The following is a 144,179-nucleotide window of genomic DNA, read 5'->3' on the forward strand; positions in this document are numbered from 1 at the left end:
GTATCCAAACCTGACCCCTGACTGGATTGACCTCTTCCTTCCGAGAAAATTCTTTTTCCGTGTCAAACCACGACACTCCACCCTTACCGGGAAAATATAATTTTGAGCAAGATAAGATGGTGATAAGATGAAGGCTGTGAGATGGGATAAAAGAGGAATAAGAGCAAAGCATGTGTTTGGTTGAATGTAATTTTGATAATGATTTTGTAATCTGTTTTCTCAGAGCTGAAAGGTGGAGTGTCCTGGTTTGACATCGCCTTTTGGAGCTTATCTTCTTCGAGCCAATAAACTCGGAACACAGATAGCCCCAGAAGGACGGCTCCTTGCTTTTGTCTCAGTCACTCTGCATGTCTTTCAGTCTGGTGGCTTCGTCTTCCCACTGGCCATACCTCGTGCCCACAGCGGCACATGAGTGGCCTTTACTGCCGCAGTGCTACAGGTACTGAGTTAGTCGAGACTTGGTAACCTAGCAACAGCCCTAGTGGCTCCACGGTAGAATTCCTGCCTGCCACGCTGGCAGTCTGGGTTCTAATCCCGGCAGGGGCACTAGTGCTAGCTGAGACTTGGGAAGGCACAGTGACAGTCTTCCTTATTACAGTAGCCTTGCAAAACCCTCATCCTATTTTTGGAAGCACAGTAAATGTTAAGCATTGTCTAGTTAGCTACCCCTAATCAATCACTCTTTAACCCCTAACTCCCTTGTATCACCACCAGGGATATGTTTAGAAGCTGATGTTTTGGTTGCATCTTTCCATCATGCTGGAGATGATCTTTCTGTCCAGAGATTGGGAATTTTCTCCAGAAGCAAGAGGCAAAGCTGGAGGAGCTGTTAAGGAGTCACGCACCAGCTGCCCTTGATGACATCCCACTCTGGTGGGTCTCATCCTTGTTGGTACCCCATGTTGTGAGGACTCCATTATTCTCAACTCCCATGCAACCAAGATAGGAAGCTGAGCAAGTGTAGTCTTTCACCTTCAAGACCCAACCTCAAATGCTCAGAAGAACCACTGCTTAGTCCAAATATATTCATTAAACCACATCACCACTTTATTTAAATGCAAAACAATTTTCTGAAGGTGTCCTTCTCCCCTTGCTGCTCTGAGCAATACAGAGCTGAGGGGGTATCCTCCTCCTAGAGACATACTGCTGACCAAGAGAAGAAGGAAAGCCCAGCCAAGGAGGTGGTTTCCAGTGCATCATGGAGATATTCACCTTGGCTCTTTGTACAGATGACAGATCCCATTAGAGCCATAAAATTTTAGCAGAAGGGAGGTGTTAGTGAAATGTCAGAATATAGAACTGAGGCACTCAGCCAGTGATTTCAACCTGGCAGAGCTTCTGCAAGGGGTATTTTTATTCAGTGGTTTGGTCACATGCAGTTCAGGAATAGTGTAAATAAATGGACTTAAATGGGAAGTGTAATCATGTGGAAAAGCAAAAAAAATTGCCCTGCCATGAATCTGTCATATTCTGTGCCAGGTAAGATGAGCTTTGAGCAAAAATCCATAACACAAGTGACACATTTCCCGTTAGGATCTTAGAAGCATCACTTCAGCCCAACCACCTCGAACATGAAAGCTCCTCTTGGGATTTACAGGAACACCGCCAGCTGTGAAAAAACATTCACTCTCCTGTGAAAATTAAAAAGTTTAATAAAGGACAATAGGAGACAAGGACCATAGAGCAAAGGTGCTCTATTACGGCCATGTGCATCTTGGCACTCAACCAAGAACACACTGTTATCTTCAGACATACCCCTTAAACACATTTTTCCTTACATCAGCCCTTTGCACATTCATAGACCCTTATGCATAGTAAACTTTTTTCCCAAACTAGTTTACATATTCCAATAATTGTTTAGCATGGTTCCTCCTTGGTTCCGCCTTTTTAGAGTATGCGTATTCCTTGGTTGTGGTTTTAGTCCTTTTTTATCATCACCTTCAGTTTTGGGCCCTGGCCCACATTGTCTTCAGACAGTGAGTGCTGATAGCTGGCATATCTGTAGCAGGTTTCCTCTTCATATGTTCATTGGATATTATCCCATCCAAGGAGGCATTTTAACACAAGCATACTTATATCAGCTATTTCACTACTATGTCTAAGCTTAATTAATAACAGAAATAAAAACTATATCTTTATAATAAAGTTACTTTAACATCACATATATAAAATCTATTTTAATATTTGTGAAAAGCCAATATTATAATATGTATCTATAACACAGCTCATAACAATATGGATAAATATTTCCTATGTATCTACAATCTCAGAGGGAGGATTTGAATGTCCTCTGCTTCGAAATGGCAGCTTCTCTTGGAGGTCCATGTGGCCATACAGTGGGGCATCCAGAGGGCTATAGTTGTAATCATGAGGGGGAATAAAGAGTATTTTAGGATGTAAATAGTTACATTTGCCACTGGTAATATTCTAAAAGATGCATTTCCAAGGAAGCAATGGCAAGTCACTATTTTTATGAGGGACTTGATGATCCTTGTAGGTCCCTTTCAACTCAGAATATTCTGTGATCTGTGATTTAGGCATATAGAGTAGGAGATTTCTACTAAAAACTGCTGATCACACCAAGCAGTATTGTGATGGCTAACAACTGGCCTGAAAGCCTCACAGGCACAAGTAACCCTGACCTTAACTTGATCAGTGTATACCTACAATAGAAAGAAAATGTCTTTTGGAGAGAGGGCACTGAGAGGTGGAGGGACTTGGCTGCAGAGAACAGAAGCCAGCCAATCCCTGATGAGCATGTACGCAGGCAGCTATTGGTCAGTGAACCGGGTGGCACCAAGATTCTAGCCAATTGGGGTCAATAATGTAAAAGCAAATACTGAATAATAAAGTTTGCTATTGCCTCATGAACCTCGGAGTGTTGTGTCATGTCTGTCTCAACTGCGATACAGTGTAGCAGTATTGTCAGTACTGGAAGATGTGGATGAGGTTGGATGAACTGGAGTGATGGGCATGACACTGGAGTTCAGTGATGTCAAGTCTGAAGTAGACACACAAAGACCTGGCAGAATGGAAATGGGAGATTTGGATGTCCTTGATCGTGGGCCAGCCAGAAGCTGTCAATGCTATTAAGCCATGGATAAAGCAAATGCAATCCTCAGATGTGGATGTTCTCAGTTCAGTCAGAGAGAAAAGAGAGAGAATTCTCCCAGGCCTAGGCTGGAAAAGTTAGGAGAAGGAATGAAAACAATTATTACCACTCCTTCTGTTTAAATTGTTTATAGATATGTTCTACCACAGTGTGCTATTCATAGTGCACCTTAGCAATCCCGGCTATAAAAAAGGAACGCTACTTGTTAATAAAGATTATTCTTTGCCTTCTGAACCGAGTATCTTAATTTCTGTCCCTGCATCAACAATGGCACTCAGATGTACAAGATGGCATTTTGTCAGAGGCTCGCATAGAAACCCCCCTGGAAAAGGCACTTGTCAGGATCCATGAGTTCTACATTCAATTTGCGTGGCCTACAGCACTGAAAAATTATTTTGACAAGAGACTCTTACCTGTTTCTTTCCCCAGCTGTGATGTGGTTGCTCTGGATTCACACAAAGCTGCCAATGCAGCTAGTAAATGTAGAAAATTATTTGAAATTAAACTTTCAGACAGTTTTTCCCTGTCCACTCCAGCTTTGCCCTAAGACTTACTGTCTGAAAAATGCTTCCTTCCCAGTTGCTGTCACTCAATTTTAATTTTAAACTGAATTACAAATCCAGAAGACTAACCAGTTGCAAGAAAAAACTTCCAAGGGGCATGTATGAATCAGTAGTTGTAAGGACTCATTTACTTTTCATAAAGTTCTTAGTATCAAAATATAGACCAGGGAGGGCTGGATCCTCATCTGCTGTTCAGTTTTAGTAAAAGGAAGACATTAATCTTCTTTGCACCAAATGACAAAAGTAATGCAGGGTTTGTCCATCACAAGTTTGCATTTTGCAGGCATGCTGCTCCATTCCTTTACAGACAGAAGGGAAACTGCATCCCTGAGATGCTCTGGAGAGAAAGCCACAGCAGCTGACATTCATAGATAAAGACCGTAAAAAGAAGAGGCAAAACCAAGTACTATTTCAGCAAATGGAGATGATGCACTCAGCAAAGGACACCATTTACAGATTCTCCAGGGAACTGGGGAACTAATCCACTTAATAAAAAGCTTTCAGTCTCCATTTCAAGGCAGACAAACTAAATTTTCAGCCACAAAATTATTCTGCATTGCATCAAATTCACTGGAGAAAGCAATACAAAATCTAATCTCTTTGGGTAGCTTTTATTAGTTCTTATTTTGCCCCTGAAATGACAATTCCCCCAAAGCCATGTGACTCCTACATAAAAGCAAAGTGGCCTGAGCTACAAGGTGTCAAGTACCACACGAGAAATTTTAAGCTTTCCATTCAATGTATCCTTAAGTCTAAAGACAATGAGTATGTCTTGCTGGTGGAAAAAAAATTCAGGAGATGTGTCAGCTTTCCTCTTCCTACATCTGCACCAACCTCCACAGCAATGTTTTCCCTCAGCTGGTGATATACATGAAATAAAATCCAAGTCTGGTGTCCACCTCCACAACCACCATCAGATCCAGAATTTGTATTTTCAAGCTTCACAAAAGCCAAGAACTCAATGGGGCTGAAAACCAACTCAATTCACTCTCATTACCCATCTTGATATTTAAAATACATGGATAAATGCCTCTTGTCTCACCACTGAGAGTCTTCTCACAGGATAAAAACATTGGAACTGAAGCAAACTCCCTATTTAGCTGGAAATGCAATGACATTATTGTTATTATTATTATTTTGATTGCTATTTCCATATTGCCTATGAGAAGACTGTGGGACTGTGCGCAGTGGGACACCAAGTTTAGCACAGCAGTTATACTTGTCATCCTTCTCTTTACTTGTGGCTGTAAATTCCCTGGTATAATTCAGTGGTTACCAAATGCAGTTCAGCCTGGCACCACCTCTTGTGGTCTGCAAGGACCTGCCCAGAACTTCATAGCTAGTCTATACATCCATTTCAAATGGCAGTAGGTCTAAGCTTGTCAGCACTATCTGTCTGTGAGAAAATTTGAGTGTGACATTGGTCTCATTGACCGGCTGGGAGCTCATTGAAAACTGGGAGAATGGGACAAGGGGATACAGACAGAGAAATACTGGTGTAAAGGTTGCTCAGACACCTTAAGGACTGCCATGTGTGGGGACATGGAGGCTGTGCAGAAACCACATGCCTAGAAGGGATTCTGCAGAGCACAATGGGGTCCCAACATAAGGAGGATGTGGACCTGTTGGTGCAAGTCCAGAGGAGGTCACCAAGATTCTCAGAGCCTGGAGCACCTCTGCTATGAAGACAGGCTGAGAGAGTTGGGGTTGTTCAGCCCGGAGAAGGTGGCTCTGGGAAGACCTTAGAGCACTTTCCAGTAAGAAAGGGGCTACAAGAGAGATGGACAGAGACTTTGGACAAGAGCATGGAGGGATAGGACAAGGGGGAATAGCTTCAAACTGACAGAGCGCAGGTTTATATTAGATATTAGACAGAAATTCTTGACTGTGAAGGTGGTGAGGCAAAGGCACAGGTTGCCCAGAGAAGCTGTGGCTGCTTAATCCCTGGCAGTGTTCAAGGCCAGATTGGATGGGGCTTGAAGACACCCAATCTAATGGAAGGTGTCCCTACCAACTGTCTTTAAGGCCCCTTTCAACCCATACCATTGTATGGTTCTATGATGGGCAGCAACAGCTTGTTACTGGTACATCCCCTGGCATCCCCCACCAGTGTTACAGGGAGAAGTGATGGTCCTGCCCTGGTCTAACAGATAAAAGCAAGCTTTTTCAGTCAGGAAATCACTTTTACATTTTAAATGTACAAAATGAAACACATTACAGTGGGGAAAAGTGCTGAATTTGGACAGTTGTAACCCAGACCTTAGGGCTTTAATTTGGAGATGTGACAAAGCAGATTGATGAAAGTGGAAAGAAATCCCAAACAAATTTATACTATTTAAATAATACACAATTTTATTTTGTTTTAAAATAGTTTAACCTTTATGCTACAGACTTGTTTCAAAAAACAGGTCTTATCTTGCACCAAAAAAAATTATATATATATATATATATATATATATATATATATATATATATATATATAAACCGCTCTGTTTTATTATTTTCTTTTCTTCAAAGACCATTAAATACTAGATGGAAAACGAGAACTAAATAATGACTATTGAGAACAATCTAGAATTTTTAACTAGACTTGCATGTTTTAAACATTTATATTCTAAGCAATGTTTTGTTTTCACTATAGAAGATTCCAAATTCACACTCCAGCAATTCAGGAACTGCTTAAAGCCTGAAGGGCTTGAGCCAATGCATACTAAAGTTCATGGAAAGTCCTGCATCAACTCCAATGGGTTCTGGTTCAGGCCCAAGTGCATTGGTTCTTAGCCATACAATGGCTATCATTTCTCTTTCCTGCCAAGAAGAGCAAAATCATACAGGCACCTTTTGCTCTTATTAAAAAAAAAAAAAAATTAAAACCAAACAACTTCCTAGCTATCCAGTGATTGCAGTTTTCAGATTACTCATCACCCTTTCAAATTTGTTAAGAATAAGAAAAAATATGTAGCGTTTTAAATAAAACTTGCATCAGACTAAAATGCATGAACTGTTTAAACAAACACAGTGCACAATTGGAGTAAGCTTGGTTAGGACACAGTTGTTTTTATATATACATGGAAGTCACATCAAACTGAAAAACAAGAGTGTTAGCTTGCATTTTTCATAGAAGGACTACAAATGGATTTCTGCAACTTTCTTCACAACTGATGTTCAAAAGACTTTGTGAAACAGGAAAAAGCAGCCACAGTATGCCACTGTTTAAGTTGCTGTTGCAAAATGTGTGCTAGTCCACTAAAATAATGTCTGAGTTGTGTGATTAAAATGCAGGGAGAAAAGAACACTACTGAATATAGTGCCCAAATAACATGGGGCTTTTCCCTACTGCAGTGTGAATGGGCTCCATCCACACTCCTCTCCCATCCTCTTTCCTTCCCCCAGAGAAAGAAATCGGTCACTAGAAGTACCACATACATTTTTCTGGCCATGCAATATACTTATATTCAATGTTTTAGAAAGCTTGAAATTGGAATATCAATCCCTTAACTAATTGTTCTTTAAAGTGCAGTCTGAGCTGTTCTGCTTTTTTTTTTTCTTTTTTTTTGCCTGCAGATAAAATTATTGGAAGGCAAATAAAATTTATAAACCAGCCAACACAAAAAGAAAACAGAACTTCCCATGTCCTCATTACCACCTGTTCAGCCTCAAATGTCAGAAAATCTGATGATAGAGCTGTACAAAATTCCCACTAGAAACAACAGGAATACAAATAAATGTTTTAATTGCACAATAGACATTTAAAGTGAATATAATCTTGTAAAGTCTAATCTTTGGTTTTTGCCTTGAGAAAGGCTCAAAATGACAGGTGAATGGCAAGAATTTCCATATACACTACAGAAACTACAGACTGCTAAAGTAAGTAGTTTCGCTGATTTCAGTAAATATTCTGGTAGAAAGTGTTTCCTGAATCATATCTGAAAAAGCAATTCCAAAACTAGCATAAGAGACATGACCTAAAGCCAGGAAAATAGTACAGATCTATTTTAAAAAATAATAATAATTTAAAAAATCGCAACCCTAAGTTCTAATCCAGCAACACCTTTTAGGACAGAGTTTTAAGCACTTGAATGATCCATCTAGGTTCAGCAAACTGTCCCTGCTGAATGTTACACAGCTACTAAAGTGCTTTGCCAGACTGGGATTTTGGAATTTGTTTGTGGTTGGGTTGTTTTTGAGATGGTGAATGAAGCAAATAAGCAACAGTAGAAATGAGGACTATGAGCAAAATGTTTCATTTCTCTACTACTCCAGGCAAGACTTTGATTTAGGCAAATAAATTCAGCTCTATTTAAAAAAGAGAGGGATGCTGGGCCTTTTTATTACTTTTCCTTTTCCTGTGCTTTTGCCATAATCATCTGCTACTAAGTCACTACTATTACTATTTTAAATGATAACAAGACATGGTAAATGATCAGTGAAACACAGTAGTCAGATAGAATACTCAGAACTGAACAGTGCAAACTAGAAATTATATTGAAAATAAAAATGTTTAAAATAAAAGCTATTCAGCGCATATGTTATGGGCCATTTGCATTAAAGACAGTCCCTCCTGCTGGTAAAATATCCAAATCAGTTTGGGTAAAAATACTCTTGGCCCAATTTTCAGAAGTACTGAATACACTCAGTTCCACTGAAATCAGTGAGGATACAGCATTTTTCAAAACCACTGATGCTCACACACAGCAAAACATTAACTTCTACTAAGAAACTCAATATACTGATAAATTAAAAATGTTCTGAAATTGGAGGTGAAAAAGGGTGGATGGACATAAGTCTGCACACAGTTATTTCTTCAGATTAACATGCACATGTTAGAAACTGTAGATGTGTTTTAAATTTGGTACTGTTAGGCTTTAATTCTGGGAGGAATCCTTCTTTGAGAAGGTAAAACCATTTTAAATTATATTGAAATCATACTACATTCTTATGGAAATGAAAAAGATAATGAGTTTGAATTTTGTAAAGCCAAGAAGGGAACTTCTGAAGTTGAAACTTTAACAATGAACATCTGTGCCACAAAGGGGAGAAGAGGTGGGGACAGAAACAAAGGTATGATGCATTACAGTAGATATTTGCGTCTTGTATCCTCATCCAAAGTGAGGTCTACTACTTCTGGGGGTGAAGACCAGTTCTGTTGGGGAGTCACTGCTGTCCATGATTGTGTTTGGTGACTGTTAATATATTGTGAGCTTGAGTCATGCTTCCAAGAAGACACACTCTGAATCACACCTCCCCTGGGATGCGCATACCTGTAGCAAGGCAAAAACCACAAAGGATTAAAGCTACTATTGTATTCAGGAGCAAGATTCTTAATTGCAGTGTTTTATCACTTAGGCATCTTGTTAACATGCCCCTCTCTAAAATGTCCTCATGGATTTTCCATTTGTAGAGTCCATCACATCTTAAACACCCAGTAAACAAAGCTGAGACTAAATTTAAACTTGGTGGTCGTGGTGATTAAATTATTTTTAAGAACTGAATTCTGCCAGTGGGTATAAAGTGAGATTCCTTACAAAATATGTGCATGGATCCCAAGGATCTCGAAGAAGTCTGCCCTATTATGTGTAATACCATGCATTATTGAGAAGCATAGTTTCCTGGTAGCACTTTCACCTGCTGGACTTAAAAAGAGAAAAATTTTAAGTGAGGTTGGATGAGACAAAGAAAAGTTGTCTTTCTATATGAAATCAAATCCATGTTAAAATAAGGATGCAATGATACTTTCATTACAATAATTAAAAAAGACAGTTTGTCAATTCTGTTATTACAGCCATTACATTTGATATTTATTTTGGTCTTCTTAACTAAAATTACAATAATGCTGAGAAATGCTCACTGATTACAGTACAGCCCAACTTCAGCAAAACAATGAATCTTTCCGTGATTATAGTCAATGAGACTAAATCATGTATTTAAACACACTCAAGTGCCTTGCTGAAGTGAGGTACATATCTATTTATTTGTACAGTATTTTTACAGATTACATTCATAGTAGATATGTTATGATTGAAGTGCAAGCTAATAATAATTAGTAAAAAAACCCAACACAATGAAAGACCAATTTTGTTTTATGATAAAGTGATGACAAGAATTTACTGGAGTATTTAAGATTATAATTTCCACCTGTAAGTCTTAAACAAACACTAGGAAAACTTGATACCTAGTGTTCAAAAATTGGTTTGCCTCATAAGCACTGATGGTGTCTGCACATATAAGTAGGAGGTGTTTTGGCTGCTAGGTTAAGCTTTTCCCATTTCTTTGTGAATGTGCATGTACTGTATTTCAGGAACCTAAATTTTATGCATTGCTTAAATATCCCTGACATTTATGTTTTATTTATTTTTTAATTTATTTTGAGGTCATGCAATTTATTTTCTCCAGAACTACTTAGGTTATGCTCATCTCTCTTGGTTCTCATTAGCGTTTCATGAAATAGAATGAAAAATCTCATTCTCTGAGCTGTAGCATCTCTGAATATAAATGTCTCATTGCCTTCTCAGATACACTATTTATTTTTGGATGTGATGTTTTGATATTTAGAATTACTTTTTCATTACTTCTTCAGTCTTAAAAATACATACTTAAAGTACGTATCTACAAAGAATTAGCAATAAGAGACTGGAACTCTAACAAATGTATCTGATTTCTTTCTTATAAGAAGAAACATTTTTAAGCCTAACTGGAAAAAATTAAACAAACTAAAAAAACATAGTCTTGGTGTCTTAAGTAGATGCCAAGGAATATTCTAATGATGAAAAACTGCACCAATACATTAATAATCTGAAAAACTACAAATTATGGACAAACTCCAGGGTGTCATGACTCACACCAGTCCAATAATGACATGGAATATGGAGCATGATAAAAAACAGTGTGAGCAAGATAACAGAATCACCATGCTAAGCATGTAAAAATACTGATCAAAAACCTAAACCTTTTCCAAAAGACAACCCTGAAAGAAGCCCACCAATATTTCATAACTGCAAGCCTAGACCTGCAAGAGAAATACAATTCTAAATAGGATTTGAGCAACTGAAACACGTGAGTATTCAACAGAGCCAGTAAAAACTAGTCTGTGGGAGATGATAGATGCTTGCATGAACAAAGGAAAGCACAAACGTGTGCTTTAAGTCTGTCTTTGTTGAAATTATTTTAGTCCATAACTACTAAAACTGATTTTAAATGGCAGTTCTGCATTTCCTTCACATTTCCATTCTTGTACACAGTAAATATTATTGAGGCAGGCGGCATAGAAAGTTTTTGAATAGGGGACCTCAAACAGAAGGGTTGTGCATGCATAGTGCTAGTCAGATTTACACAAACTAGTATTGGAGGACAAGTCCACACTGCTTATTATTGGCACAAAGATACTCCAAGCCCTGGGTCTGCTGGATAAACAGTCAGGAGAGCTACTTCCTAATGAATTAGTATCTTCCAGAAGAGTTAGACACTTAAGGACTTCCATTATTCTAAAAGCAAAGACTAAATCTCTTCCTTTGGGACCTTGAAATTTCCTTTTTTCATATTCAACAGCACTGGACTGTGTCCATACTGTCTGTACAGTTTCCTGCCTGGGAAACTGGGTCCTACACACCTTCCTTCTTTTACCAACAAAAGATGTGGTGAAGGGACAACACGGAACAGCTCTGCTTTGTCCCTCACATGCCTTTTCTGACTCCAAGCATCCACCATATCCACCAGGCAGCAGACTAGTTTTAGAGGGACCTTGTCCATATACTATTTTAACTTGCTTTTATTCTACCAAATTGACACTCCATACTATATGCAAATGCCAGTCTTGTTCAACTGCTTTGTAATATCTTAAGCCAAGGAAAGATCATAGACTAAAGATGAAGAGTAACATTAAAAAAATGCCTAGTAAGAATAACCCCTGAAGCACAGCTGAACAGCTTTCTATCTGAGCTTGAGAGAAACCTCTGGTTTCCTTGCTCTCCTCTATTTTGGGGATTTGAACTCTCTTGTATCCTGAAATAAAACCAAGATTCGTGAAGATAGGATTTTTAATCTAAAGGGTTATCTTAAGATATAAGCTATTGAAAAGTTAATAGCATTTTTACAACTACTGATTAATTAAAGTGGAAGCTGATTAAATGCTTAAAGGTAATATTTTGAAAGGAAACAAGAACCTATAAAAATATTTTAGTTTCATTATTTGCATAGTTACACTATGCCCTTAAAATCTGAATTCCTGATATCTATATATTTGGTATCTCAATATTTGGTACTTTAATAGTACATATCTTTAGCCTGTTAATGTTTGATATAAAATCACAAGCTTAATAAGAATACTTATCAAGTTGGTAATGTTCTAAAGAAAAATACATTCTGATATCACCGTGACCAGTGGAATAGACAAAACGAGTGCAACATTTGCTACCTTTTGGGCATCAGTTATGGATGGATAACCACAGCAGTGAAAGTCAGCATTTTTTTTTCTTTATTAATTTTGGCAATACAGGTATTCTGATAAAATTAAATAAATATTAGAAAAAGAAAAAGGGATTAATACCTGGCATGTTCCTGAACTCCAACAATCTCAACTTCACTATCAGAAGAGGCAATATTAATTTCTTCATTGACCTGGGCATTACTTAAAGATATTTTGTCACCTGCACGGAAGCCTGGATCCAAATGACCTATAGATGGGGAAAATGCAAATACAGCCAATGTTTAACAACTTACATAACTCAGAAATCAGCTGAAAAAGTAATTTCCCAAGTGAACAAATAAAACCATTGAAACACTGCAAATGGAAAATCTTTTTAGATTAAGTTATCCAACTTTCTGTTTATCACCCAATACAGGATGACAGGATTTATCCAGTCTCAATAGCTCCAGTGATAGTGTTATCACACAAATGTGAACCAAGTCCAATTGTTGCATCAAGAACATTCAATGTAATTAGGATTTCCAGCTGTTATTTTACAACAATGCTGAGTTAGACTGTGCCTAAACCCCTTTGAAATAAAGAAACAAGACCATCTAATGCAAATAAATCAAACTCAATGATACTGTGACAAATAAAGCCTATAGGCTGGGCATAAATATCACACATTGAGGAAAATTTTCTTTTTTTTTAATAGGGGAAGCTAGTCAATGAAATAAAAAAAAAATAAACCCATCAGTTTCTGGACATGCTGCTTCAGACATCTTCTCTAACATTATTGCAAAGACTTAAACCCCCCCCCCCCTGTTTTTCTCAAGTCCCATATACAGCAGTGTTTTTTTTTATTACAGTTAGTTCCTCAATGATATCCAGTTCCTCAGTCTGTCCTCTCTAAATACTAAGAAGGTTCTTAACCCCAATTAATGAAGCTATGTTGGGACATATTAAATAATATTTGCATAGAAAACACAAACTTGACCAAAATATTTATTTTACAGTAAATACATTATTTTAAAAATAAATTAAAAATAAGATTTAAATAAAAAAAATATAACTTGTATTTCTAAAAATGCTGTTTTAGGGAACAAAAAAAGACAATTACTTCTACTGTCTCTTTAGCAGTAACCTGGGGGATGCTGGGCAGCCTTGAAGCAGATGACACTAACTACTCCTTGGGAACCACTCACTCATCTGTATTACACAAAGGAAGAATCAGTAGTCAAGCAGGAAATTTGAGAGAAGGTGAATATATTATGTATATCTAGCTTGAGTAGTCATGTCTTCAAAGATGAGAGGATGTAATGGTTTAACAGTGATGAAAAGTTTAAGACTGAATGAGCCCCTTCCCCCTTCCCTCCTTCATGACAGTGGAGGGAAGAAAAAAACCAAAAAATGAAACTACAAGAGGTTAAAAAAGTTTAGAGCCACAATTTTACCAAATAAAATATCAATAAACACAACAATAAAAAAGAACATTGTACAAAAGAGGGAGTGGTTTAACCAAAAAAAGCAAGCTGTTGATGGTGTTTTGGGGTTTGCCGTTTCTTCTTTTATATGTTTTCTGTATTCTTTGCACATATATTTGTAACTTTGTAGTCTATTGTATTAGTGGCTAGTTTTCCCAGTACTTTTCCATGCCCTTTCCCTAGGCAGGAAGACAAAACAAATTCCAGAGCTCCAAGCCCCAGGGGGTACAAGGCCCCTATGCTTTCTTGGTTCTTCCTGGGAACCAAGGTTGAGAACAAGTCTTCAAGATACATTTTCATGGACAAAGTACAGCTACTGCTGAACGGGGGACTCCAGAGAAGGGGCTTGACCTGGGGGGGAATTGCATCACCACTTGTCCTCCTAATTAGTGCTTTTTATCAATCATGCTAATTTCCTAAATCCTATTAAAATGTACTCACCCCTGGGCAGGTGGGCTTTTGTGGACATCTTTCCATAAGTGCCCCTGAAGGCCTTCAAATAAAGATATGCTCTTATATTACCTCCTGTCCTAGGGTGACGTTATGATGCTTGTATCCTCAATCGGGTGCTCTGTTTATGCTGGATATTATATTCTGTGCCTTCAAGACTGGCTCGGAGAGTGAAAGAGGGGAGAAAAAGAATCACAGAGTTTTGTTATCAGCCTGCATTCACTCCTGCACAGTCTGCTGGAACACAGAACTCCACTGTGTTGTCTGGGCATGGACGGGGAAGAACACAGGGCTCCTTTGCTTTTTAGTTAGTATAGCTAGCTGAGGCAGTCCAAGTTTTCCCTGGACTGGTTTTCTTTCCCTTTTCTTGGTTCCGTTCAAACCTGCTCCAGACTGGGATTCGGGGAAACACAAAGAGCTCGCATTTTGTGTCCTACCGGGGCCTGCTCGGGGCAGAAGCCTTTCCCAGCACTGGAGGGACTGATAACAGAGTAACCACTCCCAGAGAGACTTTCTGAATTTGTCATCTCTTCAGAGTGGCAAATGAGTTTTGTCACCTGGTATTGTTCATTGTGTGCTGGGGAGTGCTTTGCCTGTTTAAATAAACAGGGGTTTTTTTCCACCTCTCTCCAAGGAAATTTTCCTGAACTGGTTGGGGAGAGGGGCTGTGTGGGTTGGCTTTCTGGGGGGGCCCTTTTTGGAGGTTTTCTCCCAAATTTGCCCTAATCCAGAACACCTCCTTACTAAAAATATCTCGAATTTCATTTCCATGCTGATAAAAAGGCAACAATATCATGTGGCCTCCCTGGAACAAAGAAAAGATGGCAGGGACTTATGAAGCAATTCCAATGGGGGATGGGAGGTGCTGGTGCTGCCTGGAGCAGCTCCAGATTTGCAGTGGAGGGTTTCCTGCTCTGTCACTGCAGCAGTGACAGTGGCGGTAGCAGCAAGTATCTCTCCCTGCTGAGTTCAGTTTGACATCAGGTTCCTGCACTGCCACTTGGGGTGTTGTGTGGGGATTGGTTCTGTCACCTCGCTGCCTCTTCCTACCACCTCACTGGGCTCCTTTTCGGCTCAGCTGGACTCCCTTTGGCTTGGCTGGACTCAGTTGAAATCATCACCCTTGCTCCAGGTCACTTTGCTATCCTGAAGAGGGGGAAGAACTGGTCCTATGGTGAACTGAAAGCTGTGCAGCCCTGGCTGCGCTTGTCTCAGCTGCATCACAGAGCTGTCACTTCAGCACCATTCCCTGGGAGTGGCGCGATGTCTCTCCTCAGCCCCTTGTTCTGCAAAAACATCCTGGAGGGATGGGAAATAGGGGGAAATGGCGCGGCATGCAGTGCTGGGGTCTGCAGGTCCTTTAGCTGGAGTGAGCCAAATAAAAATGGCCCCCCTTCCATTTCTGGCCTTGGCATTTTCCCTGCCAAAATCACGCTGTGTTAGTTTAACACAACCTGGCTTTTAGTGGGGGCAGAGGAAGCCACAGAAGCTGCCTCTGAGAGAGAAACTCCTAGAAACTTCTGCTATCTCCAGCAGAGCCAATCCCTGAAGGTACTGATGATGGACATATTGGCTGGCCCAATTAGAGAAGTTGGGAATGCCTCTGTGATAGCATATTTAAGAAAGAAAAAAAAAAACATGGGAAGATCTCTTTCTTCTTTGGAGGGATGGGTAGGTACCAGTACCCTCCTGGCACTGAGAGCAGTCTTGTGGCTGGCACTTGGGGCAGCTGGGGCCAGAACCAAGCACCTGGCTGCAGCCATCTCAGTGCTGGGAGTGGCAGCACAGCTGGGGCGGTGCAGTCAGGGTGGCACAGCATGGCTCACAATGAACTTTACTTGCTTAGCTACTTTTAACCACCTGTACTGTGGACAAAAGAGCAGGGGCGGCGACAATAGCTTCTCCTTTTCAATGCCCTGCATGAAGAGAAGCACTAAATGGTGTCTGGCATGACCTGCTCGGTTCTGGCTGGGACTACACAGCCAGTGACAGGGGGCATGGCTAGCAACTCCCCAATGCAGAGCCCAGATGGGATCAACCTTTCAGCAGAATTCTATAAAAACTTTTCAATTTATAGAACTTGAGAACAAAGGAATCTACAAACACCAGTTCTCTCCCGAGTCAAAGAAAAGGGGAAGACACATGAGGAGAGCAACATGGCAACACTAAGGTCAGTGCAAAGGAGGGAGGGGGAGGAGGAGGTGCTCCAGGCATTGGAGATTAAATTCTTCTGCAAGCCGTGGTGAGGACTATAATACAACAGTTTCCCTGTAATTCATGAAGTGCATAGGGGGGATGCAGAGTTCACTTGCGGCCTGTGAAAAAGAGTGCTCACACTGGAGCGCATGGATGCTGAAAAGCTGTAATATAGTGAGAAACTTGAACAGGGAGAGAAGACCCTTGCTTTCTGAGATAGAGAAAGAGGACCTTCGCTTCCAGACTAGAACAGCTCATCCTTAAAAGACTACACCCCATGAACCAATGACCCATGAAAACAGTTGTGGGAAGACTGTTTGCCTATGGAAGGGACTCAGGTTGCATCAGGTCGGGCGGGACTGCTACTTGTGAAAATTAGAACCATGCTTGTAATGAACAAAAGAGCCTTCCTGGTTCCCATGACAATACTGGGACACTGCTGGCTCGAGCTAAGTACTGATATTGAAATGTTAATTGGCTAATTGCACTGTTTGTTTTCTCTAAACTACCTGGAGATCACCTTCCCACCCCCCACCCACACTGCCATTCTAGGACTAAGATGCAAATACAGGAACCCGTGGAACCATGGGAGCGTGTTTGGGGGGATAAAGAGACCCCTAAATGGAGAACTAAACACAGTAGAGGGGGCTGGACAAGTGTGCTGGCTGAGGAAGAGGGAAACACATCCCCTGATCCACGTTTGACCTGTCACCATCACCTACAGAAGACTAGACTAGAGTGGGCTGTAGGAAGCAAGAATGAAGAGGCAGATTTTCCTGGTATTACCACGAGGAAAGGAGAGGGGACAGCTGCTGCTGGGACTTCAGAAACAGACTCTGCATGCCTCCTCATCCTTCAGCTACCTGGAAAAGCTACAACAGCGGGGGTGAGCTCTGTGTCGGGCCCCCTGCCCAGATGATCTTTTTAATAAAGAGCTGAACATTAATAAAGGTATAAGCCCTGTTCATTTCAATACTGAAAAAGTTCACAGAGAACTGTCTCCTATTGAAAAGATCTCATGGCATAGCAAAAGAGACTCCTGTCCCTAAGCAAACTGAAAAAATATTTTTTAGAAGTGACAAACTGACTAAAACCCCCATGTTTTGTCTCCTTTCATTGTTGGTAGAAAGGAAAGAAGGGTTGGGGTGGGGAGAAGGTGTTCTAAAGGTTTATTTTAGTTCTCGTTATCCTCTTTTAATTATGTTAATAAATTTTTCTTTGTATCTTTTAAGTTTTGAGCCTGTTTTGCCCTTAGAGTGTTTCTTCCCAATCCTTAATTCATGAGCCCCTTTGGTTGTTCTTTCCCCCTCTTCTGCTCAACTATCACAGAGGAGAATGAGTGAATGTTTTTTGGTGGGTGCCTGGCTTCTAGCTTCTAGCCAGTGTCAAACCCCAACACATGCCCATGGTTATGACGTAAAATGGTATTGAATAAACATCACTGAAAGCTCCACCCCCTTGTCTCTGTACCCAAGACATTGTCACCCTTTATTCTATACCATGCAACTCATGCCCAGATTTTATAGCTTTCAAATGTATACACATACACATACAAATAACTATATACAAACACAGTTATAATTTAAGTGCTCAATGACAGTTCCCCCAAGATATTTATTGAGTTAGTTTTAGTCCGTGACTAGTATAACTTGAGTAGTCCAAATTAATTGGCCAGGGTATTTACAATATACAGTGGGACTGTCATTCAACAACCAATATTACATATACAATTCAACATTACAGATGGTTCTCACCAAAAAATCAAATCCCCTTGAGGGATATTGTTTCCCCATCCCTCTGCATTACCCATCAAGTGCAACCAGATCCTTAAGCAAACACAATCCCACCAATAAGTTTGCCTGAGGCAAGGTTAATCCAAACTGTCTTTCTTATTTCTCATTTGCACCACAAGGACTTTTTCTCTGTGGTTGTCATAGGTTGATAAGGAAGTGAGTTTTCTTGGGAAGGTATAGTCAAACTAATCAGTGGTCAGATTTGAATATTGCACCTGGTGTGACTACTGAAGACATTGGACACGCCTCTGAGAACACAGGGGGTTAAAAGCAGAGAACTCCCAGGGAAACTTTCTCTTTTGTTCTGGTCATTGAAGAGTGTAGACTCACCACTGCCGAGGCACAGGCTGGGTGGGGGAGGGGAAGCCATGCAGCATATGGCTGAGGTAGGCTGGAGCCCTAGAAAGAGAAGAGGGGTGAAGGGAATGGAACCGGGTCGGGCCCTGCAGGACGGAAGGGTGGAGAAACACTGAGATGTCCCAGGCAGCCCCCCCAGAGGGAGAGAGAGAGAGAGAGCCTGCTCTACCTGGAAATTTTGTGGAGTTGCGTTATGTATATGTTTTATTATCCCTGTATTATGTATTGGTTTATTCCTTTGTACCCCCGTGTGCAACTTGGTTTATCCCCAGTTTTCCCGCCTTGTCCGCCCTTCCCGCCTTCCCAGTATCTATCCATCACCCTGAAAGAGGCATTTTACCCCCCCCGGGTGCCTTGTCTATCACTCGGTGCCCCTTCCCATCCATCCAGAAGCTTCTACTCAGGGCACCGGGTGATTGGGCGAGGACCTGGGGCTCCCCCCATATCCTTCCCCCATTGGACCCCACCATATCCCCCCATCCCGGAGCCACCCCCTATCCCTATCCCCATTGGTCGTTGGATACCCCTCCCTTACAGTTTATAAGCCAGTGCAAGCACCTTGTGCTTGTTCCTGTTGGCTGGCATCGTTCTAGGACATTTGGCCCCGTTGGGCTACAATAAACTCGGACTTAGCCCCCAGCAGGATCCGCTCTTCATTTACCACCGCGAGGCTTGCTAGCACTGCTCGGGACCCACAAAGGCACTCTCCAAACCCCAGCTGGGAGCGGCGGAGGGTGCCTCCATCGCCCGCCCTCGCCCCAGGATGAGAGCTAGCCGGGGCTGAGACAAAGGGAACCGGGGCGGGAGCGCGGCAGCTGGCGCCCAACGAGCGGCCCCGTTTTCGCGGCGTTGGACCCTCGTTTGAGGATTTTAGGGTCGCGCAGACCTGAAGAATCGTCCTCCTGGCCGTCAGCTACCCTGGCGAGAGCAGACCCACGTTTTAGTGGGTGGCACTCTTGGGGACAGGATCGGCAGCTCTGGAAAGCACCTCCGGAGTCGATTCTCTCGCGGAGAAGCCCTGCGATTGGTTTTTCTTTTCCACCCTTCCCTCTCGGACCCCTGTGGTTTGTGAGTATAGGGGCCCCTGGGGCTTTCCCGGTCCTTTTTTTTTGGTTGGTTCCTTTCCCCTAGGTTTTAGGGGAAGGATCCCTTTTTGGTGGGTTTCTTTTTCCCCGGGGTTCGGGGAAAAAATTCCTGTTTTTGGTGCTTCCCTTTCCGGGCGGGAAGCTTAAGGACCGCGACAAAGCCGGAAGTGTGGTCTTTTGTTTTTCGTTCGTGTTTTCCCAATCGTAGGCGCTGCAGCACGATTTAACATCTAACAGCCATGGGTGCAAGGCTGTCCGTGCCGCAGAAGAGCATTTATTCCCAAGTTGTGGGTATCCTTTTAGTGGGGGGAATTAAGGTTAAAAAATCTAAAGTAAAACGGTTCGTTCAGTGGTTGTCGCAAACTTTCCCTGACATTTCGCCAGCTAAATTATACCAAGCCCCTTTTTGGGAACAGGTAGCGGAGAAGATCCTGCGACAGTCAGATCTCTCTCTCTCCATATTCACCCATTTGGCTCTCCAAATTCGCGATATAATTAAATATCGCTACAAAAGTCTGCCACAGCCAGCCGCAAACAAACCGATCCCCAGTTCGGCGGGTAGTTCATATAACCCTACTCCGCTTCCCTGTCCCTCAGCCCGGTCGCTGCAGTACGATGCAGCGCTCGCCGCTGCAGCGGGGCGCAGGGCAGCTGCTGTCGCTGCTCCCGAGGCTGCGGCTGCGGCAGGCGCTGCGGGAAAACTGCGGCAAAACTCTCCCTCTCTCCCAAAGTCGGGTATTATCAGACAGGCATCCCGGCATTGCCCGCAGGCAGATTCTGGCCCCTCTGAGAATACCCTAGACACCCCGCAGAGCGGTGCAGGCACTGTCTCTGCTTCTACCCGTTCCCCTTCTTCCCCGCGCTGTACAGCCCCGTCCCGTAGAGACTCCGTTCGTTTTCAGTTATCCCAGACCCCCGAAGATCCCTCATCCCCCATCCTCCATCCCCAAACCCCACGAAATGGCTCCCCTTCTTCCCCCTTCCCCAGGACACAAGATGGAGGTGACCGCGTGGGTTTTCCCGCCACTCGTGCTCCTTCTTCCCAAGATACCTGTCCTCCCCCCTCCCATAATCCCTTCCGACAGACCAACCCCTTCTGCTCCCCGGATTTCTCCGCCCACCTCCCTCCTCCACCCCCCGTCAACTCCCCCTTCCTTGAATTATTCAACACCCCACCCCTCAGCTCCACCCCCGGGGAGGGGAGTCCCCACCATACCACTCCTCCTGCTCCAGACCACGCCTCGTCCCCTGGTTCCCACGACCCCACTTCCAGTTCCCACGCTTTCGGTTCCGGGGGGGGGGAGCGTGGGAACCCCGATCCACCCCAGTCCCTACCTGCCTTCTCGGCCGCACCTGTCACCTGTACCCCGCGGCAAGGTGGTAGGCCCCTTGCACAGTGGTCCCCCATCCCCCAGCAGACCATCAAAGAGCTCTGCAAGGCCAAGAAGGGGTTCGGGATGGAAAGCGAATACTTCCGAGGCTTATTAAAAGCAACCCTCTCCTCCAAAGAATATGTCCCAGCAGACATGCGAACTCTCTTCTCCTGTTTAATTACCCACGGAGAATTCCTCATCTGGGAGTCCGAGTGGAAGCGGGAGATCAGAGAGGTGTTACCTGACCTCTGGGCCAATGCAGATAGCTCTAGGGATGAAGATGGGGCTGTAATATCGCTAGACCACTTGTGCGGGGAGGGGGATTGGAAAATGGGGACCAAGCAGGCGGAAAAAATCCCCAGAGAGGCGCTGCAAGTCAGCACTAGGGCAGCAGAAAAGGCGTTTTTTAAGTTAAGACCCAGCGGTACGGTTATTAACTTCTTGTCCCTAAAGCAGGAACCCCTAGAACCTTTTGTCGCGTTCGTGGATCGCTTGCATTACACGATGGAGGCTCAGGTCCCAGACGAGAGGCTGCGAGAGGGGATGCTTGCCACAGTTGCGAGGCAGAACGCTAACGACGCGTGCCAGCAAGCAATCCTCAGTCTGCCCCTGGACCCTGAGCCTACCCTTCAAAGCATGCTACAAGTCTGTGCGAGGAAGGTGACAGTTCCTGCTAAAGACATTCCAGAGACTCCTAAACCACCAACAAAGAGAGTAGCCTTCGTTAAAGCCGTAACACCGCCAGCCACCCCTTCTCCAGATCGCCGCCCTACAGGAACACCCCCGAGGGGACAACAGCACCATCAGGCCTGCAATCTATGTAGGCAGAAGGGACATTGGGCTTCCCAATGCCCGCTGAGGGACGAGTTTTTTAGGTTTAAACAGCAGCGACAAGAAAAGAGTGCCCCCAACTCGGGGGGAAAACAAAAAAACTGAGTCATCAGCGCAGTCCCTCCCTGCGCGAGGACATAAATATGGTGGGTTCTATAACATCAGAGGAGGGGAGAGACGACTACCTGCAATGCCCACCTGAGGACATTTCACTGGACTTGACACACCAGATTATGGCTGACAAACCAGCCTATATGAGAGAAGATGTGGATTTCATTCCCACTGCTTGGCTGGGTCGAGGCCCGAACCAGCCCAAGCCGATACTTAACATCGTATCTGGTTTCTCCCCATATAGGTTGGCCCTGACTGAGGCTCTGCACCTAAGGGACAGCGACTGGCACTCCATCGCTGTCGACACAGAGGACCCAGGAACCTGGAGGAACCTCCACAGTAAGTACATCGTTCTTGGGGACACAAAATTCACGCCTCTCAAAGTCACTATTGCACCATCCCTGACATCTAGGAACACCGAGCGATTAGTGGTGTGGCTGCACTGCCCCCATCCTCCAGTCTTCCTTCCCAAGGGCCAAATCATCGCCCAAGCCATTCCAGCATCTGGGCCTCCGGCACACCCTGAGGATCTATGGAAGAAGTCAGCGAAGAAGAGCTACCAGGTGTGCCAGGCCCAGGTCATAGGGAAGGAAAGACCAAAGCTCTCCTGCTATATGCGGAAGGATGGGGAGTACAAACACCTAAGCGGTCTCCTAGATACAGGAGCAGACGTGACAGTCATTCCCGCACGGGATTGGCCGTCACGCTGGGAATTGCAAAACGTGGCGGGGAAAATTCAAGGTGTAGGGGGTTCTCAATTGGCAAAGCAATCAAAAAACATCGTAAAATTTGAGGGGCCGAACGGACAATCGGCCTATTTACGCCCGTTCGTATTAGATTACACAGAACCCTTATGGGGGAGAGACCTGATGGCCCAGTGGGGGGTCACAATTAACATCCCGACCCCCCAGGTTTTTCGGGCAACAGTCACTGAGGAGCGTCCCACCCGGAAACTTAATTGGCTCACAGATACACCAGTGTGGGTAGAGCAGTGGCCGCTCAATAAACAGAAATTAAAAGCGCTTCAGGAGCTCGTGAAGGAGCAACTCGCCAAAGGGAATATCCAGGAAACAACATCCCCCTGGAATTCCCCTGTCTTTGTCCTGAAAAAACCTGGCAAAGACGAGTGGTGCCTCCTTCATGACCTTCGCGCCATCAACAATGTAATAGAAGACATGGGTCCTCTCCAGCCAGAGATGCCGTCCCCCACGATGTTACCAGAAAATTGGGAATTGGCTGTCATTGACATCAAAAATTGTTTTTTCCAAATTCCCCTACACCCTGATGATGCGCCACGGTTCGCCTTCTCGGTTCCTTCCATCAACCGAGAAGCCCCAATGGAGAGATACCACTGGAAAGTTCTTCCCCAAGGCATGAAAGTCAGCCCAAGCATTTGCCAGTGGTACGTCTCTTCATTGCTGTCCCCTGTGCGTGCAGCCACCGAGGGTGTGATCATCCAGCACTATATGGATGATATTCTTATTTGTGCCCCCAACAACGATTTACTTACACACGCGCTTGAACTGACAACCAGTGCGTTGGTTGCTGTAGGGTTCGAGCTGCGAGAGGATAAGATTCAAAGAATGCCACCTTGGAAGTACCTGGGTTTGGAGATAAACAAGCGGACCATTGTTCCGCAGAAATTGGCCATAAAAAATTCAATTCGGACTCTAGCCGACGTGCAGCAGCTGTGTGGGTCTTTAAACTGGGTGAGACCCTGGTTAGGTATTAACAACAAAGACCTAGCCCCTCTTTTCAATTTATTGAAAGGGGGGGAAGAGCCTAGTTCTCCCAGGGAACTCACTCCAGAGGCCAAAGCTGCTTTGCAGAAGGTTCAGGAGGCAATGTCTGCCAGGCAGGCCCACAGGTACGATCCGGGCCTGCCCTTCAGATTCATCATATTGGGCAGACTGCCACACCTTCACGGTGTCATCTTCCAATGGGCAGACACCCTAGGAAAGGGCAAGGATCAGGACAAAAGGGACCCACTCTCCATCATAGAGTGGGTATTCCTGAGTCATTCACGATCCAAAAGGTTGACACGGCCACAAGAGCTGATAGCAGAGCTAATCCGCAAAGCGAGAACACGGATTCGGGAGCTGGCGGGGTGTGACTTTGATCACATCCACATTCCTTTGAAATTGGAATCGGGCCAATTCACAAAGGCAATGTTGGAACACCTGCTGCAAGAGAATGAATCATTGCAGTTTGCACTGGACAGCTACACCGGAAAAATTTCTGTTTTGAGACCGGCCCACAAAATTTTCAATTCCAAAATCCAATTCACTCTGTCAACAAAACAGATTCAGAGCAAAAAACCCTTAAAGGCTCTAACAGTTTTTACGGACGCGTCCGGAGGGTCCCACAAGTCAGTAGTGACTTGGAAAGATCCTCAAACTCAGCAGTGGGAGGCAGATGTTGTTGAAGTAGAAGGATCCCCTCAAGTAGCTGAGTTGGCCGCAGTCGTTAGAGCTTTTGAGCGGTTCTCTGAACCTTTTAATTTGGTAACTGATTCGGCCTATGTAGCAGGTGTAGTGTCTAGAGCACAGGATGCAATCCTGCAAGGTGTCTCCAACGATGCCCTTAACAGGTTGCTCTCTAAGCTGATAAGGCTAGTCTCCCACCGAGAGCAACCGTTTTATGTGATGCATATCAGGTCACACACCGACCTGCCGGGGTTCTTGGCCGAGGGCAATCGCCGTGCCGATTCCCTCGCTGCCGCCCCCGCACAGCTGGCGCCGCTCCCGGACAAGTTCCAGCAAGCCAAAATAAGCCACCAGCTTTACCATCAAAATGCGCCTGGTCTGGTCCGGCAGTTCCATCTAACCCGGGACCAGGCCAAGGCCATTGTGGCCACATGCCCGTCCTGTAAGTCGCTCCCACTACCATCGGTGAGCGCAGGGGCTAACCCTAGGGGTCTGAAGTCCTGTGAGGTGTGGCAGATGGACGTTACTCATATCCCCTCCTTCGGGAGGATGAAGTACGTCCATGTCTCCGTGGACACCTTCTCTGGAGCAGTTTTCGCCTCTGCCCACACAGGGGAGAAGGCCAAGGAAGTAGAGAAACACCTGATACAAGCCTTCTCCATGCTAGGCGTCCCAAAACAGATAAAAACAGACAATGCCCCCGGGTACACATCCAAGGAATTCGCAGGCTTCCTGCAGCAATGGGGAATAGAACATAAAACTGGCATCGCCTATTCCCCCACAGGTCAAGCCGTAGTAGAGAGGACTCATCAAAGCATCAAAAGGATGCTTAAACAACAACAGTCGTCAGCTAAAAATGAGTCCCCCCAGGTTCAGTTAGCGCGGGCCCTTTTTACCATCAATTTCTTAAACTGTTCCTTCGAGTGCCTCAACCCCCCCATCGCGAGGCACTTTAATTCCTACGAGCAGAGCAAGGTCAGGGAAAAGCCGCCAGTTCTCATTAAAAACCCTGAGACCTGGCGGCAGGAAGGACCCTATGACTTGGTCACCTGGGGACGGGGGTACGCTTGCGTATCCACGCCCTCAGGCCTGAGATGGGTCCCTTCCAAATTCGTCAGACCATATGTCCCTAAGACCCAGAAGAGAAAACCGGACAGTCCTCAAGTTGGGTACGCCGCCCTCCGACGGCGGAAAAGGTCCCCCTCACCTGGTCCCCCCTCTTCCCTCCCTGGCTCCTGGGATTCTCTGTTCCCCTTTGAGTTAGACCTCCCCTACCTCGACTATTAATTTCAGTTGCTTTCTAAAGAAACAGGACTTTTGCTGCTGCTGGGACTCATTGTGTTTATTACAAGCTTTAACATAGTGATGAACTGAAACCCTTGAATAAAGAAGAGTTTCAAGAAGAAGAATTTCCAGAAAAAGGAAACATCTAGTTTCAAAATGAGCCCAGTGACTGTGAAGCCCCCGTTTAAAGACTTACTTTATCCTCTTCACCTTTCTTTCTTTTTAAACAAAAAAAGGAGGAGATGTGGAGTTGCGTTATGTATATGTTTTATTATCCCTGTATTATGTATTGGTTTATTCCTTTGTACCCCCGTGTGCAACTTGGTTTATCCCCAGTTTTCCCGCCTTGTCCGCCCTTCCCGCCTTCCCAGTATCTATCCATCACCCTGAAAGAGGCATTTTACCCCCCCCGGGTGCCTTGTCTATCACTCGGTGCCCCTTCCCATCCATCCAGAAGCTTCTACTCAGGGCACCAGGTGATTGGGCGAGGACCTGGGGCTCCCCCCATATCCTTCCCCCATTGGACCCCACCATATCCCCCCATCCCGGAGCCACCCCCTATCCCTATCCCCATTGGTCGTTGGATACCCCTCCCTTACAGTTTATAAGCCAGTGCAAGCACCTTGTGCTTGTTCCTGTTGGCTGGCATCGTTCTAGGACATTTGGCCCCGTTGGGCTACAATAAACTCGGACTTAGCCCCCAGCAGGATCCGCTCTTCATTTACCACCGCGAGGCTTGCTAGCGCTGCTCGGGACCCACAAAGGCACTCTCCAAACCCCAGCTGGGAGCGGCGGAGGGTGCCTCCATCGCCCGCCCTCGCCCCAGGATGACAGCTAGCCGGGGCTGAGACAAAGGGAACCGGGGCGGGAGCGCGGCAAAATTTGATATCATGTGCTGGTATGATGGGCAGAGGAGAAAGAGAAGGGAGGGTGTGGTGGTGCCCTGTGTCTTCAGGGAAGAAGATTTCTGTTCTCAAGACCCTCGTCCCCAGGGGAGGAGAAAATGGGGGGACTGTTGTCCCAAAATGAGAAACTGTTGTTCTTTAGTCCTTGGCAAAGCATTCTTAAAAGAACCCTATGAGCAGTCTTGGTCCATGCACAGTGGTGAGAGCACTGTACATAGAAGGAGGATGTCACAATGGCAGATTTTCTCTGGGTAGTGCCATTTTTTACATGGAAACACAAGAGGTGGCAATTGTGTTTCCTGGGGGAGTCTATGGTACAAGAGAGACTCTCCCTTGATGGACTGAGAATTGAATATCTAAGGGGTAGTAACTTGATTGAGAATCCAGGGTTTTGTCTCACTGTGTTTTGTTAGAAATTGGGTGGGGGGAGGAGGAATGTTTTTGAAGGTTTTCATTCTGAATTCTGTGTGTTCCTTGTATTATAGTTGTAGGTTAATAAAGTTCTTTTCTTTATTTTTAAGCTTGAGCCTGCTCTGCTCTGTTTCTGGTCACATCTCAAAGCAGTCATTTGAGAAAATATATTTTCATGAGTGCACTGGCATTGTGCCAGCATCAAACCATGACACTGGTACATAAGGTTCCTGACTGAGCAGGGACACCTTGATTGGTAGAACCTCAGATGTTAACTAACCAGCTGGCCTTGGCTAAATGCAGATCCCAGTGTTTGAAGGTCCCACCACCCATTGCTTTCAATGTGGTTTTTAGCAGTCCATTCTGCTGTTTAACTTTCTTAGAGGCTGGTGCATGAATATGATACACCTACTCAATACCACGCTTTCTGGCCCAGGTGTCTATGAGTTTGTTTTTGAAATGAGTCTAATTGTTTGACTCAATTATTTCTGGTGTTCCATGAATCCGCAGGACTTGCTTTTCAAGGCCCAACATGGTGTTCCAGGCAGTGGCGTGAGGCACAGTGTGTGTCTTCAGCCATCTGGTGATTGCTTCCACCATTGTAAGCACGTAACACTTGCCTTGGCAGGTTTGCAGGAGTGTTATGAAATGAATCGGACAGGCCTCCCCATATTTACATTTTGACCATCATGCCCCAGGCCACAGAGGCTTTACCCACTTGGCCTGCTTGATTGCAGCACATTTCAAAGTTATGAATAACTTGGGAGATGGTGTCCATGGTTAAGTCCACCTCTTGGTCACAAGCTCATCTGTTTATTACATCTCTTCCCTGATAACCTGAGGTGTCATAGGCCCACTGAGCTAGAAATAACTCACCTTTATGTTGCCAGTCCAGATCTACCTGAGACACTTTATTATTGGCAGCTTGATCAATCTGTCTGTTGTTGTGATGCTCCTTTTTACCCCGACTCTTAGATATGTGTGCATCTACATGATTTACTTTCACAGTCAACTTCTCTCCCCAGGCAACGATCTCTTGCCACGATTCAGAAGCTGAGACGGGTTTTCTTTTGTGCTGCCAATTGGCCTTCTCCCATTGGTCCACCCATCCCCACAAAGTGCTTGCTATTACCCAGGCGTCAGTGTAGAAGTAGACTGTTGGCCATCTCTCTCTTTCATCCAGCTGGATGTCTTTTAGCTCTGCAACCTGACTTGATCCACCTTGTCCCTCAATAGCTTCTGTGACTCATCATGTGGGACTGTGTAGGGCAACTTTTTATTTTCACTGTATCCCTACAATATGTCAGGAGCCGTTAGTGAAAAGTGTGTCTCTTTTCATCTTCCGGTAGCTTATTATATGCTGGGGCCTCCTTAGCACGTCTTACCTTGTCCTCCTCCTCTTCTAATGATAATCCAAAATTTTTCACCTTTAGGCCAGTTTGCAATGATCTTCAAGATCCCAAGGCAATTAGGATTTCCTTTCTGAGTTTGCTGTGTGATCAGAGTGATCCACTTAATACATTAAGCACCAGAGGCATGATGTGTGGAAGGGACTTTCCCTCTGAATATCCAGCCCAGCACTGGCAGTCAGAGTGCCAGGAGGAACTGTGCTTCTGTGTCAATCACTTTTGAAGCAGCTTGAAAACCTTCATCAGCTGCTAGGATCTGCTTCTCAGTTGGAGTGTAGCTGGCCTTAGATCCTCTGCACCCCCAAGTCCAGAATCCCAGGGATCATCCTCGAGTGTCCCCAGGTACTTTTTGCCAGAGGCTCCAGGAAGGACCATTCTTCCCAGCTGCAGTGTAGAGCATGTTCCTCACATCCTGTCTTGTCCTGACTGTACCAAGGGCTACTCCATGAACAATCTGCTGTTAAATCTGTTCAAAACCTTGTTGTTGTTCATGGTCCCATTTAAAATAATTTTTCTCCTGGGTCACAAGATAGAGATAGCTTAAAATCTGAATTTACTCTGGGATGTTCATCTTCCGAAAACCCAGAGCAGCTAGGAAAGCCAGTTTCCTTCTTGCTGGTCAGTGGGGAGATGTGGTAGTCTGTTATTTTACAGTTTGTTCTTCTGTAGTAGGTTTTAATATTCCTTGATATAAGTTTGTAGTTGTTTGTTCTCTGTACTCCATTTGGCTTCCCTGATGGTTCAGTCCTGAGTTGCTTACCACAGTTTTCCTGGCCAAAATGCATGTCAATTCACCTGTATAACACCTCCCTTGTTCCCTTGTCTTACCCCTGTCTGTCAAAGATAGCACACTCCTTTGGTTCTGGAGTGTTCCCTGTCCTTCATCCCTTCCTCAAAGCAGAATTGGATTGTAGGGTTTGCTACCTCCCTGTGTTGGCTTCTATTGGGGAGCTCTTACCCTGCACCCCTCCCCTAATGCCCTCCTATTGGTCAAAGGTTGTGTCCTCCCTGTGTTCCCCCTATCCTTTAAAAGTAGACCCTTTAGGTTTAGATTTGTCACTTGCACTGCCCCACTTTGGGATTAAATCTTTGGATACTCAGGCAAGTGTCCTTCCCTTATTTCTCTGCCTTGATTTCCTTGTGCTCTGTGCCTTTGCTGTGCTACCCATGCTGCAGCAATCACTGACACCCGCAACAGTCTCGGCAGAGACTCAGGGGTGGCCGCTTGTGCATCTGCCCTCTGGCCACAAGCGGTACAGCTAGTCGGCAAACCTCCATCCCGTGGCCGCTGAGAGCCAGACGCAGGGACATAGCTGTTATTTTGATAATCACATCCACTGTAATCTGACAATGTTCATCTTGCTAATTTTACTCCTAAGAACTGAATTTCCTGGGCAGGTGCCTTGACCTTACTTTGCTTTATGGCAAAACCAACTGTCAGGAGGATTTGGATTATCTTCTCTCTTTTTTCAAAAAATTTCCTCTGCTCTGTTTCCCTATATAGTGATGTCATCAATGTACTGCAAGTGTTCTGGAGCCTCACCCTTTTCCATGGCAGATGGTCGGGCTGTGTTTCTACCTCTGGGGCAGTCAGTTCCAGGTGTACTGGATGGCCCTCCAGGTGAAAGCAAACTGTGGCCTGCACTCTGTTGCTAAAAGAATGGAGAAAACCGCATTAGCAATGTTGATGGTAGCACCACTTTGCTGCCTTGGGCTCTAGTTTGTACTGAAGTTCCAGCATGTCCAGTGCAGCAGCACTTGGTGGTGTGACATCATTCAGGCCATGATAGTCCACTGTCAGCTTCCACTCTCCACTGGACTTACGCACTGGCCATATAGGACTATTAAAGGGTGAACAAGTCTTGCTGACCACTCCCTGGCTCTTCAGTTTACAGATCATCTCATGGATGGAAATCATGGAGTCTCAGTTGGTGTGGTATTGGCGATGATGCATTGTTGCAGTGGTGATCAATACCTGTTCTTCTTTGACCCTCAGCAGTCCCACAGCAGAAAGATCCTCTGAGAGACCAGGCAAAGTATTCAGCTGTCTTGTTTCTTCTGTCTCCAGAGCAGCTATCCCCAAATCCCAACAGTACCCTTTTGGGTCTTTGAAATACCCTCTCCTGAGGAAATCTATGCCAAGGATCCATGGGGCCTCTGGGCCAATCACAATGGGGTGTTTTTGCCACTTTTTCCCAGTCAGGCTCACTTTAGCTTCCAGTACAGTCAGCTGTTGGGATCCCCTTGTCACTCCAGAAATGGAGATAGATTCCATCCCTACATATCTTGATGGAACATCAGGGCGCATTATGCACCAGTGTCAACTAGAGCTTTATATTCTTGTGGGTCTGATGTGCCAGGCCATCAGATCCACAGTCCAATAGATCTGATTGTCCCTTGCCTCTACCTGGCCAGAGGCAGGGCTCCTCTAGTTCTATTCACAGTGCCTGTTGCTTCCTCCCTGTAAGTATGACCTGGAGATCCCTTCCAGAATATCGGACAGCACCATCTCTTCTATTCTACCTAGGGGCTTGCCCAAGAGAGACCAGAGCAGCATTTATCTTTGACGAATTTCTTGTGGCAGTCATTCTTCCTCTCGACTCCAGTAACTGTGCTACTAGGGCAGAGGTGGGTTTTCCATCCCATCTCTTTGTGTCTTCTCCATGGTCATGCAGGTAAAACCACAGATTACCTTCTTTCTTCCCATCTGGGGGATGCCTGCTCCTAATAGCAGGGGCTCTGGTCTGTACTGGTGAGACATGGAACATTCCCTCCCTAATATACTCTCTAAGTTTCTGATGGCCCTCTTCAATTTTCTCTTCCAATTTCTGGATATGCTTGTCCAGTTCTGTTTCCATGGCCAAGACACGGGCCTTTAATAGGGCGATAGTGTCTTAATCTCCAGAGTTTGGTAGCCAAAGTACCCACTGTGTCTTCTCTCTCCTTTCATTGCAAGGGTGCAAAGTAGTAGGAATATATGCTCAACCTGAGCCATATGAATTTTGTCCACATCTGTGATGTACACTGGGCACAGTCTGGACTTTAGGGACTTGCTCATCATCTGAAAAAATTATCTCCATCTCAGCTATTTCTCTCAGGCACTGGATACCTTCCTCCATGGTGCTCCAATGGCCTTGCTGCTCATAGAGGTCTTGGTCTTCCCTGCTGTCATGGGTTGATGCTGGCTGGATGCCAGGCACCCACCAAAGCTACTCACTCACTCCCCTCCACAGATACACAGAGGAGAGAAAATTTAAGAAAGGGTTCATGGGTTGAGATAAAGACCTGGAGAGATCCCTCACCAAATACCATCATGGGCAAAACAGTCTCAACTTATAGATAGTGAATTTATTGCTAACAAAATCAGACCAGGATAATGAGAAGTAAGATAAAACCTTAAAAATGCCTTTCCCTATGTCTCCCTCCTTCCCAGCTCTACCTCCTACCTCAGCAGCGCAGGGAGACAGGAAATGGGGGTTATTGTCAGTTCATCACTTGTGGCTTCTCCCTCTGCTCAGGGAGAGGAGTCATTCCCCTGCTGCACCATGGGGTCCCTCCCATGGCAGACAGTTCTCTATGAACTTCTCTGACATGAGTCCATCTCACAAAGAAACAGCTCTCTGCAAAGTGCTGCAACGTGAATCCATCCTACAGGCAGCAGTACCCCTCAAACTGCTGCAGCATGGATCACTATTCCACAGGGTGCAGTCATTCAAGGACAGGCTGCTCTAGCATGGGAACAGGGCCTCTCTTTCCATAGGTCTCCCATGGAGTCACAGCCAGGCATCCACCTGCTCCAGTGTGGGTCTCCTTCATGGCTGCAGGTGGACAGCCTGTTCCAGCTTGGTTTGCTGAGGAATCTCAGTGCTGGCACCTGGAGCATCTCCTTCCCCTCCTTCTCCACTGACCTTGGTGTCTGCATAGTTTTTCTTCTCACATATTCTCACTCTTCTCTGGTTGAAATTAAAACTGCATCACCCCTTTTTGTTTTGATTTTTTCTTAAATATGTTATCACAGAGGTGTTGCCACCATTTCTAATTGACCCAGCCTTGATCAGTGTCACATCCGTCTTTGGAGCCACCAGGGACTGGCTCTGCTGGGCACTGAGGATGCTTCTAGCATGTCCTCACAGGAGCCATCCCTGTAGCCCCTAGCTACCAAAAACCAGGCCATGCAAACCCAATACACCAGCAAAGGTATCTTTCCCTGACACTTTATAGGAGTCACCTCCAAAGGCTGAGATTTTGTTGCTTTTTTCCGATCCCCTTATCAATAAACACATCCCTGGACAGGGATCCTAATTCCCTGGCTTCACTGCCATCTAGGTTCATGTCTTCAGTTGTGACATTCCAGAGGTGGAACAGCCAGGTCAGTATGGACTCATCTGTCTGGCAGGTGAACTCTCTCTGCAGCTCATACATCTCACCCAGGGAGATGGATTGCATGATTATCTCTGCTGCTGGCTTGGGCTGTCTGTCTGGTTGGGTTGCCGTTTGTGTGGCCATGGTGCCTGTTGATTTGTTTTCCTTCCCTTGGAAAGTGCTGTATCATTAGGAACAGTATCCAGTAGACAGTGGCCAGTGCCCAGAACGCTGCAGTAAGACTGCCTTCTCTGGAGCTGCCACATCATTTTCCCTTCAGACATTTAATCTGTTTAACAGGGTCCTGTAGTTGCTCAGGGGTGAACTTCCAAACCACTGGAGGAGAGAAACCCCCCAAATACTTGCTCACGTCCTCCCACACTCATGGCTATCCACCCCTGGGGAAGGTCTCTGGACAGCTTCCCTAAAAATCTTTGTCTTGTCTCTAAACAAAATGCAGACTGTACAGAGGAGACATAGCAGAGCTAGCAACAAAATTATGCCTTCCTTAACATCCAGAGGTGTGGATGCTGACAGTCTGGTCAGAGAGAAAGTCAAATAAACTTTCCCAGGCATTACTCTGGGGAAGCTTGAGAAAGCTCAGAGAAATAATTAAAAAAAAATAATCTTTAATCTTTGCAGCTGGAGTTTTGAACTTGTTTTACTTGTAAGATGTTTACAAGAAGGGTGTTGTTCCTAATTGGCCAATGATGTGAGGGGTGTTGATTGAGGACCAATCAGGTCCAGCTTTCTTGGAACAGTCTATAAAAGAATATGATGTCTAATAAGCTTAGTTATTTGCCTTCTGAGACCTTGGAGTCAGTGTCGTCTCATTCAGCTGTCCCTAATACAAGAGCAACACAGAGGGGATTCAACATTCTCAAAAACTGTTGTGGCAGACCTGAAGGGGAAGAAGGAGATGAAAGGCTGGGGAAAATCATTGGGGAAAATCATCCTCTCTTGTTCCCCCCACAGGCTGGGTATTGTTATATGTGGCTAATGTGATGATTTGCTCTCGCAATTAAAGGGTGGATATTATGCATATGTTAAGAGAAGTTTTATTGATGTTATTGTAGCTTGTTGTTTGGATGTCCTCTGTTCTCCCCATAGTTGTCAGAGACAATGTAGAGGGAGGGTGTGTACATGTGCCCCTTGCATGGGGTAGTTGGGAATAGGGAAGGTTTGTTGCTAGGGAGGCGTGGCATGATACCACCTGACCTCCAATCAAGTTGCAAGAAAGTAGTCTCCACCAATGGATGCTGAAGAAGAGTTGACTGACAAACTTTGGGAGGGGCCAGGGTTGGCTGATGCAACACCAAAGGTATAAAAGGTGGAGCAGTCATTTTGTGAGTGAGCATGTGGTAGATGGTCACAAATTCCCAGTGCTGCTCTTTTTCCTTATTCAGTCCTTTGTTGTTTTTCTTAAGGTTTAATAAACCTTTTAAAATTTTGAAGTGAGAGGTCATTTCTCACACTATGATTATTAATAAACTCCAAGAAGTAGCAGTCCAGACCAGGACAGGCATATAACACCAAATACACATACCAAATGATCCTCATTGCCTTTGATGTTATAATTTCATGAATGAATGTCACACTGTACACTACCAGAACAACCCTGATCCCTCTCCCTACTTTGACAAATATTGTCACAAGGAGTGCATATGGGAATATATACATGTCTAGGTGCCACAACCACTTGAATAGACTGAGTGATGTGATAGCCAGGGGGTTCTATATTCCAACACATGAATGCCTCAATTAAAATTGTGACTCTAACTTCTGTCTCACACCTCACACGGGACAGCAAAAATTTAAGGGTTTTACAGTGAAGAAAAGGTTAAGATTGCATGAGCCCCTTCCCCCTTTCCTCCCCCACAACAATGGAGGGAAGAAAAAACCTAAAACCAAAACTGTAAGAGGTTAAAAAAGGTTAGAGCCACAATTTTACTAAAATAAAATAGCAATAAACACAACAATAGAAAAGAAAATTATGCAAAAGAGGGAATGGTTTAACCAACAAAAGCAAGGTGTCATGGGGCCCCCTTGAAACAAAGAAAAGTTGGCTGCCTTTTCAGGGCAGCCCATGTGGCCTCTGTGAAACAAAGACAAGATGGTAGGGGATTATGGAGTGATTGTGATGGCAGATGAGGGGTGCTGGAGCTGCCTGGAGCAGCTCCAGAGGAGCAGCTCCAGACCTGCAGTGAAGGTTTTCCAGCTCCGTCTCTATGGCAGTGGCAGTGGCAGTGGCAGTGAGTATCTCTCCCTGCTGAGTTCAGTTTGACATCAGGTTCCTGCACTGCCACTACCACTGGTCTTCCACACTGGGGGTGTGTGTGGGGGTTGGTTCTGTCACCTCACTGCCTCTTCCTACCACCTCACTGGGCTCCTTTTCGGCTCAGCTGGACTCCCTCTTGGCTTGGCCAGACTCAGTTGAAATCAGCACCATTGCTCCAGGTCACTTTGCTATCCTGAAGAGGGGGAAGAACTGGTCCTATGGTGAACTGAAAGCTGTTCAGCCCTGGCTGCGCTTGTCTCAAGTGCATCACAGAGCTGTCACTTCAGCACCATCCCCCGGGAGCGGTGCCGATATCTCTCCTCAGCCTCTTGTTCTGCAAAAACATCCTGGAGGGATGGGAAATGGGGGAAAATGGCGCGGCATGCGGTGCTGGGGTCTGAAGGTCCTTTAGCTGGAGTGAGCCAAACAAAAATGGCCCCCTTTCCATTTGTGGTCATGGCATATTCCCTGCCAAAAGCACGCCCATGACTATTATGTAAAATGGTATGGAATAAACAGCGCTGAATGCTCCATCCCCTTCTCTAAGTATACAGGACAGAGGAGGAGGAAGCAGTAATGTAACACCCAATTTCAAAGGTGTGCAAACATACAGAACTGATTATACCCCCAGGTAGATGAAAAGACCACTGAGAGATGAAATTAAAATAAGTCCCAGAAAACCTTCTACTGGCTGCTTACTGTACTTGGAAAAGATGCAAGTAAATAGAGGAGCAGAGACCATATGTTCAGTTTTTGTAAAAGCCAAGACCCTTGGTGCAACATCTGATCAGGGTTTGCAAGGGAAGGAAAACCATATGCTGCCAGGTACCCAAAGGAGGAGTTTCCACCTCACAAGGCATAATAAGATTCGTCAGCTGAACTTAAAACAAAATAATAGCCCAGGCAGGCTTTTCCTAACATTACAGTTCAGTTGAAAATTTCTTAGCAAATATCATTGACTGCCAGAAAGTCCCCTAATGGGTCACAGATATTTCTTTATTTAATAGAAGTGGCTGGGCACACAGAGAAACTTGAAATGGAAGTGCTCAGAGGCTTTGATTCATGTGCTGGTGGCTTCAAACTGACAGAGGGCAGGTTTAGATTAGATATTAGGAAGAAATTCTTTCCTGTGAAGGTGGTGAGGCACTGATACAGGTTGCCCAAAGAAGCTGTGGCTGACCCATCCCCGGGATTGTTCAAGGCCAGATTGGATGGGGCTTTGAGCATCCTTGTCTAGTGGAAGGGGGACCTGCCCATGGCAGGAGGGTTGGAATGAGATGATCTTTAATGTCCCTTTCAACCTAAACCATTTGATGAGTTTATGCTCACCATCTCAGAGATTCTCATCTCTCTTCTGAATGTCACTGCTGCTACAGAATGATTTTTGGAGGAGATATCCCCTTGTGCATCTAGCCAAGTAAAGAATACCTGCTTTTTAATACTACATTGGTGTTAAGGAGTTTGTTTTTTTTTATTTTACCAAATTTTTGGTAACAGTTTTGGCAACTCAGGTGTAACATACTCCTGAATGTCAACAGATCCAAGGGATCACAGAACCTCCAGCCATCATCAAGGGGTTCTCAGGGAGAACCTTCAAGCCCCAGTCTAAAGAAAATCAGAGCAAGACCCCTGGTAAGATAAAGGCATTCTTTACTTTAAAGGTGTTAATTGTTAATCTGCCTGTTAGGCACAGCAAAACCTTTGCAGGGTTGGGTTTAAAGTTACCTAAGGTGGGAGGGAACAGGGAAGGGTTAGAGTCCCTTCTAGGATCTCCTAAATGGTAATTGGTTGTAATGGGAAACAAAACCTCAAAAGGGGTTTCACAGGTGTCACCACTGCACTGTATTGTGAAACACTGGAAACAAATCAGATGTGATCCCCTTACACGAGAAAAACATAAAATTTTTGAATCAGTGGTGGCCACTTTACATACTGGAAGACTAAGAAAAGTGGCTGAAGGATAGAACCTTACAGTATAATACCATATTGCAATTAATGCTGTTTTGTAGAAGGGAGAATAAGTGGGATGAAGTTCTTTATGTTGACTTGGTTTTTCACCCTAAGAAATCATCCAGAATAGCAAAAGGAATGCAGGACAACCCCACAAGATCCATTAATTTTAGCCCTTGAAAAGGAAAAGAAAGGCAAATAGTTGAAGATATGTTGTTCTGCGTGTAGAATAGGACAGGGGTGCTTAAAGTGCAGGTGAGAAGAGGAGGAGGATTTAGAGCTGATAGTTGCTCCTCAGCAAAGAATGGAGGGGGAATGATCAATCACCCAGGAATACATTTAGATGCATGAGGAGGTTGTAGGAAAGTGGACTGGAATGGAGAGAATTTTTTAGGGGATCCGAGGATTTTAGTCTGATTGTGGGATGCACCAAAAGGCAGAAAGGAGATATTGGGGGAGATTCTGGGGAAGTTCTGATGACTCCCTTCCAGCAGGTGGTCAGGAATCATGGTCCAGTAACAGTAAAAAACCCATTTTTAATAGTGGATTTAATGTCATGATGAAAAGTGGCAGGAGTTTATAGGGAAAATTCAGTTAGAGTTGCTAAAGTATTTGAAACCATAATTAGGACTCAGGACCCCCCCACTCAAAAACAATTGGTTGAATATTTTAATAGTTGGTATCTGAAGTATACTTTGGTTATTGCAATAATTAGTGGCTGAAGTATATTTGGCAATTTGTAATGATTGGTGGCTGAAGTATATTTTGGAAAAGGGAGTGTCCCCAAGGCAGGGGAATTCAGACCTAAAAACTAAATCCAACTTTTCAAGTCATCAAGCTCAAGACCTTAAGTGAAGATGAAGAATTACCCTGAAAGGGAACCAGGGGAATAATCTTTAGCTGAGTGCCTGGTTGCATTATTGCTGGGGAATGAAAAGGTAAATTTTAAAAATACAGGATTGATACAGGAGCAACTTATTCAGTATTGAATATGTGCGGAAGAAAATTTAGCTTGAAACCTGTAAGCACTGTGGGTGTGACAGGGAGGAAAGAGCCTGTAAGCACTGTGGGTATGACAGGGAGGAAAGAGAACAGGCCTTTTTTACAACTATTACTATTTAAATTAAGAGAACAGTGGGGGGACCACATCAATTTGTATATGCCTGAATGCCCAATCACCTTGTTGGGGAGAGATTTGTTGGGAAAACTGGTTATTCAAATAACTTTCCAGGATGGGGAAATACAAGTTCAAATACCCAAATAAAAAGCTGTTGAGGCAAAGATTTTATGTCATAGGAATGAAAAGATTTGGAAGAAATCCCAGAGGAGGTAGAGAATGCTGTAACCATGTTGGTATAGGCAACTGAGTTGCCTGGATGATCAAAGGTGGCCAAACCAGTGAGAATTACTCTCAAACCTGAAGCCAGACTGGTAAAGCAAAAACATTACCTTATTAAGTGGGAGGCAAGGAAGGGGTTGGAAAAGTTTATAGAAAAAATTTTAAAATATGGGTTATTGAAAGGGTATGAGTCAGAATATAACACCCCGATTTTATTAATTAAAAAGCAAAATGAGGAACTGTTGCCGTTGAGGCAGGACGGGGATAAAGAAGACTCCAAGTCAGAAGGCTAAAAGAACTGAACTCAACTGATTTTTTTCAAATACATTGCTCTTTTTATAGAGAACATCATGCAGACCAATTTCATTGGTCTTAAAGTAAAAACATCTCAAACCATTGGTGTGCTGTGAATGATGCACAGTGGCAGAACATATCTATAAACAATGTGAACAAGAGAGTGAATCATTTACATTCCTTTCAAACTCTTTCCCAGGCCCAGCCTGGTAGAAACCTCTCCTTTTCTCTCTGACTGAACTGAGAATATCCATAAGGAACATAGATTAATACAAGATTTAAGGGCCATTAATAAAAAGAATCTGATATTTATCTAGTAGTAGTGAAACCATACACACTCTTGACAACACTGAAAATGGAATACAAATGGTTCAGTGCTTAATCTTAAGGATGCCTTTTTCTGTAATACCTCTTGACCCAGATAGAAATTGTTTGCTTTTGAGAGGGAAAATCCAAACACTGGGTGGAAAGTGCAGATAACATGGACTGTGCTACCCCAGGGCTTCAAAAGAATCCCAGTATATTTGACAATCAGTTGGAAAAAAAAATTTTGGAAACCTGGAAAAAAAAATCTGGACAGAACTTTACTACAATATGTAGATGATATTCTGCCAAGACTGAAAGGAAGTGCCTTGATGCTACTGTAAATCTGTTAAATTTCTTGGGACAATCTGGATACAGGGTGTCAAAGAAAATGGCACAAATAGGCAGAAAAGCAGTAATATATCTTGGTTTTGAGATCTTGCAGGAAGAAAGAAGCTTGGGAAGCAGCTGAAAAAAAAAAGCCTTTTGCCAGATTCTAGAGCCAAAGACTACAAGCTTTCTTAGGTATGACTGGATGGTGTCAGTTATGGATTGTCAGTTATGGGGTACTGTCAAAACCCTCAAATGAAAAATTACTAGGTATGGACTCCTGAGAGTCAGAGGGCCTTTCAAGCCCTACAAAAGCCTTAATGCCAACCCTTGCATTGGGATTCCTACACAACCAAATCTGGTGCCGTGACTCGGATAAGGAACGGTGAGCTTTAGTCCTCCTGGGAGGTGCCCCGCGACATTTCGCGGTCCCGCGACCAATAGCTTACCCTAACCTTACCGACAAACCTAAAGTCTAGGATAATGAGCAAAGGAGAGACTGGTAAAATCCCATAAAATTTCTGTGCACGAGAGTCCAGAGGAAGACACAGGACGCGTAAGTAGTGAAATTATTCGCAGAGCGAAATTGTTCGCGGCGAAATTTTTCACGGGTTTTCCGTTCGGGCGGGATTAAGTTTCCTGGAATATAACGAATGAGAGGTTCGATATACTGAGCCAAGCAAGTGTGGACTCTTAAGTACTGCGTTTTCCATCTCCCGCGAGGGACTGGGCCAGGAACAAGAGGAGCGAGTGCATGTGTGTGTGTGGGGATATTCCAAAAGATGGAGGCGAAGGGCAGCAAGCCTTCGACTCCCATAGGAAAGGTACCCACTGTACCTAAGGATACCCCTCTGGCATATATCTTAGATAATTGGAGATATTTCCCTGGAACCCTAGGGAAAGATAAGCAAAAAATGATAGAATATTGTACTAAGATATGGGGAGGGAAGAAAATTTCTAAAAATGTCTTTTGGCCAGTCTATGGGTCAGAAAAAGATTGGGTAAGACAGCAGTTAAACCTCTGGGTAAATAATAAAAAACTCCTTAACCCGGAGGAGACAATATGCGGAAGTGTGGCTGGAAAGACCAGGAGCTGAGTCAAGCACCAGTTTTAAGTCTCCCGGATTTAAAACGGCCATTCCATTTATTTGTTAACATACATGAAGGAAACGGCATTCGGAGTATTAACTCAGGAATGGGCCGGACAAAAGAAACCGGTGGCATACTTATCAAAGCTGTTAGACCCTGTGAGCAGGGGTTGGCCGAGTTGTTTACAGATCATTGTTGCTGCTGCCCTATTGCTTGAGGAAACAAATCGCATTACTTTTAATGGAGAAGTTGTCTTATATGCGCCTCATAACATCAGGGGAGTGTTACAACAAAAAGCAGAAAAATGGCTTACAGATAGCCGATTATTAAAGTATGAGGGAACACTTATAGAATCCCCTAAATTATCTTTAAAAACTACTGGAGCAGTTAACCCCACTGAATTTTTGTACTCAGGAGAAGGTAATGAACCATTACACAATTGTTTCCAAACAATTGAACAACAAACACACATTAGGTCAGACTTAGAAGAAGAAGAACTACAATGTGGAGAAGTATTATTCATAGATGGGTCATCACGAATAGTAGAAAGTAAACGATTGTCTGGATATGCCATCGTTAAACGGGAAAAAGGGGAATTTAAGACAAAAGAATCGGGCCCCCTGAGTGCCAGTTGGTCGGCTAAAGCCTGTGAGCTATATGCATTGTGGAAAGCATTAGTGTTACTGAAGGGAAAGGATGGAACTATATATACAGACTCACGTTATGCGTTCAGAGTAGTACACACCTTTGGGAAAATATGGGAGGAAAGGGGATTTGTTAACTCCCAGGGAAAAGAACTGATACACCCGGAATTAATTTGGCGAGTTCTGGGGGCATTGAAAATGCGAAAATGCCAAATAAAATAGCAGTTGTACGTATAAAAGGACACCAACGAGGTACAAGTTATCAAGTTAGGGGAAATAATGCAGCTGATATAGAGGCAAAACAAGTGGCAGGCAATTATAATATAATTTTGACTATGCAACAAGTACATATTAGTAAAATTTTGAGTTTTGAGTCTGCGGAAAAAGAAAAACTAGAACAAATGGGAGCTAAGGAAAGGGATGGGAAATACATATTGCCAGATGGGAGAGAAGTCTTGCCAAAGGGCATAGCACTTGAAATATTTTCAAAAGTACACAGTAAAACACACTGGGGAACTCAGGCGTTAGTTGATGATTTCAATCAACAGTTTGCCTGTATAGGAGTATATAATATAGCAAAGACAGTCACAGCAGCCTGCGAGACCTGTCAAAAGGTTAATCGAAACAACATAAAACAAAGACCTCTTGGAAGACGTTCCCCCGCATACCGACCATTCTCACATATGCAAGTAGATTTTACTGAACTAGCTAGGGTGGGGCGTTATAAATATTTATTAGTAATGGTGGATCACTTAACACATTATGTTGAGGCTTTTCCTAACTCCAGGGCAACCGCTAACCAAGTCACTAAAGTGTTACTTGAACACGTTATACCTCGATATGGAGTACCTGAGGTAATCGACTCAGACAGAGGAACACATTTTGTGTCAAAAATTCTTAGAGATCTGACAGAAAGCTTGGGTATAAAGTGGGAATACCATACACCATGGCATCCACAAAGTTCAGGAAAAGTTGAAAGGATGAATGGAAAAATTAAAACTATTTTGACTAAATTAATTATAGAAACCAAATTATCATGGATTAAATGCCTACCCATGGCACTATTAATTCTCAGAACCAGACCCCAAGCAGATGTAGGAATATCAGCATTTGAAATGGTGTATGGAATGTCCTACAGAATTGAAAGCCCACAAACAAATGTTTTAATTAGAGACCGTGTGATTAATGAATATGTTTCACAATTAGCAAAACATCGTAACCAGCTTTGGGAACGTGGACTGATTGTGCAATGACCCCCATTGGACTTAAAAATACACAACGTTAAACCTGGGGATTGGATATTGATTAAAGTGTGGAAAGAAGAAACCCTAAAGCCCAATTGGGAGGGACCTTATCTTGTTTTGTTGACAACAGAAACAGCCGTCCGGACTGCTGAGCGTGGATGGACTCATGCCAGCCGCCTTAAAGGCCCAGTAATGAAACCTCACTGGAAAGTAATCAGCACCCCAGGTGACACTAAGATAACCCTGAAAAGATAACATAATGATAAAGACGTTATTTGATTTTTTTGCTGCATTACCTTTTGGTATAAAGTGTGTATTGCTGTTTATATATGCTATAATTAATTCTTTTTTTATCTGTTATATATGGAAGCGTACAAAGTGTGTTGAAGGAAATTGCTAGACATATGTAGCCACACCATAGTGAATATAGAAGGTATGCTGATGTAAATAATATATATGTACTCTAAATATACGAATTTGTGGTAATGATATAAACTGTAATTGTTATCCATTTGCTTGTTTTAGGTATAAGGTATGCCAGGATAAATGGTGGACACACTGTGAAGGTAGATACCTTCAATATTATTGTTACCATTCCAACGAACCAGTCCCACTTTGTGGTTGAAATCTTGGCTATAAAGTGTAGAGGGGAAGTACTAACTGTGTCTTGCTTTGCCCCATTAGTTCAAGCTACGAAGTGGGAAGCCTATATAAACAGGCAGAAATCCCGAAACAGCTGTTCTCCTGAAGAATTCCCTTGCTGCGGAGAAGATGATACCCCCCGTGACTCGACGCAACCGAGTCGACGGGCGAGGCAGAAGAGGAACAAACTGTGGAGAAAAGAACCAGAACAATGGGACGCAAAGGCAGCAACGGCCGAACTTCCCCAGGAGTGGTAAAAATATACTTAAATTGACAAAATTAACAGACACCCTTTTTCCTGGTATACCGTTAGTTTTGATATTGATAATAACCCAGGCAGAAGGGGGAAATCCTCATGAACCATTTAAATGGGAAGTAATATCTTGGGAAGGAACGAGAACAATAGCCACTTTTAGCAACCCAGGTCCACCTGAATTCATAGTAAAACTTTGTGATTTAGTACCAATACATTGTAAAAAAGGACCTCCATTTTATATATGCCCGGCCTCTGGACTGTCTTACTGTAATTATCCCGGACATTATTATTGTGGTTATTGGGGATGTGAAACAATAGCCTCGGGCTGGTCAGTAAAGGCTCCTGATAAATATATAAAAGCAACCTGGACTCCTAACGAATGTGTGCCTGAACAAACAGGTGTAGATCTTACAGGTCTGCGTAACGTAAATTATGTAGCTTCTCGTGACAAGGAAGTCTGTACCTACATCAAATTTCAAGTATTACATCCCCTAGAAGACAAGTGATTAGTGGGACGAACATGGGGAATACGGGTCTATGGAGGAATTCCTAAAGATGTGGGAGAGCACTTTCTCATAAGAAAAGTTAAAATACCACATGATTCACTCCCTGTTGGGCCGAATAAAGTATTGAATTTACCCACTTCCCCTACAAAAAAGATTGTCCCCGCAAGTGTTATAACCACTCGTCCAAACTCCCTATCAGTAACAGATCGAATAACTAATGACATGGTGACAGGGATTCAGGAGTGTCAAAATCCAAAGACCCTTTATGGGATTTAATGCAAGCCTCTTATCGTGCCCTTAATGAAAGCAAACCAAATATAACTAAGGAGTGCTGGTTATGTTATAATAATGTTAGACCACCATATTTTGAGGCAATTAGAAAACCAGATAAGATTCAATAGTCTAGTGGTTCAAACCCACGAGAATGCCCATGGACTGACCAAAAAAACCATACGCAAGGAATTACTATTCAATTAGTAACAGGTCAAGGAAAATGTATCGGTACAGTGCCCAAAGATTATCAGCCTCTGTGTAACCAAACAACAATAATCACTACAAAAACTATAGAGAGACACAAGAAGAGAAATGACAAATGGGCTATCCCGGCACCAGGAGCTAAATGGGTTTGTTCAGACACCGGAGTAACGCCTTGCCTATCCCTAAAAGTGTTTGATCAATCTCAGTTTTGCGTACAGGTGATTATTGTTCCTCGACTGATCTATCACACCTCTGAGGAGGTGTTACGCCACTTTAAAGGAGACCTGAATATACAAAAACGAGAACCAATTACGGTGGTAACTTTAGCTACACTGCTGATAGCAGGTGGAGTTGGAACAGGTACAGGCATAGCCTCCCTAGTAAAAAGTCAGGAACTACAAAGTTTACAGATGGCTGTAGATGAAGATTTAGCAAAAATAGAACAATCTATCCAAAATTTAGCCACTTCAGTAAAGTCTTTATCAGAAGTAGTACTGCAAAATAGAAGGGGATTAGATCTGTTATTCCTAAAAGAAGGGGGATTATGTATAGCTCTCAATGAAGAATGTTGTTCTTTTGCTGACCATACAGGAGTAGTCCAGGATACTATGTCTGAACTCCGGAAAAAGTTAAATCAACGTAAAAAAGATCGTGAGGCGGGCAGGTCATGGTATGAAAATTGGTTTAATGTTTCACCTTGGCTAACCACTTTGTTGTCTGCCTTAGCAGGACCACTTATTATATTGATTCTGGGACTTATATTTAGGCCTTGTATATTACGCTGCATTTTACACTATGTTAAACAGCTATTTGACATAGCTAAACTACTTATTTTAACTACGAGGTCGGGGGCAAAATATAAAAGTGCATCTATTGATGAAGATAAAGATTGTTGTGAATGTGTTGTGCCACGTAGGGGCTACGCCTATTGTAATTGTGAAGTATTACCTTGTGAGTGCTATGATAAATGTTGAGATTGTAGAAGAAGGTTTATTTGCAATGCCGAGAGTGAAAGCAGCGTCTAATAAACAATAATGGGATAAAACAAGAAAATGGGGGATTTGTGAGAAACCACAGACTGAGGTATTGTTTATTAAGATATATATAAAGGTTAGGAAACGGATTTGTGAGAAACCACAGACTGAGGATAGGAAACGGAGTGTGAGAAACTACAGACTGCTTACAGACTAAGGTATTGTTTAGGAAACGAGGATAAGCAAATAGCCTGCGGGCACAGCATTTGCAAGATAAGAAAACCACAAACACTTACACCTGGGGACTGACGATACAAGATAAAGATAACCACAATTACTCACAGACTGCTTACGTAAACAGAAGGAAACTGCAAGATGATCCAGGAATTAACTTAAACAAAAGGAGGCCCCCAGGACTTCATGGAAAGAATGGAATAAAAGGAGGGCTGTTTGGACGAATCGCCGCGGCAGAGGGGAGCGGAGACTCCCCAGCTGTCCAGCACTGTCTTTGCTCATATCCTACTTGCTGTAATTAATAACATTCTAATTGGATTATGATCCGTTGTGGCGTAAATTTATAACAACAACCAAATCACTTTATTTATCTGTGCGTGAAAGGATGCACCTGGCACTAGGGGTACTGGCACAGCATTTGGGATCCTGGAAGAAGTGTGTCCAAACAATTGGATAAAGATCAAGTGCTCTGCGATCTACTGGGTTGGGCCAGAGATCATGGGTTCCCAGTAGATCTGGGTGCTGCACTGAGCCTGAGAACTTGGGAAGACATATGCGATTCTCTGTGTGAGATTCCCAGGGGAGATGCACTCGCGTCCGCACTGGGCCCCACCTGGAGATGCATTTCTAAAGCCCTTTGAGGCAAGACCCTGGGGAACAGAAAAGTGACAAAGCCAACATGCTTTTCGCCTGCGATGGCTCCGGGAACCATGTCCCGATCGACTGGGACGGACCACCCCGTTCCATTTCCGCCCGCATCTCAAGGGGTGACAGTGGTGCCTTTGCACTGGCCAGCACTTCCGGCATTCCCTGCCCTGCAAGGACTGGTGGGCTCACCCCCCGCCGCGGGCCGCCCTGCTGCGGCCGCCGGCGGAGCCCATCCCCGTTCTGGAAGGAGCAGCCGGTGTTTCTTTATTTCGGCGGGCCCCTGAGCCCACTGCCGCCGCCGCCGGTGCCGCTCCTACCAGGACCAAGAGAAACCTCCGCGGCGCTTCCTTGCGTGACTGTGGCCCCCCTGGCGGCCCTGCCCCCCGCACCCCCCGCCGATCCGATGATCGTGGCAGCGGCGCCGATCGGCTCCCCCGCACCGCCGCCCGCTTTGCTTGGACTGGCGGCACACCACGCTGCGGAGCGGCAGTCCCCGCAAGCTGCGGCAGCTGCCACCACATCGCCGGAGGAGACTGCACTCTCCGCTCCGCTCTGCGCTCTGCCGCCTCCAGCAGCTGCGCTCTCCGCTTCGCCGTCTGCTTCAGGGCCTGCAACCAGCACCCCCCCCCCCCTCCCCCGCCAGCCTGTTCCACAGAGTCGGCGCCGCTTGGCAGCTCACAGCCGGTGCCGTCCGGCTGAGAACTCTGAAACTCTGTGACTTGCTGGGGAACAGCATTTTCTGGGACTGAAACCCTCTTGGGGGGGGGGGGGGGGGGGGGGGGGCAAAGGATTCAAGTCATTTTGGCTTGGCAATTTGGCCACACATATATATGACAGCTGAGCCTGTTCTCAAAGGGAATTTGGAAAATCATGATCTGGCCGTGATTTTCAACTCTGCTGATTTGAGGTTTATCAGCTGTTGCAGACTCTGGGATGACAGTCAGTGCTATAGTGACTGATAATTATATAATGTCACATCTGATGGATTTCTAATAGTTGTTAGTAACCTTCTTCAGCTGTTCTCTGTTTCAGGATTCAGCAGTTCTCTGTTTCAGGACCAAGAAGGACATTCAGGGATGTCAAAGATCAACATCTCTAGACAATGGACCTTTTCCTGAGACTCAGCTGTTTGGACTTTGAAACAATGATCACTCTTTGCATTGCTGTTTGGTTTTCTTATACTGTAAACCTTGTTGTAATGATATGATAGAAATAGATATTTTACAGGTTGTCATGGTTTGAACAACACTGGTAAAGAATCTCCCTGACCATTCTAAGTCAGCATCTGATTGAGGTTCTGATTGACAACCAGCAAATTGCTAAGGGAACCTCTTGAGCTGTGTTTGCTCTCCTTCCTGCAAAGGGCCCTGCAGAGGACTACAAACACCGCCTTTTTTCTTTAAACACAAAAGGTTGAACTGTGGCAGCAGCTCTGGCCACAGAGAGCAGGCACAGACTTTCCCAGGCATTTTCCCAGGGAAGGCTGTGAGAAGATCAGAGGAAAGAATGAGAAACAATTCTTAACTCTACTTGCACCTGCTGTTGTGTGCATGTGGAATGTGTAATGGAGATTTGTTTACCAAAGGGTGATTTCTTAATTGGACACTGGATGGTGTTTGGATTGATTGACCAATTAGGTCAAAGCTGTATTGGACTGGCTGTAGGGGTTACTGAGTTTCTTAATAAGTGTAGTATAATATAGTATAAGATGATAAAATAAAGCAATCGATCAGCCTTCTGCAATCACAGAATCAATGCTAATTATTGCCCAGCTGGCAGACTGCGGCAACAAGATAAAGTTTATGTTGTTATTCTCCCATGGGTACACATCCTTTAATGTCTGTTAAACTAAATACTGGCTGAAGATGAAATTTGTGAACAAGATGAAATATTTTAAAATTTTGCTTTCCAAATGTGCAATCCTAGAGATTGTAAGAAAAGGCCAGTACTGACAAATGTGTACTCAGAAGTATACCAAGATGTAATGGGTCTGGTTGAAAGAGTTCATTTTCCCATAGCAGCCCTCACAGTGCTGTGCTTTCTATTGGCAGCTGGAAAGGTAGTGATAGCACACCAGTGTTTTGGCTACTGCTGATCAGGGCTGTCTCTCAACATTACCCCCTCCCACCCTCCATCAAGGGGCCAGGAGTGGGCAAGACCCTGGGAGGGGGCATAACTAGGCCAGCTGACCTAAATTGACCAAATGGGGTATTCTGTGCCATATGATATCAGCTCAGATATAAAAGCTAAGGGAGGGAGGAAGGACAGGGAGGGTATTTGTTATTTACAATGTTTGCCTTCCAGAGCCACTGCTATGCATGCTGAAGCCCTTCTTCCTGGGAAGTGGCTGAACAATGCTTGCCAATGGAAAGTGGAGAATAATTCTTTTTCCCCTTTGCTTACGCAAGGGCAATTTTTTTTTTTCTTTAGTAAACTGCCTTACCCCAATCTATTAGCTGTTTTCCATCTTATTTTCTATCCCCTGTTATACTGGGAAGGGGAGTGATAGTGGCTTGGTGGGCACCTGGTGTCCAGTCAAGATCAACCCTATACAGTCCTTTTCGGCACTCAATGTGCAGCCTGAATCCACAACCCTAAGAGTCTTATGATCTACCAACTGAGCAAGCCAGCCAAATTTTAATGATAATTCTTAAATATGTAATTCACAGAGGCAAAGGGTGGAATGCATTGGGTTTGTGTGACCAAGCTTTGGTAGCTGGGGCCTACAGGGGTGCCTTCTGTGAGGAGCTGCTGGAAGCTTCCTCCATATCTGGGAGAGCCAATCCCTGGTGGCTCCAAAGACAGATGTGCCTCTGGTCAAGGCTGAGCTGTTATAGATACATATTATAATATTGGCTTTTAGCAAATATTAAAATGGATTTTATATGTGTGATGTTAAAGTAACTTTTTTATAAAGATATAGTCTTTATTTCTGTTGTTAATTAAGCTTAGACATAGTGAAATAGCTATGCTTGTGCTAAAATGCCTGCTTGGATGGGATAACATCCAATGAACATAGGATGAGGATACCTGCTACAGATATGCCAACTATCAGCATCTGCAATCTGAAGAAAGTATGGACCAAGGCCCAAACTGGAAGTGATAAAGAGAAGGAGTCAAAACCACAGCCAAGAAAGATGCATGCTCTAAAAAGGCAGACCCAAGGAGGGGCCATGTAAAACAGTTCCTGGAATATGTAAATTAGTTATGGGTATACATAAGGGTCTATGAATATGCAAAGAGATGATGTAAGGGGAAAAGTATTTAAGGGGTATCCCTGAAGGTAATTGTGTGGTCTTGGCTAAGTGCCAAGATGCAACTAGCTGTAATAACCTTTGCTCTATGGTCTTTGTCTCCTATTATCCTTTATTAAACTTTTTAAATTTTCACAGGAGAGTGAACATGTTTTTCACAGGACCAATTAGCAATGGTGGTAATGCCTCTGTGATAACATATTTAAGAAGAAAGAAAAAAAAGCTATTGCACAGTTGTAATTATGGCCAGAGATGAGCAGAGTGAGAATATGTGAATATGTGAGAGGAACAACTATGCAGACACCAAGGTCAGTGAAGAAGGAGGGAGAGGAAGTGCTCCCGGGACCCAAGCTGAGATTGCCTTGCAGCCTATGGTGAAGACCACGGTGAAGCAGCTGTCCCTCTGAAGGTCCATGGGGGATGCAGAGATACACCTGCAGCCTATGGAGGAGACCCATGCTGGAGCAGGTGGATGCCTGAGAAGAGGCTGTGACACTGTGGGAGGCCTGTGGAGAGAGGAGCCCCTGCTGGATCAGCCTGTCCTTGAAGGACTGCACTCTATGGAAGAGTGGGTTGATGCCGGCTGGATTCCAAGTATCCACCAAAGCTGCTGAGACATGGGGGTTAGAAATTAATTTAGGTTAGAAATTAATTTAGGATTCAGGATAGCTGTTTTAGACAATGTATGTTGCTTAACTTGCTTGTAAGGCCTGTGAATATGGGAAAGGAAGAAATGCAGAGATCCTGATAAGAAGAGCTCCTTACCCAAAACAAGGTAGAAGGAATGGGAGAGCCTGCAAGCTGTTGGAGATAAGAGAGGCTCCTCGGACTCTAAACCAGCTTAGACCAGCACTATAGTTTGGGCTACAGCCAAGAGACTAAAGAGCATGCGCCAGGAAGAAAAGGGGAAAAGTTCACATTGATGAAGACTCGTTTGCCCTTCCTCCTGCAACCACCAGACGACCACCAGAGAGCACTGCAAGTACAGAAGGACTGATAAGCTAATTATAACACGAAGCAGGGCTAGGCCGGGAAAATGCATGAAACTATTGCAAAACTTGATGCATATGTAGTATTTTAGAGAATAAAAAGAGGGTTAGGTTTCTTGGGAGGCAAGCGTGCTTTTGGAGGAACTGTCCTCCATGCGCCCGGCACCGAATAACCTACTTTACAACTTTACGAGCTGTGGAGTCTTTCCACGAATCACTGCTCTCTATCACTCCCTGTCACAACTGGACAGGGGAGAGAAAATATAACAAATGGTTCATATGTTGAGATAAGGACCAGGAGAGATCATTCATCAAATACTGTCACAGGCAAAACAGGCTAGAATTGGAGATATTAATTGAATTTATTACTAACAAAATCAGAACAGGATAATGAGAAGTAAAATAAAACCTTAAAAACACCTTCCCCTCACTCCTCGCTCCTTCCTGGCTCTACCTCCTACTCCAGTGGTGCAGGGAGACAGGGAATGAAGGTTATGGTCAGTTCATCACTTGTGGCTTCTCCCGGTGCTCAGGGAGAGTTGTTCCCCTGCTCCACTGTAGGGTCCCTCCCACAGAGGACAGCTCTCTGTGAATTTCTCTGACATGGCTCCATCTCACGAGCAACAGCTCTTTGCAAACTGCTGCAACATGAGTGTCATGGTTTGATGCTGGTGCAATGCCAGCACCCCCATGAAAATACACCTTCCCAAATAAATGCTGTGAGATGTGATCCAGAGCAGACCAGGCCCAAGCTTAATAACAAAGGAAAAAAAAAAACTTATGAAACTACTACTATGATAAAAGGAAAAAAGGGGAAAAAACCCCACACTAAATCCAAAATTAAAACCTTCCAAAATATTCCTCCTCCCCCCACCCAACTCCAACAAACTACAGTGAGACACAACTTGGACCCTCAATCAAGTTATCACCCTTCAATATAATCAATGCTCAGTCCATCAAGGAAGAGAGGAGTCTCCCTTGCACCATAGACCCACAGGAAACACAATTGTCACTTAATGTGTTTCCATGTCACACATGGCACCGCCCGGAGAAAATCTGCCAGTGTGACACTCTCCTTTCCATGCACAGTGCTTTCACCACCGTGCATGTACAGACTGCTCATAGGGCTCCTCTAAGGATGCTTTGCCAAGGACCAACAGGAACAACAGTCCAGTGTCTCATTTTGGGACCACAGTCCCCCCCATTTTCCTCCTTCCCTGGGGCTGAGGGTGAAAACAGATCTTCATCTTCCTGAAGACAGAGGGCTGTAGTAGATAGGGACAGGCGATCGGAAGATCCCGGGATGTGACAGAAAGAAAGACCCTTCCCCCTCTCCTCCTGCAGCACGTTATCCATTACCCCAAAGAATGTAACCACACCTAACCCAGTAGTTTTCCACTCCTGACTAACCCTAAAGACCCTACCAAACCCCCCTGACGTAGCAAAGTCCCCCAAGACTATTTAAACCCATGAGATAAGATAATAAACGCTTTTCGACCGTCCACCACATTGGTGTTAGCGTCTCTTGTTAGCCCGAGTAGCCTGGGCAAAGCCGGGCTGCCGTGCTGTTCCTTGCAACCAGGTCGCCTTGCCTTCCCCTGAAGGCAACATATCTGGTGCCGAAACCCGGGAAAGATTCGCTCAGGTAGCGGGTATCGCCTGGACAAGAACAGCGGCCAAAGCGGTAAAACCGTATTCTCGGCGAGGGAGACGTCCCGGGACCAGCCATCGTCATGGACGCCATCGCAAGGGTCGTAAGTGTGATTCATAAGCAGTGGAGAATTGAGTGTAGGCTCAAAGACTTTTATCTTGCTATAGCAAGGCTGCTTGAGCTTGGGGCAATTGAACGCCCTGTGGATGTTTTGCATCCGGAGATATGGGAAAAATGCACAGCCATGCTGGCCGAGGACACGAAATCCTCAGGCAGTGGCAGAAGCCTTAAGGCGTGGGGCAAAGTAGAAAAAGCCCTACGCAGAGCATTAGAAGAGCAGGAGGCATGGAGCGTAGCGCGCACGTGTTTATTGGTTACACCCAAGCTAGAGGTAGGAGCGGTAACACAAACTGCCCCTGAGGGCGATCCACCCTGGAGCAGGGATCCAGGAGGGCCCGGCACGTCACCCCCCTCCCCGGGCCAGAGCCCAAACCCCCCCGCGGAAACTTCCCAAAAATCTGCGGTTTCCCCATCCGTCCCACTGCCGCCGATCAGCGACCCGTTGCCAGAGGTGCAGCAGCGTGCAGAGTTCTTTTGGCAGGGGCTGGCAAGGGAAGCCAGAGAGGCAGAAACTGTGGCTCGAGAAAAAATCCCAACCACGCCGCTACCCTACTCCATTGAAAATGGCGCTGGCAGCCAAGGAGAGGGGCGGGGCGCGGGCGGTCTCGGCGCGAAAAGCCCGGAGGCGCAGGGTTTTAGGAATGCGCGTATGCGGGAGAAAGAGGAGGAGAGCGGCAGAGGGCACGGAGCCAATCGGCAGCCGCACCTGACGCCGCTACCATTTAAGGGAGACACCTCCTCCTGTGGGAGGCAGGGCAAGCCTGGGGGGCGGGAGAGGTGCCACCCCCGTGGGAGGAGCGAGGTCAGAGCCAGACAAAAAGGCACCGAGCCCCGAAAATGCACTGGCATTCGACTTCCAACTCTGAGTCCAGCGGCAGCTCCGCCAGCCCAGAAGAGCTGACGGAAGCCGGCTGGGACTCTGAAATGGAGGAAACAGAGCCAATGCGATTTAAGACAAAACCAAGTAAAGCTTTAAGCCGCACCAAAAAGCAATCACAATATGAACCAGCCCAGTTTACCGACTGGGGAGAAATAAAAATAGCCTGTGCTGAATGGTCCCCAGCGGCTGCCATACAAGCCTTCCCAGTGAGGATCACCGGCCTGGAAGGAAACCAACAAAGGGTATATACCCCGGTAAACCCAAAAGATGTACAGTCAATTGTCAAAGCCATTGCAGAAAAAGGAATCAATTCGGCCATGGTTTCCACTTTAATAGATGGTCTTTTTGGTAATGACGACTTGCTTCCCTTTGATATTGAATGAATAGGTCGCATGATACTTGATGGTGCAGGAATGATTGTGTTTAGACAGGAATGGGAGGATAATTGTACAAAGCTATTAGCCCAAGCATCTGGCGCGGGGCAACCACTACGCGGCTCGAGTTTATCCAGGCTGATAGGAAAGCACGATGATATGATCACGCCTCAGCAACAAGCCACGCAGATGCGGGCTGAGGAGGTCAGGGTGACCACTCGGGCTGCAAGGGAGGCTATCCGTGCAGCCTCTCTAGTCGTGGCCAAGCCGGCGCCGTGGTCCACCGTGAGGCAGGCAGAGAGCGAAAGCTTCACGCAGTTTGTGGATCGCCTGCAGGCAGCGATAGACTCCTCTACCCTGCCGGCAGAGGCAAAGGGCCCCGTGGTAGCTGACTGCTTGCGCCAGCAGTGCAACTCTGTCACCAAGGATATCTTACGCTCCCTGCCAGCCGGAGCCAGCCTGGCTGACATGATCAGACATGTAGTAAGGGAAGAGCACCTGACACCCATTCAGGCAGCTGTCCACACCCTGACCAGTGCCATGGTGTGTTTCAAGTGTGGGGAGGCAGGCCACATCATGGTGAGCTGCCCCCAGCCGGCACAGCAGCCCGCGGCGCCTCCACCCCAAGCATGTCCGAGAGGAGCCTGTTGGGGCTGAGGGAGGAAGGGGCACCTCGCCAAGGAATGCAGGTCCTGGCCCCAGGGAAACGGGAGAGGGAGGGGGCGTGCGGGCCACACTCAGCCTCCTCCCGCCGCGAATGCAAGGCGGCCCATCTATGCCAACCCCCCGTGGGGCGGGGAGACCTTATACCCCATACCCCCATGGGAGGCAGCCAGCTTCGTATCCCCGCCAGCGACACAATTGCAGAGTTTCGCAACACAGCCTGCGGTACCTTCGTACCCACTACCACCGCAAGCAGCGCCTGTGCCGCAGGGCCAGCAGGGGGCGCCCCAGAACGGGACCCCTGGGTGGCCCTGGCCATGAAAATAGGGAAGGAGTCCCCGAAGGCATGGGGGACATGCCGCCTTTATGGCAGTCAGGACCCCCATGTAATAGGGCTTCAGTTTTGGGCAGACACAGGAGCAGACTGCTCGATTTTTCCCCAAGCACTGTGGCCCCGACATTGGCAATGCAAAGAAGTCCCCCCAGTGAACGGAGTGGGAGGGCCGTCCCGAGCTTGGAAAAGCACCCAGTTGATAGCTATAACGCTTCATACAAAAATGGGACCAGAACAGACAGTAGCAATCTACCCCTACATTTTGCAAAACTCTCCACCCCTGATAGGAAGGGACATCCTTGCTATGTTAGGAGTCAGGATTACAAATTTATAATGAGGGCCACTGCCGTACACCCACTGCTGCCGATCAAACTGACTTGGAAATCACCAGATCCCATATGGGTCGAGCAGTGGCCCCTGTGAAAGCCTCAAATGGCAGCCTTGCTGGAACTGGTCGACCGTGAGCTGCAAAAGGGTCACATAGAACCCTCCACCAGCCCGTGGAACACCCCCGTATTTGTAATCCCCAAGAGATCTGGAGAAGGTTATCATCTCATCCACGACCTGAGGGAGGTGAACAAGACAATCCAACCCATGGGTCCAGTTCAGACACTGCTGCCCACGAATTCAGCCATCCCCGAAGGGCAGCCATGCACGGTGCTGGACATCAAAGACTGTTTCTTTTCGATACCCCTGCATGCTGAGGACAAAGAACGATTCACCTTTTCCATCATGTTCCGAAACGGCGAGCGACCTAACCTCCGCTTCCAATGGAAGGTGCTACTGCAAGGTCTTGTGGACAGCCCGACTATATGCCAGATCACCGTGGACAGGGCATTGATGCCAGTCCGACACTCCCACCCCGCTGCAACCATCATTCAGTACATGGACGACATCCTCGTTGCCGCACCATCAGCAAGCCAAGTGGATCACCTAGTGTCCACAATCACGGAAACTCTCCAGGCCAACGGCTTTAAGATCACGAACACGAAGATCAAGAGAGGACCGTGCATGACCTTCCTGGGAGTGGGGATCACAAATTACTACATGACCCCCTCCAGGGTGAAGGTCTGCCGAGACATCAAGACCCTCCATGACATGCAGCGCCTTGTGGGATCTCTCCAGTGGCTCCGCAACGTCATCCTAGTTCCTCCAGAGGTCATGGACCCCTTGTATGACCTCCTGAAAGGAAAACACCCCTGGGACCCCAAGGAGCTGATGCCACAAGCAACGGACTCTCTCGACTTCATCGAACGTCAGATGTCCACTGGCACACTTTCCAGGTGGAACCCAAGCATACCACTGGATTTATATGTCCACTTCACACAGAAGGGAGGAGTGGGAGCACTGGCCCAAGGACCCTCCGAAAAATCCCAGCCGATCTAATGGGTGGTCCTCGGAAGACCAACTCGTGCATTTTCCCCAGGAGTTGAATGCGTTGCTAACCTCATCATGAAAGGCAGGAAACTCGCCCTGAGACACCTGGGGACCGAGCCAGCGAGGATCCACCTCCCCTTCCGCAAGCGACTGACCATGGAGTCAACTGCGATATCAGAGCACCTGGCCCTTGCTCTCACTGGCTTCAGAGGAGAAATGTCCTATGCCACCAGACCACCTTGGACCCAGCTACTGACCACTGTCGACATAGACATGCCACCAAAGGTCATGGACCGACCGCAGCCAGGACCGACGGTCTTTACAGACGCCTGCTCCACGACTTCTACTGCAGTAGCGGTGTGGCAGGCAGGAGAAACATGGCATTGCGTCAAAACATGTGACCCCACACTGTCAGTGCAACAGCTGGAAGCAGCAGCAGTGGTCTTGGCGTGCGGACTCTTCCAAGATGAACACCTCTGCATCGTGACAGACTCTATATTCGTGGCAAAGCTTTGCCTAGCCATGTAGGGACCGGGTGTGTCAACATCTACAGCGGCCTCAATGCTTGAAGAGGCGCTCTCCTCACGACAGGGCACCTTGTCTGTCATTCACATCAACAGCCACAACCCAGTCAAGGGCTTCTTCCAGACTGGCAATGACAAAGCAGATGCCACGGTGAAGGCAGTGTGGACATTGCAGGAAGCTCGTCAACTGCACGAGTCACTCCACATCGGAGCCAAAGCACTGGCGAAAAGATGCGGGATCTCAACAGCAGACGCGAGGCACGTGGTGGCCACTTGCCCTCACTGCCAGAAGTCACCCCTATGGACCGGTGGGGTCAACCCGAGAGGTCTCAAGGCCTCAGAAATCTGGCAGTCGGACTTCACTTTCTGCGAACTGCTGAAGCCCCGAGCATGGCTTGCAGTGACAGTGGACACTTACAGCAGAGTGATTGTGGCAACACAGCACCTCAAATCCAACTCTAAGGCCACAATCCAGCACTGGCTGACAGTTATGGCATGGCTTAGTATCCCCACGCAAATTAAAACTGACAATGCTTCCAATTTTATCTACAAATCAGTGCAGGAATTCGCCTCGGTATGGGGCATCACCTTAGTACAAGGGATCCCATATAACAGCGCCAGACAGGCCATTGTTGAGCAAGCAAATCAGACCCTAAAAGCCAAGTTAGAAGTATTGGCAAAGGCAAAGGGCTTTGCCAATTCCATTCCCTCAGGAGACCAAACGCGCATGCTAGCAACCGCGTTGCTAGCACTGAACCAATTCCCTAGGGGAGATGAGACAAACAGTCCAGTTCAAAAGCACTGGGCCACCCGGACACTAGAGGAGGGCCCGCAGGTCATGATCAAAAATGAGCTAGGAGAATGGGAAGGGGGCTGGAGACTGGTGCTTACGGGACGAGGGTACGCAGCAGTCAAAAAAGAGGACAGAATCAGGTGGTGTCCACTCAGGTCAATCAAACCTGACCTTCAGAATGAAACTAATGAAAAACTGTGAGTTTCTGTTTGCAGGACATGCTTGTGGACCGTCCCTGTGACGCGTACACCCCTGTTCCAGAGGGAGACGACGGACCACCAAGCCGCCAGACAAAACCCAAGAGTCCCACACCGGTGAGACCCAGACATGCACAGTGTCTTTGTGTGATTTTGCTGTTGGCGCTTGTAGCCGGGGGGCAAGCCAACCCAGGCCACTACCCTTATCAGCCATTCAGATGGGTCATGCAACATCTTTCAAGTGACAAAGTGTTCAAAGAGGTCACCACAGCGAACACAGTCAGTCGCAAAAGCCTTCAAAACTCACCTTGCGAGAATTACTCAGGTTTACCAAACCCCTTTTTCCTTACCAAGTTACAAGTTTGTACCTCACTCCAGTGCCTATATCTACGACTACCTCATTTTATTTATGAAAAGGAGGGGGGAGATGTAGTAGATAGGGACAGGCGATCGGAAGATCCCGGGATGTGACGGAAAGAAAGATCCCCTTCCCCCTCTCCTCCTGCAGCACGTTATCCATTACCCCAAAGAATGTAACCACACCTAACCCAGTAGTTTTCCACTCCTGACTAACCCTAAAGACCCTACCAAACCCCCCTGACGTAGCAAAGTCCCCCAAGACTATTTAAACCCATGAGATAAGATAATAAACGCTTTCGACCGTCCACCACATTGGTGTTAGCGTCTGTTGTTAGCCCGAGTAGCCTGGGCGAAGCCGGGCTGCCGTGCTGTTCCTTGCAACCAGGTCACCTTGCCTTCCCCTGAAGGCAACAGAGGGCATCATCACACCCTCCTCAGCTTTTCTCTGTTCACTCCATTCTTGTACTGGTAGTTGCTGAAGCAAGTCTTTTGGCTCACCTTGCATCCCCCTAAAATGCAATCTCTCTTGCAGGAGAAATTGGTTCCGTCTATGGCTAACAAGAAAAGTCCAGCCAAAAGCCACTCCATCATCCCCCCCCCAACCTTCTTTTCCCAACATCTCAGGTCCCCAGGCTGTCTCTCTTTTCTTCAAAATGAGGAGGAGTAATATTTCACAAAGCCTTCATTTCCCAGGAAAGGGTTAAAATTCCCGGACTCCCTGGATGGCTGAAATCTTGGCCCAGGACTCCATCTTCCACGCTGGACACCTTCCCCCCCCTTCTCCTTCTCCTTCTCCTTCTCCTTCTCCTTCTCCTTCTCCTTCTCCTTCTCCTTCTCCTTCTCCTTCTCCTTCTCCTTCTCCTTCTCCTTCTCCTCTGCCAGCAAACTTCCAGGTGTCTTCAGGCTCTCTGTTTCTTTCCCTCTAGGTTTGGGGCGGGGGGAACAAAGACATCTCAGACTTCCTCCACCCTTCTGTCTGCAGGAACTGGCTCAGTTCCAGTCCCTCTATCCTTTGGCCCACCTCAGCCTGGGCCACATGGCTTCCCCTCCCCCACCCAGCCTGAGGCTGGGCAGGGTAGGTTTATACTCTCTGATGACTGGAACCAAAGAGACAGTTCTCCTGGGAGTTCTTGCTTTTAACCCCCTGTGTTCTCAGAGGCGTGTCCAGCCTTCAGTGGTCACTCCAGGTGCCAATATCCAAATGTGACCACTGATTGGTTTGACTACCAACTTCCTGAGAAAATTCCCTTCCTCATCAAACCACAACAATTACTCAATCCCATGGGCAACAGTACCCTTCAAACTGCTGCAGCATGGATCACTCTTCCACAGGGTGCAGTCCATCAAGAACAGACTGCTCCAGAGGGGTCTCCTCTCTCCACGGGCCTCCTACAGGGTAACAGCCTCCTCTCTGGCATCCATCCACGTGCTCTGGTGTGGGTCTCCTCCATGGGCTGCAGGGTGACAGCTACTTCTCCATGGTCTTCGCCATGGGCTGCAGGGCAATCTCAGCTTTGGTGCCTGGAGCAGCTCCTCTCCCTCCTTTTCCGCTCACCTTGGTGTCTGCATAGTTGCTCCTCTCACGTATTCTCACTCCGCTCTTCTCTGGCCCAAATAACTTTTTTTTTTCTTTCTTCTTAAATATGTTATCACAGAAGTGTTACCACCATTTCTAATTGGCCTAGCATTGACCAGCGGCACATCCATCTTTGGAGCTGCCAGGGATTGACTGCCAGACATGGAGAAAGCTTCTATCAGCTTCTCACAGAAGTCACTCCTGTAGCCCCCTCGCTACCTAAACCAAGCCATGCAAACCCATTAAAATGCTAAGCTCATTTACCAGCACCTTTTTACCCTTCATGTTTATCTGATGCTGGTCTGTCCGATTTTCTAAGGTGCAGAAGGAATATGGAAAGATTTACTGCTTGTATTTTAAGGAAATGAAGAGAGAAAGAAAAAAGATACAGACAATTCCAATCCTTAGATTATGACCTGTTTGGGATCAAATTAAGTTTACATTTAAATACAAAATATCAGAAATTAATTGTATAGGTTTAAGATTAATTGTAACTTGCTTACAGCTTGGCATGAGTGGGCTCTGCTTAAAGCTTAGGATCAGTGAACTTTAAATGGGTTCTATTAGCATGGATGGCTAAACAGAGGAGGAAACAGAAAAAAGCTGAATAGGTTTGCATAAGGGTTGAGACCCTGGAGGCCCCCAAGGCTGGCCCAAGCTGGAAGGTAAGAGCAGTTAATGGCCTACCCATGTGAAAAGAATCTAGTGATGTGTTAGAAGACCCCAGACCATAAATCACCATTGGACCAAGAGATGCATGCAGGGTGCGTGAAGATTGGGTGCACAAGGGTATAAAGGTCCAGGAATTTCTTTGTTCAGGGTCCATCTCTGGAGACACATAGCTTGAGTTGAAATAAACTAACTCTGCCTTAGAACCCAGGTTCCAACCTAATCTTTAGCAGACAAGTTTAATAGCTGGTGACATGGGTCATCATAATCAATCATCCAGTAACAAGCTTAGCTCAGTTTCATTAAAATAAAACCAAAAACAACACCAAAACACCAGACTTACATTCCAGATAGTAATTAGAAGGAAACAAAGGAGAAAAAAATAAATAAGAAAATTAGTGTCAAAAATATATTGCAGGAATCTTTGTCAGTTTTTATCAGTTATATTTTGGAATAAATGTCAGAGCTTTTTAATAAGCATCGGTACTGGTTTTTTTGCAAAATCCACTTAGGGAGCTTTTAAAGATGTATAAACTACAAAAATACTGAAAGCAAGAAAGGGAGAGATACCTACTGAGATGTTGGAACAAATGTCAGAGGAAGAGAATTTAACCAAACCTGTATCAGCACTCAGTTCATCTAGCAGCCCTCTGGTTCTCCAGGTAGATCCTGAGTCTTGATTTCCTAAAGAATTATTGTGCTCTTGAACTACTGCAGCTGCTAACAGATTGTCCACATTTACCACTTCTGGGTCTGAGTTTGTGTCTGATATATCATAGTGAGCTATAACTGGAAGTCCATCTGCAGGAGAGAAAAACAGCACAGATTAGAAGTCTGCATACTGTGAAAACCCCCTCTAAAAGTACAAAGTCCAATAATTTAAGGATGAATAAAATCTCCTACATGAAGCTTATAGTTTATAGTGATACATTCATTATATGAATCATTAAACTTCAGTTAATGAACATACTCTGAGATTACACAGACATTTTAACCTTTGCATACACAGAAAACACAAATGTAAGAAAAACACATTTATTAAATTATCACTTATTTGTGTATTATCTTTTATATTAACACATCAACATCTCCATATCTGATGACATTATATTTACAACCTTAAAAGGATAAACTTCAGTTTTAAATAAAACATAATAAGATACAGGATATTAAATTTGGCAAGACAAAATATCTAGAGAATTTTACAAAAGTCAAGTGAGACCTTACATTACATTATGGTTGATTGAATAAGACTAACTTTTTGATATAACCGATCCAGTGACAATCAATTTAACATTAGGCAACTTTCCTTTCATAATATTTACCTGTCAAGGGCAGGGAATTTTTTCAAAGTAGCAATGTTTTTTTGGTGTTGTTTTTTTTAAAATCAAGGATAACAAGAAACAAAGCTATCATGTGCAGTGATAAATATGCTTTTAATTCAATATGATTACCATATGCATTTTTGGTCACCAAAGTGAAGAAGGAAAGAGGGAGACAAAATAGCTTATGAGATTCTGAAATCTGTTCCTGAGGAATAACAAAAAGCTATTTTTGGTCTATTTCGTTAGGACCAACTATATTCTTTGTAATGAATTAAAATCACTTATAATTGGAAAGCATGCTAGAAACAGAGGAGGCTCAGAAAAAAGTCAAATTCAAGACAAAGATTAATGTAGAAGCAGAGAGAATGGAAAACTAATTCTGAAAGGATGTGCAGTTTAATTCAAATGGTTCACCCCAGCTACAGCTTATTGACTCACAGTGGATCAAAGCGGCTGGAGTTCCCACTCCTCAAATGAGACAATCAAAACTCTTTTTGGGCCAAGACTTCATCAACAAAATCAAGGATGAAATAGAAAAAAAATTCAAATTTAATTCTCTTAAAGGCTGTTTCTCTTGAGGTTTTTAGGGTGGGGTTTCTTTTGTTTTGGTTTTGTTTAGCTTTGGTTTTTGTAACTTGGTGCCTGAAACATAATTCAACTCACTGTTTTCAGAAGTGCCTATTTTGTGATCAGCAACACACTTCATTGAAGAGTGACCATATCGCTCAAGTCATACTAAAGATCAGTATGGCAACAAGGTATGAAGAAATTCACAAAATATTTCCAATCAGACCTGCCTCCAAAACAACAATTTCATAAAATGATGTTATATTAGAAACTTAAAACAGACCTGACAAAAATAAATGGGTAGTTCAATGGCAATGTATTAAAGATCAACATGAAAAGCTGATGATTATGACTCGAAAAGAAATAATGATTAACTGAAAGGCAATCTTTGTTATTTTAAAATACTTACAAAATAACATAAGACCAAGTTAAAAATTAAGCTGGCTGATGTTCAGTTAATTATTTGTGACAGCCAATGATTAAATTACATGCATAAGCTACAGCTGGACTGAATCATAGAGAGGCATGTTGTCTTTCAGTATTATCATTAGAGTTCCATGTGAACATATATAACGTGAGTTGTAAAAATAAACAGTTGAGTGGAGAAGATACGAGGGTCAAGTACAATATTGACTATTTGCCCATTTTTTTAATAGGTTATCTAAAATTTCAGGAGCTATGTACTGTTCCTTCAGGTCTTTGTTTCTCTCACTTCTTATTCAGATCCCCAAAAGCAGAAGTGAAATTTGATTTTTAGATAGACATGTCTATACAAATAAAATTGCATTGGGACAAAAGGCACCAATAGTTTCAAGTCAAAATTGTACCACTCCTACATGTATAATCATGCAAAAGTGTATTATAAACGTATATACATGCAGAGTGATATTCTTATCACCTACCCATAGAAATAACTTGTGTGAAAGTCTTCATCAGTAGGAAATACAAGCATAAACTGGTTATTTGTAGCTCCACTCTTGTATCTTCCACACTTCCAAACAGAACACCGTATAACTCTGCTTCAATTTAGTATACATCAAACAGACAAAAATATTTTCAATATAATTTAAATACTGTCATTACATCTGTCAGTGTAAGAGCCACCAATTTACCAATCTGGAAAAAAACAAGCTGCTTATTTACAAAGCAATCACAACAGAGATCTATTTTTTTCTCAGACTTGCCTTTCAGAATCAGATTTGAAAACAAAAGGGCCCGACACCAGTTTTAACCATATCTATCACAAGTAAATGACCAACAAAGACAATAGCCACAATGCTGCAAGAAGTTCCTGGATTCTCAGCATGTATAAAAGAAGAAATAAGCAATAAATGCCTATGTGTGTTTAAAAATGCCCAAACATTAAGTTGTAGAGAACTGCAACTAGATAAAACTTGCAGCAAAGGCATATAAAAAAATTCCTCTGTTCCCAAAAAACTGTTTCCTTTTCAGAGCTATAGGGATGGGACAGGACCAGCTAAATTTGGAAATAAATAATACTTCCCTAGCCAACTACGTGATCACCTGGTGATGTGATGCAAAGTTTATGTGTGGCACCAAGAAATAAAGACTATTGGCTTCAGCTAGGAAATAAAGTGAAAAAATGCTTTCAAGTTGAAAAGGCAAAAGGACTAACTGCAAGCAAAATTGAACTTTATAATATTTTCTTTGCAATAGAGCCACTCCTTGCAATTACTTACTGTAATAAGATTTCAACAGATAGAAAAACACAACAAAACAAACCATACCAGAATTAAAATAATGTAACACAATTAGGAGGTTCCTTTATCAGTAACTTAAACAATCTATTTAAGAAAAATCATGTCTTTTGAGAAGTCAAGGTGATGCCGGCTTGGGTTTTGCCTTTTTTCCTATGTTTTCTATATTCTTTGCACATATATTTGTAACTTTGTAGTCTATTGTATTAGTGGCTAGTTTTCCCAGTACTTTTCCATGCCCTTTCCTTAAGCAGAAATACAAAACAAATTCCAAAGCTCCAAGCCCCGGGGGGTACAAGGCCCCTATGCTTTCTTGGTTCTTCCTGGGAACCAAGGTTGAGAACAAGTCTTCAAGATACATTTTCATGGACAAAGTACAGCTACTGCTGAACGGGGGACTCCAGAGAAGGGGCTTGACCTGGGGGGGAATTGCATCACCACTTGTCCTCCTAATTGGTGCTTTTTCTCAATTATGCTAATTTCCTAAAACCTTTAAATATGTACTCATCTCTTGAGGGGATGGGCTTTTGTGGACATCTTTCCATAAGTGCCACTGAAGGCCTTCAAATAAAGAACTGCTCTTATATTGCCTCCTTACTAAAATTATCTCGAGTTTCATTTCCAGGTTGGGAAAAATGCAACAAAGGTAGCTGGAAGATGTACATATCCCAGGTGATAAGCTATAATTCACTTCTAAAGCAATAAATGCTTGAAAAAGGCAAAGATGAAAGTTAGTAAATACCAGCAGAAAAATCCAGCTGTTTAATCTTAATAGGGGGAGGGAAAGACTGCTTTTTTTTTTAAAGAATTCAGAGGCAGAGGTCAGCTTGGGGTTAATGTTTCCAAGTGTCCAATTCTCCCTTAATTTACATATTAAAACTAGCTCCACTCAGGACGACTAAATCAAAAGTCACATGCACAAAAATGCATGCCTACACATATCAACCTTCATTTTAAGCTTGCAACATAGAAAAGTCAGTAATTTCTTATCTGCTATCTGCTCCCATGTTTTTCATAGAGCCACATCTCAACATGTGGTGATGTAAACTGTGTTGTAAGAACCATGCTCCTATTATCTCTTATTTCATCATAATGGCAACACAAGTAAAATGGGAGAATCAACAGTAAAATCTCAGCTATAGGTTAAAAGCAGTGATTCTATAAGAAGCACCATACTTTTGCACTGCAACCACTGTGTATCAATGCACAGGAAACAAAAATATATTAGCTAGCAGAACCTGAATGGGGGATTTAGACCTTTAAATCTATGTAGACAGGCTGAGAGAGGTGGGGTTGTTCAGCCTGGAGAAGGCTCCAGGGATACCATGGAGCACCTTCCAGTACCCTAAAGAGGCTACAAGAGAGCTGGAGAGGGACTTTGGACCAGGGCATGGAGGGATAGGAAAAGGGGAAATGGCTTCAAAATGACAGAGGGCAGGGTTAGATTAGATATTGGACAGGAATTGACTTTGAGAGTGGTGAGGCACTGGCACAGGTTGCTCAGGGAAGCTGTGAATTCCCGATCCCTGGAAGTGTTCAAGGCCAGGTTGGATGGGGCTTTGAACAACCTGGTCTAGTGGAAGATGTCCCTGCCCATGGCAGAGAGGTTGGAACTAGGTGGTCCTTAAGGTGCCTTCCAACCCAAACCATTCAATGAGACTGACTCTAAATCATTACTTTAGCTTTCCTAAATTTAGGCAAGTTCTCCCAAGCTCATAATCACCTAAACTCCCTACCACTGTAGCCAGAGACAAGTTGTTCAGAGTAAGGTAATCCCAGTCTGGAAATTGCAACCTGGAGCATCACCATCTCCCCTCCTTCCCCAGTAAGCACAAAGACCTTAGCCAAGGCACCTAACTTTTACATCTCTGAAGTTCAGCAAGATTAATTCCAGCTTTAGGGATGGGATTTAAACTTTGCTGTTTTCTCTATAAGTAGAGGAAAAAGACTGATATCTCCAGAAGTCTATTCTGATTAAAATAATTTTGGAATGAAGTCTAATTTTGGTGGTCTGAATTGCCTCCTGGAGTCATCAGTGTGTTTACAATGAAGGAGACATGGAGCCTTATTTAGGTGTAAACATCACACTAAGCTTTAAAACACACATAACTGTCACCCTGATTCTTAAGACTTCTTAAAGCCTTCTGAGTTTACATTCTTTTGGAGAACTTTTCCACACAATTTCTGTAAACAACATATTGTTTACATTCTTTTATGGGGGTGGAGAACACTTGATGTACTGGTAGTTTGTCCAATGTCTTTGGAGAGGTGGCCCATTCACTCTCCAATCCAATGTCACCCTTGGGAAGGTATAAAAGACAGAGTCAGATAATAAACGTTCCTTTTTTTACCTTGCAAGCAACAGGTGGCTCGCGTCGTGCTTTCACGTGTCCTACAGCGACACATAACAGGTACAATAATATTAGCAATAATAATTGCAGCACTTTACTCTCACAGAAAGCTTTCCATTAGAGGATCTCAAAGAACTCTGAGGTGCTTATTAACCTCCTTTTGCCTATGGGGGAAACTGAGGCAAGCAGAGATTCGCAGCTTGCTCAAGGCTAACAAGCAGAAGTGTGCAGCTTTGGTGAAAACAATACTCCCCTCAAATTACTGAGGAGCTTAAAAATAGTGTCTAGGAATGCTTTCATGAAATGTGCAAAAGCTATAACAGTGACACATAGAGGCATCTAAGTAATTGAAAGCCAAAGGAGACACAGCTTCTTCCAGCCTCACCTCTACATCTTTACTGTGAATATAGGTACTGCTTTGTCTCAATCTCTCAAACTAAATTGATGTATTTTTATATAACAAAAGGAAATACTGAAACATTTTCAAATAATAGGAGTTAAGAATGCCCTCAATTACACTTGACATTTAAATTTAAGCGATAACGCCATTTACTTCAAGATTACACAAAACATGTAATGGAGTCTAAGACCTATATAAATTTTAAGATCAGATGATCATTACAGTAACTGAAATATTTTGTGTGCCAAAACCTAGAAGATTCTTCTTAAATGACTTGCTAAAATATTTTTACAGTAGACGCATCAGTAACTTTGATCCAAACAGAAAGGCTTCATATAAAAGACTACAGGCTAATAGCCTTTTTGTTTAGATAAGCAATACAGCCCTGTTTTCATTTCAAATGTGACCTAGAGCTGCTGCTTCATAAAGTATGCAGAGTTCAAATGGCATAAACTAGCTCAACCCTAAAACAATTCCCATGAGGGGATGGAGGGCAGGATCTGTGCTTTTAAAATGTTGATTAGCAACATGAAACACTTCATTATTATGATTATTTATTTATTTATTTATTTATTTATTTAGTTGAGGTTACAATAGTTGCATTTCAAAATTTACAGTTAGGCAAAGAATACATTGTAAATACATTAAAAAAATAGTGTAACATCATTCCTTCCAAAATACTAAAGTGAACTTTATTGATGAACCCACTTTCCTCCCATTTTCCTTAATTTCACACAGTAAAGGTTTTGTTTGTTTTTTTAACCATAATAAAATAATAAAATCAAAACAACATTATCAAATGAGTATCTGTTCTCAGACTGGATCATTTTTAATATATCACATCAAAAGAGATCTCAAAAATTCAAGTCTTGCTGATCAACATTCATTCTTTCAGGGTTTTTGATGACTAGATGGAAAATATCTTGGATTTTTTTCATCAAATTATATATAAAGATGTAATAAAGTCTTTTTCATTGTGTTAAGCAAAGGCACATGGAATATGGCTGTGCATTGAAATTATTGAGAAGTGGCCTCTATTTCTCATTACAGGATTTATTTACCCTGATGCCATCTACTGATTCATTAATTATGGAAACAGATATATTAGACAGATCTCTTCCCCAGTTTTACTTGCAAAAATCTATCAGGAGGCTTTTGGAAACCATCACAACCTACACTCTTACATAGACATGACAGTTAAAAAAAAATTCCCAGTGTAAATACCACTTACATTAGGAAAAAGCAGCAAACACACACCCCCTACACACCTCTCCAGAAAACATCACAGTTTTCCAAGTGCACACTGCACTTTCCCATGGAAGGACTGATACAGCCTTGACGCAAAGCTTTTGATGTTCCAGACTAATCCGTTGCTCCCATCAATTGGTGAGATTTAACAGAGTATTTGAAATTGATTCTAACTTAATAAGCCTATTTTTCACATGCCTTCATTTTCATGATCTAACACTATGAGACTAACAAAATTTGTGAGAAAGACTGGTTTCTAGCTTCATTTTTTCAAGGTACTATCTCTATCAATCAGCCCAAATATTTTAGCTTTTACAGTACAAATTACAAAGTGCATTTGTTCTACTGCTTCTAAATGCAACTGCAGTGGTCACAGTGCAGACTTCAATTATTTTAGAAACATATACTCAATTGGTCTGATTTATACACCCTCATCAGGCAAAGACTCGCCTGAAATTAATCTGAAGAATCTGACAAAAAGCTACAGAATAAGTTTAATTTCTAATGAGATTAAATGCTAGCCCCATTAAAACCAATAGAAAACTTCTACTAATATCAATAGGGCTAGAATTTAATTTCTTAACATACTAAAAATATTACTTAAAAAAAAAAGAGATTTACAGTATGTGGATACAAGAAGAGGCAAAATATATTAACAAAATAAATCAGTGAAAGTAAACACATTTCAATTTGTAAAATAACTACCAAATATAATCCTGTTTCATTTAAGTTAAAATTGGTCCTCCAGTCTTAACTCTGGCAGCTCAGATAAAATAATCTAACTATCCTGCAAAAACACCAAAAGACACTGTGAATACAAAAAAATAGAGATGTATATTTCTGCCTGAATTATTTTATCAAAATGCTGTTAAAAAATATACTGAAGTGCAGTATATATGAAAGGTTTAAGACTTTTTCTTTTTTTTCCTTGCTCAGTTATGTTTTGCAATGGAAAAACTGAAAAAAGTTTCACTGCCTTTACTTCAATGTTTTTTCTAAATAAAACCTGAGAATTCAGATGTTTGAAGCAAAATTCCAGATATTCAGATTTTAAAAATGTGTGAAGGGTAGAGCTTCGTAAAGACCTTGCTTGCCAAACCCCACTTGAGGGAGGGAAGCAGCACAAATGCCTGGGAAAGAACATGCAGCCAAGCCTGCAAAACCACTGCACATTAAAGCCCCTGGACTTTCAAGGATTCCTAAAAATAGTCCAATTCTAGGATAAAATCCTTTAATTTTTTCATTTACTGAGCTGTCAGTTTGACATTTATAGGCATTTAAATGAAGCCTTTACATAAAGACTTTTTTCTTTTGCAAAGGAAGCTGTGTTTCACCTGCTGCAAAATCCTAACTCCACATTGGTACAGGTGTCCCATTACTCCTATGCTGAAACAGCTGCCACATTAGAAAACATGTAATTCAATATTAAAAATTACAGTATAGGAACATGTTGCCCAGAGACGTTGTGAATCCCCATCCCAGGGAGTGTTCAAGACCAGGTTGGATGGGACTTGAAGCCACCAGGTCTAGTGGAAAGTGTCCCTGTCTATGGCAGAGGGGTTGGAAATAGATGGTCTTTAAGGTCTCTTCCAACCCAAACTATTCTGTGATTCTCTGACCTCTAGGAATACACTAGAATTACACCAGGTGATCTGACTCAATATATTTAATCTTTGAAACTATAAATAAAATTCCTTAAAGAAAATAGAGTGTTTCTTTACTCCATTATGAAGTACAAAACCTAGGGAAATTAGAGAAACTTTATAATCTGTGATTCTCCACATCTGTGAAAAACTACTGATTTCTCCTCTACTTGTTACATTTGGTGGTTTTCAAGTAATTTTTTGAGATATGAGCATAAACATACATTCAAAATGTAACTGAGAACTGAGTTGGAAAGTAGGAGAGTTTCCTTCTGATAATCTTAAAATAAGTGAGACTGATTTCATGAAATAGAGAATGGATGAGGTTAAAATTTATATGAAAATTTCAGCTGAATCAATTTTAACTTCCCAAAAATTCATAGTCAAAGTCCTTTAAAAATAAGACCTTATAATGGAAATCATGACAAACATATGGCTGCATTTAATATAGCAAAAGAATTCCCAGAAGAAAAAAAAAACCCACATCATCTGAAAATATGTATTGGGAATCTGTTTTCTCAAAGAGATGCTAAAATCTGTTGCACACTTATTGAAAATACACACTCATCACTACTATTGGTATGTGAAGGTTGGTTTCTTCAGGGCTCTGAATCTCTCAAATTCACAATACAAAGCAAGAAAAGAGATGTTCCTCTTTAATGGCACAGCTTGCCAAATCCATTATCAGGTATATTATACTACACCTAAACAACAGAAAGGTGGGGTTCCCCTCTCAGTTTGCAGAGGGAGAAGCATACTGCTTCACATGGAAAACAAGCTCATGGACCAGATATTCAACTGTGTAAATCAACACACACTTTTCATTTTAGAGGAGCTGATTTATGATAGCTGAAGACCTGGCTGCAGTTTTGAGGCAAGTGAAAAGAGTGACCAAAGAAATTAATATTTACCATTTACAACCATTGATCTTGCACGAGTGTTCTTAACACTAGATAGGTTTTATGGGGAAATTAAATTTAAATTATATCTAATATGAACTATTCCCTCAGTCTTCTGGGTACCTTGGGATAATTTTATCCTGGAAAGAACACAACTTTAAAAACTATGCTCAGCTGCTGTCATCCTCTGCTTGTTCTTTTACATTCAAAGTTGCTTGCACTGAAATAAACAATTAACTGAAATTGATGAAATTAAAAGGTTTTAAATTGTGACTCTTACTAACCAAATCCAAATTTTATCTATTAATACACAGAATGATTACATTTTTTTTAAAGACTACCTGACTGAGACATTGAAGCTTGGCAAAAATTTCACTGGCTACATTCCAAACAAAGTTATTATCCAATTATGAGATCCATATATAAAGGTGTTTCAGTCTGAGACATAAATAAGTTAAACTGATCTCCTTACACAATTTGTTTACAAATACCTAATTGCTCCATATATACTATTTTATAAAAAAGATTAAAGGCATGCTTTTACACATACTGAGTTAAGTGGCTGTCCTAGTTCCAGCCAGGACAGAGTTAATTTTTGCAGTAGCCGGGACTGAGCATGGCTAGGAACAGGAGGTTACTCTATACCACCTCAGTGTCATTTTCAGGGAAGGAGGAAAGGGGTCCCTTCCCGGGGCAGGGACCTGCCCAGACCAGACAAAGATCTGGGTATTGTCAGGCTCTGTTGGTGGTACAGTGGTGAGCATTTACATGTGAATCACTCACCTCTCTTGAGCACTTTTGTTATTAATATTGTTGCTGTTACTTTTCCTTATGTTGTTTCCAGGAAATTGTTATCTCAACCTGTAATCTTTACCTTTTGTTTCTCCAATTCTCTTCTCCAGACCAGAAGAGGAGAGGGAGGGGGGAATGAGCAAGTGGGAGCACTAAATTGGAAAATACCATTCCTAAACTATGACAACCTTATTTAGTGCCCAATGTGAGGCACAAAGGGTTGAGACAGCAACAGGTCTGCCTAGAGCGGCTTGGAAATAAATTTGATCTAAGCATCTGTTGTATGAAGCAATGAACCACTGGTCACAATGTTGCTTGGTCTGTTCACGTGACTGTGGAACCTAATCCTGTATATATTCTTTGTATATGCAATGCGCCCATCCACAGTGGTCTTTATCAGAGCAGGGAGAAGGGATCAGGTTTGCTTTGTTGCTGTACTGAGGGATATCACTTTATGACATGATAACATCAAGGGCAATGAGTGTCATTTGGGATGTGTATTCAGTGCTGCTCTCCTACCCTTACTTCAGGCACTACTTTTGGGAGTGCATTAATAATTATACCCAGTCTGTGGAGGGAACAGGGGAGGATGATTTTCCCCAGTCTTCCACCCCCTTTTCCTCCTTCAGGCCTGGTAGAAAAGGTTATGAGAATTTTCAATTTCTTTTGAATGTTAAGGAAAGCATGTTATTGTTGCTAAGTCTGCCAGGTCTCCTCAGTGAGGTCCACACCCCATTTAGAGTCACAAAAGACATTTCTAGGGAGGTCATTCAAAGATCTGCCTCGAAGGTGGATAGTCAGAGGTGATATGGAATGTGGGAGGACATGGGCCAGTATTTGGAGGACTTCTCTGATAGTCTGGAAATCCACCCCTGAACTAGAGGACCTTCTTAAAGTGAAAAAATATGTGAAAGGAAAATTATGTGGAAATTCCAGAGAGGCATGAAGTTATGCAACATGTTGGGCACTGGCTACTATTTATTGGACATGGCTCAATACTAGACAGAACCCTCAGAGGGAGGAGGAGAAAAGCAAACCAACAGTCACTGTGGCAACTCAAACCGCAGCTGAACCAGAGGAACAACCTGTACCAGTAGCAGTCACCCCTATACAGAAGAAATCCAAGACCAAATCAGTTTGCTTAGTGGGGGATGAAGAGAAAGTAGGGCCCTCACAACAGGAGGAAGAGGCAGAGTCAGAGATAATAGTCCAATCCTTATCCCTGAGTGAGCTGCAAGACATGCAAAAAGATTTCAGTCACCAATCAGGTGAGCCCCTGGTGACCTGGCTTCTCCCACACTGTGATATCATGGCCCATAACATGAAACTAGATGGTAGTAAGGCCAAGCAACCGGCATCCATGGGCATTGATGAGGGAATTGGAAAGAGAACAGAAACTTTCAGCCTCTGGAGGCGACACGTGTCAAGTATGAGGGAAAGGTATTCTCTCATGGATGATGTGGTAGTGCACTCAAGCAGGTGGAATGCCATGGAGCAAGGTGTCCAGTACCTGAGAGAATTAGCTGTCCTGGAGGTAATCTATAGGGATTCAAATACTAAGCAGTCCCCTCTAGATCCAGATGAGGTCCAGTGTACACAGTCCATGTGATGGAAGTTTGTACAGTGTGTCATCATTGTACACCGACTCATTGACATGGATGTCAATGAAAGAAGGAGAACAATCAGTGCTTTAGTTGACTACTTGACTACAGCAATGTCATCTTTTTTCCTCCCTACTGACCTGCACCTCAGCTCTGTAACTGTCCAAGACTGCAGAGAGACTTGAAAGACTCAAGTAAGTTAGAAAGGAAATGTCCCATGCCCTGCAAGCACAGACCAGAGTCTGCTATTGGGGGCAAGCGCTCCCCTGCTAGAAAGGGTACACAACACCAGGTAACCTGTGGTTTTACCTGCGTGACCATGGAGAAGACATGAGAAAGTGGGATCAAAATCCACCCTTGGCCTTGAAGCATAGGGATATGAAATTAGAGGAAGAACAATCACCACAGGAAATTCTTCAGGGATAATTGCTACTCCAGTTTCCAGTGGGCAAGTTCTCAGACAGAAAAAAGGGCTGATGTTGCTTCAGATCCTCTAGAAGGGACCTCCAGTGCATAGTTAAATGAAGTGAGCAACGAGTACTATGACCAGTGTTGTCACATTGCAGCTGATCTGAAGCTGCCCCCTAAACTCAACCAACCTAGAAAACAAGTCCTCGGATATGGCGGGAATAGGTTGGACTCAAACCCAAGCAAAGACCTCAGCCAACCCTCTTCTAGCTGAGATGAAGATACACCACTGGCCAGAGAGAGCTGGGCAGAGAGAAGTCTCATCCAATCAACTATCTGAACCTGGAAAATCCAAAGCCCTATAAAAGGGGCAGCCATATTAAACTCATGGCTGTTTGCTGATGACTCACCGATGTTGTGTTGGGTGTCTGTCTCCAACCCACGAGCCCATGTATCAGATGAGAACAAGAGGGGCCCTGCCTCTGGCCAGGTGGACAAAAGGGACAGTCAGATCTATTGGACTGTGTGGATCTGATGGCCTGGCACACCAAACCAACAGGAGAATAAGGCTTCAATTGACACTTGTGCACAAAGTGACCTGATATCATTGAGATATGTAGGGACAGAATTCATCTCTGTTTCTGGGGTGACAGGGGTATTCCAACAGCTGACTGTACTGGAAGCTGAAGTAAGCCTGACAGGGAATGAATGGCAAAACCACCCCGTTGTGACTGGCCCAGAGGCTCCGTGCATCCTTGGCATAGATTACCTCAGGAGAGTGTATTTCAAAGACCCAAAAGGGTATTGTGGGGCTTTTGGGATAGCTGCTGTGGAGACAGTGGAAATTAGAGAGCTTAATACCTTGCCCTTCTGCTGTGGGACTGCTGAGGCTCCGAGAACAACAGGTACCAATCACTGCCACAACACTGCACTGTTGACAACACCACACTAACTTGGACTCTCATCCATGAGATGATTTGTGAACTGGAGAGCCAGGGATTGGTCAGCAAGACTCATTCACTCTTCAGTAGTTCTATATGGCTAGTGCATAAGTACAATGGAGAGTGGAGGCTGACAGTGGACTATTGTGGCCTGAACAAAATCACGCCATCACTGAGTGCCGCTGTGCTGGACATGATGGAACTTCAGTAAGAACAGACCTGTCTATCATGTGACCCAGAATAAGAATGATTTCAAGTGGGATCCTGAACAGCAACAAGCTTTTGAACAAATTAAACAGGACATTGTTCACGCAGTAGTCCTTGGGCCAGTCAGGGCAGGATGTGAAGAATATGCTCTACTCCACAGCTGGGAAGAATGGTACTTCCTGGAGTCTCTGAAAAGAAGTACCCAGGGAGACTCAAACATAGCCTCAGATTCTGGAGTCAGGGATACAATGAATCCAAGGCATGTTAAACCCCAGATGAAAAAAAGATACTGGCAGTTGATGAACAGATTCAAGCTGCTTCAGAAGTGATTGGCACCAAAGCACAGTTCCTCCTGGCACTCTGTCTGCCAGTGTTGGGCTGGATGTTCAAAGGGAAAGTCCCTTCCACACATCATGCCACTGGTGCTTTGTGGATTAAGTGGATCACTGATCACACAGTAATCTCAGAGAGGAAATCCTAACTGCCTTGGGATCTTGGAGATCATCGCAAAATGTTCCAAAGGTAGATAAAGCCAGGTTGCAGAGCTGAAGGACATCCGACTGGCTCCAGCTGAATGAATGAAATGGCCAATGCTACATCTCTGCACTGACTTGTTGATGGTATCAAATGCTCTGTAGGGGTGGGTGGACTGATGGAAAAAGAGCAATAGGCAAGTGCAGAAGAAAACCCATCTGGGCTGCTGAATTTGGCAAGAGATCACTGCCTGGGTAGAGAAGTTGTCTGTCAAAGTCCATCATGTAGATGGACACGTACCTAAGGATTGGGCTAATGAGCATCGCAACAAAAGACAAGTAGATCCAGCTGCCAGGAATAAAGTGTCTCAGGTAGACTGGCACCATAAAGCTGAATTATTTCTGGCTTTGTGGGCCCATGATGCCTCAGGTCATCACGGAAGAGATGTAATATACAGATGGGCTTGTGACAAGGGTTGGACTTAACCATGGGGACTATTTCCCAGGTTATCCATAACTGTGAAACATGCACTGCAATCAAGCAGGCCAAGCAGGTATAGCCTCTGTGGTTTGGGGGGGACAATAGTCAAAATCTAAATATGGGGAGGCCTGTCAGATTCATTACATCACACTCCCGCAAACCTGCCAAGGCAAGCACTGTTCTTACATTGTTGGAAACAATCACTGGATGGTTGGACACACATCCTGTGACTCACACAACTGCCCAAAACACCATGTTGGGCCTTGAAATGAAAGTCCTGCCGTGACATAGCACCCCAGAAAAACTGAGTTGGATGATGGGACTCATTTCAAAAATAGCTTTATAAACACCTGGGCCAGAGAGCACAGGATTGAGTGGGTGTATCATACTCCCTATCATGTATCAGCTTCTGGGAAAATTGAACAGTACAATGGACTGTTAAAAACCACACTGGAAGCAATGGGTGAGGGAACCTTCAAACATTGGGATCTACATATAGTAAAGGCCACCTGGTCAGTTAACACTAGAGGTGCTGCCAATTGAGCTGGCCCTGCCCAATCAAAACCGCCACGTGCCATAGGAGGGGATGAAGTCCCCATGGTATATATGAGGAATGTGTTACAGAAGACAGTTTGGATTAGTCCTGCCTCAAGCAAAGGCAAACCCATCTGTGGGATTGTTTTTGCTTGAGGGCCTGGGTGGGTAATGCAGAGGGACGGGGAAACACAATGTATATCTCAAGGGGATTTTTTTTTTGGGTGAGAACAGTCAGCAATGTTGAATTCTATAATATTGGTTGAGGAATGACACTGCCGCTGTATGCCATAACTACCATGGACAATGAAGAGGGACTGCTCCAGATACACCAGTCATGAACTCATGATACAGCAACCAGCCAACTCACAAGCCCTTCTGCCCACAAAGACATCTAGGATGGATAGAGCCCACAGTCATGGACTAAATAAACTCAACAAACATCTTGGAGGGAACAGCCATTGACTATGGAAATGTCACCTATGCTTATATATGTATATATATATATATATATATATATATATATATATACACATGTGTGCATATGTATATAGTTAGAAGGTGTAGGATCTGGGCATGACATAGATGGTGTAGAATAAGCACTGGAGAATGTCTGGGTTCTGTCCAGGACAGGGTTAATTTTTACAGTAGCCAGGATGGGGCATGGCTAGGACCAGGAGGTTATTCCATACTCCTTCACACAAGTTTTTTGGGAATGGGGAAAGGGGTCCCTTTTGGGTTGGGGTAATGTTGCAGCCAGCAGTTGCATGTTAGTCGTACAGTGGTGAGCATTTGCACAGTAAATCGCTTGCCTCTCTTGCACACTTTTGTTATTAATATTGTAGCTGTTACTGTTCCTTATCTCGTTGCTGTTTCCAAGAAATGGTTCTTATCTTAACCCATGATCTTTACCTTTTGTGCCTCCAATTCTCTGTGAGCAAGCAGCAAGTGGTTTGGAATGGTTTCAGTGTGAACAATAAATTGGAGAATACCGTTCCTAAGCCAGGACAGGGACTCTTACACATTGAAAGAAAGCAGTCACTGAAAAAAGGTGGTTCTACATGCATGGGAACACTTGTAAAATTGTCATGCTTTAAAATATGCTACTTTTATCATCATCATAAAGGTATTTATATTTTTTTTCTTTGAACACCAGAAGCATTTATTTTTTTCATATATATCAGCAAATAATCTACCCTGAAGGATATTAAATGTTAAAGAGATGAGGACAAGTTTGTTAAATTACAATCAAACAGAGAAGAACTTGTTTAACTTTTACCTGAAATGCACACAATTTTAGACAAGGGATTTTTCTAACAAGATGTCCTGGATTGTAAGATAAGCGTGTATTCTCTTTGCAATCTGTTAGAGGTCGTGCAGTTATCTTCTGTTAATTGGGCAGTTTTCTTTATCTCTTCCACAACTAATCCTCCCTCTGGGAAATATCTTATGTTAATGGGCCATTGAGCCTCACTGCGTGACTGATAAAATTACATCATCCCATTGTGAGATCCTCCGCCCAGGGGGAGGAGCCAAACATTCCTTCCTGGATATAATCTGAGATTTTGGGACACCACTTCTCCACTGGATTCCCAGAAGAAGACAAGGCCCATCTACACCACCACTGAATCTTCAGAGAAAGACTACACCCTTCTACAGGATCACTGCTTCAACAGAACCACATCTGTCACTCCAGGAGGACTGCAGCCACCATTTCAACTGGACTGCTACCAACACCCTGACCAACAGGGTGTCAGATCATATTCTGACTCTGTCAGTGCTGTTTTGTATTACTGCATTGTTTTTTGTTTTGTTTTTTTTTTCTTCCCTAATAAAGAACTGTTATTCCTGCTCCCATATCTTTGCCTGAGAGCCTCTTAATTTCAAAATTATAACAATTCGGAGGGAGGGACTTTGCATTTTCCATTTCAGGGGAGGCTCCTGCCTTCCTTAGCAGACACCTGTCTTTTCAAACCAAGACACAAACTCATATCAAAATCTTTATCAAAATTATACATGAAGGTAATCTGGCAAGAAATCATTCCAGTACTTATAAATTATCTCCTGCATAGTCTTTCAAACAGTTACTCTGAAAATAATATAGCTCTCTAATCTCATTTTTTTTAATGAAGGCATCACATACTTAAAAGAAAAGTAAGTCTAGGCCAAGAATAATGTAAAAACCCCAGTGTTAATATACTGATAAAAAAAAAATAATTTCTTGAGTTTCTGTTACATATTTGATCCAAACACAAATATAAATTGATGAAAAAGCTCTCACTGACTTCAGGGAGATTAAAAAAAAAAATCAGACCTACAAAAGATACAGTGGATATTTCCAATAGAAAGAAAAGGAATTACACTAAAATAATTAGAAAAAAAATGTCTCTTTCAAAAAGCAAAATAACAGCGTTTATGGAGACATATAGCATTCTCTTTACTTAAACTATATCTATAAAGATTTTCAATTTCCATTACTAAAATTCTGATTTAATTTACATTAGAAACTTTTAGCAAGTTTAACTGATGAAAAATATACATTTTTGGCCACTACAGAGAAGTTATTTGACATGAAGATAGGTCTCAATGGAAAGGTAACCAATAAAATCCCAGCGTACAGTGATAATAGTAAGAACTAATAAAGAATTCTAATATATACTTTAAATTAATCCAACTTTAAACATCACAGTTTCAAGCCTATCTATTCAGGATAACTATTAGTATAAAAAGATCCATACAATAGCAAGTTTTTGCATTAATTAAATGAAACTAATGTTCTGGCATTCTCCATCACAAATAAATAATTATTTCAGTGGCATTCAAACATGGTTCAGAAGAAGCTCTTGCTGTCTGACCCAGACCAGCAATCTCCAGACCACTGCAGTTTATTTACCTGACTGTTAGGCCTTCCTCTAACATCCTGTGCCAAGGCTCAATCCATCCACTGACATCTGCTTATCTTAAGACTGACAGGACTATTTTTATTCTAGCATGAAGGATGCAGCTTGATTGCATAAACAGAAATAAAACAGAAGTACTTTGTGTGCACAGGTCATGCATGCACATGCAGTTGGGTGTGATTTATCTCACCTCATTTCAGCCAGAAGTTATCTATTCTAAACTGTTGATAAGGAAGGTTTAGACAACTAATGCAAGAGAAAGACTGCCAGAAGGTATCCTCTGTAGGTGCTTCTCTCTTCCCATTGACTCAGGAGGAGATCCAGGGAGCAGCAAACTAAACACCTAAAACGAGAGATTACTTCCACCCATACCAAACACATGTATATGTGTACATGTGCCTATTTGTGCACATAATATAAGACAGCTGCTTCCATAAATATGCCATGTGCAACATAGCAGAGACATTAATAAAAGCTTTGGACAGAAAATTAACCACTAAACGGGAGCCAAAAAAAATCAGTTGTGCACATTTGTTATATGTAGCTAAATCTTAAAGGTAAGCTTATTTATTATTTCTGCCTAAAATGAAAAATAACACTAATGTATGACATGTTCAAGCTGAAAAACTCAGAAGTAAACATAGTTAAGAAAATGTTATGTGTTTGTATCATGTCTGGTACTTATATAAATGTTTTAACATGAAAATGGACTATCTGGATGAATGTTCCTACTGTAGTAAACATAGCTCTACTGATTTTGGGGTATCTAAACAAAGATTTTAAGTTATATTTTCTCCAGTTTGGTGATGAAAGCTTAGGGTGGTTTCCCCTACATATCTTTAAAGGTGTTTATATGTGTGTGCTGACACATGCGAGTATACTGACAGTTTTTTTAAACAACATATATATCCTCTATAAAATGAAAAACAAAAAAAAACCCAAAAAAACCATGGCATTAAAACCCAAAAGAGAAAACAAAACAAACATATGGAGAGAAAAGGAATCCTTGTTTTTAACATAATCCAAAATAACATCAAAATTGCAAAGATGAGATTTTTTTTTTTCAGTTTATGATTGAGTCAGATCAGACTGCAATATTCCCATTCTCTGAAAAGATAGGTAGAAAACTGTTATTAAAAGTTGCTGGAAACTCTAACGTAGCATTGACATTTTGATAGCCCATGTAAAAATTTAACAACTGCTGTGGAAGTACTTGGCTATCAGGCATCTGTATGAAAGCCCCTGACTGTGTGGTAGGGGGGGTCTTTGGCCAACTAGTTGAATTCTAGCTTCTCTGGGGTCCGGTTGTTGTTTGCTTTCTTTGTCCGTCAAGATGAGTTAGCTTTTCTATCCACATGCGAAATTTCTCCTCTGTCTGCCTCTGCATCTCGGCAAAGCAGTTCATGACCTCTTCCAGGACATTGCCTATGCAGTTCCTATCCCACATGGTGCCCCTGTCAAGCAATCCTGGAATTTCCCTGGTCGTTCCTCCAGATCTCCCAGCACGACTGAAGCCAGCTTTAAAGACATTGAGGCCATTTGATAAGATATCATTAAGTAAGAACATATTATTGCATATTAAGGCATGCTAACTCAAGAAAACAACATTTCTAATGCTGTCCCTTAGATATGACAAGTGGGGAGGAATTAGCAAATATCAGCCAATAGTATTACTGTAAAAAAATATTTTACACTCGCTGAGGTTATAATAGACATTTTGGCTTCAAAATTATTTTTATTCTAGAATTCTCAGACAATTCTGTCAAAGGTTTTATTTTATAAATAAACTACATTAGTCCAATTCCCTTGCAATTTCTGTTTTTAATTCAACTGAAGGTGTCAAAAAACATCATACAATAACGTTTAGTTCTGTTAAGCTGCGATCCAAAATACTATTAACTGTAAATCTGAATAATTATGCATACTGTACTTACATACTTCAACCTTTTTATAACAGACTGTTAAACACAGACAAAATTCTACATGAGAGAGAGATAAAGGCTGATATAGTGACTGCAGCATCTAAAGTAGCTAAGCCCAAAGCTCTTGGTCTAATTTTGGAAAACACAAACACCAATGAAGAAAATAAAAACACACAAGCATGAAAAGATATGTGAATGCTATGCTAATATATGAGGTAAAAGCAACCTCTGTTAGGTCTGATGGACACAGTTCCATCACAGGGTTAATACACATGACATGTAGGAGTGATCAACATCACAACAACTAGAAATGTGCCCTTCCTCACACAAGCCACCAGCTGTGCAGCATTCCTAGCATTAGTCCTAGGCAAGGCAGAAAACAGGGCATAGTTGGAAGGAAATTGTTCTTACTTCTATCCATCAAAACGACGGTTAAAATGACTGGCTTTGGGATTATCAGAAAGAACCTTAGCAGCAAGAAGAAAAGGCCATCCTCATTACCTTACTCTGCATATCAATAACAAAAGGCAACAGTATCTATATTTTTATGTTTAGAGTTCACTCAGGAATAATCTAGGAAGCAATAAAACAACAAAAAAACCCAGAGGCTTTGTAGCTGTTTAAGGAATAATAAACAATATGTGCATGTCATCCAAACACACAAACATTACCTAAGGTAATTCTGAAACAAGACAAGTATCATATTAAAATACACAAAGCAGCTACAGAACTTGACAATTTAATATGTAAATATAAAACTTGTGGGATCCTCTAGCTTAAGAATAATAGAAAATATCCAAAGAATGAGAAAAAGCATTGCACAACCTAACCAAATATTTAGTAATAAAAATATAAGGCACTAAATCTTTTTTGGGATTTCAGTGTGTACATTAAATTACAGTATTGCTTAAACAACACATTCTTTTTTTGGAGCTATATAATTGGGAATATATAAGACCTTCAGTAACAGCTAAACAAAGCCCAGAACTATCATCTTTTTTCCAAGCAGCAGCAACACTATCCATCAGGGGCCAAAAATATTCTATTAAACCCCCATTTGTTTACCTATCAGACAGGCTGGAAATTTAGCACTCATGTCTTCTACTCAAAAATAAATATATCTTTATAGTAACTAATTAACATTCCTCTGACTGCATTTTAACTAAAATAATTATGTAAAATGGTACCTTTTTCCTAAAATGTGGTTCCTTTTATATATTCAATGTCTTTTTCCTCCCTGAAAAAAAAATATTCCTTCCATTCATATACTCCTAGTATTGAACATCCAATATGATATTGTTCATCTTTAGGCAGGGATCTTATCCTAAAATCAAGTAACTAAATAACAGTCTTTCCAATTTCCACAGGCTTATGAACAGACACCTCTAAGTAACATTGAGTGAATTTTAATTGCAATTTAAATAAAAACTATTGATGACGGTATGTGAGACAACCTAGCTAGGTTTTTAAATTTAAGAATGAACTAGCATGGTCAAAGTTGATAAAATTATTTTGCAAACTGAAGAAACTAGGTATTGAAATATATAGTACCCTGAAATATATTTTTAAAAGGCATAATTCATAGTACATCTACAATTCACAGTAGCAGTAAATCAGTGTTTCAAATGCTTCCCTTGCAGTTCTTATAACAAGCCTTATTCAATATTTTCTTTATTTGTGGCTTTCAGGGTTTAAAAAAATCAAGCCTAATAAAAATGCATTTTATATTAAAAATATTAGCATTTATCTAACTGGTCTTTTTACTATCTGTAAACTTAGAACTCTATATTTTTTTAAGCTATGCCAAGTTAAAACATATAGAAATTTGCAATTACAAAAGGGGTCAGAAACCAAGATTAATATCTTATTTATAAAACTACCTCCTGCAAAACAGCACTTAAGAAATGTCCCAACACTGTCTATGTGATCTATTAAGTATAATCTAAATAATACCCTAATCTACAGTTATTTAATTTAGGAAGTCTGACAAGATAACAATTTAAGGATATATGTTGCATCTTCATTCTAACTAGCAATGGTGTATTCCTCCATGTTGTTATGCTTACTGACATTTCCAAATGAGTATATTACAGCAAATCCTTCTTAATGGATTATTTTTCCCCTATTCTTATATAAGCATCATCCTGAGTTACTTGAACCAAATTTATCCCTTTTGAGATGATTTTTCCAAGGTTTATGTACAGTTCTTGAGAGGAAGTAACCTGCTTGAGAATCCCTCATACATACACACTGTGCCCTCCCCTTTGGATTTCTTCATATTAAAAAAAAATCTCTTTTCCCCCCTTTTTTTAACAAAGTGAGCTGCAACACATTTTCAACATCTGTATTTTCAGGTGTAAATTAACACCACAGAAAGCATTCAGAATAAGATAACTGATATTGTGCTTAGGTCCTATGGAGCTCACAATACTTGTATTGAAGTATCACCAGTAAGATCTCAACTCTTTACTCTTCAATCTTTCTTGAGAAGAAAACCAAGCCTGACAGTATTTTAATGCACATGACATTTGAGTTCAGCAGGGAGAACTGACTCTCTACAGCATAACTGCTCTGTTTGTAGCTTCATGGCATTATGTATTCACTAAACATTTTCCTTACATTACTAGTTTAGCCAAACTCATGCCATTTAAATGGAGATTTAAAGTTTAGTTACACAACATGAAAGACTACTGTATTCTCAAATGTGGCACTTCAATTTTCAGACCACACAAAAGCAAACTGTTGGCTGTTACAATACATGCACTGAGAGAAGGTTAAGAGCCAGAGTATGCATAACCTTCATACATGAAGGCCACATTAACTGTCACAAAAAATTTTAGAGCATCTCTGTTGGCAAAGCTATTTTTCAGACTGGTTGAAAATCAGTCCCAATAATAAGCGATGTTGAGACAGTAACCAGCACTACAGCTGAAATGTCCAAATACACTAACACTGAGGGGAACATAGACTACCTGGAAAACTCTTCTGCATCAATGCATACAGACTTTTTCAAAAGTAACTGCAAAAGTTTTTTCATGCTTATGTCCTGATACTCCAGTTCAAGCATCAAGTTAAACCTCTTTTGTCTGTGTGCAGAGTACATTAATGCACTGAATTTCCAGTAATGTTTTTGGATACCTTGTAATAATTTCTATGTGTTCATTCCCTAATTTTTGAAGCTATTCACAGTGTAAAGTGCACTAAAGCAGCTTTCTAGTCAAGAAAAATAATTTAAGTACTTTGCCAGTTCCAATAAGAGGGATCACAAATGGCATGTGAACCTACCACTATGATGGAGAGCTGGAAGTCCGACTCACATTCACAGCTCCACTGCATCTGTTAGGACCACAATATTTCATTAACCACAATTAGCATAGGATGCATTATTGGCTGACCTTGTCCTTATGTCTACATAGAATGTTTTTCACTTGTACTTGGAAAACATTTCCCACAAACCAAAGTCATTTCTATTTAAAGGAAAACCATAATGTGGCAGGTACACATTGTACCTAATTACAGCAAAAGGACAGCTCAAACATTTGAATGTCATAAGTGGAATTTAGCATAAAGCAAATTATATGTGCTATGAATAAGCATCATTGTTCCTCAGGATGGTTTGTGCACTCCCATATCTTGCATCACAGGCAAAACTGGGCTTTAGTATAATCATCACTAAATAATCAAGTTCTTCTGTGTACTGCAATGGGACCTCTTCACTGCAAACATCTCATGGTTAAGACCAAGAACTCAAATACAGAAGAGCCTAGTGACACAAAGTGCCCTAGAGTGGTTTCAGGTCTCTGCAATGGAAATCAGAAATCTAAGCAGATGTGAAAATACCCTGTGGAGCCTTCCTGGGTCACAAGATCCTTTTATGACTTTAAAAAAAAAAAAAATAATACAACCTGGGGGACTTATTGTGTAAGTTTGGTGGTAAGTTTGGTGGGGTTTGTGAGGTGGGGAGAAACCTGTCCCAAAACTCAATGAAATAGTCTTCTTCAACAGGCTTTAAATGAGGCTTTAACTGCCCAGCAAAGTATAAATATAGCAAAGAAAAAAGCATAAAATTATAAAAGTTAGAAGTCTGAGTAACTATTAAATTGGCAAATATTTTTAGATCTCTATTAAAAGTTTACTACACAATAATTATAGACTATGCCTTTCCCAGACTTTATAATATTAAACATTTACTTTGTGCAACCTACTTCCTAGCAATATGTAGGAAAAAATCCCAGTTCTCATGATGACAGAATCATTCACCATAACCAAGTCAGTTAAAATAGTTATTTGTAAAATCTGCTGCAAATATTTTAATTAATCTAGCAAACATTAGTTCAGCAACTTAAGACTAATTATTGCCATTTTCCTTTAAATCTTCTTGCCCTATGTAAGCTGATATTTATCTCAAAAAAAAACCCAACACCCAACTTCTAACACAAGAGGCATAAAGGCATATAATCTAGTAAAAATTGGCAAGCCAAAAAGTTTATTTTTATGTGATTTTATTTTTGATTGCCATATGATGATGGTTCTGTGGTATAATATGCTGAAATAATTTTTCACACAAAATCCTGTCCACGGCACTTGAGCTAATAACAAAGACTCAGAAGACAAAAAACTTGAAGAATTAATGTTTCTTTCAGTAATAAAATTATGAGAAGGCCCCTATAATTTGCTGCCTATAATCTTAACACAGATGTGTCAGAAAATTAAAAATATAGAAATTATAGATCCTTATGACATAGGAAAATGGTAACAGCTTTGTCTAAGATGTTAAAAATTTAGGTGTGGATATAGCTTGGGCACCTGAGTAAACAAATTCATATTTATATCCTAAAAATAGGTGACCAGATGCAATCTGCAAGAACTTACAATAAGGCTAAGCAGGTTTGTCATGCACTGAAACATAGAGCTGAAAGCACAGTGCAGTAATGAACAGGGCCTTACTGTAACACAGGCAAGAGGTATGCTGTATTATTTCTAACACAGCTGCCAATCTGTGGTCTTAAGATATTAAAGCAAAGCTGGCTATTTATCTTCAGAATGTATTTATTAGATTATCACCATCTAATGGGATTTGACAGCACTGACAAGAGCTTATCTAGCCTTATAAATGAAAAGATCTGAAAATTCCAGAATTCAAAGATAGTCTTTCCTCCAATTTACCATTTCTATGCTTTGTTGGTGTGCAAAAGTGATCTGAAACCTCAGGACAGATTTTTAAATTTGCCCATGTCTTAATACTCTGCAGTCTTCAAATTTACACAGAGCTGCAGTTTTCCTGGTTTTTCTCAAGTGTAACTCATCTAATTTAGCACGACAGCTGAAAAATGATGTCAGATGTGTTACAGTTCAGTTTAAAAAACATCCTCTACCTGGTATCTCTGCAGTGATTGTCTTGCTGCTCCCTGAAACCTCTTCATCATCATCTGATGAGCTCGTGCTTGAGTCACACGTCAGGTCACTGTCGCTGGTACTGCTGTCCTGCAGCAAGTTGTACTTCTTGCGAGCAGCTGCTTCCCGCTTCTGTCTCAAGAGACGAATTCTTTCTTTGTGCTTTTGACTTCGATGACCTTTTACCTTGGTAGCTCGACCATTCTGCTTATCACTAGACTGTCGGTTTTTCTTGGCAGCCATTGTTGAAGTTTCACTTTCAGACCTGGATCTCCTGGATTTCCTCCCAACTGCAGCCTCAGACACCACAGAAAGGTCTTCCTCTACAGTACCTTCAGCTTGACAGGGCTCATTCTCTTCTGTGGAAGACAATGTGTCTGAGTCAGCCAAATGCCCGCTGGAGGAAGGGGAAAGCATGCAGTGATTAGAAGAGTCACTCTCATAAACTCGACCACCCATTGGCCTATCACTTTCTGTAGATGCCAACTGAGACTCTGAAGAGTCTCGCCGCAGTTCCATCAATAAGCAAGGCATTGAAGAAAGCACCGCTGAGTCTGCTGCAGCATGCATGCTGTCTTTCTGAATTTGTGTCTCAAGTTCTATAGGTCCATCTTTATCAGGAGCAGTTTCTTGTTTTTCAGAAGTCTTTGGTGGAACTGAATCAAGTTCTGCTTTTCCCACTGTCTCCATCTTCATTTCAGAACTCTAAAGTCCTCCTGGTCTCAAAGCATGGAGCACATGGTCTGGAAGATTGGGTGAACTAGATAAGGTCTTCAGCAATACAGCAGCCTAAACAAGAACAGAAGAGGAAGAATAATTTACCCAAATAACTCAGTCCTGCTCTTCACAGTATTACCTAAACAACACATTGCTTTCAGTTACAGACAGTATGTTCATAGAATCCTAGAATGGTTTGGGTTGGAAGGGACCTTCAAGGTCATCTCATTCCAAACCCCTTGCCATGGCAGGGATACCTTCCACTAGACCAAGTTGCTCAAAATCCCATCCTGACCTTGAATACTTCCAGAGATGGGACATCCACAACTTCCTTAGGCAACCTGTTCCAAGTGCCCTCACCACCCTCAGTCAAAATGTTCTTCCCAATATCTAATCTAAACCAGTATGCAGAAGCCATTAAACATCTAACTGCACCCTTATCTAGGAAATATTTTAAAACTATGAAATCATTTGTAAAGTCATATGATTTGTACACTGTAAAACCTCCACTTCACTGAAGAAATACAGAAAGATTTTAAAGGTCAGATTAGCAGAGACAGTCCAGCCTCACTCATTACCACTAACAGGGATGAGGTTTATTCCCTAGTATTTTACTACCCTAATTGTCACTGCGCAGTTATAGTCCCTCCTTTGCACCAGAACTGGTTTATCCTTTTGTCTTGGTTTGACACTGGCACAATGTCAGCACCCCCCATGAAAATGCAACCTGTCAATTGAATGCTGTGAAATGCGATCAGGAAACAGAGCAGAGCAGGCCCAAGTTTAATAACTGTGGGAACTCAAAAGGGCTCTCAGACATTTTTAGAGGTTCCAGGCCTTGGTCAGAGGCATTCTAGACCCTGGCAGACAGCTGGAAACAGCTGTGATTTTGAGTTTGAGACATGGAATGAATTACCAACTTTGGAGGTGGAACAAGCAGTCACAAAAGGTTAGATAGTATAGTAAAAGTAGTTACAAAGTAGAAGGGAAATTTTTTTAGTATTGTACAGGGGGGTTTTAACACTTGTACAGGGGGATTTTCACTTTGTACATGGGGGTCAGAAGTTCTAAGATGGAGGAAAGTGGGCTGATCCTTCTTCTTCCTTACCTCCATGTTCTTGGTGATGTTGGCACTCACAGATTGGTTTAGAGTAGAAAAACACTTGGCAACGTAGGTAGTAGGTATTGGGGAATAATTGTAAACATGTTATACGTAATATATCATATAAAATATAGCAGCAGCCCTGGGCGGAGGGAGAGACAAAAAAGACAGCAGACAGAGAGGATGTCAGGGTGTGTGTGTGCCTCTACCCAGGCCGCTGATCAAATAGCCACAGTCCAAGAACATAATCTGTTAGATAACTAGCAATAAACTGCCTTGAGACTGAACAGCTAAAGCCTGCGGAGTTTTTCTTTGGAAGCACGGGTTGGAGGAAGAATTTCACCACCATATGAGACCCCAGAGCAAGGCTGGGGATCTCACAAATAACAAGAGAAAAAACTTTATTAAGCTACTACTAATTAACTACTATAAAAGAAAAAAATAAAGAAAAAAAAACCCCACAAAATTAAAAATTAAAACCTTTCAAAACATTCATCCTTCCTGTCCTCGATTGTAACATAAGCATGTATTCTATTGCCATCTGTTGGAGGTTGGGCAGTTTTCTTATCTCTTCCAAGAACAATGTCTCTCTCAGGGGAGATATCTTCTGTTAATAGATTATTGAATGACTCACTGCATGACCAGTAAAGTTACATCATCCCATTGTGAGGTGCTCCACCCAGAGGGAGGAGCCAAGCATTCTTACCTGCATAAAATCGGCACTTTTTGAGACACTGGTCAGCCACTTCGCTGGATTCCCAGAGAAGCAGCTCTCTTTACTGCCGAATTCTCAGAGGAAGACCAGGCCCAACTACTACCGGACCTTAAGAGAAAACTCCACCCTTCTAGAGATCACCACTTCAGCAGCATTTCATCGGCCACTCCAGGAGGAGCAGCCACCATTTTAATTGGACTGCTACCAACACCCTGACTCCTCAGGGTTTCAGGTTTCTGACTCCATCACTAGTTTCATTTGTACTAATTACATTTTTTTATTATTATTATTTTTATTTAGTTTTTCTTCTAGTAAAGAACTGTTATTCCCATTCCTATATCTTTGCCTGAGAGCCTTTTTCAAAATCGTGGTAATTTGGAGGGAGGGGGTTTACCTTTTCCATTTCACAGGAGGATTTTGCCTTCCTTCATGGACTCCTGTCTTTTCAAACCAAGACACTCCCAGCACCCAACTCCAACAAACCACAGCGAGACACAACCTGGACCCTTATCAGGTTTCCACCCTCCATACAATCAATACTCAGTCCATCGAGGGAACAGGAGTCCCTCCCGTGCCACAAACTCCCCCCCCAAGAAACTCAGCTGCCACATCCTGTGTTTCTGTGTCACACATGGCACCGCCCAGAGAAAAAGTTTGCCATGGTGACACTCTCCTTCCCATGCACAGTGCTCTCACCACCAATTCATGGATGGACAGACTGCTCTTAGGATTTTTCCTTTCAAGGATGCTCTGCCAAAAGGGAAAAAACAACAGTTCAGTTCTTTTCATTTTTGGGACCACAGTCCCCCCCATTTTCCCCTGGGGCCGAGGGCCCGAGAACAGAGATCTTCTCCTTCTCTGAAGACAGGGAGCACCACCACAAACCTCCCCAACTTTACTCTGTTCGCTCCACTTCTGTCTTTTCCCAGCTGAAGCATGGTCTCTTTGGCTCACCGGCATCCTCCTAAAATACAGTCTCTCTTGGAGGAGAAAATCAGTTCAGTCTGTGGCTACCAAGAAAAAGTCCAGCTAAAAAGCCACTCCATCATCTCCTCCCACCTAAAATTTCTCCTTTTAACATCCCAGGTTCCAGGCTGGTCTCTCTTCCTCTCTTTCAAACCGAGGAGGGGAAAAATTTCACAAAATTTCCATTTCTCAAGGAAGGGTTAAAAGTCCCGACTCCCAGGACGGCTCTCTGCCCAGGCTCTGGCTCCCACAGCGGCTGGGCACCTTGCGGTCCCCCCACTCTTCTCCTTCCCTGCGGTGAACTGCTGACGAAACCACCGCTGTCTCTTGAGAGAGAGAGAGAGAGAGAGAGACTCTGGGGGGGAACAGAGAAATCCCAAATTTCTCCACCCTTCCATCTGCAGTGGGTCAGGCCCGGTTCCAGTCCCTCCACCTTTCAATCTACCTCCGAAGGCCACACGGCTTTCCCCTCCCCTGCCCAGCTCGATGCTGGGCAGGGGAGAATCCTGCACTGCATGCTGACTGGAACCAAAGGGAGCAAATTCTCCTGGGAATTCTGCTTTTAACCCCTCTGTATTCTCAGAGGCGTGTCCACCTTCAATTGGTCAATATCCAAATTGACCTCTTCCTTCCGAGAAAATTCTTTTTCTGCGTCAAACCATGACACACATTGTACCTGATTGGCTAATTAGCAAAAACACTTTTCTCACAAACAATCCTTTATAAGAACAGAAAACAAAGAGTAGAAAAACACCACCTGCAGGTTGTTTACAATAACAAGCTATCATCGTTTCCCTACAACTCCCTAAAATTCTCACAAGTCTTAGAAACCTTATCTTGCTCACTCTCTGACCAGGCTGTCACATCCACACATGCTGAGGCAGTAAGCCCCCATCAACTCCTTTTGTTATTCAACTTCACAGAAGAAAGCTACGCACCTTGGATAGTTGACTGAATGAGATCAGTCAGGGTCCAGAAGGACAGCAAGGTGAGCCTTTTGCCTGACAGCAGCCACAGGCCTGGAGCAAGGGAGAGCATTGGAGATTCACCTGATCTTGCAAAAACACTCCAAAATTGAAAAACCCTTGACATCTGACTCTCAGCAGATAAGAGAGCTGTTTTGTCAGCTTCTCTACAATGTTCCTTTCCAATAACAGTGCTGCCTACTTAACAGACACTAAAACCACCTCTCAGACAAAGATATGGGAATAGGAATAACAGTTCTTTACTAGGAAAATTAAAAATACAACTGCAATAGTACAGACTGTCGCTATACGACACGTGAAAGCACAACGCGAGCCACCTGTTATTTGCAAGGTAAAGAATAAGCTTTATTTTATGACTCCAACTTTTATACTTTTTCAAGGTGACATTGGATTGGAGAGTGAATAGGCCACCTCTTCAAAGACATTGGACAAACCACTAGTACATCAAGTTTCTCCACCTCCATGAAGAAATGCAAAACAATATTTTGTTTATAGAAATTGTGTGGGAAAGTTTTCTAACAGAATGTAAACTCAGAAGGCTTTAGAAAATATTAAGAATCAGGGTGACAACAGACAAAAAAGAAAACAAACAAAAACACTGACACAGTCAGAATATGACCTGACACCCTGTGGGTCAGGGTGTTGGTAGCAGTCTGATTGAATGGTAGCTGCAGTCCTCCTAGAGTGACAGGTATGATTCTGTTGAAGCCAGTGATTCTGTAGAAGGGTGTAGTGTTCCTCTCAAGGTCCAGTGGTAGTGTAGATGGGTCTGGTCTTCCTCTGGGAATCCAGTGGAGAAGAAAACTGCTCTTCTTGGAATACAGTGGAGGAAGGCTGCTTCTGGTGTTCTAAATCTCAGATTATATCCAGAAAGGAATGTTTGGCTCCTCCTCCTGAGCAGAGCATCTCACAATGGGATGATATAATTTTATCAGTCATGCAGTGAGACTCAATGGCCCATTAACAGAAGATATCTCCCCAGAGGGAGGATTGGTTGTGAAAGAGATAAAGTAAATTGCCCAATTAATAAAATATAACTGCCCCACCTCTAACAAATGGCAAATAGAACAGACACATGTCTTACAATCAAGGACAGACCTTTTTACGCATATAAACACAGGAAATAAATGAAGCCAACTCTCAGGTAATTTAAAGCTTAAAATACTTTCATTCTATTCCAATTAATGTCTTAGCTTTAAGCCAGTGTCTTCCTGGCATGGAGCAGTAACTTGCTCATTTTATGGTGTGTTGTTTTGATGCTGTTTTGGTTTTAGTCTTTTTTTTTCTTTTATATGCTCTCTGTATTTTTCGCACATATTTTTGTAGCTCTGTAGTCTATTGTATTAGTGATGAGTTTTCCCAGTACTTTTCCATAGCCTTTCCCGAGGCAGAAACACAAAACAAATTCCAGAGCTCCAAGCCCTGAGGGGTACAAGACCCCTATGCTATCTTTGTTCTTCCTGGCTACCAAGGTTGAGAAGAACTCTTTGAGATACATTTTAATGGACAAAGTATGGATACTGCCAAAGCGAGGGCTCCAGAGAAGGGGCTTGACCTGGGGGGGAATTGCATCACCACTTGTTGTCCTAATTGGTGCTCTTTTTTTGTCAATTATGCTGATTTGGTAAACTTATAAAAACTGTTTTCACCCCGTGTGGGTGGGCTTTTGTGGACATCTTTCCATAACAGCCCCTGAAGGTCCTTATTTAAAGATCCACTTTTATATTACCTCCTTAGTAAAATTATCTAGGGTGTAATTTCCAAGTTGGGAAAAAGGCAACAGTTTAAGTCCAGCTGGCAACTAAGCACCACGCAGCCACTTGCCCACCACCCCTCCCACCCCAGGAGAACAGGGAGGAGAATCTGAAGTAAAACTTGTGGGTTGACATAAGAAAAGTTTAATAATTGAAACAAAGTTAAATATAAGAATAATAATAGTAAATAAAAAAGACAAAACCCAAGAAAAACAAGTGATGCACAAAAATGCTACCACCCACTGATTGATGTCAAACCCCATTCTCAAATTGCAATTAGCCCCCCTTTCTGGTAACTGCCCCAGTTTATAATTGGACGTGACATTCTATGGTGCAGAATCTCTCTTTGGCCAGTTTGGGTCACCTGTCCCAGCTAGGCTCCCAGCTTTTTGTACCCCTCCTCACTGGCAGAGCATGAGACACAGAAAAGTCCTTGACCTGGGTAAGCACTACTCAGCTGTTACATTTGTTGCAGTTTTAGAGATAGACACACAAATGAACACGCCGAGATCATGCGACAACAGCCAACTTTTAGTGAGGGGGTTCAAAATTCCCACACCTAAACACCTGATTGGTTGAGGTCTTAACACTGCCCAGCTCACTGGCCAATTAGATGTCTGCATTCAGGATTGAATGAGATTATCTGGGGTCCCCTGTCTGAGTTCGAATCCAACCTATAATTGTCTTATCTGGGGACTTGTTTACTTTTATTCTCTAATGAACTAGTCTGGGAGTTGGGGTCTGTTATGGTCTATTTCATCTGTTCAGCTTACAGACCAGCTCTAGCTGTGACACTCAGCAACAACCAAAACATCACTGTGTTATCAACATTATTCTCATACTGAATCCAAGACACAACACTATAACAGCTACTGAGAAGAAATTAACTTTATCGCTGCTGAAACCCGGACATATGGTCTGGCCAACTGAGAGAACAGAAGACATGCCCAAATTCTACAGAAAGGCTGGAAAGGAGCTATAAGTCAACCAATCTCTCACCTCAAGTCATTTTCTCATCCACAAGCCACTAATATTATTTATTTGTTTATTTAATTATTAAGTCGCGCCACAACAATTAAGCTCATAGAATAAAATCTAAATATTGCAACATAGATTTGTAGTAGGCATACTACTGAAAAATAAATGGCATCAATACACTAAAGGCAAAGTCATGTTGCATTCAAATTATGAAAATTTGATAGTAAGATACCACCTGCCATTGGGCTGCTCTTACCACCAAACCTTGATCTTTTCTGACCAGTAATAAGAGGTACCAAATGATTTCAGCATCCACCAGATTGCTAACAATCAATACCACAATCTTTACATGCCCAAAGTGTTCCTAAAGAAGAAAGCAGTTGTGACAGTAGTCTTGGGACTCAGTAAGCAAGAAATATGTGGAAACAAAGCTGGCTGGGATAAACAGTGGTTTAGCCTCAGTAGCATATACAGGAGGCATCAACCTGAGACCATGAGAAAAAAGATACTGAAAAAGGGACATCTAGTCAGGTCATGGTGAGAAGAGTGTAGTCATGGGAGTCAATATGTTAATGGAACTATTCTATATTTGGTCAGGTTTCTGGTTCCTGTTCTCCCTTGGTTCGGAACCTGTTACAAATAAGGTCATGTTCCAAGTTCACGTTCGTGATTGGATTGCCCCTATACCTTGTTGCCTTCGCCACACCTCTCCCATCTTTGGATCTTGACCCTTAATCTTGCAGTTTCTACGTTTGTTATTTTGCTATTAAAGTCTTTATTTTCAGGCAAGTCCATTGCACCCATTCCTTTATTTTGCCATGTTCCCCCCAGCCAAGCCGGACTAGGGGTCTCAGCAAGCAAAAACTGCAACAGATGGCACCCAAGAACAGGGACCTCATATTGAGGGATCTTCTCGGTTTGATTTGGCTGGGTCTTGGCCAAACAGTAGGACTTTTTTTTCTCTTCTGTGGATTAAATCATGAGGCTTGACGAGGTTATGAGCTACCTCAGAGGTGGCTCGGTTCCTTTGGATACCTGCTGAAAAAGCAGGTAAGTGGAGAAAAGGGACACTTATTCCCATTGCACCTACCCCAACCAGGTAGGCATACCCCATCTAATCCCAATTACTCTACAGGATGGGAATAAGACTGTCTAAGATTAGAAAGCGATGTATATGGACGTTTTGAATTTTTGTTAGCAGTCCATGGAAGAAAGGTTGAAAAGCGCGAGTTTAAAAAATCTTCTGAAGTGGGTGTTTTGCAACTTCTCAGTGACTGTAGCCAGCAGCACTGTGCCAGGCACTGTCATCGTCGCCGCCACCACCTCCTGTGCTCATCTGCCCGCCGGATGCTGCTCCAGCCCAGTCCCGCTTGCCGGCACCGCCACTTCTGCCTCGGCAGCTGCAGCCCACGGGACAGCCATGCCTGCTGCCAGCCCAGCAGCCGCAGCCTGCAGGATAGCCACACCTGCTGCCGGCTTGGCTCCACACGGTGCTTTGGAAAACACCACAAACTGTAAAATTTTTCCATGGGCTTTTGGGACTTGGTAGGGGTCGTGCTTTATGACCTAGCTACTAGGGGGTACCCCCTTCGCAGCACGTCTGTTGCCTGCTTTCCACATGATTTTTGAAACACTGAAAACTGAAGAGGAACGACTCCTAGTGCTCAGCCCCCCCCACACACTTCGTCGTCACAGTGTGAATCTAGTTCAGACACTCCCCACAGAACCACCACCGCGCCCAAGGGCTCTAGGGCCATCCCACCGCATGCGATTCCTTCCCAAACCAAGACTGCTTTTAACCCTTCTAACCCTGGGGTGGGGGGGATACGAGGGCACAGCCTGTCCCAGACGCAAGAGCCCATACAAATTGTAACTCCTGCCCCTTTGTACCCCTCCTCACCCTTTGCTCTACCCCAGAGTGGGACATGAGGCTGACATTGCCAGCGTGCTCAAAGGAAACGTCCGTCCACCCTGTTACTTCGCCACCCTGTGTTCACCTCCAATTCCTCCACTTGGGGTCCGAGACAGCAGTGGCCACGCTGTCTTGGATCCTCCTCCCCGCCTTCCCTGTTCCTTCACCATCCCAACTTCTCTCCTATTCATCCGAATATCCTGTTGTATTACCTGCTAAACACCCTTCTGATGCCTATGCCAACCAAGTCGCCATGTTGCCTCAAGGTTCCTCCCTCAGCTCCACCCCTGTTGCTCTGGGTCCCACCGCTCCCACTTCAGACTACAACTCCCAGCATGCCTTGGGCCACACCCCTCCTCGGGAAACTGGAACCACACCTGCCATGGTCCCGGAAGCGCTGCTCTCCAACATGGTGGCGCCCATGTCGGTGACTGTGCTGGAGAACAAGCTCTGCCTTTACCCATCCAGAAATAAAAACACTGTGCTTGCATCCTCCCCCTCCTCAGAAGAAGAAAACCTAACCTCTTCTGGATCCAGTGATTCCATCGATCCATGGGAAAGGATACAGACAAATGTGGTAAAGGATAGGAATTAGGAAATGGTTTCAAAAATCACTGCTTTTTCCGTGCAGTACAGAAGGGGGAGAACTAGTCCTAAATGAGAACCTCTAGCCTATAGGGAAATCAAATAACTGCGCAAAGCTGCCAAAGACCATGGAAGGGATTCTCTTTTTTTTTTAACAATCTAATACAGGCTACTTTTACTGCACACATATTAACTCCCCATGACTTAAAACATATGATGACTGTGCTGCTATCCTCAACTGAAATCACCCTGTGGGAAGGGGGGTGGAAAAGACTTATAACAATTGTTGCTTGACTGTGCTGAGGACCAAACACTGGCAATGCTAACACTAGAACATTTAACTGGAGAGGGGGCATACTCCCAGCCCAGTGAGCAAGCTGCAAACCTCCCAAGGCCAGTGCTTGATGATATTAAAAATGCAGCAAAGAAAGTACTCATGCAAGTGCCAGATGGTAACACACCTACACATGATTTTGTAGATATAAAGCAAGGGCCTGGTGAATCACACATTAAATTCATTGACCACCTTAAGCAAGCCATTGAAAAACAAATCATAGAAGAGAAAGCTAAAGACAAATTAGTGAAAAAATTACCCATGTCAAATGGAAATCCTGAGTCCAATAAAGTATTTATTATGTGCCCTTCCCCTTGAGCCTGAGCCAACTTTAATGCAAATGATTGAGGCCTGTAATTGCCTCGGAATGCCGGAACACTCGGCTACCCTAAAGGCTCAGGCAGTAGGGAAAAGTGTGGCAGAGGCTCTGGCAGCAATGCAGATTATTCCTAAAGGACCTCAACAACATCAAGGTCCTAGCTCTGCCACAAGAACTGTCCCCCAAAGACCACAACAACAAGGTCCTGGCCCATGTTTTTAATGTGGCAAACACAGACATTTCAAAAGTGACTGTCCCCAACAAGGAGCGAGGGCCAAGGTTCCTGCCTGTTCAAAATGTAAAAGGAGTTACTCTCACACTACCCAATATTGCCCAAAATGGGGGTTATGGTAAGCTGGCCTAAGGAAACTTCCAGCTAAGAGCAGAAGGGCCCCATGCTATGACACAAATGCCCCAGCCATTTCTGCCCATGACCACCAGAAGCCAGGTGGCTCAGAGCTTCAACACCTCCTCTCAGGGCTATGAGCAGCCTTGCCCCCAGGTTCCAGGTTGGAGTTGGCAAGTGCCAATCCAGCATCCCAATTTTGTCATGCACATACATTCTCACACTTCTTTGCCAGGATTCCTAGCAGAAGGCAATAGGCAACCTGATACCCTTGCAATGACCATACAAACCACACTTCCAAACATCTTCGAGCAGGCACGGCTCAACCAGGCATTCTTCCACCAAAATGCACCTGCACTAACACGCATGTTTAATATCACCAGAGACCAAGTTAGAGCCATTGTCACTACATGCCCTGACTGTTAAAAATATTCTCTGCCATCTATTGGGGCAGGAGAAAATCCTAGAGGGCTTCACAGTTTACAAATTTGACAGAGTGATGTTACCCATTATGCATCTTTTGGTCACTTTAAATATAATACGTGTTTCAATAGACACTTTCTCAGGAGCAATCTCTGCCTCTGCTCACATAGGTGAAACAGCAAAAGATGTTATTAAACATTTCCTACAAGTATTTTCAACTCTAGGCATCCCACAAGAAATAAAAGCAGATAATGGGCCTGCCTATGTCTCCCAGAAAACAAAGTAATTTTTAAATCTGTGGCGAATCAAACATATCACAGGCATTCCACACTCTCTCAAAGGCCAATCAATTATTGAAAGAACACGTGTGTCTCTTAAATGCCTGCTAGAACAACAAAAAGGAGGAATAGAGATGTTATCCACAGTAGAAAGGCTTGCTAAGGCCACATATGTATTTAATTTTTTAAATAATTTCTTCATGGAACCAAATCCCCCAATTATCAGGTACTTTTCTAATACAATGCAGGCACAATTAAAAGAGAGAGCCCCAGTGTTAATTTAAGATCTTGAAACAGGCCAAATTATAGGACCCTTTCCTCTAATTACTTGGGGGAAAAGGTATGCTTGTGTTTCTACAGGTAAAGGACCTTGGTGAGTTCCTGCAAAGAACATTAAACTATATTTGCAGCCTCTACAGGATCATCAAGGAGCTCAACAGGAGGAACTCCAGGAAGAACCTACAGAAAAGATACCTTGATGTTGCAGAGGATAGATAGATATGATTGTTATCTTAGCTAGCCGAATGTCACTTCTACCCTTGGATGAATCCTGGAGTGAAATGGACTGTTCCATCCCACCCCGCAAGAGATTGTGGTTCATCCCGCACCTCTGTACCTGCCCCTAAAACAGAGTCTGTAACCCCATTGGCCCATGCCTTGTCCCAGCCCACCTGGGAGCCCCTGAAAAGGGGGCTCCCAGGGGCCATGCGGGCTCTTGGACTTCCTCCCTCCTCCCCTCTAGGACTCCCTCCCTCCCTGGGGCTTTCCCTCTCCTAAACCCTCCGTTTCTCTCTTCCCCTCCCCCGTCCTCCGAAGCCCGACCACGTGCTACGCCTGAGAGCACGAGGCTTGGGCATTCCTGAATCCTCCAATAAACCTCTCTCCCCAAGAGCAAGCTTCAGAGATCTCTGCCTCACTACACCCCAACCGTGCAGAGGAGAATACTAATCCCACACCTTGAGGCTTGCAAATAACCATCCCTCACCTCCTACCCATTGCGGATTAATACCACTAGTTTCTTAACTCCTTCAGCATTATTAATTTTTAAGTTTAATCTACAGGTTGTTCCACCAGACATGACTCCTAAAGGACTCCTGCACACTATACCCATCCTGATCGATGCCATACTCCTCGCTAAGACCTGGGAAGTTCCATAGTCAAAGGAAAATGTCTGAGTTACGTTAGCTAACATCACCAAGCAGGAAACCCTGTGTCTATCAGTAGTCACCTATGACAACCCCTTTTCCACCTGTTTAGTTGGGTTACCAATGGATGTGTGGCCACTAACCAAGTATGCCATCCATGTGTTGTGTCCCTGCAATGAATGAATTCACAATCCCATTGATAACACGGATTACTGAGCGTGGAAATTACTGCACACACCACTAAAACCCCAAGAATTTGAAATTCTGGGCTGTGTAAAAATTGATTTTTTGGTTAGATTTCATTATATTAAAAAGACTCCTGAATTAATACAAAGGATCACTGATGCCCAAGCTATAAGAAAGCAACCAAATACATGGTGGGATGTTTCCCCACATAACCCAGTCTATAAAAATGAAAGGATGTGGTGTAACTACACCTCACCCATATTTTCCTGGTCCAGTGATTCCCCTTTACAGTTATGATCTGAGACGTTTCTCATTTGTGGAAACAAAGCATGGCCTGCCGTTCCATCTCGCATCAGAGGCAGTGTCTTAGGCTGAAAGATTTAGCCGGAGGTGTGTATTCTATTTGCCATCTAGTAGAGGTGGTGCAGTTATCTTCTGTTAATTGGGCAGTTTTCTTTATCTCTTCTACAACCAATCCTCCCTCTGGGAAATATCTTCTGTTAATGGGCCATTGAGTCTCACTGCATGACTGATAAAATTACATCATCCCATTGTGAGATGCTCTGCTCAGGGGGAGGAGACAAGCATTCCTACCTAGATATAATCTGAGATTTAGAGCACCAGAGCAGCTCTTTCCCACTGGATTCCAAGAGGAGCAGCTGTCTTCTCCACTGCATTCCCAGAGGAAGACCAGGCCCATCTAGACCACCACTGGACCTTCAGAGGAAAACTACACCCTTCCACAGGATCATTGCTTCAACAGAACCACATCTGTCACTTCAGGAGGACTGCAGCCACCATTCAATCAGACTGCTACCAACACCCTGACCCACAGGGTGTCAGGTAGTATTCTGACTGTGTCAGTGGTTTGTTTTCTTTTTTGTCTGTGCTATTGCATTTGTATTTTTATTTTTCTTAGTAAAGAACTGTTATTCCTATTCCGAAATCTTTGCCTGAGAGCCCCTAATTTCAAAATTATAATAATTCAGAGGCAGGGGGTTTACATTTTTCATTTCAAAGAAGGGTCCTGCCTTCCTTAGCAGACACCTGCCTTTTCAAACCAAGACAGGCAGACCATGTAGTTTGGGGAGGTTTACTGTGCTGGCACATGAGATTGCCTTAATTTGTGATCGAAAAATTAGGCGTAAAATATTTATCCAGCAATTTGAATCAGATTGCAAAAACTAAATTAATTTTTGGAGTAAAGGAAAAAAAATAGCAGCCGCAGTATTGGCATCTGGAGTTGCTGCAGCAAAAGCTTTGAAAATGTTAGGCAATCTAGGATTTTGGCTGAGTAGGCAAACCAATGCCACGTCTCGGGCACTAAGTGAGCTACTAACAGACATTGACAGTATCAGACATGCTACCCTTCAAAATAGAGCTGCAATCGACTTCCTGCTGTTATCACAAGGACATGGTTGCGAAGACTTCAAGGGCATGTGTTGCATGAATCTTTCAGATCACAGTGAATCCATACACAAAAGCATCCAAATTCTCAGAGAGGGAGTCAAAAACTGCAAGTTGAAGATGACAAAGACTGGCTCAATGAACTATTCAAAAAATGGAATTTATCTGGTTGGGCTTTATCTTTGGTCAAAACGGATTTAGTGATTTTTGTAGTTATTGTTGTTGTGTTTATGTTGTTACCCTGTTTTATAACTTGTCTGTTAAGAGTTTTTCAGAAATCTTTAAAAAACATTTGTCAAAAGAACGGGGCAGATGTGGAAACGGAGCTGGCTGGGATAAACAGTGGTTTTGGGACTCAGTAGCATATACAGGAGGCATCAACCTGAGACCATGCGAAACAGGATACTGAAAAAGGGACATCTAGTCAGGTCATGGCGAGAAGAGTGTAGTCATGGGAGTCAATATGTTAATGGAACTATTCTATATTTGATCAGGTTTCTGGTTCCTGTTCTCACTTGGTTCAGAACGTGTTACAAATAAGGTCATGTTCCAAGTTTGTGTTCATGATTGAACCCCTGCCCTCAGATTACCCTTATACCTTGTTGCCTTTGTCATGCCCCTCCCCCCATCTTTGGATCTTGACCCTTAATTGTGCAGTTTCTACATTTGTTATTTTGCTATTAAAGTCTTTATTTTCAGGCAAGGCCATCGCACCCATTCCCATTCCTTTATTTTGCCATGTTCCCCTGGGCCAAGCCAGACTAGGGGTTGCAATGAGCGAAGACTGTGACAGAAATATAGCTTCACTGGAAGCAACATGCTATCTTCTCAACCAAGAAAGCTCACTTGTACCCCTGAACCATACTCAAGAGCACAGCTAGCTCAAGATACCTAACCTTTGAGTCTATATCTTTATAAATCCTAACATTCTCCTCCTTAGTTGAGCTTTCCTAAGAAACTAATGCAACAATGTCATGGTTTCACCTCAGCCATCAACCAAGTCCTACACAGCTGCTCTCTCACTCATGGGAGTGGGGAGAGGATGAGAAGGGTAAAAGCTAGAAAACTCCTGGGTTGAGATAAAGACAGTTTAATAGGGAAACCAAAAGCCACGTATACAAGCTAAGCAAAACAAGCAATTAATTCACTACTTCCCATGAGCAGGCAGGTGTTCAACCATCTCCAGGACAGCAGGTCCCCATCACACATAAGTCACTTGGGAAGACAAATACCATCACTCCAAATGTCCTCCCCTTCCTCCTCCTTCCCCTCACTTTATATACTGAGCATGATGTCATATGGTCTGGAATATCCCTTTGGTCAGTTGGGGTCACCTGTCTTGGATGTATCTTCTCCCAGCCTCCCATGCACCCCCAGCCCCCTTGCCAGCATGGTAGTATGATAAGTAGAAAAGGCTTTGGCTCTGTGTAAGCCCTGCTCCACAATAACAAAAACATCTCTATATTATCAACCCTGTGTTCAGCACAAACACAAAACACAGCCCCATACCAGCCACTGCGAAGAAAATTAACTCTGCCCCAGCTGAAAGCAGTACAAACAGAAAAGAAAATTCTTGTAGGACGCCACAGCCATAGACAAATGTCTGTGAGCACTGGAAGAATAATAAGGACTATGGCACAGTCTGTCATGGAAGAAGAAGGAAGCCTGGTAGAGAAAAAGGACAGTGCAGAAGAGAGTTAATTTAGAATAAGCTTTTGACAAACAGGTGAAAAAATAGTATGAAGCAAACACAAGTTCGTTCAACAAATTATCAGAAGCTACTTTTTGTATTTAAAAAAACCCAGAACTGACTAGGCCAAAAACCAGTTGCATGTGCATTATGAATAATGCCTCTAACATAGGTTTTACTATCAGATACTTTCTACAGTATTTACTCCCCGTTGGCAGAGGTGAAAAAATTCAACCTCTACTTCAAGAAGATAACAGACGAGGAAACAGACATTTTTTTCCTATGACATACAGAAGACTTTGCATATATTTGACTACAGAAATTAAATCACAGTATGTAAGAGGATACCAAGCTACCAGCTACAAGAAGAGCAAAAGAAAATTAAAAGGTAGTTTTCAGCAGTACCATGCAAGTACTGATAGGAGGGAAAAACCCAAACAAAGAAAGAAAAAAAAAACCAACCAAAAAAACCCTTACTTATCCTTAAATAAAAGCACCAATTACCCCAAAATTACTTTTTGCATAATTTCTCTTGATTTAGGAAAAAGTGCCTCAGGTGGCAGAGCTTTCTTAAGAATAAAAGTAATAATTAGCAACAGGAGACAATATATACAACTTGCTCAGCAAAAGGGGAGATAACAGAAAAAAGATAATCAAGTCTGGAGTATCGATGCAATCCCATTCCATTCATTCAACAGGGTTATTATTGCTGTAGCTTGATGAGCTCCATACAAACAGTGTAATCCACTACGGGTGTTAAAAAAGCAGAAAAAACATTTACATCTTGTAAAACAAAAACAAAAAAAAAAAAGGAAATCAGGTGTCTGTTATCAATCCAACTTTAAATTGAGGTGAAGTCTATAGCTAATTATTGAGGGCTTATGAAATTAACTCTGGCAAGATACTCAATGTATTTCCCTACTTTAGTTTTATGCTATTCAACAATTTCTGGATTTTCTTTATTACAGTGAGCGGATCCAAAGCCTGTGAATTGCCTTTAAGATGATTTATTAATAACAGTAAGTGGAAACATGGAAAATAAAACTTCACTTTTAAGGCTTTCTAAAAACAATACTCAAAGGAATATTTTTTTATAACTCCTCACAGATTCTGCATAGTGCTGATCAGAAGGTGTTACCAGCTCTGGAGGAACCACAGCTATTGACAACTCAAACTGTATTTATCAGTAATTCAGCTCATGGGCACTGCTACCCATAAGTTCATTCTTTCCCACAATGAAAACTTCATTTCCAAAAGACATCTTATTAAACATAAGGAGGCCTCAGGCTACCAGCATTTTATTCAACTTCATTAGGAGACAGCCTCTAAACTCCACTTATCTTACATTTATTTACAGACACAAGTACATGGAATTCATAAACAGTTCCCTGACCTACTCTTTACCAACATTTTTCCCCTAAAATTTTTCTTTTGCCAGATTATTTAGAATTGCCTCTGGCCAGAGCTGGCATTTCAAGAGAGCAAAAATCGGGAAAGTGTGCTGAAGAGTCAGGAGAATTACCAGCTGATAAGAAAGCCACAATACAAGAGAACAGCAGTTTCTTAACTGTACCTGGCTATCATGTCAAGTTGCTTCTTTTTACTTCAGAAAGTTTGACAGTACTATTATACAGTAATACAGTACAGTACATAGAGCACAAACCTCAAACTGGTATAATGGAAATGCAATTATTTCCAATGAAAAACAAATTATTGAAATGGTAATTGTTTCATCATGCAGACAGCTCATAAGTCTGGCACTTAGTTATTTCTAGCTCTGCTACTGAGAGTCTCTTGGCCTTCTACCCATTTTGGATGAATGGAAGTGAAATCTGCCTTCTCTTAAATAAATATTGAAATGCTAATGACCAAGCACCATGAAACAAGACATTAGAGCAGAAACATAGCCAGAAAAACCACTTATCCAATCAAGGTCTGGCTTTTTCCGCTCATTTCCAGGAAATTTTTAAGCATCAAAGCAGAAGAGCATTCTGCAGGATGCTACAAAAGTCTCACTGTAACATCAAATCCACAATCCACGTACATTGAAACAAAAAATGCTAGTCTGAAAGTCTTCAAGTCTTCAAATAAAAGTATTTTTTCTTTTGCCTTAGCTCCAGAAGAAGGTCCCTGTTCAGCCAAGCTAGCTTTCTGCCTTGTCTGCTGGACTTCTGACATTTAGGAATTGCCTTCTCCTGTGCCCTTAGGAGGTAATGTTTAAAAAGTGACCAGCACTGATGGACCCCAGCACTTGCAGAAGTGTTTTCCCAGGGGACTTTACTCCTTAGTTCCCTGAGCAGCCTGAAGTCTACTCTCTTCACATCCAGGGTTGAGGTTTTGCTGGCACTTTTTCTCCTGGCAACAGAGATTTTAAACTTGATTGCTATGTGGTCACTGTGGTCAAGATGGCCACCAATCACCAGTTCACTCACAAGACCAAGTCATATCAATGAGATCTCGGTATATAACTCGGTCTCATTATAACAAGATCAAGTTGTATCCACTTATCTCCCTAACATTTAGTGTTCAAAGCCTCTCATGATTCTCCATATTTACTCTTGGTAATTCAATCTTATTTTACCTGATTAATCCCCACCTCCTCCACTCTGTCAGCTGCCAGTGTGATCGGCTCATTTGTGAAATGTACACAAACATCCTTCCTATTTCTCTTTTATCAGTTAGAGCAGGGCTTAGTTTCTGTGTTGTGATTGCTCTATCGACCTTTCTCAACTGCCTTGTGGTTGGTATCAGGTTCCTTACCTTTTCCACTCCCTTCACAGTACCCAGTTTAATGTATCCACTCATTTCTCAGGTTGTTTGTGCACTTTGATTTCTACCAGGCAGGCAGACTGCATGCACTTATCGAGCGAAAGCATAAATGCCCAGGCTGTACTGCAGTACATATCATATGCTTGAATGTGTAAGACTATGGTCACTTTCCTCTTCCTGATTTCTCAGGAATCTCATTGCACCTTTTCATGTCAACCAGTAATTAAGCTAAAGAGCAAAGAGAAATAGTCGACACATTATAATTAATAAATAAAGTGCTTAAAAATTAGTCAGAAGTATAATCCTCATACTTGAGCATAAATACCAGCTGCTCAAACTCACATACTATCTTCCATTACCCCCATAGTCCCTCTTCCTAAGTCCGTACACAGAATACCAGCGTTACTGGTATATATGAACCACAAAAAGCACTATTTTATAAGCCTTTAGCAGCCACATAATCATTCCCTTTGGAGCTTCTTTTGCCAGCATCAAACTATGCTAGATCACTAAAGGTAAGAAATATTCAGAAAATTATGCTTAAAAATTATTGCTGTCAGACAGCTGAGTTCTCCACATTTCATCTCACTGTTTTGGTATCATACATGAAGGGGGGACAAGATATTTGGGCTTAGAAAACACATAACAAGTAATTTAATGACTCCTTAGAGCTTGTTACAAACCTATTTGCTCTGCAAAAGTGATGTCACCCTTTTCCAGAGTAGCAGAGAAGCTGCGCTGTTGTGACTGCCTGACTTTCAGCTCTTATATCATAGAAATAGTCATTACAGGTGTTAACTAACTGCAACCCAGATATTAGGAGCTCAAGGAGAACTCAGGCTAGATAAGCAACGAACAATTTGGAACTTTTTTCCACATAAAATATAGCTTCCCACAAGGTAAACAAAGAAGCAAAAAACTAGAGAAGCATAAAACTGAAGCAGTTTACACCCCTTGTTTTTCAAAAGTTTTTTTCGAAACAGCTAACACGATCTCACAGCACTTTACCGATGTCCCAGGAAAGACTAAGTGGCCAAAGTTATTCCAGGAGCTGTGGTGAGGCTTTCATCCGCTGACTCCAGGCAAGGTTAGAGCTAAAAAGCGGTGGCTAGGCTGGATCCCGCGGTCCCAGTACCAGGCTGGGCCGTGATGGAGATCACGATTACCGAAGCAGTCAGTCAGTACTGAAAGCTCCCAACAGACTCCCACGTTTCCCTGAAAAGCCCTCGGCCTGCGCAGGCCTTCCCGACCCTGATGAGACCGGGCCCCTGAAGTGTGCCCTCCCGCCTCCGCCAGCCCCGGGGTAGGGTTGGGGGAGTGCAAGGCCAGTATCCTCCGCTCCCATGGCGCCTCGCCGTCTCCCGCCCACGCGCAGCCGGGCTAACGGCAACGGCTCCGGCGCCCCCGCGACTGAGGCAAGGTGGCCCGGCCCTACAGAAGCGAGCAGTGGGTGAGCCCTGGCCGAGCCGGCCCCACTCACCTGGACACCGCAAGACCCCTCCTAGCCTCCACCCGGGGGGTAACAGCTGTGGCATGGGTGGCCGGAAGGAGCTGGGTCTTAGCCGCGCGGACGCCACTCCGCGCCCCCAGCGCCAGAAAGAATGTCACCGGAGGCCGCAGGGCTCTGCATGTGGCGTCACTTCCTTTTTCCGCCACCGCTAGAACAACTGAGCACTGCGCAGAGCGGCCGCCGAGCCCGCCAGCACCACTACATGGCGCAGAGCGGCCGACGCCCCATCTCCTCCCTCCCCTACCCTCAAGCCCTAAGGGGAGCGGCGGGTGGTGGTTAGCCAGTGGCGAAGTAGAGTGTGTAAAGCAAGCACAGTAGTCGGAGCGACTCACTAAAGGAAAAGAGCTGAGGAGGAAGGTGATGTGCCATTAGGGCAACATTGTAATGCATACATTAAACAGCCTTCTGATGTTTCTTAATCAGGGTATTTAGCTTTGCATCCCTGGGGTATATATGCTGCACAACTGCACAATACATTGCAGGTAGTGCTCTGCAATTTTGAAAACATGTGGCAGCAATCAATTCAGTATAGTTCCTAATTCCTGATCTGGACCTACAAATGTGTGGGAAATTCAAGTGTTAAATATGCATCATGCAACAGAGGTACCCTTGGAGGATCCTGATCCTCCACAGCCACTGCTTCTGGCACAGAATCAGTCATAGGGTTGGTAGTATAGAAACATGTGCATGCATCTGTTAAAAATAGGTTAGAAACAGTTGTAAGGCAGCTGATAATTGTTAAGCATGTACTGTTAGTTTGGTTATGGTATTGTAAATGCAGGCGAACCCAATGGGAAGAAATTATGATGTCTGACTCAATTCAGAAGGCTGAATGATTTCTTTATTATAACTATGCTAAAATACATTAATATACTATATAAAGGAAGATACTAAAAACTACAAACCTACTTGTTCTAACTATATCTCTAACCAACACAACTTGTGACCCTCTCGGGAGAGTCCAGACACAGGTGGATTGGATTGGCCATCAGGCTCAAACAATACTCACCAGAATCCAATCAAGCAGTCACTCCAGGTAAACAATTCTCCAAACACATTCCACATAGGAAAAACAAGGAGCAGAAATATAAATTGTTTTCTCTTTAATTTCTCTCTGTGCACCTCTATGAAAAGTCCTGAGAGGGAGAGAAATGTGCTTGCCACAGTTATGGTAAAAGGAGTTAAAAGTGTAGTTATAAGAAAGACGTACTCAACGTACCATAATACACCTAAGCAAAGTGCACCACCCCCCCAGCGAAATGAGCCAGCCTGGACAGAACTATAATGGGCCAATCAAGCACTTTAAACCTTCATGCAAATGAAGGAACCAAAAATAAACCAATCCAAAGGGATAAAAAACAGGATAAAAAGGGCCTTCTGACCCACTGAATTGGTGCTGCTCCACCTGGAACATCGGGGACATCGCTGCGCAAGACCCAGCGGCGGCGCTGCATCATCCTTGACAGGAGCACTCCTGCTCAGCCTGCAGGCTCCCTTGTTTTAGGCCTTTCTTTTTATTATAATAAATGCTGAAATCACTTTTAGTATCTGTGGAGTTGCGTTATTTGTATGTTTTATTATCCCTGTATTATGTATTGGTTTATTCCTTTGTACCCCCATGTACAAATTGGTTTATCCCCAGTTTTCCTGCCTTGTCCTCCCTTCCCACCTTTCCAGTATCTATCCATCACCCTGGAAGAGGCGCAGTCTTTCCCTTTACCCCTCCCAGGTGCCTTGTCTGTCACTCGGTGTTCCTTCCCATCCATCCAGAAGCTTCTACTCAGGGCACCGGGTGATTGGGCGAGGGCCTGGGGCCCCTTTCATATCCTTCCCCCATTACACCATGTTGTATCACCCCATCTCGGAGCCATTCCCTACCCCTATCCCCATTGGTTACCGGTCTTCCCCTCCCTTACAGTTTATAAGCCGGTGCAAGCACCTTGTGCTCGTTCCTGTTGGCTGGCACCGTTCCGGAATATTTGGCCCCGTTGGGCTACAATAAACTTGGACTTAGCCCCCAACAGGATCCACTCTTCATTTATCGCCGCGAGGCTTGCCAGCGCTGCCCGGGACCCACGAAGGCACTCTCCAAACCCCAGCTGGGAGCAGCGGAGGGTGCCTCCATTGCCCACTCTCGCCCCAGGAGGAGAGCTAGCCGGGGCTGAGAACAGGGATCTGGGGCGGGAGCGCGGCAGCTGGCGCCCAATGTGGGGCCTTTCCGTGGCGTTGGACCCCTTGTCTGAGGATTTTTAGGGTCGCGCAGACCCGAAGACTTGTCCTCCTGGCCGTCAGCTACCCCAGTGTGAGCAGACCCACGTTTTAGTGGGTGGCACTCCCGGGGACAAGACCGGCAGCTCCGGAACGCACCGCCGGAGTCAGCTCCTCTCGTGGTGAGGTTTTACGATTGGGCTTTTCGTTTCTTCCCTACCCTCCCGGACCCCCGGTTAGTAATTGTAGGGGTCCCTGGCACTTTCCCTGTCCTTTTTGGTTGGGGGTTTGTCCCTTTTTGGTGGGTTTCTTTCTCCCTGGGGTTTAGGGAAAGGATCCCTGTTTTTGGTGCTTCCCTTCCCAGGCGGGAAGCTATAAGGACTTGGGAAAGAGCGGGTGGGGCGGTCTTCTGTTTTTCGTTTTCGTTTCCCCAATCGTAAACTTTGCGGCACCTTTTAACATCAGGCAGCATGGGTGCAAGGCTGTCCGTGCCGCAGAAGAGCGTCTATTCCCAGGTTGTGGGTATCCTTTTAGTGGGGGGTATAAGAGTTAAAAAATCAGAAGTTAAACAGTTTGTCCGGTGGCTGTCGCAGACTTTCCCGGATATTTCGGCCGCCAAATTATACCAAGTCCCCTTTTGGGACCAGGTAGGGAGGGAGATCCTGCGACAGTCGGATCTCTCTCTCTCCAAATTCACCCATTTGGCTCGCCAAATTTGGGATATTATTAAAAATCATTACGAAAGTCTGCCACAGCCAGCCGCAAACAAACCGATCCCCAGTTCGGCTGTTAGCTCGAGAAACCCTATTCCGCTTTCCTCTCCCTCTTTCCCGAAGTCGGGTATTCTCAAACGGGCATCCCGGCGTTGCCCGCAGGCAGATTCTGGCCCCTCTGAGAATATCCTTGACTCCCCGCAGGACGGTGCAGGCACTGTCTCTGCTTCTACCCGTTCCCCTTCTTCCCCGCGCTGTACAGCCCCGTCCCGTAGAGACTCTGTTCGGTTTTGGTTATTCCAGACCCCCGAAGATCCCTCATCCCCCATCCTCCATCCCCAAACCCCACAAAATGGCTTCCCTTCTTCCCCCTTCCACAGGACACAAGATGGCGGTGACCGCATGGCTTTTCCCGCCACTTGTGCTCCTTCTTCCCATGATCCCTATCCTCCTCCCTCCCAAAACCCCTTCCGGCAGACCAACCCTTTCCGGTCCCACAACTTCTCCGCCCACCTCCCTCCTCCACCCCCTGCCGACTCCTCCTCCCTTGATTTATTTAACACCCCACCCCTCAGCTCCACCCCCGGGGAGGGGAGTCCCCACCATACCACTCTCCCTGCTCCTGACCACGCCTCTTCCGCCTCGTCCCCTGGTTCCCACGACCCCACTTCCAGTTCCCACGCTTTCAGTTCCGGGGGGGGGAGCGTGGGAACCCCAATCCACCCCAATCCCTGCCTACCTTCTCGGCCGCACCTGTCACCTATACCCCGCGGCGGGGGGGTAGGCCCCTTGCACAGTGGTCCCCCATCCCCCAGCAGATCATCAAAGAGCTCTGCAAGGCCCAGAAGGAGTTCGGGAGGGAAAGCGAATACTTCCGAGGCTTATTGAAGGCAACCCTCTCCTCCAACGAATATGCCCGCGCGGACATTTGGACTCTCTTCTCCTGTTTAATTAACCACGGAGAATTCCTCATCTGGGAGTCTGAGTAGAAGCGGGGATCAGGGAGGTGTTGCCTGACCTCTGGGCCAATGCAGACAGCTCCAGGGATGAAGATGGGGCTGTAATATCGTTAGACCACTTGTGCGGGGAGGGGGATTGGCTAATGGGGACGAAGCAAGCGGAGAAGATCCCACGAGAGGTGCTGCAGGTCAGCACTAGGGCGGCAGAGAAGGCATTTTTTAAGTTAAGACCCAGCGGTACGGCTATTAACTTCTTGTCCCTAAAGCAGGAACCCCTAGAACCTTTTGTCGTGTTCGTGGATCGCTTGCACCACGCGATAGAGGCTCAGGTCCCGGACGAGAGGCTGCGAGAGGGGATGCTTGCCACGGTTGCGACGCAGAACGCCAGCGATGCGTGCCGGCAAGCCATCCTCAGCCTGCCCCTGGATCCTGAGCCTACCCTTCAAAGTATGCTTCAGGTCTGCGCGTGAAAGGTGACGGTTCCTGCTAGGGACACCCCAAGGACTCCTAAACCACCTACTAGGAGAGTAGCCTTCGCCGAAGCCGCGACGCCGCCGACCACACCTTCTCCGGACCGCCGCCCTACAGGAGCACCCCCGAGGGGAAGTCAAAACCAGCAGGCCTGCAATCTGTGCAGGCAGAAGGGACATTGGGCTTCCCAATGCTCGCAGAGGGACAAATTTTTTAAATACAGGCAGCGACATCAGGGGAGGAGTGCCCCCAACTCGGGGGGAAAACAAAAAAACTGAGTCATCAGCGCAGTCCCTCCCTGCGCGAGGACATAAGTATGGTGAGTTTCATAACATCAGAGGAGGGGAGGGATGAACACCTGCAATGCCCACCTGAAGACACTTCACTGGACGGGACACACTGGACTATGGCTGACGAACCAACCTATATGAGGGAGGACGTGGATTTCATCTCCACTGCCTGGCTGGGTCGAGACCTGAACCAGCCCAGGCCAATACTTAACACCGTATCTAATTTCTCGCCATATAGGTTGGCCCTGACCGAGGCTCTACATCTAAGGGACAGCGACTGGCATTCCATCGCCGTCGACACCGAGGACCCAGGAACCTGGAGGAACCTCCACAGTAAGTATATCGTTCTTGGGGACACAAAGTTCACGCCTCTCAAAGTCACAATTGCACCATCCCTGACATCTAGGAACACCGAGCAATTAGTGGTGTGGCTGCACTGCTCCCATCCTCCGGTCTTCCTTCCCAAGGGCCAAGTCATCGCCCAGGCCATCCCAGTACCTAGGCCTCCGGCACATCCTGAGGATCTATGGAAAAAATCAGCGAAGAAGAGCTACCAGGTATGCCAGGCCCATGTCATAGGGAAGGAAAGACCGAAACTTTCCTGCTACATGTGGAAGGATGGGGAGCACAAACATCTAAGCGGTCTTTTGGACACAGGGGCAGACGTGACGGTCATCCCCGTACGGGATTGGCCGTCACGCTGGGAATTGCAAAACGTGCCGGGAAAAATTCAAGGTGTAGGGGGTTCTCAATTGGCAAAACAATCAAAGAACATCGTAAAATTTGAGGGGCCGAACGGGCAATCGGCCTATTTACGCCTGTTCGTATTAGATTACACGGAACCCTTGTGGGGGAGAGACCTGATGGCCCAGTGGGGGGTCACAATTGACATCCCGACCCCCCAGGTTTTTCGGGCAGCGGTCACTGAGGAGCGTCCTACCCAGAAACTTAATTGGCTCACCGATACACCAGTGTGGGTAGAGCAGTGGCCGCTCAATAAACAAAAATTAAAAGCGCTTCGGGAGCTCGTGGAGGAGCAACTCGCCAAAGGGAATATCCAGGAAACAACATGTCCCTGGAATTCCCCCGTCTTTGTCCTGAAAAAACCTGGCAAAGACGAGTGGCGCCTCCTCCACGACCTCCATGCCATCAACAACGTAATAGAAGATATGGGTCCTCTCCAACCAGGGATGCCGTCCCCCACGATGTTACCAGAAAATTGGGAATTGGCTGTAATTGACATCAAGAATTGTTTCTTTCACATTCCCCTACACCCTGATGACGTGCCACGGTTCGCCTTCTCGGTTCCTTCCATCAACCGAGAAGCCCCAATGGAGAGATACCACTGGAAACGTCTTCCCCAAGGCATGAAAGTCAGCCCAAGCATTTGCCAGTGGTACGTCTCTTCATTGCTGTCCCCTGTGCGTGCAGCCACCGAGGGCGTGATCATCCAGCACTATATGGATGATATCCTTATTTGTGCCCCCAACAGCGATTTACTTACACACGCGCTTGAACTGACAACCAGTGCGTTAGTTGCTGTAGGGTTCGAGTTGCGAGAAGATAAGATTCAAAGGATGCCACCCTAGAAGTACCTGGGTTTGGAAATAAACAAGCGGACCATTGTTCCGCAGAAATTGGCCATAAAAAATTCAATTAAGACTCTAGCCGACGTGCAGCAGCTGTGTGGGTCTTTAAACTGGGTGAGACCCTGGTTAGGTATTAACAACGAAGACCTAGCCCCTCTTTTCAATTTATTGAAAGGGGGGGAAGAGCCTAGTTCTCCCAGGGAACTCACTCCAGACACCAAAGCTGCTTTGCAGAAGGTTCAGGAGGCAATGTCTGCCAGGCAGGCCCACAGTTACGATCCGGGCCTGCCCTTCCGATTCATCATACTGGGCAGACTGCCACACCTCCACGGTGTCATCTTCCAGTGGGCAGACACCCTAGGAAAGGGCAAGGATCAGGACAAAAGGGACCCACTCTCCATCATAGAGTGGGTATTCCTGAGTCATTCACGATCCAAAAGGATGACACGGCCACAAGAGCTGGTGGCAGAGCTAATCCGCAAAGCGAGAACGCGGATTCGGGAGCTGGCGGGGTGTGACTTTGAGTACATCCACATTCCTTTGAAATTGAAATCGGGCCAATTCACAAAGGCAATGTTGGAACACCTGCTGCAAGAAAACGAATCATTGCAGTTTGAACTGGACAGCTACACCGGAAAAATTTCTGTTTTGAGACCGGCCCACAAAATTTTCAATTCGGAAATCCAATTCACTCTATCAACGAAACAAATTCAGAGCAAAAAACCCTTAAAGGCTCTAACAGTTTTTACGGACACGTCCGGAGGGTCCCACAAGTCAGTAGTAACTTGGAAAGATCCTCAAACTCAGCGGTGGGAGGCGGATGTTGTTGAGGTAGAAGGATCCCCTCAAGTAGCTGAGTTGGCTGCAGTCGTTAGAGCTTTTGAGCGGTTCTCTGAACCTTTTAATTTGGTAACCGATTCGGCCTATGTAGCGGGTGTAGTGTCTAGAGCACAGGATGCAATCCTGCAAGGTGTCTCCAATGATGCCCTTAACAGGTTGCTCTCAAAGCTAATAAGGCTGGTCTCCCACCGAGAGCAACCGTTTTATGTGATGCATATCAGGTCACACACCGACCTGCCGGGGTTCTAGGCGGAGGGCAATCGGCGTGCCGATTCCCTCGCTGCCGCCCCCGCACAGCTGGCGCCGCTCCCGGACAAGTTCCAGCAAGCCAAAATAAGCCACCAGCTTTACCACCAAAATGCGCCTGGTCTGGTCCGGCAGTTCCATCTAACCCGGGACCAGGCCAAGGCCATTGTGGCCACATGCCCGTCCTGTAAGTCGCTCCCACTACCATCGGTGAGCGCAGGGGCTAATCCTAGGGGTCTAAAGTCCTGTGAGGTGTGGCAGATGGACGTTACTCATATCCCCTCCTTCGAGAAGATGAAGTACGTCCATGTCTCCGTAGACACCTTCTCTGGAGCAGTTTTCGCCTCTGCCCACACAGGGGAGAAGGCCAAGGATGTGGAGAAACACCTGATACAAGCCTTCTCCATGCTGGGTGTCCCAAAACAGATAAAAACAGACAATGCCCCCGGGTACATGCCCAAGGAATTCGCAGGCTTCCTGCAGCAATGGGGAATAGAACATAAAACTGGCATCGCCTATTCCCCGACAGGTCAAGCCATGGTGGAGAGGACTCATTAGAGCATCAAAAGGATGCTTAAACAACAACAGTTGTCAGCTGAAAATGAGTCCCCCCAGGTTCAGTTGGCGCGGGCCCTTTTTACCATCAATTTCTTAAACTGTTCCTTCGAGTGCCTCAACCCCCCCATCGCGTGGCATTTCAATTCCTATGAGCAGAGCAAGGTCAGGGAAAAGCCGCCAGTTCTCATTAAAAACCCTGAGACCTGGCGGCAGGAAGGACCCTATGACTTGTTCACCTGGGGACGGGGGTACACTTGCGTATCCTGGCCCTCAGGCCTGAGATGGGTCCCTTCCAAATTCGTCAGACCATATGTCCCTAAGACCCAAAAGAGAAAACCGGACAGTCCTCAAGTTGGGTACGCCGCCCTCCGACAGCGGAGAATGTCCCCCTCACCTGATCCCCCCTCTTCCCTCTCTGGCTCCTGGGATTCTCTGTTCCCCTTTGAGTTAGACCTCTCCTACCTCGATTATTAACTTATATTTCAGTTATTTTCCAGACACGCACTCCACCCTGAAACCACCCAGGATGCTGTCATCTATGAGCCTCATCCTTCTGGGTATCACCATCGCCCTAAGACCCCAGCATGCGTAGATCGTTCCTCAGCCTCCAGCAAAAGTTCCAGGGCTGAGGACGTCCGCACTCCATCGCTGCAGGATGGATGGGGTCGCTGTTTGAAGGATGAGGACTCTCTGGGTGGGTTCAATCAATTTTAAAAACAAGACTCCTGCTGCTGCCTGGACTCATTGTGTTTATCATAGGCTTCAGCGTGGTGAAGAGTTTAATTTTAAAAGTAATTAACTCCACCATCAGTGTCAACCACGCTGCACTGACAGCGCATTACGAACTGGAACCATTAAATCAGGAAGGGTTCCAAGAAGAAGAACTTCCTGAAGAAGACAACATCTAGTTTCAAGATGAGCCCAGAGACTGTGCAGCCCGCGTTTAAAGACTCATTTTGCCCATTTCCCCTTTCTTTTTAAACAAAAAAAGGAGGAAATGTGGAGTTGCGTTATTTGTATGTTTTATTATCCCTGTATTATGTATTGGTTTATTCCTTTGTACCCCCGTGTGCAACTTGGTTTGTCCCCAGTTTTCCCGCCTTGTCCTCCCTTCCCGCCTCTCCAGTGGCTGTCCATCACCCTGGAAGAGACACAGTCCTCCCCTTTACCCCCCCCGGTGTCTTGTCTATCACTTGGTGCCCCTTCCCATCCATCCAGAAGCTTCTACTCAGGGCACCGGGTGATTGGGCGAGGACCTGGGGCTCCCCCCATATCCTTCCCTCATTGGACCACGTTGTATCACCCCATTCCGGAGCCACTCCCTATCCCTATCCCCATCAGTCGTTGGTTACCCCTCCCTTACAGTTTATAAGCCAGTGCAAGCACCTTGTGCTTGTTCCTGTTGGCTGGCACCGTTCTAGGATATTTGGCCCCGTTGGGCTACAATAAACTCGGACTTAGCCCCCAGCAGGATCCGCTCTTCATTTACCACTGCGAGGCTTGCTAGCGCTGCCCGGAACCCACAAAGGCACTCTCCAAACCCCAGCTGGGAGCGGCGGAGGGTGCCTCAATCGCCCACTCTCGCCCCAGATGGAGAGCTAGCCAGGGCGGAGGAAAATAGATCTGGGGCGGGAGCGCGGCAGATAGGGGTAGGGAGTGGCTCCGAGATGGGGTGATGCAACGTGGTCTAATGGGGGAAGGATATGAGAGGGGCCCCAGGCCCTCGCCCAATCACCCGGTGCCCTGAGTAGAAGCTTCTGGATGGATGGGAAGGAACACCGAGTGACAGACAAGGCACCTGGGAGGGGTAAAGGGAAAGACTGCGCCTCTTCCATGGTGATGGATAGATACTGGAAAGGCGGGAAGGGAGGACAAGGCGGGAAAACTGGGGATAAACCAAGTTGTACATGGGGGTACAAAGGAATAAACCAATACATAATACAGGGATAATAAAACATACAAATAACGCAACTCCACATCTCCTCCTTTTTTGTTTAAAAAGAAAGCGAGGGGAAGAGGGTAAAATAAGTATTTAAACAGGGGCTTCACAGTCTCTGGGCTCATTTTGAAACCAGATGTTTCCTTCTTCTGGAAATTCTTCTTCTTGAAACCCTTCCTTGTACAAGGGTTCCAGTTCATAAGGCGCCGTTAGTGCGGCGTGGTTGATGCTGATTGTGGAACTAATTGCTTTTAAAATCAAGCTTTTCACCATGCTAAAGCCTATAATAAACACAATGAGTCCCAGCAGCAGCAAAAGTCCTTTATTTCTAGAAAACAACTGAAATATAAATTAATATTTGAGATAGGGGAGGTCTAACTCAAAGGGGAACAGAGAATCCCAGGAGCCAGAGAGGGAAGAGGGGGGATCAGGTGAGGGGGACCTTCTCCGCCGTCTGAGGGTGGCGTCCCCAACCTGAGGACTTTCTGGTTCTCTTTTCTGGATCTTAGGAATATATGGTCTGACGAATTTTGAAGGGACCCATCTCAGGCCTGAGGGCGTGGATACGCAAGCGTACCCCCGTCCCCAGGTGACCAAGTCATAGGGTCCTTCCTGCCGCCAGGACTCAGGGTCTTTAATGAGAACTGGCGGCTTCTCCCTGATCTTGCTCTGCTCATATGAATCTAAGTGCCTCGCGATGGGGGGGTTAAGGCACTCGAAGGAACAGTTTAAGAAATTTAGTGTAAAAAGGGCCTGCGCCAACTGAACCTGGGGGGACACATTCTTGGATGACGCTTGTTGTTGTTTGAGCATTCTTTTGATGCTCTGATGAGTCCGTTCCACCATGGCTTGACCTGATGGGGAATAGGCGATGCCAGTTTTATGTTCTATTCCCCATTGCTGCAGGAAGCCTGCGAATTCCTTGGGCATGTACCCGGGGGCATTGTCTGTTTTTATCTGTTTTGGGACACCCAGCATGGAGAAGGCTTGTATCAGGTGTTTCTCCACGTCCTTAGCCTTCTCCCCCGTGTGGGCAGAGGCGAAAACTGCTCCAGAGAAGGTGTCCACGGAGACATGGACATACTTCATCCTCCCGAAGGAGGGGATATGAGTAACGTCCATCTGCCACACCTTACAGGACTTCAGACCACTAGAATTAGTTTCTGCGCTCACCGATGGTAGTGGGAGCGACTTACAGGACGGGCATGTGGCCACAATGGCCTTGGCCTGGTCCCGGGTCAGATGGAACTGCCGGACCAGACCAGGCGCATTTTGGTGGTAAAGCTGGTGGCTTATTTTTGCTTGCTGGAACTTGCACGGGAGCGGCGCCAGCTGTGCGGGGGCGGCAGCGAGGGAATCGGCACGCCGATTGCCCTCCGCCAAGAACCCCGGCAGGTCGGTGTGTGACCTGATATGCATCACATAAAATGGTTGCTCTCGGTGGGAGACTAGCCTTATCAGCTTTGAGAGCAATTTGTTAAGGGCGTCGTTGGAGACACCTTGCAGGATTGCATCCTGTGCTCTAGACACTACACCCGCTACGTAGGCCGAATCGGTTACCAAATTGAAAGGTTTAGAGAACCGCTCAAAAGCGCTAATGACTGCAGCCAACTCAGCTACTTGAGGGGATCCTTCCACCTCAACAACATCCGCCTCCCACCGCTGAGTTTGAGGATCTTTCCAAGTCACTACTGACTTGTGGGACCCTCCGGACGTGTCCGTAAAAACTGTTAGAGCCTTTAAGGGTTTTTTGCTCTGAATTTGTTTCGTTGATAGAGTGAATTGGATTTCCAAATTGAAAATTTTGTGGGCCGGTCTCAAAACAGAAATTTTTCCAGTGTAGCTGTCCAGTTCAAACTGCAATGATTCGTTTTCTTGCAGCAGGTGTTCCAACATTGCCTTTGTGAATTGGCCCGATTTCAATTTCAAAGGAATGTGGATGTACTCAAAGTCACACCCCGCCAGCTCCCGAATCCGCGTTCTCGCTTTGCGGATTAGCTCTGCCACCAGCTCTTGTGGCCGTGTCATCCTTTTGGATCGTGAATGACTCAGGAATACCCACTCTATGATGGAGAGTGGGTCCCTTTTGTCCTGATCCTTGCCCTTTCCTAGGGTGTCTGCCCATTGGAAGATGACACCGTGGAGGTGTGGCAGTCTGCCCAGTATGATGAATCGGAAGAGCAGGCCCGGGTCATACCTGTGGGCCTGCCTGGCAGACATTGCCTCCTGGACCTTCTGCAAACCAGCTGTGGCCTCTGGAGTGAGTTCCCTGTGAGAACTGGGCTCTTCCCCCCGCCTCAATAAATTGAAAAGAGGGGCTAGGTCTTCATTGTTAATACCTAACCAGGGTCTCACCCAATTTAAAGACCCACACAGCTGCTGCACGTCGGCTAGAGTCCTAATTGAATTTTTTATGGCCAATTTCTGCGGAACAATGGTCCGCTTGTTTATTTCCAAACCCAGGTACTTCCAAGGTGGCATTTTTTGAATCTTATCCTCTCGCAGCTCGAACCCTACAGCAACCAACGCACTGGTTGTCAGTTCAAGCGCGTGTGTAAGTAAATCGCTGTTGGGGGCACAAATAAGGATATCATCCATATAGTGCTGGATGATCACGCCCTCGGTGGCTGCACGCACAGGGGACAGCAATGAAGAGACGTACCACTGGCAAATGCTTGGGTTGACTTTCATGCCTTGCGGGAGACATTTCCAGTGGTATCTCTCCATTGGGGCTTCTCGGTTGATGGAAGGAACCGAGAAGGCGAACCGTGGCACGTCATCAGGGTGTAGGGGAATTTGGAAAAAACAATTTTTGATGTCAATGACAGCCAATTCCCAATTTTCTGGTAACATTGTGGGGGACGGCATCCCTGGCTGGAGAGGACCCATGTCTTCTATGACGTTGTTGATGGCACGAAGGTCGTGGAGGAGGCGCCACTCGTCTTTGCCAGGTTTTTTCAGGACAAAGACGGGGGAATTCCAGGGACATGTTGTTTCCTGGATATTCCCTTTGGCGAGTTCCTCCTCCACGAGCTCCCGAAGTGCTTTTAATTTCTGTTTATTGAGCAGCCACTGCTCTACCCACACTGGTGTATCTGTGAGCCAATTAAGTTTCTGGGTAGGACGCTCCTCAGTGACCGTTGCCCGAAAAACCTGAGGGGTCGGGATGTCAATTGTGACCCCCCACTGGGCCATCAGGTCTCTCCCCCACAAGGGTTCCGTGTAATCTAATACGAACGGGCGTAAATAGGCCGATTGCCCGTTCAGCCCCTCAAATTTTACGACGTTTTTTGACTGTCTTGCCAATTGAGAACCCCCTACACCTTGAATTTTTCCCGCCACGTTTTGCAGCTCACAGCGAGGCGGCCAATCCCGTGCGGGGATGACTGTCACGTCTGCCCCTGTGTCCAGGAGACCGCTTAGGTGTTTGTACTCCCCATCCTTCCGCATATAGCAGGAGAGCTTTGGTCTTTCCTTCCCTATGACCTGGGCCTGGCACACCTGGTAGCTCTTCTTCGCTGACTTCTTCCATAGATCCTCAGGGTGTGCCGGAGGCCCAGATGCTGGAATGGCCTGGGCGATGACTTGGCCCTTGGGAAGGAAGACCGGAGGATGGGGGCAGTGCAGCCACACCACTAATTGCTCGGTGTTCCTGGATGTCAGGGATGGTGCCATGGTGACTTCAAGAGGCGTGAATTTTGTGTCCCCAAGAACGATATACTTACTGTGGAGGTTCCTCCAGGTTCCCGGGTCCTCTGTGTCGACGGCGACGGAGTGCCAGTCGCTGTCCCTTAGATGTAGAGCCTCGGTCAGGGCCAACCTATATGGGGAGAAATCAGATGTGTTAAGTACCGGCTTGGGCTGGTTCGGGCCTCGACCCAGCCAGGCAGTGGGAATGAAATCCACATCCTCCCTCATATAGGTTGGTTCGTCAGCCATAGTCCGGTGTGTCAAGTCCAGTGAAATGTCCTCAGGTGGGCATTGCAGGTAGTCGTCCCTCCCCTCCTCTGATGTTACAGAGCCCACCATATTTATGTCCTCGCGCAGGGAGGGACTGCGCTGATGACTCAGTTTTTTTGTTTTCCCCTCGAGTTGGGGGCACTCTTTTCTTGTCGCTGCTGTTTAAACCTAAAAAACTCGTCCCTCAGCGGGCATTGGGAAGCCCAATGTCCCTTCTGCCTACATAGATTGCAGGCCTGATGGTGCTGTTGTCCCCTCGGGGGTGCTCCTGTAGGGCGGCGATCTGGAGAAGGGTTGGCTGGCGGTGTCATGGCTTCAACGAAGGCTACACTCCTAGTAGGTGGTTTAGGAGTCCTTGGAGTGTCCCCAGCAGGAACCGTCACCTTTCACGCGCAGACCTGAAGCATACTTTGAAGGGTAGGCTCAGGATACAGGGGCAGGCTGAGGATGGCTTGCCGGCACGTGTCGTTAGCGTTCTGCCTCGCAACTGTGGCAAGCATCCCCTCTCGCAGCCTCTCGTCCGGGACCTGAGCCTCTATCGCGTGGTGCAAGCGATCCACGAACGCGACAAAAGGTTCTAGGGGTTCCTGCTTTAGGGACAAGAAGTTAATAGCCGTACCGCTGGGTCTTAACTTAAAAAACGCCTTTTCTGCCACCCTAGTGCTGACTTGCAGTGCCTCTCTGGGGATTGTTTCTGCCTGCTTGGTCCCCATTTTCCAATCCCCCTCCCCGCACAAGTGGTCTAGCGATATTACAGCCCCATCCTCATCCCTAGAGCTATCTGCATTGGCCCAGAGGTCAGGTAACACCTCCCTGATCCCCGCTTCCACTCGGACTCCCAGATGAGGAATTCTCCGTGGGTAATTAAACAGGAGAAGAGAGTTCGAATGTCCACGGGGACATATTCTTTGGAGGAAAGGGTTGCTTTTAATAAGCCTCGGAAGTATTCACTTTCCATCCCGAACCCCTTCATGGCCTTGCAGAGCTCTTTGATGGTCTGCTGGGGGATGGGGGACCACTGTGCAAGGGGCCTACCCCCCTGCCGCGGGGTACAGGTGACAGGTGCGGCCGAGAAGGTAGGCAGGGATTGGGGTGGATCGGGGTTCCCACGCTCCCCCCCCCCGGAACCGAAAGCGTGGGAACTGGAAGTGGGGTCGTGGGAACCAGGGGATGAGGCGTGGTCTGGAGCAGGGGGAGTGGTATGTTGGGGACTCCCCTACCCGGGGGCGGAGCTGAGGGGTGGGGTGTTGAATAATTCAAGGCAGGAGGAGTTGACGGGGGGTGGAGGAGGGAGGTGGGCGGAGAAATCCGGGGAGCAGAAGGGGTTGGTCTGTCGGAAGGGATTATGGGAGGGGGGAGGACAGGTATCTTGGGAAGAAGGAGCACAAGTGGCGGGAAAAGCCACGCGGTCACCGCCATCTTGTGTCCTGGGGAAGGGGGAAGAAGGGGAGCCATTTTGTGGGGTTCGGGGATGGTGGATAGGGGATAAGGGATCTTCGGGGGTCTGGGATAACTGAAAACGAACGGAGTCTCTATGGGACGGGGCTGTACAGCGCGGGGAAGAAGGGGAACGGGTAGAAGCAGAGACAGTGCCTGCACCGTCCTGCGGGGAGTCAAGGATATTCTCAGAGGGGCCAGAATCTGCCTGCGGGCAATGCCGGGATGCCTGTCTGATAATACCTGACTTCGGGAGAGAGGGAGAGGAAAGCGGAGTAGGGTTTCTAGAACCAACATTCGAACAGGAGATCGGTTTATCTGCGGCTGGCTGTGGCAGACTTTCGTAATGATTTTTAATAATATCCTGAATTTGGAGAGCCAAATGGGTGAATTTGGAGAGAGAGAGATCCGACTGTCGCAGGACCTCCCTCCCTACCTGGTCCCACAAGGGCACTTGGTATAATTTAGCTGCCGAAATGTCAGGGAAGGTCTGCGACAACCACTGAACAAACTTCTTAACTTCAGATTTTTTAACCTTAATTCCCCCCACTAAAAGGATACCCACAACTTGGGAATAAATGCTCTTCTGCAGCACGGACAGCTTTGCACCCATGGCTGTTAGATGTTAAATCGTGCCGCAGCGCCTACGATTGGGAAAACACGAACGAAAAACAAAAGACCACGCTTCCGGCTTTGCCGCAGTCCTTAAGCTTCCCGCCTGGGAAGGGAAGCACCAAAAACAGGAACTTTTTTCCCAAACCCCGGGGAAAAAGAAACCCACCAAAAAGGGATCCTTTCCCTAAACCCTAGGGGAAAGGAACCAACCAAAAAAGGACCGGGAAAGCCCCAGGGGCCCCTATACTCACAAACCAAAGGGGTCCGAGAGGGAAGGGTGGAAAAGAAAATCCAATCGTAGAACTCCTCCGCGAGAGGACCGACTCCGGAGGTGCGTTCCGGACCTGCCGGTCCTGTCCCCGAGAGTGCCACCCACTAGAACGTGGGTCTGCTGCTACCGGGGTAGCTGACGGCCAGGGAGGACGATTCTTCGGGTCCGCACGACCCTACAATCCTCAAACGAGGGGTCCAATGCCGCAAAAACGGGGCCGCTCGTTGGGCGCCAGCTGCCGTGCTTTCGCCCCAGATCCCTGATCTCAGCCCCGGCTAGCTCTCCGTCTGGGGCGAGAGTGGGCGATCAAGGCACCCTCCGCCGCTCCCAGCTGGGGTTTGGAGAGTGCCTTTGTGGGTTCCGGGCAGCGCTAGCAAGCCTCGCGGTGGTAAATGAAGAGCGGATCCTGCTGGGGGCTAAGTCCGAGTTTATTGTAGCCCAACGGGGCCAAATATCCTAGAACGGTGCCAGCCAACAGGAACAAGCACAAGGTGCTTGCACTGGCTTATAAACTGTAAGGGAGGGGTAACCGATGACTGATGGGGATAGGGATAGGGAGTGGCTCTGGGATGGGGTGATACAATGTGGTCCAATGAGGGAAGGATATGGGGGGAGCCCCAGGTCCTCGCCCAATCACCCGGTGCCCTGAGTAGAAGCTTCTGGATGGATGGGAAGGGGCACCAAGTGATAGACAAGGCACCCGGGGGGGGTAAAGGGGAGGACTGTGTCTCTTCCAGGGTGATGGACAGCCACTGGAGAGGCGGGAAGGGAGGACAAGGCGGGAAAACTGGGGACAAACCAAGTTGCACACGGGGGTACAAAGGAATAAACCAATACATAATACAGGGATAATAAAACATACAAATAACGCAACTCCACACCTATCCCCATTGGTTACTGGTCTTCCCCTCCCTTACAGTTTATAAGCCGGTGCAAGCACCTTGTGCTCGTTCCTGTTGGCTGGCACCGTTCTGGAATATTTGGCCCCGTTGGGCTACAATAAACTTGGACTTAGCCCCCAACAGGATCCGCTCTTCATTTATCGCCGCGAGGCTTGCCAGCGCTGCCCGGGACCCACGAAGGCACTCTCCAAACCCCAGCTGGGAGCAGCGGAGGGTGCCTCCATTGCCCACTCTCGCCCCAGGAGGAGAGCTAGCCGGGGCTGAGAACAGGGTTCTGGGGCGGGAGCGCGGCAAGTATCGGGAGTGTGGTCCCATTTTTAACACATCTCCCTGCATCACCATCCAAATCATATTTGACTTAGAAAACACAGACATCACACACTACCTCAGAAGAATTTATCCTATTAGGAGAAAGACGAGACAGATTAAAGCAGAAGTAGACTACATAGTCAGGAATTCATGAGTCTTTTTTAAAACTACTTTGTAAGAGACTTCTCACCAAACATGTAAAAACTTCCTTTGCAAGTGCATCATCATCAGTGGTGCAAGCAATATTGGCAGTATCAACATAAGCAGGAACTCTCAGGATGCTAATGAAATCTCCTATTAAGAAAATATAAAACCTGCCCTGCACGAGGCTGCTGGGGGCTGTAACCCTGCTGCTCTGATTTCTTAGGTAGCTTTAGTTATGCACTGCCAACAAGTAACATCAACCTCCACAACCTAGCTGGCTATTTCTGGGGAAAAAATATCCAGAATCTGCATTTACAGGGGAGGATTTGCTTTGAAGGCACAACTCCTGAAAGACACCTGGAGGATGGCACGCTGTTGCATAGATGTTAGGACACAGCAGTCAGGAACAGGCAATGCAGTTTTAGACAGCATGCAGAAAAGCATAGTGACACAGGTTGAGGCGAGAGCATTCATCTCAGATTTGAGCTCCTTTCCATTTATCACATTTTTTGCAAAGAACATCAACTGAAGGAATTAGCAGGATGGTGATTTGCAGAAAAAAAACCTAACTCCACAACTTGTAAAAGTTGTAAAGGCGGTATGTTTATTACAGCACTGGGCATGTGGGGATTGTCCCGTCCCCCCCCCCCCCCCGCCCCTTAAAGAACATGTGCTCCTGAGAACTCCCAATCCTTTTTTATTCCTCCTTACTAGTACATATGCATAGAGTTTCAAAACAGGTTCATGCATATTCATTTTACTGGTTTCATGTTACAACTTGCAATTAGTCCTTGTACAGAGAACTCTCTGGTCACTTTGTTAGTCTCTTGCAGACTCAGCTTTGGTTTTTTTTTTTTTCTTAGTTTCAAAATTAAAGCTCTCTTATCTCTTGAACTTGGAAATTCTCATTCTTTCTCCTCAGCTGAGTCAGTTTTTGCTAGTGCAGCAGAGCTACCAGACTAAACAGCATATTTTACATATGCTAGCAAGCTACTAATAATTCAAAGCGGCACATTTCACCTAAATCCAAATGGATTTCTACCCTGTTAAATTTCCACTCTGTTTCACTGGAGGCATTAAAAAAATGACCCTTCCTCTCCTGATTCTCCTGCTTCTTCTTGAACTGATGCCTTGAGAAGACTGACCAAGAAGAGAGGCTAGACTGAGTTAAAGAATAAAGTAGGTATATATTAAAAGGCCTTAATGGATACACCTTGGGCACTACAAGAGCCTGGCCAGGGCTACACCCAAGATGAACCCAAAATGGTCACAAAGTAGACGACTGGTCACGAGGTCTCACACTTTTATAAGTTTTGGTCCATTAGCATATTGCAGTTAATTGTCCAATTACAGTTTCAGATTATGAAGTCCCATCCTTGTTTTCTCTCTTCGGTCCATCTTTTTTTATGCTCTTAGGGCTGAAACTTGTAATGGTTGTCCTTGCTCCCAAGCTAGAAAAGGAATTGTTTTGTCTACCTATTCTGTGAAGAGAGTTTACCAACTGTAGTTGCGCGACATGCGCTCCCCTCGCCGCGATACCCCGAGCGGAAGCGTGCCGGGCGGCGAGAGGGAAGAGAACGGACGGCCGCTTTCCCCCAGGGTGCTCTGCTGTCCCAGTTGGTGGTGCGGGAACAGACGGAGGCGACATGGGACTTGGGGGTGAACAGGATGGTTTTATTCAGTGAGCCCCAAGACCCCTTTGGGAGCGGGAGCAGAGGTTTTATACAAGAATTCAGGGAGACGGGTGTAGGAACAGTAACCAATGAGGGAATATCAGGGGAGGAGTTTAGGGCAGAATTAACCCATCACAAACCTATCAGGGGAAGCAGGGAAGTGGAATAACACAAAATAAACAATAGGGTTTCGAGTCTCACTAAATAGACAGGGAATGCTCTGGAAGCAGAGGAGGGGGCTAGGATGAATGACAGGGAAGGTTCCCAGGAAAGGGGCAGGGAAAGGGAGGATTGACAACTTGGAGATGAGGGGGTTAGGGGAGAGCTAGGGAATACTGACAGCTGGGGAGAGGAGGAGATTAGGGATGGGGGGGGAAACAGATATTGAACAAATATCAAATTAAAGAAAAGACACACCACCGCATCTCCCTCTTTTCTTTTTACAAAAGGAAGGAGAATTCTGTGGTTTAAGCAAATTAATACAACATACAAATAATATAAAATTATAGCCTATAAATAATATAAGCTTCATTAACAAAATACAACAGGATCATATGATAACATTGCAAATTACTTAAAGGACATGAAAGACACATCATTGCATTTATAAGGCTGGAAGAGTAGTAACATCTTTGTCTTTTCAAATTCCTCAAATACCTCAAAAGGACCTGCTACATACAGGTAGAAGTTAGGAATCCCATTTATTTGAATCTACTTCTGCTACAGCTCAACTCTTAACCCAGAGCCAGTAGCTGGCAGGAAACTGGGTGGTGCTCAGGCCTGTGGCAGCAGAGGGCTGGAGGTGAGTGGCAATAGTGCCAGGAAGGGCACCAGGCTGTATGAAAGCTGAAGAGAATATTAGAAAGTGCCTGCAACTCTAGCTGGCTATACTGCTCCTAAATTAGACACAAAACTGTACAAAAACTTGCTGCTTTGCTGCTCTGAGTAACAATCTAAAATAATGTAAATAATACTAGATGGAATGGTTAAGTGATTGAAAACAAACAAAAATAAATGTTGAAATTTAATTGAAACAATTGAAATAAACAATTAAAATAAAATATTTGAATTTAAATAAAACAATTATAATTAAATTAGTTGGAATTAAAATTGTGTCATTGCAATAAAGAAACAATTGTAACAAACAATTAATGATAATAAAGATAAGTAATGAATTAAAATAAAACAATTGAAATTAACAAATCTGAGAAACAATTAAATAAAACAAATAGAATTGAAATCAGGTTAACTAAGAATAATTAAAAATCAGGTGATTGAAATAGAATGAAATAATTAACAGAAATTAAACTAAATAATTTAATTAGAATGATTAAAATCAAAACTATCCAATTTAAATAAAATAATTAAATGGAATTATTGGAATTAAATAATTAAATTGGACAAATTTTGTCTAATACAATAAAAGATCAACTAAATATAACTAATAAATTTTTAAACCTCGCAGCAAAGCAGCAAGCCTGAAGTGATACAGTAGCTACGTGATTCTTGTAGCAATGATAGTCACAAACACAGCCTTTAAGTCAAAAAATATGAGAAAAGAATAAATTAATTATAATTACGACAAAACAGCTTAATATAAAATTCCCTTTCGAGAAGGACCTTTCTAGGCTAATGGGGACACAGGAGTCAAAAGAAAGATTTTTTGATATGTTTTCCTACTCAAATAATAACATTACACATTACTAAAAAGGCATAAATCGAAAGACATTAAAAAAGGATAAACTAATTATGATTATAACACATGAAGCACATAAAAAAGTTAATATAATGTATACAAAATTCTCTTAACTGAACTCCAAATCAAGGGTAAAAAACACAGCAGAATTCATAACTTGATCCGATTTAGAACTTGATTTGTCGTGGTGCTTGTGATGTTCAGCTTCTTAAAATTCCTAAAGCAGAGTCAGCGGATAGCGACGTGGTTTGTCCAATTTGAATATTTGTTTGAGAGGTAGGCATAATATCTTGGGTATTAATTAAATGGGATGATCTTTCTTTCTATAAAATATAACTCAACAAACAGATTATTTCAAAAATAATCAAAAGCAAAAAGAAGAATTTGTAGTTAAATAAAAAGGAACATTGGGTAGGGTACATTAAGTGTTGCCTTCATGGAAGACAACAGCGACCTGGTTGCAAGGAACAGCACGGCAGCCCAGTCTCCCCTGGGCCACTCGGGCTAACGACACACGCAGGACACCAATGTGGTGGACGGTAGAAAGCGTTTATTATCTTATCTAATGGGTTTAAATAGTCTTGGGGGACTCTGCTACGTCAGGGGCGGTTGGCAGGGTCTCTAGGGTTAGTCAGGAGTGGAAAACTACTTGGTTAGGTGTGGCTACATTCTTTGGGGTAATGGATAACATGTTGTAGGGTGAGAGGGGGATGGGGGTCTTTCTTTCCGTCACATCCCGAAATCTTCCGTTCGCTTGTCCCTATCTACTACATCTCCCCCCTCCTTTTCATAAATAAAATGAGGTAGTCGTAGATATAGGCACTGGAGTGAGGTACAAACTTGTAACTTGGTAAGGAAAAAAGGGGTTTGGTAAACCTGAGTAATTCTCGGAAGGTGAGTTTTGAAGGCTTTTGCAACTGACTGTGTTCGCAGTTTTTGGTTTACAGCATTTGTTGCTGGACCACGAACAGAATGTTCGCCCGTTCTAGACGGGCCTGAACAAACGAGACTAGCTTGTTCAGTAGGCATGGTCCTATGGTAACAGCTAAAAGCAGTATTGCCAGTGGACCTACCAGGGCGGAAATTAAAGTGGTGAGCCAAGGTGATTGATTGAACCGGGATGCAAAGCAGCTCTGCTGGGTTTCCCTGTCTCTCTTTCTCTGAGCCAGTCTGTCTCGGAGTTCTGCCATGGAGTCTTTAACGACTCCTGTATGATCTGCATAAAAGCAGCATTCCTCTTTCAAAGCTGCACACAGTCCTCCTTGTTGCACGAACAAGAGGTCCAGTCCTCGCCTATTCTGTAAAACTACTTCTGAAAGCGAAGAGACTGGTTTCTCTAGATAGGAGATGGATTTCTCAATCCTCTGCAGGTCTTCATCAATGGTCATTTGCAGCTGAGAGAGTCTGTGCTGTTGGGTTGCGATGGCTGAGACACCCGTGGCTGTGCCAGCTGCTCCCAGGCCGAGCAGCATTGCGATAGTTATACCTGTGATGATTTCTCTTTTGTGGAGTCTGTCAGGTTCTTCGAAAAGGTGGTACACTTCTTCATCTGAGTGGTACAGGACCCTAGGAACAATTAGAACTTGGACACAGAAGTCGATAGAGTCATTAAATTTGGCAAGGAACACACAAGGACTCACTCCGGATCGCTGGCAAACCCACATCCCAGATGCGGATGGGACCACCCACTTATTGGTCTTTCTGTTGGGCTTGACAACTTTAGTGCAGAAGTTGCCTTTCTGCTTTGCTAAAGTTGCATTGCCAAAACATTTGCCTTGTCCTGTGATTTGACTCAGGGTGATTCCTCTGCGGGGAGTGTCCCATCTGCACTGGTGGGGGGCACTGGCTGTGGAGTAACTGAAGGGGGTGTCTAAAGCAATGCCTTAGTAGAAAGGGGGTTTAACATCATAACAAAGCCAACAGGAGTTAGTCAGGTTCGGTTTGGTTTCGTTTAGGGTTAGAAAGGTAGCTTCTAGCATACAAAAAATTGGGTTTGGATCGGACTCGGCTGTGCGGCTTATCTGGAAGGCATCTGTTCCCTCTATTTCAGAGTCCCAGCCGGCTCCCGACAGCTCTTCCGAGCTGCCGGAGCTGCTGCTGGACTCAGAATCGGAAGTCGAATGCCAGCGCACTTCCGGGGCTCAGTGCCATTTTGTGCGGCTCCGACCCCGCTCCTCCCCCCGGGGGTGGCGCCGCTGCCGCCCCCCGGGCTCGCCCTGCCTCCTGCAGGGGGGGGTTTCTCCCTTACATGGTAGCGGCATCAGGCGCGGCTGCCGATTGGCTCCGAGCCCTCTGATGCTCTCCTCCTCTTTCTCCCGCACATGCACATTAGCAAAACTCCGTGCCCCTGGGCTCTTCGCGCCGAGACTGCCCGCGCCCCGCCCCTCCCCTTGGCTGCCGGCGCCATTTTCGAAAGGATACGGGGGTGGCGTGGGTAGGATCTCCCCCGAGCCGTGGCCTCCGCGCCTCTGGCTTCCCCCGCCAGCCTCTGCCAAAAGAGCTTTGCGCGCTGCTGCACCTCCAGTTGCAGGTCACCGACCGGCGGCGGTGGGGCGGATGGGGAAGCTGCGGATTTTTGGGAGGTTTCTGCGGGGGGTCCCGGGCCCCGGCCCAGGGAGGGGGGCAACGCACCGGGCCCCCCCGGATCCCCGCTCCCGGGCGGATCACCCTCAGGGGCGGTTTGCGTTGCCACTCCTACGCCTAGCTTGGGTGTAACCAATAAACACGTACGCGCCGCGCTCCATGTCTCCTGCTCTTCTATTGCTCTGCGCAGGGCTTTCTCGACTTTGCCCCACGATTTAAGGCATTTGCCGCTGCCTGAGGATTTTGTGTCCTCGGCCAGCATGGCTGTGCATTTTTCCCATATCTCCGGATGCAAAACATCCACAGGGCGTTCAATTGCCCCAAGCTCAAGCAGCCTTGCTATAGCAAGATAAAAGTCTTTGAGTTTACACTCAATTCCCCATTGCCTATGAACCTCACTTACGACCCTGGCGATGGCGTCCATGATGATCGCGGGTCCTAGGACGTCTCCCTCGCCGAGAACACGGTTTCACCGGTCTGGCCGCTGCTCTTGTCCAGGCGACACCCGCTACCCGAGCTAATCTTTCCCGGGTTTCGGCACCAGTTATGTTGCCTTCATGGAAGACAACAGCGACCTGGTTGCAAGGAACAGCATGGCAGCCCAGTCTCCCCTGGGCCACTCGGGCTAACGACACACGCAGGACACCAATGTGGTGGACGGTCGAAAGCCTTTATTATCTTATCTCATGGGTTTAAATAGTCTTGGGGGACTCTGCTACGTCAGGGGGGATTGGCAGGGTCTCTAGGGTTAGTCAGGAGTGGAAAACTACTTGGTTAGGTGTGGTTACATTCTTTGGGGTAATGGATAACATGTTGCAGGGTGAGAGGGGGATGGGGGTCTTTCTTTCCGTCACATCCCGAAATCTTCCGTTCGCCTGTCCCTATCTACTACAATTAAGGAATAGGATAGGGGAATCAGACAATCACTTAATTAGTGATTGTCATGAATAATAAGGGGAATCGGTAAGGGGTGGACCAGGATGCCGCCATCTTAGGGGGAAAACAAAATGACGGATCCCCAGTCTCGGGTTTCGACTCCATTTCCTCGGAAGAAGGTCCCTCCCGATCCTTCCCTCCGGAGGAAGAGCCAGAAGAAGAATTGGGGAGTATCCAACCCCGCCTCCCCCAATAGGGACTAGCCTTGTATAGGGATGGTGCAGGGCCCTTGGGGGAGAGATGGGGCTGGCGGGAAACCAGGGGCGGAAAAGAAGGATCAAGGCGGGAATGAGGGTTCCAAGCGGCGTGGCCATCGCCATCTTGGAAAGGGGTGCCGGGTACACTGCACTTGGCCTGAAGATTCCAGCAGGGCATTTGGGGCAGCTCGGCCACAGCAATCCCCAAGGGAGGATAGGAAAAGGTTTAGGAAAGTCCGAGGGGATGGGGGCATAGGGAGCTTCACAGAAGCAAAAAGGGGAAATTTATAGGAGGGGGGCCCGACGCAGCTGGATGTCGGTGCAATGCGTGGGTGTAAAGGGCCTCTTTTAACAACCCTCCCATAGTTAATGTGTCACCTTTAAGATGTTCGTCCCACTTGTGTCTTTTCTACCCCCTCCGTCCAGCCCAGAATGGGGAGGGGAGGATAGAGAAGACAACATTTTGGAGGAGAAGAAAAAGCAATCCAATATGGGTCCCCACAAAAGACTGGGTGAAGAGTATCACTCAGCGAAGAGTGCTAACCCCCCCCCAGAAAAGGAAAACCCTCCCGCCTGCCAGGGACATGCAGAGATACAGCCCCAGTCTGGGCGCGGGCGGGGGTTAAAATGCAAAAATTAAAACGGCAAACCCAGCCGTCCGTCGGGGCGGCCCCCACCCCATCTAGCCCCCCTTACCCCTCCGGGCCCGGGCAGTGATGACTTGAATCTTCTCCTTGACTTGATGGAAAAGTCGCGCTAAAACTGGGGATGTTCCTTCACAGTTTGGCCCTTCCAGAGGCTTAGGTGTTCCCGTTAAACCAAAGTTCATCCCCGAAGCCTTGGGTTCGGCCACTATCTGCCTCCGGTGGACTCGCTGCAGATGCCTTGACCGAGGGATTCAAACGTGGTTTTCCATAAAAGACCAAGCGAGGAATTATCATCTCCTCCTTGGAAAAGGAAAGGGAGCCCGCCTGTTTTAGCACGTGGCTGGCAGGTCTCGATAAAGAAAAAAAAAAACAAAAGAGGAAAGCAACCTCCTCTCGGTCAGCCTTTCTTCAGGCTCAACTCCCGAGCCACTGCCAAACTGCACTCTTTGTCCTCAGGTAAGTCTACCCGCTTAAAGCCTCTGAAGCTTGGCTGCCCCCGCAGCGCGGCTGCTCCCGGGCGGGTAGAGAGCACAGTGGCAAGGGCAAAGAGGGTCCCGGAGCTTCAATCTTCTTGTTGCTCGGTGCTCAGCTCCTCTTAGCATCCGGCAGAGCTTCCACGGCCGTAGATGTCCCTCTTCCCTCCTTCTTCTTCTGTGAGGCGGGTGCCCCCACGAATTGGCCGGTTTTTTCTACAAGACGAAGGAGGGAACCATCCTCTGCTACCAAATGTAGTTGCGCGGCATGCGCTCCCCTCGCCGCGATACCCCAAGTGGAAGCGTGCTGGGTGGCGAGAGGGAAGAGAACGGGCGGCCACTCCCCCTGCGAAGCTCTGCAGTCCCAGTCGGTGGTGCGGGAACAGACGGAGGCGACACAGGACTTGGGGGTGAACAGGATGGTTTTATTCAGTGAGCCCAAAGACCCCCTTGGGAGCAGGAGCAGAGGTTTTATACAAGAATTCAGGGAGACGGGTGTAGGAACAGTAACCAATGAGGGAATATCAGGGGAGGAGTTTAGGGCAGAATTAACCCATCACAAACCTATCAGGGGAAGCAGGGAAGTGGAATAACACAAAATAAACAATAGGGTTTCGAGTCTCACTAAATAGACAGGGAATGCTCTGGAAGCAGAGGAGGGGGCTAGGAGGAATGACAGGGAAGGTTCCAGGGAAAGGGGTAGGGAAAGGGAGGATTGACAACTTGGAGATGAGGGGATTAGGGGAGAGCTAGGGAATACTGACAACTGGGGAGAGGAGGAGATTAGGGATGGGGGGGGAACAGATATTGAACAAATATCAAATTAAAGAAAAGACACACCACCGCAACCAACACTTAATATGAAGCTCAGAATTACACAGCTAGGAAGAACAGTATCTAAAAAATATGAAATGTGAAAAATGTGTATTTTATTATTGGCTTTTTGCAAATATTAAAATGCATATTATATGTGCTATGTTAGAAAGTTGTGCTGTATTAATTTTCTTAAGTAGTGTGTTAAATATAGTTTTAGGTTACAACATAATAGAAACTATGCAATGTAAGATACTTTTTACCTAGCTCAAGAAAGATATGAGATAATCAAGACATTCTTCGCACAGAGGTAACAGCAACAAGACACCAAAATCCCCAAGAGACCTCCTTATCGGAAAAGACAAACTTTATTCCACCTCCTTCTCATCTTTGAGGCACCAACAGGATTAAGGAGGAAAGTTGACAATAACCAGAGAAATCCCTAGTTTTAAAGGAATGCATGTATCATGTGTGCGATATATGAATATTCAACAGGCTATTGCTTTTAATGATGAATCCTTTGTTAACAAGGCATGCTTTTCATGGTTTAGTGCCTGAGAGCATCCAGACATCCATAATTCTTTGCTTTTATTGTCCTTTATTGTCCTAACTCTGATTGTCCAAATTCTTATTGCTCTAATTTTTATTACTCTTTTTATAACTATTTTATTACTATTAAACTTTAAAATTTTTAAAATAAGGGATTGGCCTTTTTCACAATTATGGTAGGAGAGGATGGTTTCTAACACTGCTCTGCCAGTGCCTTAGGAGAGTCAGGGTGAGGAAGACGCATGTCTTCACCCTGTTTCTCAGCCTCGCTCTGTTCCGCTGGTGTGACCACAGAGCAGGTTATGATGGACAAAAGAATGCAATAAAACAAAGAAAAGGGAAAGGATTCCCTAAAACCGTGGTAATTAGCCCCTAAGACTAAAGTATACACGAAGAACAAAGACCTAAGGACAAAGGATAGGTAAATTTGGAAGGGGCAGATAAGGGGAGGATGAATGTGTGTGAATGAGAGTGTTATAAATGAGAATTTATTCAGCCTGATTAAAAATAAAAATAATTTTATTTGCGGTCAGATTCTATCTAGTCAGCTACACGGAAAGGACAGAGCCGAGCCCGGGGTCGACCCTGGGTGTGCAACAAGGAGTCAGCCTCAGCAGAGGTTTTCCCCTATGCCCACACACCTCCATCCTGGCATAGGCGGTTTTTATAGGGAAAATTCTGCCTGAGGCCAAGGTTTTAGCAATCAGTCCTTTCTTCTATTCGGAGTCCATATGTTAATAAGGATTTCTTTTTGGTGATGAGGAGAAATAATTCAATGTCCGGAGTAGTTGAATTCTTGATGAGAGTTTTCGGGAAGGCTGCATTCACATGGATCTGTCTGAGGATTTCCATGATATCCATCTTGGACGATCAGCACTGATGATCGTGATGATTAACACCTGGAGCCCAGACATGGCCCATCTCCTGGCCAAGCCACATCCTTTTACTTGTAAATCAGTTTCTAATATACATCCAGTCTCGCCTGTAAAGGGGGGGGGGAACTAATACGACGGGCATGATTTAAGAAATATCCAATATTACATATTTCATACGAGGAATGGCGAAGAATTATATTTATTACACATAACAATCCCCCACCTTCTATATTAACTCATTAATTTGCGCCTTAATTTCTACCTCTATTCACTCTCAAGGTAGTGTGTTGACTACCTTGAGACTGGCTTTTAGTTTACATCTGGAATATCTTGGTAAATTTTGTAGTTTTGTTCTTTTCCCTTAATTAGCCTTTCAAATTTTGCTAGAGACTCAGCTGCCCTGCTGTGAGGAATTTCTTCTCCCAGGGTCATTATTTTTGGTATTTGATTTGTTTTTCCAAGGGCAGCTTCTGGGTCTGTGGGTAAAGCTGCTATTTGCATCCCCTGTACTACTGAATGGATGAGTCTTATAAAACAGGGGATGAGACAGGGTAGGAATATGACTCCTGTTATTGAACATAAAATGAAGAAAATTATTTTCTTCCACCAAGCCCCATCAAACAAATGATCCCACCACAATGCCTGGAGAAGTGAGTTCCACTTTTGTACTGGAACATGGGCTACTTGTTTAATTTTTGTGGTTAGATTTCTAATGGTTTTTCTATAATCATCTATTTCTACACAGCACTGAGATTCGTTAAATTTTCCACACACACCTCCTTCTCCAGCTAGTAAGTAATCAAGGGCTATCCTATTTTGATATAAAAAAGCCCTCATTTGAGAGTGTTGCTGGGATAATAATTCAAAAGAGTACCTGAAGTGTGATTGGATACAATCTCCACTACAACTTGCAACTTTATTAAGCAATTTAAATAGATGGGGGTTTGGTATCCCCACGACCCATCTCTTGCCTTCAGGGGAAGGCAAGGCGACCTGGTTGCAAGGAACAGCACGGCAGCCCAGTCTCCCCTGGGCCACTCGGGCTAGCGACACGCGCTGGACACCAATGTGGTGGACGGTCGAAAGCCTTTATTATCTTATCTCATGTGTTTAAATAGTCTTGGGGGACTCTGCTACGTCAGGGGGGGTTGGTAGGGTCTCTAGGGTTAGTCAGGAGTGGAAAACTACTGGGTTAGGTGTGGTTACATTCTTTGGGGTAATGGATAACATGTTGCAGGGTGAGAGGGGGAAGGGGTCTTTCTTTCCGTCACCTCCCGAAATCTTCCGTTCGCCTGTCCCTATCTACTACACCCATCCAGTACAGTTACATTCATTATAAACTGGAATTGAGATTTCCCTGTGCTCTTTTGATGCAGTTGATGAGCTGACTGTCCGTTTTTATGGTATGGTTTTTTGTTGGTTTTTTTTTTTTTATTTCCCCTTTAATTTGTATACCCCCTGTTGAGTGTTTGTCTCAAGATATTGTTAATTAGGCTTACCCCTGCTGCAGTTCCATGAGGTGAGGGATAACTTCTCTGGGTATTTATCCCCAAGTTCCCCCTTGAGGCACATGGCTAGGCTCAGTCTCACCAGGATTACTCCCACTGCTAGTATCCCTCTGCCGTTCCCAGCGCCCACTGGGGTGCTTCCAGCGGCGGGGCAAACCATCTTCTTGGCAGCAGGAATCTTCGTCTGTGGTTTCATGTTCAGGCTGAGCTGCAGACCTGTTTAAAAATGCCTCCCTGGTGTAGTTCAGCAGAGCCTGCTCGTTGTTCAACCTATGACACTCAACAATCATAATTTTAGTTTTGCAAGTAATTTTTCCCTTAATCCGTTCTAATATGGGAAAACATCAGATTATTGAATTTTAATTTGAAACAATCTCAGCCTTGTGGCTATTACCAGAAAACAGATAGTCAGCTCTAACTCCTGCTCAAAGCACTCCCACATAACCTGTTAGAAAAATAAGGCCTTTTTGTTCATAATATAGAATCTCTCACATTCACAGAATAGAGTTTTAACTTGTCTGAACATGTTCTCATTTTGCCAGGCATTCCAGCAACTAACTCTCAAGGACAATTACGTTACAAACTTTTTAGGGAGTTGAAACTGTTTTGAGAAAGTTGCTGCTAGGCACCCAAACACCTAAGCGAATAGATATCTTTCAAGGACAGTTCCGTTACAGAGCTTAGCAAAACATGTAAACGTGCCTGGAGATAACATTTCTTGTTTTGAGAAAGTTTCCAGGTCGCAGAGACAACCTTAAGGAAGATCACTGGCGCCACCAAGAGGTAGAAAACGACCACCTAACAACAGGGTGCGCCTGCGCAGAAGAGACACCAGAACGTCACCAGAACGTCACACATCCGGAAGAGACAACCCAATAAGTGGGGGGGAAACGGGGAACTAGGCGCGGTAGTTGAAACGACTGCCGCCCAGCGCGCGCTGGTTTGCTTTCGCTTTCTACTATTAATAAATCCTTTTTATTGGATTTGACAGCCTATTGTGCTCGTTTATAACATAACCCACTGTCTTGGTTAGACAAGACAGGAGTCTGTGAAAGAGGGCAAAGCCTCCTGTGCAATGGAGAACGGCAAACCCCCCTCCCTCTGAATTACGAGGATCTTTAAATTAAAAGGCTCTCAGGCAAAGATATGGGAGTGGGAGTAACAATTCTTTACTAGGAGAAAACTAGACAACAATTTAAAAAGGCAAATGCAATCGGTACAAACAAAACCAGTGAAAGAAAAAGTCTAGAACCTGAGGAATGCCAGTATCAGGTTTGCTGGGACAATTGCTTTCCCTTGCAATAGTTGATGAGTTGCAGCTGAAGTGGTGATCTTTAGAAGGGTATAATTTTCCTCTGAAGATCTGGTGGCAGTGGGGGCCGGTCTTCCTCTGCGCCGGGGTTGCCTCTGAGCTCCGCTGCCGTCGCCTCTGCGCGCGCCGGCTGCTTCGCTGCGAGTGCCGCCGAAGAGAGAGAGAGCGAGAGCTGCTTTTCTGGGAATCCCGCGAAGAGAGAGAGAGAGCTGCTTCTCTCGGAGTCCCGCGAAGAAGAGGGAGAGCTGCTTCTCTCGGAATCCCGCGAAGAGAGAGAGAGAGAGCTGCTTCTCTCGGAGTCCCGCGAAGAAGAAAGAGAGCTGCTTCCCCCCTCTGGGTGGGACCCCTCACGGTGTTACATTTTTTCAGCCCTTCATTGAATCAGTCAAAGGTGTATAAACAAACCATTGTCTCTGAGAGAGATAACAAAAAACCTGTCCAACCGGTTCGCCTTCGACAGATGGCAAATGGAATACAAGCTTATCTTACAACCCAGGACATTATCCACCCCTTATTCTATTTCCATCTGCACACCATGAAATCTTACACCCAGTTCTCTCTTAAGACCAAGTTTCCCTGTGGTACACAGCGGGTCTCCCCATCTTCCTGCATTACCCACCAAGTGTAACCAGGTCCTTGAGCAAAGACAATCCCACGAATGGGTTGGTCTTTGCCTGAGGTGGGATTAATCCAAACAGTTTTCCCTAAAATACCTTTCATATGTACTACAGGGACTTTATCTCCATCTACTGCGTGTAAGGGTTCTGACTGAGCAGGGCCAGCTCGATTGACAGACCCCCGGGTGTTGACCATCCAGGTTGCTTTTGCCAGGTTAATTTCCCAGTTTCTAAATGTTCCCCCACCAAGTGCCTTCAGGGTAGTCTTAAGGAGTCCGTTGCACCGTTCAACTTTGCCGGCAGCTGGAGCATGATAGGGAATATGATATATCCATTCGATACCATGTTCTCTGGCCCAGGTGTTGATAAGGCTGTTCTTGAAATGGGTGCCGTTGTCAGACTCAATTCTCTCAGGGGTGCCGTGTCTCCACAGGACTTGTTTTTCCAAGCCTAAGATGGTGTTCCGGGCAGTGGCATGAGGTACAGGGAAAGTCTCCAGCCATCCAGTGGTGGCTTCTACCATGGTCAGCACGTAGCGCTTGCCTTGGCGTGTCTGGGGCAGTGTGATGTAGTCAATCTGCCAGGCCTCCCCATACTTGTACTTGGACCACCGCCCACCATACCATAGGGGCTTCACTCTCTTGGCCTGTTTGATGGCAGCACACGTCTCACAGTCATGGATAACCTGGGAAACACTGTCCATGGTTAGATCCACCCCTCGGTCTCGTGCCCACTTGTAGGTGGCATCTCTGCCCTGATGACCTGAGGCATCATGAGCCCATCGAGCCAGGAACAACTCCCCCTTATGGTGCCAATCTAAGTCTATCTTTGACACCTCTATTTTTGCTGCCTGATCTACCTGCTCGTTGTTCCGGTGCTCCTCATTAGCCCGACTTTTGGGGACATGGGCATCTACATGACGGACTTTCACCGTCAGCTTTTCCACCCGAGAGGCAATGTCTTTCCATATATCAGCAGCCCAGATTGGCTTTCCTCTACGTTGCCAGTTGGCCTTCCTCCACCTTCCCAGCCAGCCCCACAGAGCATTGGCTACCATCCATGAATCAGTATAAAGGTAGAGCTTTGGCCACTTTTCCCTTTCAGCAATGTCCAGAGCCAGCGGAACGGCCTTGAGTTCAGCGAGTTGGCTCGATCCACCTTCTCCTTCGGTAGCTTGTGCAACTTGGCGTGTGGGGCTCCATACGGCTGCTTTCCACTTCCGGTTCATCCCTACGATGCGACAGGAACCGTCAGTGAAAAGAGCGTAGCAGGTCTCCTCTGCTGGTAGTTGGTTGTATGGTGGAGCTTCTTCAGCCCTTGCTACTTGTACCTGCTCCTCATCATCAGTGAGACCAAAGTTTTCACCTTCTGGCCAGTTCGTAATTATCTCCAAAATCCCAGGGCGATTCAGGTTTCCAATACGGGCGCGTTGAGTGATGAGGGCAATCCATTTGCTCCATGTGGCGTCAGTGGCATGGTGGGTAGTAGGAACCTTTCCTTTAAACATCCACCCCAGCACCGGTAGTCGGGGTGCCAGGAGGAGTTGTGTTTCTGTGCCAATTACTTCCGAGGCTGCTTGAACTCCTTCAAAGGCAGCCAAGATTTCCTTCTCTGTGGGAGTGTAGTTGGCTTCAGACCCTCTGTAACTTCGGCTCCAGAATCCCAGTGGTCGGCCTCGAGTCTCCCCAGGCACTTTCTGCCAAAGGCTCCAAGACAACCCATGGTTCCCGGCTGCAGAGTAGAGCACATTCTTGACCTCTGGTCCCGTTCTGACTGGGCCAAGGGCTACAGCATGAGCGATCTCCTGCTTGATCTGGGTGAAGGCTTGTTGCTGCTCAGGGCCCCAGTGGAAATCATTCTTCTTTCGGGTAACCAGATAAAGAGGGCTCACAATCTGGCTATACTCAGGAATGTGCATTCTCCAGAAACCTATGGCACCCAGGAAAGCTTGTGTTTCCTTTTTGCTGGTTGGTGGGGACATAGCTGTGATCTTGTTGATGACCTCAGTGGGAATCTGGCGCCGTCCATCTTGCCATTTCACTCCCAGGAACTGGATCTCTCGGGCAGGTCCCTTGACTTTGCTCTTCTTGATGGCAAAGCCAGCTTCTAGTAGTATCTGGATGATCCTCTCACCTTTCTCAAACACTTCTGCCGCTGTGCTCCCCCACACAATGATGTCATCAATGTATTGCAGGTGTTCTGGAGCCTCACCCTTTTCTAGTGCAGCCTGGATCAGTCCATGGCAGATGGTGGGGCTGTGTTTCCACCCCTGGGGCAGTCGGTTCCAGGTGTACTGCACGCCCCTCCAGGTGAAAGCAAACTGAGGCCTGCATTCTGCTGCCAGAGGAATGGAGAAAAACGCATTAGCAATATCAATGGTGGCATACCACTTTGCTGCCTTGGACTCCAGCTCGTACTGGAGTTCCAGCATGTCCGGCACAGCAGCGCTCAGCGGTGGAGTCACTTCATTTAAGCCACGATAGTCCACAGTCAATCTCCATTCTTTGTCAGATTTGCGCACAGGCCAGATGGGGCTGTTGAAGGGTGAGTGGGTTTTGCTGACCACCCCTTGGCTCTCCAGCTCCCGAATCATTTTGTGGATGGGGATCACGGCATCTCGATCCGTCCGATACTGCCGGCGGTGCACTGTCGAGGTCGCAATTGGCACGCGTTGTTCTTCCACCCTTAGGAGTCCTACTGCAGAGGGGTTTTCTGACAGTCCAGGCAAGGTGTTCAATTGCTTAATGTCTTCTGCCTCTACAGCGGCTATTCCAAAAGCCCACCTGAGTCCCTTTGGGTCTTTGTAATATCCGTTCCGGAGGAAGTCTATGCCTAGGATACACGGAGCATCTGGGCCAGTCACTATAGGGTGTTTCTTCCACTCCTTCCCAGTCAGGCTCACCTCAGCTTCCACCAGAGTCAATTGTTGTGATCCCCCTGTCACACCAGCAATGGAAACAGGCTCTGCCCCCACATGTCCCGATGGTATCAGAGTACACTGTGCACCAGTATCAACTAAAGCATCATATTTTTGTGGCTCTGATGTGCCAGGCCATCGGATCCACACTGTCCAGAAGATCCGGTTGTCCCGTGCCTCTCCCTGGCTAGAGACAGGGCCCCTCTAACACTGGTTATCATTCCTTCCCTGGGCATACATACTAGAGGTCCCTTCAAGGGGGTCTGACAGATCGTACCCACAAGCTTGGTCACGGGAGGTTGAGGCTACCTTCACTTTGGTGGAACTCCCCCGGTTAGAGTTTCCCTCCTTGAGTTGACGGACCCGTGCTGCCAGGACAGAGGTGGGTTTCCCATCCCACCTCCCCATGTCTTCCCCATGGTCACGCAGGAAGAACCACAGATTAGCCCTTGGGGTGTACCCTCTCTCTCTAGCTGGGGATTGTTGGGTGCTGATTCTGGGGCCTGTGACTCTCACGGGTGCTGTATTAACCTTCCTTATCTCCTCCCTCATCTCCTCTTTAAACTCCTTAATCACAGCTGAGATATGAGCCTGCATTGGGCCATTAATCATACTCTCATAATTCCTAAGTTTGTTGGCAACAGAACCTATTGTCTCCCGGTGGGCGTCAGCATTGATCGTTGCAATGAAGGTGGCGTATTGAGATGGCCCAAGATTTGCCAGACTCCACAGCATTTGTCCCGTACACCTGACCTTGTCAGGGTCATTATTGTGTCGTCCATCCCTCCCAAAGAGTACCTCCAATACTGCCACTTCTCTCAGCTGTTGGATCCCTTCCTCGAGGGTCTTCCAGCGCATTCTATGATGGTGCTCTTGCATTCTCTCTCTGTGGATAAACCTCTCCCTGACACTCATTAAGAGCCGCTCCCAGAGAGAAAGGGACCCTGGTTCCCTTACAAAAACCTGATTTATACCCGAGTCCTGGGTCAAGGGTCCCAAGTTCCTTGCCTCACCACCGTCCAGCTGCACGCCTGTACCCATAAGATCCCAAACACGGAGTAGCCAGGTAGCATAAGCCTCACGCCCTCGTCGCACAATGTCTTTATGCAGATTGCGAAGACTTTCGTACGTCAGGGACTCGGTGATGATAGCAATCTCTGGCTCCCCTGTGGGTTGTGAGGTTCCTCCATTCCTGTCCCTATCTGCAGGGTGCTCTGCTTTCACCTTAGACTTCCTTGTTTCTACCGGGGCCACTGCTGCTGACCGTGACTGCCCTTGTGGTTCAGCTGGAACCTGGACAGTTGTAACATTAGTGGGTTCCACAGCTGTACTATTAGACTGTCCCTCCTCAAGGCAAAGGGCCGGTTTCTCACCAGCTGGGGAAATGCACTCCTTCAGCATCTCTCGTATCTCCTTAACCAGAACCCTCACCCAATCTGGGCGGTTCATTTCTGAGGTGGGCTGTGGGGCAGGGTCAGGCTCTGGAGCAGCAGCATCTCGAGTCTGTGGTGTAGGTGTGAGGGTAGTTATCCAGGTTAATCTTCCCTTATCTCTGAATGCTAAATATAACAGGACTATCAGCAACACCACCCATTGTATGGTATCATTAGCACTTATAAAGGATCTTAACCCTTTGAGAACTGGTGGAACAGACCCAAAAAGATGGTTAAAAGGTTGAGAGAAAGTTTGCCCAGGTGCTATTTCCTCGCAGTAGGTACCGTTATTAAAGTAACCCCAAAAACATACAGTTAACGTGTGATAGCTATGAATCCATGTACCTGCCTTCCAGAGGAAATTAAAGATCCATGAATTCCTCACCCAATTAACCCAGAAGCCAAACTTGATAACAGACACCGTAGCCTTAGTCATAGGACCCATTTTTAGATAAGGGTCTGCAAATGGGAAAAGTATAGCTACGATCACATGCCACCCAAACCAAGGTAAACTAGACCACATGGTGATGCTGAAGATGTTTTTACACACAACAAAACCAAATTACTTAAGAACTGTTAATCCTTTTTCCCTCTCAATGCCCTCGGGCCTCACGTTGATGCGCCAAATTCTGTCTTGGTTAGACAAGACAGGAGTCTGTGAAAGAGGGCAAAGCCTCCTGTGCAATGGAGAACGGCAAACCCCCCTCCCTCTGAATTACGAGGATCTTTAAATTAAAAGGCTCTCAGGCAAAGATATGGGAGTGGGAGTAACAATTCTTTACTAGGAGAAAACTAGACAACAATTTAAAAAGGCAAATGCAATCGGTACAAACAAAACCAGTGAAAGAAAAAGTCTAGAACCTGAGGAATGCCAGTATCAGGTTTGCTGGGACAATTGCTTTCCCTTGCAATAGTTGATGAGTTGCAGCTGAAGTGGTGATCTTTAGAAGGGTATAATTTTCCTCTGAAGATCTGGTGGCAGTGGGGGCCGGTCTTCCTCTGCGCCGGGGTTGCCTCTGAGCTCCGCTGCCGTCGCCTCTGCGCGCGCCGGCTGCTTCGCTGCGAGTGCCGCCGAAGAGAGAGAGAGCGAGAGCTGCTTTTCTGGGAATCCCGCGAAGAGAGAGAGAGAGCTGCTTCTCTCGGAGTCCCGCGAAGAAGAGGGAGAGCTGCTTCTCTCGGAATCCCGCGAAGAGAGAGAGAGAGAGCTGCTTCTCTCGGAGTCCCGCGAAGAAGAAAGAGAGCTGCTTCCCCCCTCTGGGTGGGACCCCTCACGGTGTTACATTTTTTCAGCCCTTCATTGAATCAGTCAAAGGTGTATAAACAAACCATTGTCTCTGAGAGAGATAACAAAAAACCTGTCCAACCGGTTCGCCTTCGACAGATGGCAAATGGAATACAAGCTTATCTTACAACCCAGGACATTATCCACCCCTTATTCTATTTCCATCTGCACACCATGAAATCTTACACCCAGTTCTCTCTTAAGACCAAGTTTCCCTGTGGTACACAGCGGGTCTCCCCATCTTCCTGCATTACCCACCAAGTGTAACCAGGTCCTTGAGCAAAGACAATCCCATGAATGGGTTGGTCTTTGCCTGAGGTGGGATTAATCCAAACAGTTTTCCCTAAAATACCTTTCATATGTACTACAGGGACTTTATCTCCATCTACTGCGTGTAAGGGTTCTGACTGAGCAGGGCCAGCTCGATTGACAGACCCCCGGGTGTTGACCATCCAGGTTGCTTTTGCCAGGTTAATTTCCCAGTTTCTAAATGTTCCCCCACCAAGTGCCTTCAGGGTAGTCTTAAGGAGTCCGTTGCACCGTTCAACTTTGCCGGCAGCTGGAGCATGATAGGGAATATGATATATCCATTCGATACCATGTTCTCTGGCCCAGGTGTTGATAAGGCTGTTCTTGAAATGGGTGCCGTTGTCAGACTCAATTCTCTCAGGGGTGCCGTGTCTCCACAGGACTTGTTTTTCCAAGCCTAAGATGGTGTTCCGGGCAGTGGCATGAGGTACAGGGAAAGTCTCCAGCCATCCAGTGGTGGCTTCTACCATGGTCAGCACGTAGCGCTTGCCTTGGCGTGTCTGGGGCAGTGTGATGTAGTCAATCTGCCAGGCCTCCCCATACTTGTACTTGGACCACCGCCCACCATACCATAGGGGCTTCACTCTCTTGGCCTGTTTGATGGCAGCACACGTCTCACAGTCATGGATAACCTGGGAAACACTGTCCATGGTTAGATCCACCCCTCGGTCTCGTGCCCACTTGTAGGTGGCATCTCTGCCCTGATGACCTGAGGCATCATGAGCCCATCGAGCCAGGAACAACTCCCCCTTATGGTGCCAATCTAAGTCTATCTTTGACACCTCTATTTTTGCTGCCTGATCTACCTGCTCGTTGTTCCGGTGCTCCTCATTAGCCCGACTTTTGGGGACATGGGCATCTACATGACGGACTTTCACCGTCAGCTTTTCCACCCGAGAGGCAATGTCTTTCCATATATCAGCAGCCCAGATTGGCTTTCCTCTACGTTGCCAGTTGGCCTTCCTCCACCTTCCCAGCCAGCCCCACAGAGCATTGGCTACCATCCATGAATCAGTATAAAGGTAGAGCTTTGGCCACTTTTCCCTTTCAGCAATGTCCAGAGCCAGCGGAACGGCCTTGAGTTCAGCGAGTTGGCTCGATCCACCTTCTCCTTCGGTAGCTTGTGCAACTTGGCGTGTGGGGCTCCATACGGCTGCTTTCCACTTCCGGTTCATCCCTACGATGCGACAGGAACCGTCAGTGAAAAGAGCGTAGCAGGTCTCCTCTGCTGGTAGTTGGTTGTATGGTGGAGCTTCTTCAGCCCTTGCTACTTGTACCTGCTCCTCATCATCAGTGAGACCAAAGTTTTCACCTTCTGGCCAGTTCGTAATTATCTCCAAAATCCCAGGGCGATTCAGGTTTCCAATACGGGCGCGTTGAGTGATGAGGGCAATCCATTTGCTCCATGTGGCGTCAGTGGCATGGTGGGTAGTAGGAACCTTTCCTTTAAACATCCACCC

At 45.0% G+C, this 144,179-nt stretch overlaps 1 protein-coding gene across 1 annotated transcript; it reads right to left on the reverse strand.

The window, feature by feature from the left end:
- Positions 1-6,714: 6,714 nt before the first annotated feature.
- On the reverse strand, positions 6,715-105,603 carry LOC146763124 (protein ARK2N-like). The gene is made up of 5 exons (XM_085571115.1): positions 105,419-105,603; positions 85,308-86,115; positions 60,141-60,323; positions 12,218-12,344; positions 6,715-8,936 (listed from the first exon to the last, which is right to left on the reverse strand). Exons 2-5 carry the CDS (start codon positions 86,020-86,022, stop codon positions 8,747-8,749), a joined length of 1,215 nt encoding a protein of 404 aa, XP_085427241.1. The 5' UTR covers positions 86,023-86,115; positions 105,419-105,603; the 3' UTR covers positions 6,715-8,746.
- Between the last annotated feature and the right edge of the window lie 38,576 nt (positions 105,604-144,179).

This window comes from Lonchura striata, chromosome W (assembly GCF_050655825.1).
Source record: "Lonchura striata isolate lonStrDom1 chromosome W, ASM5065582v1, whole genome shotgun sequence".
Lineage (NCBI taxonomy): Eukaryota > Metazoa > Chordata > Aves > Passeriformes > Estrildidae > Lonchura > Lonchura striata.

Coding starts and splice junctions, on each gene's coding strand:
- LOC146763124 (XM_085571115.1), bottom strand. CDS start 86,022: ATGAAGATGGAGACAGTGGGAAAAGCAGAACTTGATTCAGTTCCACCA. Junction 12,345..60,140: donor TGAACTGAGTGCTGATACAG/GTTTGGTTAAAT, acceptor CCCCATCTATAG/GTCATTTGGATCCAGGCTTC. Junction 8,937..12,217: donor GGAGTTCAGGAACATGCCAG/GTATTAATCCCT, acceptor GCCTTGCTACAG/GTATGCGCATCCCAGGGGAG.